This window comes from Engystomops pustulosus, chromosome 5, assembly GCF_040894005.1.
Source record: "Engystomops pustulosus chromosome 5, aEngPut4.maternal, whole genome shotgun sequence".
Lineage (NCBI taxonomy): Eukaryota > Metazoa > Chordata > Amphibia > Anura > Leptodactylidae > Engystomops > Engystomops pustulosus.
This window is the reverse complement of record NC_092415.1, coordinates 56601625-56745803: the sequence shown is the minus strand read 5'-3', so window position 1 is coordinate 56745803 and position 144179 is coordinate 56601625. Positions and strand designations below refer to the sequence as shown.

The following is a 144179-nucleotide window of genomic DNA, read 5'->3' as shown; positions in this document are numbered from 1 at the left end:
CAGTCAATTACTTGGTAAAACTGGAGCTGAAAAGGACTTGGTATTGGTGGATGGTAAACTTAATTTTAGCGACCAGAGCCAGTCGGCTGCTGCTAAAGCAAATAAAATTATGGGATGTATCAAGAGAGGAATAGATTCTCATGATAAAGACATACTTTTGCCCTTATACAAATCCCTGGTCAGACCACACATGGAATATTGTGTACAGTTTTGGGCACCAGTGTATAAAAAGGATATAGTAGAGCTGAAACGCAGAAGAGAGCAACCAGGATTATTAGGGGAATGGGGGGATTAGAATACAATGACAGATTACAAAATTTGGGATTATTCAGATTAGAAAAAAGACGACTGAGGGGAGACCTCATTACAATGTACAAATACCTGAACGGACAGTACAAGGATCTCTCCAAATATCTTTTTATACCTAGGTCTGTGACCAGGACAAGGGGGCATCCTCTACGCCTAGAGGAGAGGCGATTTTACCATCACCATAGACAAAGGTTCTTTACTGTAAGAGCAGTGAGACTATGGAACTCTCTGCCACAGGAGGTTGTTATGGCAGACTATGTACATGTTCAAGAGAGGGCTGGATGCCTTTCTGGAGAGAAAGGCATCTTAAAGGTTGGAGTTGATGGACTTTTTTTCCAGCCTTATATACTATGATAAGTTTCTCCCTGGGGCAATCCCCATGTGTATAAGGAACCACTGGTGATGGAAGATGGGGAGCCTGTGATGCTGATCCAGGGATCACTCGGAGGAAAGTTGGTGTAGAATAACTTATTGGAACAGGTCCGCAGGAAGGTGATTGTTCTCAGGCTGGTCTGGTGAAAATGGAACAAAGTCCTGATGGTGTATCTCTGTCCTCAAGGCATAGTCTGTTGTGACTGACCAGGGTGATCAGGTAATTCCTCCGCTTCCTAATCTGGAACACTGACATTGCAGCATTGGCTTGTTCTGCACATTTCTCTGAACTGACCCCCCGAGTCTGGACTTCTCCTATTCCTGTGCTCCCACCCATAAGGGGTTTTTCTAAAGTCCCCCCTTATGAGGTAGCAAGCACCTGTCCAACAAGCACACTCCTTCCTTACAATAATTACAGAGCATATCATTGGTTAGGACCATTAAAGGGGTTGTCCACTTTCAGCAAATAATTGATTTGGTTTGTTTAAGGAAAAGTTATCCAATTTTCCAATTAACTTTCTATTTTAGATCTCTGATTATTTTGCTATTGTAGAAAGCTTCTCTATTTACTTCCAGTGGATAGAATCTGTACATGGTGATGTGATGGACAGGCGTTGGACGAACCATTATTATCACACAGCTCCTATTACTCTCAGTGATAATAACGGCTTGTGCATCACATCACCATTCTAACCACTGGAAGTAAATAGAGAAGCTTAGAGAGGCTTACAGCTGCAATCACCAAGTTTGCCATGCTAGAGAGCTCCTAATGATCAATGACCCAGTGATCAATGTCACCAGATATCTACTGATATGGAGAGGGACACTTTTGGCAGGGTTGTTGCACTTTCTATCTTAATTCTATTGCTTCTTTTGGTTATCTACTCTTGGGTTTGTACTATTGACGCTTTCTGTGTTGTTTGTTTGTCAGTCTTGTTTGTGTCTGTGACTTTGGGAGGAAACAGCACCCAGTTATTTCCCACCCCAGGGTGTGGCCAGCAAGTAAGCAGGTGACAGTTTAAGGGGCTCAGCTTAGGACTCACTGTCCTGTTGGTCTTTCTCAGTGATCCAAGCCCCCCCTTCCTACGCAATGATTATCAATAAAAACTCAATACAGACACGTTACAGCTGATCATAGCAGCCTGGGACTAAAGTAAATCATCTGTAGATCTTTACTGGAGGTCCCAGTGGACAGAGAGGTCTTTATGTATCTAGGAATCATCTGTAAGTTGGGTGTTCTTAAGTACTAACCCTCTGTCATAGTTTTAATTTTGTTTCTTTAATTCCTAAATGGATTCAGCAATATTATATTTTAATGTAACTCTTAACGATGAGCTGTCATTCCTACAACAGAAGTTTGATTAGTTGAAGCCCAGGTTACTGTTCAGCTGTGATTCTATTTATTCACTTTTGCCTTGAGCGGCACAATGGCTGTTCTCATAGAACGTTTGTACCCTACTGATATCCAAAGTGACACAGCATTCAGCTAAGCACAACTACCACTTAATTGAATACTTCTAATGTTTGGCGCTTTTTAACATATTATACAAAGAGAGTCACCTCTCAAATAGAGCTTACCAGAAGTATTGACAGTACAAATCTGGAGACAGTGGCAGGTTATTAGAGATCACTATCCATGGCAGGCCTATGAGTCTCCATGAGACTGCAGGCTGCCAAAGAAACCAATCAGGGCTCTCCGATGACATCATTGGAGGGAGCACCGATCGACAATCCATGATGGCGGTGCCCACTGGCAGCTCTGTTAATAGCAGCTCTGCTGCAATAATACATTGTGGTGCACAATGGGGTTAAAAGGGGAAGTGAATATAGCAAAGAGGGCACCAGCTACGTTGACTAATTATGCCTATGAATGCATAGGTACAGTCACGTTTTTTTTCTCTGGTGCCTTAGCTTATGTGTTTGTGGCTGTCAGAAGCTGCTACTAGAGGAAGCTTTGGACAATATATATATGATTTAGACATTATTCATATCTGTGTCACAAATTCATTAACAAGATATAAAAAAACATCTTTTCACTTGATTAAGTAAAATCAGGGGCGTAACAACAGCCGTAGCTGCCGCAGCAGCTGCTGCAGGGCTCACATTGCACAGGGATGGTCCTAACTAGAGATGAGCGAACATACTCGTCCGAGCTTGATGCTCGTTCGAGCATTAGCGTACTCAAAACTGCTCGTTGCTCGGATGAATACTTCCGAATTTTTGGCGGCCAGAAACAGAGCCAATCACAAGCCAGGAGACTCTGCACTCCACCCAGCATGACGTGGCACCCTTACACGTCGATAGCAGTGGTTGGCTGGCCTGATCAGGTGACCCTGGAATAGACTAGCCCCTGCCTGCGCTGCTCGGATCATTCTGTGTCTGGATGCCGCTAGGGAGAGAGCTGCTGCTGGTCAGGGAAAGCGTTAGGGTGTTCTATTAGAATAGTGTTAGGCAGGAGTGATTCTACAAGAACCCAACAGCCCTTCTTAGGGCTACAATAACGTTTTATTTTACTTTTTTTTGGTTTGCTTGTGGCTGGGCTTGCTGCCATTAGTAGTGCAGCTAGTACCATATTGTGAGGAATTTGCAGGGAGACTTGCGACTGTTGTGTTTAGCTCTTAGTGACACACATATCCACCTCAAACACCGAAGTGGGACAATTTATAAGGGGTTTGATTTGAATTAGGCACAGTCTGCTGATTTTTTTTTTTTTTACGTTTATTTCTTTTTATAACTCAAAGTAATCTGGCAAAGCAGTGTGCTTTCAGTGTTGGCTAGAAAATAGCCATAGGAGAACCCCAACGGCTTATTTAGGCCTAAAATAGCGTTATATTTTCCTTTTTTTTTTGGTTTGCTTGTGGCTGGGCTTGCTGCCATTAGTAGTGCAGCTAGTACCATATTGTGAGGAATTTGCAGGGAGACTTGCGACCGTTGTGTTTAGCTCTTAGTGACACACATATCCACCTCAAACACCGAAGTGGGACAATTTATTAGGGGTTTGATTTGAATTAGGCACAGTCTGTTGATTTTTTTTTTTTTTTATGTTTATTTCTTTTTATAACTCAAAGTAATCTGGCAAAGCAGTGTGCTTTCAGTGTAGGCTAGAAAATAGCCATAGGAGAACCCCAACGGCTTATTTAGGCCTACAATAGCGTTATATTTTCCTTTTTTTTGGTTTGCTTGTGGCTGGGCTTGCTGCCATTAGTAGTGCAGATAGTACCATATTGTGAGGAATTTGCAGGGAGACTTGCGACCGTTGTGTTTAGCTCTTAGTGACACACATATCCACCTCAAACACTGAAGTGGGACAATTTATTAGGGGTTTGATTTGAATTAGGCACAGTCTGCTGATTTTTTTTTATGTTTATTTCTGTTTAACCCCTTCCCGACGCGCGCCGTACTAGTACGGCGCGCGCCGGGTCCCGGTGCATGGAGAGGGCCCGCGGGCCGAGCCCTCTCCATAGCCGGTAAGTCTTTGCTGCATATTGCAGCAAAGGCTTACCGGTAACACCCGCGATCGGTGCTAGCACCGATCGCGGGTGCTTTCACCGCGATCGCCGCCGGCAATGCTGCCGGAGGCTTCAAAAAGATGGCGCCGCATGGGCGCCGCCATCTTGGCGCGGATCTTCGCTCCCCGATGACGTCACGGGGAGCGGTGATCCGTTGCCATGACAGCATCAGGCCTCACGAAGGCCCGAAGCTGTCTAGTTTTAACCCATTCATTACAATGTGCTATCAGCACGAACATGTGGCACGAACTGGCGCTGTACGCCTTGGAGGTTCTTGCCTGCCCTGCCGCTAGCGTGTTGTCCGAGCGGGTTTGCAGTGCAGCTGGTGGCATCATCACCGATAAGCGTACACGCCTGTCGACTGACAGCGCTGACAGGCTGATGCTGATCAAGATGAATAAAGCCTGGATTTCTCAGGATTTCCATTCTCCACCAGGTGAAAGAAGCTCAACCTGAGTAATGTATGCACTCCTCCTCCTCATTGTCCTGCTTCTCCTTCTCTTTGTACACTAAATCAGAGGAAACTGGCTATTTTTTTCTAGGGCCAACTGGCTATAGCTATAGTACTCTATGTATTTAATTTTTCTGGAGGGCCACCTACCCTGTCCTCTGTTTTAAACAATTTTTGGGAGTGCCACATACAGGCACTCAATCAATTTAATTTTTCTGGAGGACCACCTACCTGCTCCTCTGGTTTGAAAACTTTTTTGGACTGCCACATACAGGCACTCAATTTATTTAATTTTTCTGGAGGACCACCTACCTGCTCCTCTGGTTTGAAAACTTTTTTGGACTGCCACATACAGGCACTCAATCTATTTAATTTTTCTGGAGGACCACCTACCTGCTCCTCTGGTTTGAAAACTTTTTTGGACTGCCACATACAGGCACTATCCAAATTAAATTGTCCCCATAGCAGCCTCCACACGTCGTCTTTTTAGCTGCCCCCAAACGTTGTCTCCATTGCTACCTCCACACGTCATCGCCATAGCTGCCTCCAAAAGTCGTCCATATTGCCCTTATCAAACGAGCTGTGTCAGGCAGAATTTTGGGTTGTTTTCATGGCTTCCACATCAAACTTGTTAACTTTGTCGCCACCCTGCTGTGTAATTCACAAAATATACTGGCAAACTTTTATCATTTACCGATATTATTTCAGCGCTTCTTGCGCATCTGTTTACATTCCCCTCACTCGCCATAACCCAAACTTATAAGAACACTACTACACTTGATCTTATACAAAAGGTTCTTAGAAGTGCTGTTTGGGGAGTAGCCGAGAGACAGGGGCTTGGATAGGCGAAAGCTCGCCTGGCAGCGGAGCGCCAGCTCCATCCCAAGATCCAACTAACATAGTTTTAACTGCAGCACCTTTAATCTACTACTACTTCACTGCCTCCATGCATCGTCCCCTTATCAAACGAGCTGTGTCAGGCAGAATTTTCAGGTGTTTCACCAGATACATAGTGGAACTCGGCCCATCTGTTGCTGCCATGCTGGAGACCTGAAGTTGCAATCATAGCAGCGCAATATGGATGCCCCATACTGTCGCTCTTAATTATGGAACCATTTCCGAAAAAACAATTAAAAATAGAACCACTATGCTATTCCATTATTCCTAGGTAAAATATTGAAACGACCCGGCCTGCTTTGAAAATTATAATTTTTTCAAAGTAAACGCTTCTGGCCCCCAGGCCCATTTTGGGTGGGGAGGAGCCGAGAGACAGGGGCTTGGACAGGCGAAAGCTCGCCTGGCAGCGGACCGCCAGCTCCATCCCAAGATTAGGCAGCCTCAGAGGCATCCATGCATACTGCCCCTGCTGTTTCCTGTCCATTTTGCCTCCACGATCCTCCACAGCGTCCACCAATGTCTCCATGCGCAACTTTCAACTCTCTATACCCCAGACGCTGGAGCACGAGAGGATATGCAGCACATCATCTCCTTATCAAACGAGCTGTGTCAGGCAGAATTTTCAGGTGTTTCACCAGATACATAGTGGAACTTGGCCCATCTGTCACCATCATGCTGGAGACCTGAAGTTGCAATCATAGCAGCGCAATTTGAATGCCCCATACTGTCGCTCTTAATCATGGAAGCCGTCTCCATGGCTGCCTCCACATGTCGTCCCCTTATCAAAAGAGCTGTGTCAGGCTCATTTTTCGGGTGTTTCACCAGATACGTTATGGAACTTGGTCACTATGTCGCCACCATGCTGTGTTATCGACTAAATATACCGTCAACCTTTTGTTCACATAGGAAATCATTTCACCTCCTTTGGTGAAACCTGAGTCCATTTAGGGTATGTCGCCATGACACTCTCTAGCCTGCCACTGCTGCCGCTGCCTCTCCATGCCGTCCCCTATAGTGTCAGGGTCAATTATTGCATGTTTTAGATGCTATCTAGCCTCATTCGGTCACTCTGTCATGGCCATGCATGCTGCCCCTGTTGTTTCCTGTCCATTTCCATGGTGTTTCCATCCTTTTCTGAGGTTCCCAGGTGTTTGGCCAAGCTTCCCTGTGCAGAGCCTTGGTCCCCTTGAAAAATGCTCGAGTCTCCCATTGACTTCAATGGCGCTCGTTATTCGAGACGAGCACTCGAGCATCGGGAAAAGTTTGTTTCAAATAACGAGTACCCGAGCATTTTAGTGCTCGCTCATCTCTAGTCCTAACCTAAATTAATTAATGCTGTTCTGCTATTATACCCTCTCTGCTGACAGAGGTATGTGGGGGTAGGAACAGCACAGCAGTAACAGGGGACACCCTGCTGTGCTGACCAGGCCCACCTGCACACCTCGTCTAAGGCCCACTCATGCAGCCGCCCGCACACAAAAAGAACCGCCCACTTCCTGGAAGAGCCACCTGCGCGCAGAGCCGCCTGACAGCAAGCATAGCCACCCCCACATGGTCTCATCAGCCTGCTTGCCAGCACTGCAGCCCACCGTGGCGCTACCCGCACAGCCGAACAGACGTCCTCTGCTGGCACAGATCACCACTTGCTGGCACAGACGCCCACCCGCACACCATGCCAGCCCAACTCAGCTGCCTTCTCCTCTCCTGCCGGTACCCACCTGTCGGCACAGACACTAGCTTGCTGCAATAAATTTCAAGTACCTGATTCATATGTATGTATATTTATTCGCGGTATGTGTGTATATGGTGTATGTGGGTGTATGTATATGCTGTGTGAGTGTATATGGTGTATGTGTGTGTATGCATATGCTGTATGAGTGTATATGGTTTACATGGGTATGTATATTCTGTACGAGTATATATGTATGTATATGCAGTATAAGTGTATAAGGTGTTTATATGTATGTAAATGCTGTATGTGTGTGTTTATGCTGTATATACTGTATGTATGTGTGTACATGATGTATGTATGCATTGTATGTATGTATGTATGGTGTGTTTATACTGCATGTATGTGTATATGTGGTGATTGTATACTGTATGTCTAAGAATATGATGCATGTATACCATATCTAAATACATATGTGTGGCACCATACTGCCATTGCTGTCTATGGGGACGTATATGCAGCCCCCCAGACAGTCATGTGAATGTACCCTGAGATTGTATATACTGTATGTATTAGTGTATAAATGTACATATGAGTGCATAAATGTATGTGTATGAGTGTATACATGTATGTGTTTATAAATATATAAAAGTGAGTGTATGAGTGTAGAACTTTATGTGGGTGTATAAGTATAGAAATGTGTGTATATATGAGTGTATACATGTGATTGATTTTATAAACATGTTTATTTTTTTACGGGGAAGGGGGGCCCATGCAGAAATCTGATATTGGGCCCAGCCTCTTCTAGTTACACCCATGATTAAAATGATGGCAGGCAACAGACAACATTATAGGTTAGCTGGTTTGCAATTGATGAATAGATAGATTTGTGAGAGATAGATATAAGATAGATAGAAAATAGATGGATAAATAATAGATAAAGGTATGTCTTTGATTATCGATCCACTAAAGTTACTAATCTTACCAGTTTAATTGTTTTAATTCCTACATCCTTGTTCCTTGCTGATTTCTAATAAAAACACTCTGACAATTAATACTATACACACCAGGCATTACAAACAAATCAATTAGATCCCCAAATAACTAGCATTTTATATTTGCATAATCTTTTTAAAGTTGTGTTTGAATTCCCTTTATGAACAGTCACAGTATGAAGCTTTCCTGTGAACTTGCTGCTATATTGTGGATTGAAATACCAGTACAATGTGCTCTTCAGTTTACTCATTGAATGCTGTATACTAAAAAACTATACAAAAAATAATTTCCTTGTTTTTACTCGGTTCTAATATTTCCTCTTAAATTAATAATACAAAAATATTTCCAAGTACATCAGGCTCAGCAGGTATGTTCCAAGGGACAGTTTATAAACATAGTGTAACTATTCTGAAATCAAGTAAACAACAATTTCAGCATCTATATAAACTTTCACTAAAAATAATGGGGGAGATTTATCATTACTTTTCTTTTAAATGTTAGTGCAAAAAAGTCGCACATTTTGGCACAGAGACTTGTTTGCATATCTTTTTGCGACTTTTCCACACTTGCACCTCAACTCATGGTGCACTTTTTTTTCAATGGATTCACTGTTTTAATCTTACAAATCCAGCTGTTTAGACTAAAGTTATATGTATTCACCAACTGGGATATAAAAAGTCACAAATGCTAGACAGCACTGACCTGTCTAACTTCACCACCATGAAAATAATTTCAAATAAAAAAAAATAATTTAAAAGTTCATTAAAGACAGCAATGTAAAAATTCATTTAAAACCATTTTGGATATAAAATGCTTTATTTTGACAGATCAAAAGTTGTGCCAATTTTAACAGGGACAAAACTGCTGATTGCCAAAAGCATCATATAATGAAAGTGGTGGGAGAGACTAAGACAATTTTTTCTGGTCTAATTTGCGACAGACGATGCTTTCTGCCACATTTATCAAGGTTTTTAGACCTGTTTTCGACACTTTTCCAACTTGTCCACTAAGTGGGCATTGCCTGTGGAAAACGGGTGTGACTTCATGAAATGGGTACATGGTCTGTTTTAAAATAACCCATGTGCCAAATATTTTAAGACTTTGCACCACAACAGTTTTATAGGACACCTACCACCAGGATGAAAGACGGTATGCAAATGAGCCTGACATGGAGCCTGCACCACAATGTTACATCTCCCTCATTGAATTTAATGAAGAAAATGCATTGATGCAAAGTAAGGATGACTATTCTGGAAAAAAAAACACTTCCAGGCACCCATCATACCTGTCTAATGTTTTACTATATGGGTTCTATACGATAACTAGAAAGATAATTTGCAATTGAGAACTTTTTTCTCTTATGTGTTTTTAACCATAAGACTTATCTGAACTCTATCATATACACTCACCGGCCACTTTATTAGGTACACCTGTCCAACTGTTCGTTAACACTTAATTTCTAATCAGCCAATCACATGGTGGCAACTCAGTGCTTTTAGGCATGTAGACATGGTCAAGACAATCTCCTGCAGTTCAAACCGAGCATCAGTATGGGGGAAGAAAGGTGATTTGAGTGCCTTTGAACGTGGCATGGTTGTTGATGCCAGAAGGGCTGGTCTGAGTATTTCAGAAACTGCTGATCTACTGGAATTTTCACGCACAACCATCTCTAGTGTTTACAGAGAATGGTCCTAAAAAGAAAAAACATCCAGTGAGCGGCAGTTCTGTGGGCGGAAATGCCTTGTTGATGCCAGAGGTCAGAGGAGAATGGGCAGACTGGTTCGAGCTGATAGAAAGGCAACAGTGACTCAAATTGCCACCCGTTACAACCAAGGTAGGCAGAAGAGCATCTCTGAATGCACAGTATGTTGAACTTTGAGGCAGATGGGCTACAGCAGCAGAAGACCACACTGGGTGCCACTCCTTTCAGCTAAGAACAGGAAACTGAGGCTAAAATTTGCACAAGCTCATCGAAATTGGACAGTAGAAGATTGGAAAAACGTTGCCTGGTCAAATGAGACGCGATTTCTGCTGCGACATTCGGATGGTAGGGTCAGAATTTGGCATCAACAACATGAAAGCATGGATCCATCCTGCCTTGTATCAACGGTTCAGGCTGGTGGTGGTGGTGTCATGGTGTGGGGAATATTTTCTTGGCACTCTTTGGGCCCCTTGGTACCAATTGAGCATCGTTGCAATGCCACAGCCTACCTGAGTATTGTTGCTGACCATGTCCATCCCTTTATGACCACAATGTACCCAACATCTGATGGCTACTTTCAGCAGGATAATACACCATATCATAAAGCTGGAATCATCTCAGACTGGTTTCTTGAACATGACAATGAGTTCACTGTACTCAAATGGCCTCCACAGTCACCAGATCTCAATCCAATAGAGCATCTTTGGGATGTGGTGGAACGGGAGATTCGCATCATGGATGTGCAGCCGACAAATCTGCGGCAACTGTGTGATGCCATCATGTCAATATGGACCAAAATCTCTGAGGAATGCTTCCAGCACCTTGTTGAATCTATGCCATGAAGAATTGAGGCAGTTCTGAAGGCAAAAGGGGGTCCAACCCGTTACTAGCATGGTGTACCTAATAAAGTGGCCAGTGAGTGTATGTTGAGACATTAATCCAATAGATATGGCTTAGATATAAACAGAATTTATTCTGCTAAACATGAACATGGGTACATTTGATGATAGATTAACATCACGTTTTGCAGTATGTTTTATGAATATTCTCATAAAGCATTATGCCTGTTTGCCAAATGATACGCATGTTCCAAAATATTTAGTTTGTAAAAGAGAGTTACCTTTGTAGCTTACTATCATAATAAAGTTAAAAAAATGAAGAAAAGCATCCATCAAATCCAACAACAATCCATAGTAACATAGTTAGTTTTTTACAGTTTGATCTAGAGACAAACCCACTATAGGACAGGCACCAGTTATACTATATTAGGCCCTACATGTGATTCACTGGTTCAGCCATTACTGTATGTAAAAGTTTTTGGTTGGTGAAACTATGATGGCCAGAGACAGACTAGGACAGTGAACCCTAGAACTGATCACCCTAAACTGTCACTGTTGGTCACAGTGCGTTAACCGTTTGGGATCCAGAGAAAGGCTGTAAAGAGATGGGTGTAGTGAATTCAATAAGCAGTCCACAACGTGTGCTCACCATACTGGGCTCCATAGATGCCACGTCCCGCATACGTTCGTGTGAATTCCGCCTAAGTCCTTATATATTACAATAATACAACTGTAATTAATAATGTTTTAAAATGAAAGGCTTACATAGACTGTATTCCAAGGCCTATTCCTGGTATTTATCATTGCCCATCAGAACCCTGATATATAGGTGACAGTTGATCTGTCAAAACCCTTGGATGCCAGATCAATAGCCACTGTGGCATCAAATGGGTTTACTTCCTACCCTGCTTCTCCGTCTTCACTTGTGATGGGTATCTAGTATGGTGAGAAAGGGGCAGGCCCCACACCAATCTCACTGAACAGATTCAATAAGTTTTGTCACTGTTGCTTGGCAATTGGGACATAAAAACATGGTGAAGTGATTGAAAGCAGTTAAGTTCATCATTTAGGTTTTACAACTAAAGTTGAGTTGTTGTTCTAAGCTTGTCAAACAAAAACAGAAAACCGAAGACTTTTTTCCCTGCCTGTTTCCATTTTTGAAGGTCAATTACGCAGCATGTAGACACACTAAATACCCTGAGATGTAAATCAGCTTTAAGAGTGGTTGAATAGATCCTTAGGAAATTCAGAAACTACAGGAAGGAAATTTGGCTTATGGCAATTATTCCAAGAAAAAGTAAAATTACAAAGAATAACAAGTGGCTACAATCTTTTCATAATGTACATCAAGTCAGAGTAAGAACCTGGCTGTAACATAATAAATATACATACATCAAACTGAATGTACGATGATTAGGGCTAAGACAAAGGTACTTTGCTTAATACATTCAAGTATACTTACAAATTGAATGTCCAAATGCTCGTTTTATGTAGTAAGCAGTTAAAAAGGCACAAAAAACATTCACTGGTTTTTGGCAATTATCTGCACTTTTGAAAGTTCATTTAATTGAAGTATGAAGCTTGATTACAAATACAGATCGGGTGGTGACTTGCTGTATTCTGCATGTCAAAGAGATCTCTGCTTGTGGAGATCACTGCTTGTGTGTTTAGATCAAGGTCAACTTTGTGTCCCTATGTAGTAGTCAACATATTTTACAAAGAATACTTGGTGGTATATATTGTTCTGCTGAGGTAAATTAATGGAATTTTGGAAAAATAAGTTATGAACCAGAAATAGGATAAAATTAAGTTAACTTAAAGGAAATCTACCACCAGGATCAATGATTGTAAACCAAGCACACTGACATACTGGTGTGTGCACCATCTGGCAGGATCTGCTCTACTAGAAGCCCTTGTTTTTAAGAAAAAAAGGCTTTAGATATTACGCAAATTATCCTGAGGCTCATTTTCATAAATTTAAAAGGAGCTAAAATAAGATCATATCCTGCCAATGGGGGTACACATCAGTATGTCAGTGTGGTTGGTTCCCAATCATTGATCCTGGCGGTAGATTCTCTTTAAATACTTCCCCATTTATTGGCAGGTTCTCCTCTGTTATACACTCAGACTCAGTTTGCATACAATACTTTACATTTATGGAACTTAAATTTGTTAAATCTCAGCTTCAGCACCACTGGGATATGTGCATGGCCCTCTGCTTTGATGTCATGTACAATTCCCTCTTGCACATGATCACTGCAGCCAATCGAATAGAAAATGTCACTGCTGAAGTCAGTTACCATGTCACTGGATCTGTCTGGAGCCCACCAACAGTTTTATATCAGGAAGGTCCATTTGGAAAACATTTGAAGTGAGAAAAATTATTAGTGTGTAGAAAACATTCAACATAGCTGACAATCTATTCATGAGTAGATGTTGCAGCTACATCTCAGACTCTACATGTGTCAGGTAGCATGTTCAGAGTGGCTTGTTTATGAATGATTGCCAGGAGAAAGTATAATCTTTCCAAAAAGCATATGGCAGCACCAGGGCCGCATCTGACAATGAAAATCTCGCCTCAGGCGACAGAATGCAGAGCCCTTTAAAGAGTGGCAAAATTCCTTTTTTCCTGGTGATGGGGCTGTATATATTTATATGGAACCAGAATCCATTTTTCCTTGGGGGGTGTTATGTATATTTATGTGGGGCCAAATTCCTTTTTTCCTGTATATGGGAATCAGTATATTACTGAGCTGGGAGGGCTGTACATGGGATACAGTATATTACTAAGCTGGGAGGGTTGTATATGGGATACAGTATATTACTAAGCTGGGAAGCTGTATATGGGATACAGATATTACTAAGCTGGGGGGCTTTATATGGGATACAGTATATTACTAAGCTGGGGAGCTGTATATGGGATACAGTATATTACTAAGCCGGGGAGCTGTATATGGGATACAGATATTACTAAGCTGGGAAGCTGTATATGGGATACAGTATATTACTAACTGGGAGGGCTGTATATGGGATACAGTATATTACCAAGCTGGGAGGCTGTATATGGGATACAGTATATTACCAAGCTGGGAGGCTGTATATGGGATACAGTATATTACTAAGCTTGGAGGCTGTATATGGGATACAATATATTACTAAGCTGGGGGGCTGTATATGGGGTACAGTATATTACTAAACTGGAAGGGCTGTATATAGGATACAGTATATTATTAAGCTGTGAGGGCTGTATATGTGGTAAAAGATTTTATTTAAGCTGGAGGGGATCTGTATATGGGAGCTGTATATAATTTAATTGGCGGGTGAATAAGGAGGCCTTTAAATATATGATAGCAGGGCTTTATAAAAATAAATTATATATTTATACAGTATATGTTCACTAGGGGAGCTATATATTTACATTGATCAGGGTAGCACTGTATATAAAATCATATGTAACATAATAACAGGGTGGGATATATTAGTTATAGGATACAATACATTACTTTGCATCATGTAAACCAAATGTTGGGGTCTGTATTAATGAATTAGGGGTGTTGTATATTGATTGGTGCTGTGCATGCTATAATTCCAGAAGATTATATATATTGAAGGGATATGTTATATGCGGGGAGAGTGCGGTCAGTTGTGTTGTGTATATATTATTTAGGAGCACAGTGTGACTTTATACTGTAAGTGACTGTGGTATTTTAGGGACACCAGGTAGAGATGTGCTGCACGGGGCTGAAGATATCTGGCCGTGAATTCAGCATTGATACGCCATGGATTGGAGTACCCGGAATATAGTCCTCTTCCTGATGGAAAAGCTAGTCAATTATAAGGTAATAGATGCCACTCACAACCTGTAGTTAGTCACACAGTGTCAGTGAGCCTGTCTGTGGGGATGTTAATTGTTAGTAAAGTTTTCAGCATTTACTGAACGGGGAGCGGGCAATGGAACAGGAGGGGGGGTGGGCAGAATTTTAATATTCTCTTCAGGCAGGAAATAAGCTAGAATCGGCATGGATATATTTTACAAAGTTACTTCTAAACAAACCACTTGACAGCTCAAACCACAAGACAGGCCCCTGTTTTGTGTGAAACCCAACTGCACAATACAAACTGTTAGATAGAGGGGGTGATGATTTGTTATCCGTCTCATCAACCTTTAATTCATTTATTCCACAGGTTTAGTTTATCTGTACAATACCTCCAGATTTGTCTACCATAAAAATCTGTGCTTGATCTCACAATGATATAAAATATGCCACCATTGTGTTAATAACTCATTTCTTACCTTGAAAGCAAGAGAAGGATGAAATGAATAAAACATCCCTCATGAAACATATGAGCACATGTCACAGTTTATCGCAAAACCTAATGTAACATATATGTCAAAATACTCTCTTTCTCTTGAACCGTTCAATCCCTCCTATTGTCATTTGTTCTTTTTTCCCTCCTATATAATTCTGGGCAGAAGATGATTTTATTCTATGATATTGGAGTCAATTTATTATTCTTTTGTTACATTCCCAATGTAATAACTCACTAGCCCGGTGCCTCCACTCATGTTTTCTTAACAGTTCCCTGTCCTCTCTGGCTTATAGAAAAGAAATACATCTTCTACAATGCACTCCAACATTCCATTTTTTTTAATTAGCTCCCAAGAAAATCTAACCAACTCCGTAATATATATGACAACTATTGCAATTAATTCCTTCACAGCCTCCATTAGTGACCACGCATAGTGGGAGTCGTTATATGCATTTTAATTAATCAAGAAAAGTCTTCCATAGGTTCACATGGGAAAAGTTCCAATAAATCTATCACTGGACTTTCATTTCCCCACAATCTTAAACATGGAAATACTCTTAATGAGTGATGATGGACATACATTTAACAGTTTGGTTGCCAAAGACATTTTGTAATTATGTGTCCTGTCAAGAAATTAATGCTTGAAAAGCCCCCAAACTACAGTCAGTAGTTTGCTGTATTTGCAATACCCAGTGAAAAATTAAGGTGAAGACCACCTTTTGTTGTATTTAACTAATAAATCCAGCTGCTTAGACTAAAGTTAGATGTATTTGCCAATGGGGAATTTTTTAAAAAGTCGCAAATGCTAGAAAGCGCTGACCTGTCTAACTTCACCACCTTAATAAAAAAATTCAGTTTAACAAAAATGTAAAAAATGTATTTTAGACAGCAATGTAAAAACACATTAAAAACATTTTGGATCTAAAATGCTTTATTTAGACACATCAAATGTTGTGCAAATTTTAACAAATGGACAAAATTCCTGATTGCTAATTTTTTTTTTTTTTAAATCTTTTTATTTTTGAACAAAAAAATACACTGCAACCTGCTTCAATATGGACACAAAATAACCAAAATCATAGTATAAAGAAAGGGGGAGATTTATTGGACTGCCGATTGTGAGACTTTTTTGCACAATAATTTGCAACTTTTGTTTAAAAAGTCTCATTCTCCAAACCAACCGTGCGCCGCTTTTCTCTATGGAGGAGGGAGGGGTCACCAGCGCACAGCATACGGCTATGTGTATGTACCCTAACTGTCACAGGTGCAAGGAGACTCCACCTAACACAAATTAGACTAAGAAACAAGACAAAAAGAATTAGACAACTAGAAAACTAAAAAAAGAAAAGATAAATCTCCCCTTATGTTTTAAGGAAAGTAATTTTTTCACCTCTTCAATTTCATAATGCAGAAAATGACAAAAGTTTTGACGTTCACTAAGCATACATGCATGCACCTTGAGTCAGATTGTAGCTGTGGTGTTAATTCATTAAATCATTTATATATCAGCCTGTACATGGAAAAACCCTTCTAAAAGTACATCCAGACAGGACTAAAACTATCACATCATTTTTCTTTAACAACTAAATCCACCTCAATCCGTTTTTTAATACAAGTACACAAAGCTCAGGATTATCATGGGAAATGAAGATAAATCACTTCTTTGATTAAACCATTTATCCAGTATTTCTCCTTTACAAGAAAGTCACATACTGACATGCAATGGATGTAACCCTTCCACATGCCACTAAGTGGGGAATAGTATAAACCACAACCACCATCTTCACAATATAATCACCTTAACAAACAAAGGTTTTTGGGCTTGCTCTGAAACTTTACTGCAACTCAAAGCAGCAGTGGCCACCTGAAAATATATCATTATCCAATTGGAAGTGTAACAATCCATTGTTCTCCAATAGCTTCTTCTGTGCAGCAACATTTTCCTTGCGCAACTGGTCTCCAGATGGCTGCGCAAAGACAATGTTACTGCACATGACAAGCAGAGAAGGGCAGTGAATACTAAATGTGGGGGCACACATAACTGATTAGTGGACATAGCCAGAAGGCGCTTGGCTGACGTGAGCCGGAGCGCCTCCGGTTCAATAACATATTTTTTATATAAAGTCATTTTCTCATCTAAAAGAAGCTTCCAATAAAGAAAATGGTGCCCAGTATCCCCTGAAGTAAAAAATCTGAGTGGGGACTGCATTAAATCTGGTGGAAGATGTCCTTTAAATGTTAAGAAACTATACGATGAGGCAGATCCTTACCCTTTTCAGTGCCGAACTGGTGAGCAATTCCAGCTACAGCGTTTAAACGTTTACCTATGGAGATTCTCAGAAAAATCCTGATTTCTCTTGCATTTGTAATTCATGGGGGACCAGCCTTCTTGAGGCTTTTGAATGAGTCTGTGATGATGTGCAATATTCTATAAATCACAGACTTGGAACAACCAACTTCTCTTGCTATGGCTCTTGCCTTCATCTGGACAACCTGCTGCCGGATGGCTTCAGTCACTTTTTCAGTGCACTATTTTTGCAAAGTCAGTGAAAACTGGAAACTTAGCCTGCCAGTTAAGGTTTGTCAGATAATTAAGGAAATTACCACCAGGTGCCAGATTAACATTAACAATTTACATGTTAGGATATAGTCACATAGGACTACACAATGACATTAACATTTCAGAAATTGTATGTTGTTCTTTAAGTTTCATCTGTACTATATATATATATATATATATATATATATATATATATATATATATTTACTTTTAAACTATGTGACAGATCATAGTAATATAGTAAGAATAAACTACAGTATTCTGTTATTTTATTAATAATCACCATAATCCCATACCCTATAGGATTTAATCTACAAGATAGTAACATGTATTTGATATACAAAATAAGAACTTTAAAAAATAATACTTAATAATTATTGTCACACAGTGGGGCACTTTTACTTACCCGTCCCGACGTGATCCCCACCGTGCGTTGTCTGATGAGGATTCGGGTCTGCCGCGATTCACTAAGATCGTGCGTCCAATTTCCTGCATGTGCCGCCTCCCCCACTGAGGTCCGCCAGAGTTCACCACCTTCTTCCCCGTGCATGTGAGTGCTGATCTTGTGACACAATTTGCCTTTTAAATTCCGCGGTTTGTCCGATTCAGTCGAGTTGTCCGACCCCCACGCCCCCCGATTTGTGTCGCATGCAAGCCGGTGCGACACAATCTGATCACGTGCACCCAAAACCCGGGGCAAATTATGGCAAAACGGAAAAAAAACCTGAAACCCTATGAAAATGCTTTCTGCTTTCGGCCCCCTAGTAAATGTGCCCCTATGTGAATTAAATTCATATTCATATATGTTATGTTTTATCTCTTTGTGGTTGTGTTATTTTTTAAAACTTTATTTCACAATACTTAATGTAGGGGACATAGGGGAAATCAGGGATTACCAAGGAAGTATACCAAGGAAGTATTATCTACTAGAAGTATTATCAAACTAGAGCGAGAATGATTTGGCACATCACAATCATAGTACAGGGGTGACAATAAGGAGTAGAAGCCCCATCATTTTTATCGAATGAAAGGGTCTTGGTCAGTGTTATCAGGAGACGTCTGTACAATTACCCAGATGTAACTCTATGTACTGATACTCAAACTAAAGTATTGAATGGAGACTTAAAAATAGAAATATCATGTTAAACCTCAGAGTTAGAGGGCTACATTTTACATTTTAAAAACCTGGTCTTGGGCACCAATACTTGCCCCTAATTCATTTCTGAGTGCCTATTGCAAAATTCAAGCTGCTCTGCTTTGAGTCAGGATTGAATCAGTCTCTGGGTTCCTTCCTTTCAATAAAACAGTAGATTAATGACATTTTGAGTTTAGTACCATCTGCCAGCAATGGCATCATGGGATATATAGATGAAATGCTATGAGAATATATTATTACACAGTCCAAATTTGCTGATACCCTCTTATCTGCTGCAACCAAGTAGAATTGCAATTTTTACTATGATACATGGTGCTTTGGGTGCTGCCAATGGACAACTCAGATACAATAGCGATTCCAAACATATGTGTGTATAATACCTTGCTCTAGTGAGTACTAGTAGTCCTGCGTCTGTTATATATCTATATTGCCCTCAAACTTTTATTGAACTCATAAATGATAAAGAATAAGGTTTATCTCAAACAGTGAAGCAGATAATGGGGCAGATTTACTTACCCGGTCCATTCGCGATCCAGCGGCGTGTTCTCTGCGCTGGATTCGGGTCTGGCCGGGATTCATTAAGGTAGTTCCTCCGACGTCCACCAGGTGGCGCTGCTGCGCTGAAGTTCCCCGGAATGCACTTAAGTTCACCGGCCTATTCCTAGTAAAGGTAAGTGCAAGCTCCTCGACCCTTTTTTTTTTTTTAAATGCGGCGGTTTTTCCGAATCGGTTGGGTTTTTATTCGGCCACTCCCCCCCAATTTCCATCGCGTGCATGCCAGCGCCCATGCGCCACAATCCGCAAAAATTGCGTGCGCAAAAATACAGGGAAAATTGGCGAAAATCGGAAATATTCGGGTAACACGTCAGGAAAACGCAAATCGGCCCCTTAGTAAATGACCCCCAATGTGTTTGTAGCCAAACAGATTTTGGCTTTCATTTTCTAACTGACTATTTTAAAAAAATGAGAGCTGAAATCTGATTGGTTGCTATGAGTATGTCCTCCGATTTTCCATTCCACTAGCTTTCATTGATCATCAAAGGTTATTTGTCAGGATTTCAACAGATACATTTTTATTTCTTTATTTTACAATCCCCAGTTTTCCGTGCCGTATATGAGCAGTCAAAAGCAATTTAGTGGTTTTTCATTGCAGCTAGTCATTTCTAGCCATGCCCCTGTTTGTTATTGCTACAGATTACATTTTACAATAACTTCTCTGATTTTATTGCAGGCTACAACTTCCTTCCTACCTTTATAAAGAGAAAAATAACCCAGCAGGGAACAGCATCAATTCAGAAACAGAGTAAGACAGATTAGAACATTTTACTGGTTTGGAGATGATACATTTATTGGCAAACACATTTTCACAAAAGGAAAGAATATGACATAAGTTGATCGGCATAAACTGAGTATTTTTGCTTACACTGAGTATCAGACCATTGCTAATGGGTAAATATACATCAGCAGATTATTAGTAATATTTCATGTTATATGTATATATCACTAACACCTGAGTTTACTTTTCCACCACCTTGGTATATGAGAAAAATACACAGGAATATAGGAAACTGCAATATATCTCATAAAAGAAACATATTCTACACTTTTCAGGCTCTTTTCCTCCTCCCACACTTCAGCTCGCTAAACTCTGACACTGAAACCTCCCGAACTTAAAGATCGTTATAAAATGTAAGGGGAACAAATAAAAGAGATAAGGAAAAATATTATAGTAATACCAGAATATACTGTTTTATCTATGGGTAGTATGTGAAAACAGTATGTAAAAACAGTCCCATTCCCTAAACTTGGAGTTGACTCAGATTTAGAGAAAGAGCCTTTAAAGGAGAAAACTGCTAAAGAAGCAGAATTCAATATGTGATACAATATTATACAACTATACAATGCACGGTCAAAAGCTTGTGGTTGAGCAGTTCAATGAAGAGATCTCACACACTAGTGCACCAGTGTGCTCCAAGTCCAGCTACAGTTGTGGAAAATAAATGCATTTTGCACAGTCCTGCTGCTAATAACACATATAAAGACATTTTGTCTGCAGCCCTATATTGTCAAAACTGGTGGAATACTCTTCTTAAAAATAGAACTACAGAAGTCTGAGGTTAGTGGGGGTTAATATTTTTTGACCACAAGATGTGATGGTAAAACTTCCCGCTTTCAATAATTGAATCTACAATACACAAATTATGACCAAACTGCAGTTGTGTGAAACCTTGAATTTAAAGGAAATCTACCATCAAAATCCATCATGATAAACTATGGACGCTTACTCATAGATCCATATACTGTGAACGTGGTAATATTCTTATATTTGTTATCCATGGCCTCCTTCCTTCTGTAAACTTTTAAAATTGTGCTAATGAACCTGAGGGGCTTTGTTTCCAGAGCTCTTCAGTGATTTCTTTTTTTACTTGTTGCTTTTTTTACTTGTCACCCCCCCCCCCTGCACTTCCTGCTGCTACTAGATTACACAGGCAGAGAAAGGAGGGAGAGAGCAGGGGGAGGATAGAAATGTTCTGCTCATTACTAGTGAAAAGGCTTCACTGAATGTCTAATAAGTACAATTTTAAAGGTTTATTTTAGAAGGAAGGAGGTCATGGATGAGAAATATAAGAAGATTACCAAAGTCATGGTGCCTATGAGTAAGTGCCCCTGGTTTATCATGAAAGATTTTGATGGTAGATTTTATTTAAGTCTGAGGCCCTCCCCCCAACCCCACTACTTGTAGATGAACTAGCCAAGAATAGGGAGGAGTTTTTCCTTACTGTTTAGCATTTTAAAGTGGCTTGCAACATTTGAAACATTGGGCTTCATTGTCTTACATGCTGTTCAGCTTACTAGACCGTATAAACCGTATAAACTATGATACTATTTCTATAAGATGTAGCAGGCAGCACAATACAGGAATTAATATACCGTAATTCATCATTTTAAACTAGAAAGTTTTAAAAATAAACTAATTTTCATAAGCAAAGGGTAAAAATCTAGGCCTTGGCTGAGATGTTAGAATGTTTGAACATATTTGAAACTTTAAATTATCACTTATTCATTTATAGCATTTTTGGCAAATATCTATTACAACATGTTGTTGGTCAATATTTTATTGATTTTAGGCTTTCTGTATAAATTCTGGTGTGATTGATGATCATTCAACATGATTCGGGAGTCTTCATTTTCTTTACAAAGCAAAGCAAAGTATAACAATTCATTTAATAAATAAATAATTGGAAAAATGAGCTCCAAATATAAAGGAAACATAAAAGGAAAAATGTTCTATTAAATATAACAATATCATTTTCCAAGGAATGTGAGATAACAGACAGAGTTTTGTCTTTATTTTACATAAAGATATAGAACTCCAAACTGGAGGTGCTGTGCTCTCAGCAAGTGATTTATATGCCTGAAGGGTGAATTTCACAGCAACTTTATAGGTTTTCCTCTGTTCATGAATTAAACAATTTTGTATCTTGTGGGATGAATAAAGTACATACACATAACCCATTTCCAGAGTTTTTTCCTTGCACATGCCTTTATTCCTCAATATATAAACTCACTGCTGTCACATTGGAGAGCATTGCAGTCCAAGAACATAAATACCTACAATGTGATTTGCAATGTTGTTATTGTCTGTTGGGGGGTCCAGTATCAAAATGTTGTCGACACCTTGCTTTTCTGGTAATGGTGTCTTGTACAATATGTAATCTTTGAAACTGTCAGTGGCAAAAATTAGAATCCTTTTTAAATGGCCCCAAAGGATAGGCCATCAGTAGGTGATCGGTAAGTATGTGACACCTGATACCCCACTGATCAGCCGAGTGCAGTGGTGATGGTGCTGCCGCTTCACTACTCAATGTGGTGTCCGATGTGAACAAAGGTGACTGCTGCAATGCTTATGGCTCTGTAGTGTAAAAACAGCTGAGCAGTGGGTTGTCAGATGTCCCACCCCTACCAATCACCCATTAATGGCCTACTCTATGAAAAGGACATTAATAGTTTTGGGTACAAGAAAACTCTTTTCCTATAGTGATCTATAAAAAGAATGGGTCAGTCATTCTATACCATTAGCTTATTTTAATGAGACATGCTTGTCACCTAATATACAGTAAGTTATATGTACAGTATATAGCTCTTAAACTAAAGAAACCAAGAAATCACAGAATGATATAAAGTGCTATTCACTCAGAGTAACCACTGCTTTTTCCAATGTTTTTCCTTTGTTGGTCAGATCATATTACTTGATTTTGCTGAATTGTGGGAAATAGCAGTATGGACTATAACATAGAGGACTATAAAGCATTTCCTTTAAAGAACATCTACCCCAAGGATGAGGGATTGTAAACTAAACACACTGACATACTGGTGTGCACCCCCTCTTGAAGATCTGCTCTTTGAAGATCTGCTCTTATTTTAGCTTCTTATGCCCTGATCTTTACAAAAAAAAGATTTTTAAATTATGCAAATGGACCTGAGGGGCTCCAGGCTACATAGGTTTTAATGGAGCCTGGGGCTCCTAAGGTGATTTGCATAATTTTAAAGCCTTTTATTCTTAAAAACAAGGGCATAAGAAGCTTAAAGAAAAGTGGATTCTGACAGAGTGGGCACACCTATGTTGGCACTTTGCTCAGTCTGCCTTAAGTTACAGATTACTTTTGCCACTGCCTCAAGTGCATATGTCCAAAATTTACCTGTGGATTTGTGACATTTGTAACAAAAAGTCTCAAAAAAACCCCCAAAAGTTGTACCTTCCAGGACCGGAAAAACTAAATATGCAACACAAGAAAAAAGACATGAACATACATAAGACACAAAAAAAGACCTAACAAACGGTTTTGGCAAAAAGGTCAATTTTGCCCGAAAAAAAAAACACAGATACATGTACACATGAAGTGTCAAATGTAAGCTGAACTTTATTATATTCATTGCAATTACCCCTACATTAATCTAAATATCAACCAGCACAACATCTACAACTGATCGCAGGGGTCTCAGCGATGGGACCCCCACTGATAATGACAACACCTGATCCTCTAATAGTGCAGCTGGTGCATTCGGGACTTTCTGCTCTGTTCAGCAAGGGTACAACTGACCCCTGTTCTCATGATCCGTGGGGGTTCCATATCCCTGGACTTTAAGCATTTGTATGTTGCCAGTTTAATAGGATAGTATCAGTAGGCAGCAATATTTACAGCTGGGTGACGCTGATATAACAATGATATTTCCTCTGCACATAATCATGTGGTTGAATTTCACTGACCAAACTGTGCCTTGATGGGACAAGTATCTGTCAGACAAAAGAGAAGTAATGGCATCTCTAACTGATATGTTCTGACCATTAAAATCCACACCTTTTTGCTTCAAAAACTGCATAAGAAATCCTGAACTTGGGAACGCAGCCTAAGAGCTTCTGAGAGCATCTTATCTCCCTATGGCAACAAAGTAATTCACTGGATTTCTTATAAATATGGCAGTTAGATTGAATATTTGAGCATTGAAACTTTTTCTTCTTTTCTACCATTACCACAGCCTCCTGAGGCCTCATAACAACTGAAAACCACCGCAGTGTGGTACCAGGACAAGAGCAGGTAAAAGTAGGCATTTATGGTCTGTTTACCTTAAGCCCCATTGGGGATTTCAAGGATTTTAGGAGTGATAATTGGTGACAGATTCATGTCCTGGTGATTCCATAGGTACAGTCAGAGTATGTCATTGGAGAATGTTGAGTTCTTAATAGGAATGAACCTGCAATGTCTGAGACATTTTGGGTTCGATGTTTAGGCTCAATCCCCCAATGGTAACACACATGATCCTGCTGGCAAAGATTGTGGGTGTTAAATGTATAAATGCTTCCGTAATAGCCCATTGGTGGAACACCGCCATTCAAATGTCTTCCATTCTTCCTAGGATCGTCAGTTCCAGATGACGTCATGCAAGCAACAATCCTAAAGAAAATGGTGCCGTACATGCACGGCTTATATTTTAATGCTGCAGGGATAGCCAGCACCTATTGAGGACGATGCCAGTGGGGGTAAGCGTTCAGTTTAGAGTTCCTGACCTAAACTACCAGTATCAGGTTTGGCCAAACTTAGCGAACCTGGCTCCTTACGGGTTAAGCGATTATGAAAGGTAGTATATATATTTATCATTATAGTGTGACTTTCCACACCAAAACATACAGCATCTATTGTGTTAGAGTGGAGTAATGTAATTAAGTGTCTCATTGTTGACACATAAGGGTGAAATTATGGTGTTAAATACATAAATAAACCTACATTCCCCCCTACTTAAGGACACCCTACTTACAAACGGAGCCCTCTCCCTACTGTGACCTCTGGTGAAGCTCTATGGATGCTTTATAACAGTCCCAAACTGCAATGATCAGCTGTAAGGTGTCTGTAATGAAGCTTTATTGATAATCTTTGGACAAATTACAGCAAAAAAATGTGAAACTCCAATTTCCAAAAAATAATTTTTGTCTGGAGCTACAATTATAAAATATACAGTTTCGACTTACATACAAATTCAATTTAAGAACAAACCTATGGAACCTCTCTTATATGTAACCCATTGACTGCCTGTATATATATTTATAAAAGTACATGCCTTTCATGTCTCATCTGTTTTTTATTCTGCGTTGTCTTTACATCTTTACTTTTTTCATATTGGCATTTAACTCTTGTAGCAGTCTTTTGTCTGTGTGCGTGCTTTATTATTATGATGGGAAGGGGTATTATCAGCAGCTAAAGGAAAGGTGACAGAAGCATTGAGTAGCATTAGGTGACACTGTTCATAGCTATTTACTCTCAGCGTGAGGTGTTGTTGTCATGACAACCCCACAAAACATGCTGTTATCACCTCAGATGCATGGTGAGGGAAGGTAACTGCCTTTTGACTTCAGACATCTGATCATTCCTAAAGCCAAATATCTTTCTCTCATTCTCCTACAACAGAACAAGACGAACATGATAACAAATATAATCTGTAGCACGACAAAACTTAACCAAGAAACTACACGTGTCCGGAGTAAAAAAAAATCTTCAAATTTTATACCTTTATAAAATTAAAAATCATTTTAATAATCCTAATGTTTATTTTGTTGTAGAGAAGGACAAACATAATTAATATAATTTTAGAATTATCAGCAGACTTTATACTGGAGAGTGTAACAAGATACAATTTATCACAGTTCCAAAAAGCTTACTACCACTTGTAAAGTAAGCCATAGCCACGTATTACTGATGTGATGGACATTCCTAATGGGATATTCTTGTCTGGGCAATGACCTTTAATTTAATTCATCTGCTTTATACATACATTTCTTCAATTAGATGTTACTAAAAAATTTCCGGTGTAAAGATAATTGCCCATAAATTTAGTCATATGGTCCCTTACAAATGAAACACAGCTGTTTTTGGATACGACCACTGCTGTTGGTGTGATTGCACAAACAAACAAATAGTTTTTGCATGGGAGTTACAGTATTTTTCAAAACAATCCTGGGGTAATAAATGCTGAATCCAAATTATCAGTCTGGACTCAATGCCGCATGTCTGATCACCGCTGCCAGGGTGAGGGGGTGATCACATCCAAAGACAGTTATCTAGATTCTAAGGAACAATATAGCAGATTAATTAAATATATCTAAATGTCTGGATGGGAATACTCTTTTAATTAATTAGGAATGAATCTAAAATATCTTCTTGAATATCTTAATGGTAAAAAAACCCCTGTGAATTCTTAGGTTATTTTCCTTACCCAAAGTACAGTATATGCGTTGTAGAATCAGACATAACATAATGAGGCACATGTAGCATGTAGTCAGGTTTTCCCCCTTTTTTGCTCCCCTTTTCTGCTGGTCAGTGGTGAATTGAAAAGTCTCTAAAAGTCGCAATCAGCTATAAGCTAATTTACACGCCTGGTCAGGGGCATCCATGGAAAAGTCGCAACTTTCACATCTGAATTCAGGTGATAACGCAGGGAACACTGCAGAAAACTAGACATTGAAGGAAGACTTCTTTGGCGTAAAAAAAAAGTCGCAAATGTGCACATATGCCTTGAAAAGTCACATAAAATGTAAAATTTAAAATGTAAAAAAGGCAAGCAAAACGTTTAATACATGTTCCCCATTATTTATACTATAGTTATTCAATATGTAATTTATTATTGTATAGTAAAGCAGAAATATTATATCATATATTATGGTTTCTCCAATTATATGGAAAAATATATATAATTTTTGTAAATGTTTTAGTGGCAACATGTTTATGGTAACCTATTTATATTGTGAAATTCCCTTGTTTGTTAAATAATTCTTCTTCATGCTGTTTTTTCCTTAGTTTGATACTAGTAGCTGATATTCCTCCAAGCCTTTTCTTTCTATTTCCCTTTTCCTTTCTAGTCCATATCTAACAAAGAAATAGTTACAATAACAGGACCCAGTGGGCCTTTTCTCTTCAGGCTCCTGGCAAAGAAATTCGAACAGAGCGCCGATCACTCAACTTTCTCTCCTGCTAGACAATCTATCACAAAGAATGTGTGTGGAGAGAGTGGTTTTAACTCTCGTTCTTGGATTTTGCAGCTTAAAGGAACTTCTATCATCATTTTCCAGGGTGGCAGCTTTTTTTTTTTTTTTATAAAAGCCACAATGGAGACTTTTGCTGTAGCACCATGTCATTCCATCAGATTGCATCATGACACTTTTGTTCAGCAAGTAGTTTCTTTTGTCTTTTTCTAAAAAACTTTAAAAAACTGTAAATATTGCATTTTTATATATTTTGCATTACCACTTATGTATGACCTACTGTATATATTATGACAAACTATTTAAGCAATTCAGTTTAAAAAATGTCTTATTTTAAAAATTACATTAGATTTACCAATGGAACTTTCTCGAGGGGTTACAGTATTATAGTAAATTTTTGCTATCCTACCCTGTTCTTATGAAAACCCTTAACGCTTTAACCTTCCTGACACGGGCCATTTTTTCATAACTGACATGTGTCAGATAAAGTGGTTATAACTTTGATAGGCTTTAACATATCCAGGTGAATTTGAGATTGTTCTCTTGTGACACATTGTACTTCTTGTTAGTTGAAAAATTTGATACCAAAAAAATACCAAAACAAAGTTTGATACCCAATTTCTCTCGAGTACCGATACCCCATATGTAATGGTAAACTGCTGTATGGGCACACGCCAGGGCATTTAAGGGAAGGGGCACCATTCAGAGCAGATTTGCATTGTTACTTTTTAAAGGCTATTCAATCTTTTGGGGTTTTTTTGGCATATAAAGGCTTATATTTTGAGAGATTAGATTCACTTTACAAATACTTAATACATTTTAACTCTTAAATGTATGGAGGAAAAGAAAATCAATTAATCTGGTGGTTTCGTATATTTTTCACATTTTTATACCTCATTTATATAGTTTTAAATATATTTTTACAGTTTCACTGAAGAAAAACTAATATAGAGAAAATCTGACTTGTTTTAGTATCGCATCTTTTCGGAGACATAATTTTGTGTGGTGAGTTGTTTTTTTCAGTGTTACCATTTTGGTGCATATAACTTTTTTATCACGTTTTATTGAAGGGATTTGTTAAAAAAATGTATATTTTTGGCAAGTTTTTCGGTTTTATTTTACAGCGCTCACCGAGCGAGACAAAAATGATTTGTTGCGCAGATTGTTTTGGACACTGTGATAGCAAACACTTGAGGGTTTTTTTGTGATTTTGTAATTTTTGTACTTTATTAAGAGTGTATGGGAAATGTTGCTGGTTAGAGGAATTTCCCTTAATTTAATTGCTTATTTAATTTTTCACTATTTGATTTGAACTAACGATGTGAGTCGATACCTGAGGCAGGACATAATAGTACTACACAGGTCGAGAAGTTAAATACACATTTTACATATACTCACCTTCAGCTGGGAGAGTTAAATCTACTTGCTGTCTTTTGTGGAATGATTCAAGAAAAAGTTCCAAAAGTGGTTAGACATGGCTTTCGTGTGTCTTTTGTCCTGGCCAGTTTCTAGCTTTTTGGCCCTCTACCCTCATTAAAAATGTCTCGGTTAAGCCTCCAGCTTACACAAATCCCTCTCTAATATATTAAAATTTACTCTGTAAAACATCTATGAGGTCAATAGGAAAAATGTCAACAATAGTATGGCCCCTTGAGGTTCTTACTGGTAACTGTGACCCAATGACACAGAGAGAGACAGTGGGCCCTGAGACTAATCCCATTTCCAGTTTTCCCTACCAATTTCCTAATGCACCCTAGGAAGTGGTTAGACAACTAGCAGACATTCCCCTCCCTTTGCTAAAGTGCAAAATGCTAGCAGACAAGACAAAAAAATACAAAAAAGAAGTCTTCAGAGCCGGGTCACAACAAAGAGGGGAAATGTAATACAAATTGACAAGGCAGGAGGAAAGTCTGAATATGAGCAAAAGGCTCAAAATACTAGGATACATACACAAGAAAAACAGGGAAATCAAGAGCCTGCAAATATTTATCTCTAAAACAGACAAATAGTACAGATCTTATATGAGAACCATAGTCCAAGTCAGGAAGGTTATTGGAGAAAAATTCTGCCAATCACAGCGGGTTAACTCTATGAGAACCAGAGCAGAGTTAGCAGGAGACATATGGGTATGGTGCAAAAACAATCAAGTTTGGCAGAGAGTATAAGCCAATGTTTACATCAGCAATGTCAGAGTTAAACACAATGACACAATTAGCACATGATCAGGCATACTTTACGGACAGAGTATGACACTAGCACATATGTTACATTACCTATCATTCTGTGTTGCATATTCTTTTAGAGAACAGAGGATAAATGGCACCTATATGTTAGCTTTCTTCAGAACTATAGTTGAATGCTGTATACAGAGAAATATTCAACACCCTCTTAACCCCTTTAGCCAACATGACATTGGAGAACGTCATGGTGAGCTTGTGAGCTTGCCACTATATTGTACCCCAACATCATGCACAGGATCTTCTTCTGAGAGTTTGTGGGTGTAGAGTGTGCGGTCACAAATGTGCCGAAGAGGATTAAGGGGGCCCATACATTATAGCCTGGCACAGACTTTGCACTGGGGCCTATCAGCTTCAAATTACACCACTGAAATGTACCCCTATATGATACCAATAAAAAGTACAACTCATCCTGCAAAAAATAAGCCCTAAAACAGCTCAATCAAGAAAATAATAAAAATGTTATGCTGCCTGGTAGATGGCAATTCAAAATCAAGGGTTTTTTCTCTCTAAAGTTTTTATTTTGTAGAACAAGTCACACATGAAAAAGTTTTTTTTTTTAGAAAAAGACTTTCACAAGTCAATGTAAATATTTTCTACAAAACATCTGTGGTCATAAAAAGCTCAACATAACTCTTGACAAATTGTCTGGGTGGTGTAGTTTCAAAAATTTTTAGGGAGGGGGGGTTCACTGTTGATTTTTCTCATGAGCTTTTCAAATGTGTCAAATTGTTCCTAAAAACAACGTCATCCAAATCTGCCCTCCAAGCGCTCCCTCCATTCTGTTCTCAGCTGTCGGCCCCTAAAGTAGTTTACATTCACATGTGGTGTGTTGCCTTACTCATAAGAAATGGCACAACAAAATCTGAGAAGTGTTTTCTCATTTTATTCTGCATGAACAAGTAAATTTTAGGGCAAAAAAATTATTTTAGTATCAAAATGTCATATTCCAAATAGAACCCCCATCTGAAAATAAACTCGATGAGGTAAAGCGTTCACAATATTGTGACTTGGGAAGATTTGAAAAATCAGGCTGTGTCCTAAAGGTGAAAATTAGCTGGGTCCTTAAGGGATAAAATAGCTAAATCATAAACAGTTTTTCTAGCCAAGGCATCAATGACTAAATATTTTTAAATTCATTTTTCTCTAAACTATGTATGTGAAAGGGAAAAGCCATGGAAATAATATTATCATCATACATTTATTGCTTACAGTTTTACCTTTTTATGGTTTCAATATTGGATTCCTTTTTAATATTGGACCCCTAATTACTATGTGCTAGCCCTCTGTAACCGAGTTTGTCATTATAGATCCCTCAAAAGGGTTGGGCACTTTAATTTAATGTAATTTCCTTATATGTATATTATGTAACTTACCAACATATGTTCAATTTATCAGTTTACAATGCAACACCCCCAAGCCTGCAGATTGCAGGGGTACTGTAATTGCTCCCATGCGAATAACAGCAGGGGATCGGCTATACCAAATAGCATTGCCCCTGCTTAATCTTCCCTGTATTCAGGGGAATTTAACCCCTTAACTGCCACAATCAAAGAAAACAGCGACAGCTAAGGAGTTAGAAGGAAGGAGTTTCCCTCCTCAATGTGATCTCAGGGTGCCATGGAGTTGCTATGGCAGCTGAAGGCCTGATCTAACGTCTGTGTCTGACAAGTATCCTTGTGTTTAATGTTCTTTTCTGTAATATATATAAGAAAATAGCAAGAAATTATTATACCCTATAGTGAAAGGAATTCTTTGCTTTGCTTTATTTGGGCAAATGTAAATGGCATCTGGCAGTTATTATCCTATTAAGAAGATTAGAAGAAACCCTGAGATCTCTATTTTAAATTTTGTATTTACAATTTACCTTTTAAATGTTTTTTTTTCCTTTCTTTGAGGAAAATCTTTTGTGTTTATTAAAATGGCTATTTGGCTTCTCTGTATATACAGTACTGCCAGGCTCCGACTGGCCCACAGGTGAACAGGTAGATTCACCCGTGGGCTTCTGAGCTTGGTGGGCCCGCAGGCCCTATTTAATGGGCATATATTGCTGACTCACAGAGCTAAGATGGCTTAAGTTAAAGACAAAGTTCAGTCAGCAGGTTACTGACGGGTTCCTAAGACCATAACGGTCCAAAGCAATGGCTAAAAAACAAGCTACATTGTACAGTGGTGGGCCCCATTAAAAGATCTTAGCGGTGGGCCCTAGGCACTCCAGTCTGACACTGACTACTGCATATATTGCATGTTTACATATGTCAGTGGCCCAGCCAGTCATAGCCCATTACTATTATGTCATCATGGAGATGCTACTACAACTGGCTTACAGTGTATTGTCCTTCGACAACAAATCCAATAACAAATGTAACACCAACCCATTCCCAGTATGAATGCAGGTTGATTTAAATATGCCTAACAAATGATCCCTTCATTGCTTCATCAGTTTGGTCATAAGAATATGTTTCTGCACCTATTAGTGTTCCTTTCACAGCACAACTCTTAGTTTCACAGCCGTTTTTGACAGCCCTTTAAAAATTTATATTACCGTAATTTAGAATGTAGTACAATTTTATCAATATTTTTGGTCCCCAAAAACATCTTTAAATGGTCTCCCATTTGCAGATAATAATGTCACGATAAATTGTCTTATTGAAATGATTATCAAGTAAAATAAATTGAGTCCATTATGAACATTATAAATGTTGGGAATTTCTTTGCAGTTCTGTTCCAGTAATGAGGCAAGATAAATAGCTCATGCAGGTGAACAAAATATGATTCTCCGTAGAACAAACTGGAAAGGAATATCATGGCCAGCCCGGGCAGAAAATGGCACTTATTCATACTATACAATCCATTAAATTAGGTCAATGTGCTTTAAAAGTGAAGTGTAGCTCAGAATTATTTCTATACCACTGACAATGACATCAGTATAAGGCAGAAAAAGAACTTTATTTGTCTTACTTAAAATGATATATGGAGCACTTGTCTGTTTATTCCACAGCAAACAGCTCTGCAAAAACACCATCAATACCCCAGAGAGCTGCCAGTGATAGCAATAAGTTTCTTAAGTAGATCTCTCAAGTGAGTTAATGCCTACCAGGTATCCATTATTCTAAATTCAAAGAGCTTTCTTTAAATAATGTTACACGGAGTACGGCTCATTCTAACATAAATTGTGTCACAATAATGGCATTTTTGAAATAGGTAAGCATGTATTTCTAATACAAAGGGAAACTTTCTGAAAAGAAGAGCAATAAGTAAATTGGCTTCATAATCAAATGGGACCTCGTATAAGATGAACTTTGATGGATTCAGCAGAGATCAGGCAAATCCCAGATAACAGTATCCTGTATAATAATGCTATAGACTGGAATCAGCATCCCTAAAGTAGCAATTACCTTGGTTTTTCAGATAAGTTCAGCTTATGTGGTGTCAACCTATGTATTATGGCGAGATGTCCTCCTAAACCAGTCATTTTATCATATGGAGACTTATGTCCTATAGTCTCTAGATTCTATAAAAAAAATATCAATTTTTTTGCAATTGGTATGAAATAAATAATAGGAACCATATAATTTGAGTCCTTGGATACCATGCGTCTGATTTAAGTCATATAGAGAATAGGCTGATTTATGAATGGACTCCAAATAGAGGATGGACACAATCTCATAAGGAAAATAATAATACCCTGTTCTATTAAATAAGAATCTGTAAGAGAGTGTAATATTGAGGTGGAGGACCTAATAAGTACATCTTGTAACTTCAGTTATATTAAATAATAACAGACGACAATATTACAAATTACAATTTAGATGGGTCTGCACTGGCAATAGTAAAACCTTAAAATCAAAGTAGCCAAACATATTCTCAGACTGATCACTGTCTGGAGACTTGGACTCGTTATAGTCATCTATAATGTAGAGAGTCTCTGTCTCCACATGGGACTACGGTCTCATCCTGCAGTTCTAAATTTGGTTTTGGACTGAACTTGCTTCATCAGTGACTACAAAAGTAATGTTGTAAATCTCATAACCGGTGACTCAGTGGAGGAAATTTATGTAAGAATCGGCACAAGTTTTCATGTCGCTAAATTGTCACATCTGCCTACTTTCCATACTCTCACTTTTCAATTCTCCTACCATGTGTCTTATTCATCACTAAAATCATCCATATGTTTGAGTTGTCTGATTTATGGTTCACAAAATTGCTAATTTTGGTACAAAACTGCTCCAGTCCCCTCCTAGTTTGAAATCTGTGTGAAAAATTGTGTGACTTTTTTTGCAACCTTGATATGCCAGATTTAACAAGCAGTCTAAGATATATATTAGATACAGATGAGCTCCTACATAGCTATTTAGCAAATGCTAACTTATAGTGATTATTTTCCCCAAAACTGCCACCTTCACGTGAGAGGGGCGTGAATGTGGGGCGCACAGCTGGCAGGGGATGAGCTCTGCTGGTTGGGAGTGGGCTGGCGCAGGGTGTTCCTGTCCCCATGCCTGCGCACTTGCTTTAGCTGGTGAAAAGTCCCTGACTGCGCTAATTTTTACACCAGGCAGGATCTGGCATACAAATAAACGCTGGGCAGGACCCCGCCCCCTAGTCTAAACTGATGCACAAATCCTGCCTAATGATAAATTTATCCTAAAATATCATCAGCAAAAATTAATTTACTAGTTGCCATGGACTTTTCCTCAAATTTATCTATAGACACTTTGGGGGATATTTGGCGCATAGCCCCGCCGCTGCAAGTTCGCAGCCCAATACACTGGCGTGGCGCAGAGGTCCTGATAAATATGCCTCTTTGTGTTATTTAGAAACTTTAGGGGAAATTTATCAGAAGTGTCTGAGGGAAAACGGTTCTAGTTGCCCATGGAAACAAGCTCTGATTGGTTGCCATGGGCAATTAGGACAGTCCTGTTCTCAGACATGTCTAATATATCTCCCCTTTATGTCACAATAATAACAATGTGTGTGATAAAGCTGTATTATGCTATGATCACATGTACATTGTGCACCATTCCTTTACCACTTGACATTGCGGTTAGAAGTCTTTATTCCACTGTTCATCATGGATGCCAAATACTTATTAAATCTGTAAATCAAATGGAATTACTCAAGTTAATTTCATTAGAAATATGTGTAACAGACCTGGAGAAAAGTTGGATTGGGTCGATAATAGTCTTCTAGAATCATGTCAAAAGGACAGGTGATTTTAAAGGGTTAATTAGAATAATCCATAAGTGGCTCCCAACAGCAGGATTTATTTTGCTTTCTATTGTATTTTATTCTCTAAAGTGTTGTTCTCTTTCTCTTTTTGTTAACCTAACCTCTTATTGTCAAAGGATTCTTATTGAACACTATCCTTTGTGCAATACAAGACAGAGATTACCAAAAGAGCAAGAAAATCCTTTTCAACAACAGTGTAACAGCAAAGAATAGCTTCACAGAAACCATTTGTTTTGCTGTAAATATATTACACACATAAAAGGAGAAACTATCGATCTGGAGTAACATGACAGTCTAGACGGCCACATTTTGATGGAACTGAATCTATATATAATGTAGCATTGCAATTGTGTATTTTATGTATTTATCATTTCGAATACTTCTGGTTTTTTAAAAATGTGTAGTTTTAGAGAAAGGGGACAAAAAAAAAATTGCTCCTGCACCATTACTACCGTTTCCCTTAATCAGGATTTATTTACCTTGCTGTAGCAGTGACGGGACATTCATGGCAGCTAACCACAGCATACAGTCACAGGTCTCAGAGGTTATGTGTCATTGATATCACATTGACTTCTCTTGACTGCTTCATCCAAGCTTTGAAAAAAGAAGAAGCCAGCAACAATCCAGTTGATGGAGAAAAAAAATAAGAGTTTCCTTTACTCACATAGCAAAGTAACGTTTTGACATCAAGTCTTTGTCAAGTTGAAACTTTGCTATGTTGGGTGAATAATGAACACTCTTAATTTTTTGACCATAATCTGGAGTGCTGCTTCAATGTCATCTGGAGAGCTGCCTCAATGTTATGACTTGGAATGGGTGATCCAGGATTAACAAGATAATGTGCACCCACACAATTATTAACAGTTATTAACATATTAAGTGACAAAGGTCAGTGTTGAAAAAAAAGCAGATCTGGCCCTTTTTTGTTTTTTCATTTCCATTTTTCATTCTCCGCCTTCAAAAATCTATAACTTTTTTCTGCATAACGAATTGCACTTTATAGTGACGGTATTTATTTTTCCATGCCATGTACTGTGAAGCATGGAAAAAAAATCTGAATGCAGTGAAAATGGTGAAAAACCGCATTGCGCCATTTTCTTGTAAGCTCAGATTTTACGGCTTTCACTGTGTGCCCCAAATGACATGTCTCCTTTATTCTTTGGGTCAGTACGATCACAGGGATAAAAAAATTTGTCTAGGGTTTATAATGCTTTCAAACATTTACAAAAACTAAAACCTGCTGTACAAAATTTTTTTTGGGGGGGGTATTTTGCCATCTTCTGGCGCTAATAACTTTTTAATACTTTGGTGTACAAAGCTGTGGTTTATGTCAATTTTTACGACTTTTGATGATGTTTTCAATTCTACAATTTTTAGGACTGTACGACCTTTTGATCACTTTTTATTGAATTTTTAATATTTTTCAAAATGGCAAAAAGAGCCATTTTTAACTTTGGGCGCTATTTACCGTTAAGGGGTTAAACGCAGTGAAAACTGTTATTATATTTTGGTAGATCAGGCATTTTAGGATGTGGCAATAACTAATGTGTTTATGATTTTTACTGTTTATTTATATCAGTTCTAGGGAAAGGGGGTGATTTGGCAGTATGGCATTATATTGGGATTTTTCTCCTCATTCATTACAATGTGAAAATCCCATATTGTAATGAATGGGTTAAAACGAAACAGCCTCGGGTCTTTAGAAGTCTTGATGTTGTCATGGCGACCGATCACTGCTCCCCGGTGACGTTCATGCCGCCATCTTTTTGAAGATCCGGCAATTGACAGGATAACAGGTGTTACCAGCAAGTCTTTGCTGCAATTTTCAGCAAAGACTTACCGTCTATGGAGAGGGCTCAGCCCTTGAGTCCTCTCCATGCACCCACACCCAAAGCGTGCCTTACTATTCCTAATAATATTACTATTCCTAATAATAGTACGGCACGCGTCGTTAAGGGGTTAAATCACCCATCCCTGTGATCGTACCAACCTAAAGAATAAAGTAGACTTGTAATTTGTGATGCACAGTGAAAGCCGTAAAATCCAAGCCCACAAGAATATGGCGCAAATGCATTTTTTCACTATTTTCACTGCATTTGGAATTTTTTTCCTGCTTCCCAGTACACGCCATGGAATATTAAATACCATGACTATGAAGCGCAATTTGTTACACAGAAAACAAACCCTTACACAGCTCTTTACATGGAAAACTAAAAAATGTTATAGATTTGTGAAGGTTGGGAGAAAAAATGGAAACGGGAAAAAAAAAGGGCTTCGGCGTTAAGGGGTTATGCATTAATATTATTTAAATTAAACCAAATATAGGCTTCAATCAAATCTATCAAAAGGAGAACAAAAACAATAAAAGAAATGAGAAAAAAAGTATAACCTGGTTTTAGCATTTTCAGTTAAAGGAGGAAATATCATAGGAATTACTATGTGAATATGATTAAGAAACATTTAAGATTAAATACCTACATTGTAATTTTGTTACAGCACCAGAAATTATGAAAAGGACTGCATCATATATTTTTTATATGGTATATTACAAAACTGTAATTCCATTTTGTACCCATTCATATTACTAGAAGATTGTTAGTATTTATATTGACAAAAAACATTTTCAATACAAAATTTCAGAAATTGATAACATATTTCATGGTAGTTTGGATAACATTTTAATAGAGAAACTATATTTTTAACCAATTATTATGTCTGGCAAATATTACTGTAATGGTTGAAGAATACCACATTACAAAGCTTTGATTTGTGGGATGTGGAGTGTCAGAGACTCATTGATCTGATATTGATGATTTATTCTAAGGTTTGGTCATCAATATTCAGGCCAGGTGAAGCCATCTTAAATAATTAGCAATATCCTGTGTACCTCAGAGTTTGAGATGTCAGATTCTTGTTATATTTAGCTGAATGCATGAAATGGATTCCAGATGGATACAAAAACCATTGTCAATTTTCATAAAGATCTTTTTCAAAAAATTGAGAATAGGAGATTAAAAAAACACACCTATGCTTTACTTCCATATATTTTCATATTAAGTCACACACATGATATAGAAGTTCAGGGTTTTTGTTGTATAGGTGCAAAGCTATTTCAGAATGAATTAATAATAAATACAATAAATAATTTAGCCTTGTGATTGCTTTTAGTAGATTATCTCATTTGAACATATTTTCTTTATAAGAGAACCTGTTTCAGGTCAAAGCTATTTAGGTTTATGTTGCTATGATAAAGTACCACTTAGCAAAGGCAATAAGCACTCATTGTGCGGATTTGCTATGAAGACGCTATGTCTCGTGTGTAAATGTATTTCAGGAAAGAAATTGCACTACAATTACAATGTGACTTGAAAAAGCATTCTAAACTTCAATTATTTCTTCACCGAGCTCTAAAGCCTCTTCTGGTAACTCTGGTCTCATGATTTCCAGTGTTCAGAAAATGCCAATTGAAGAAATGTACCCCTTTTGTTTTATATACAAGATCCAGTAGAAAGAAATACTCTTTACAGTTAACTTTTAAGAGTTTCTTCCTGAAATAAGTATATATGTATCTAATGTATAAAACATAATTGTGAATCTAATTTGTTTGACAAAAAATCATAGTCCATTAAATTAATGATAGCACACAGAATGTAGACATACTGGGGGAGATATACAACAAGTTTTGTGGTTCCTTTAAACTACTTTTGGAGACTTTTTTGTTTCCATTTAGACTGAAAAGTCTTAACTGAGACAAAAAATTTTTTTAAGTTGCACAAGAAACCATAGAACTTGGTGATAAATCTCCCCACAATATCAGCTCACTGGTCTGACTTGGGGCTGCTCTTAAAAGTGTATTATAAGTGACCACCTTTGTATTAACCCTTTCTCACACTGACTTTGCTCTAAGGAGGTCACCAAGCCATTACCTCTTGGAATATTTATGATGATTTAGCAAATTACCAAGAACGATCGAGAGGCAACATTATGGGCATAGTGAATAATCCAGTAAATATGAATATATACTATTTTTGAGCTATTAAATGGCTCTTAACTTGTCCTCAGGCTTTTGTAAAAATGAATAATAAAAAAGTTTAAATTAAAAAAAAAATTAATGCCAAAATTCTGTAATATATCTTATCACATTATCCTTGTCCACTTTCTTTGGCTCTTGGCATCCTTCCGGTTATTACTTTCTAATCTGCATTGTTCTCTGAAATCTTTGCTGAATTCTGCCATTCTCGTAAAACAGACAGAAGCTCTCAGAGTGTTCAGATTAAATAGAAGCTCTATACAGATGAGATGGGGAATAGTGAGTTACAGCAGTTAGGTCTTCACCCATGAGCACAAATGGAACTGCAAAATAAATGGCCTGCAAAAAATTGGATTTGTTACCTAAGAAAGTCTTATAGAAGTTTATATAATGGTGATGGTCAAAATTTGTTTGCTGATGGTTGGTGACAGGATACCAAAGATAACCCTGTATATTGCTTAAAGGAAACCTGTCACCAGGGACCTAATTTTCACCAAAAGCCCAAAAAGCCCTATAATTGTGTGTTATAACTTACAATACACCCTGACAAAATCCTTTGAGTAGTCCTAGGGGTTCGCCTTTGCTTTGGATGCATTTAAAAAAAAACATGTGACTTGTCTGTGCTGCAGACTCCTCAGATCTTGGCCCCCACCTTTGTGCTTCTATGCAGCTCCTCCCTTCCACAAAGGTGTGGGCCAAGAGCTGAGGAGTGAGAATCACAGACAGGTCACATGTTTTTGATTTAAAGAGTGAGGTCAATAGAAATAGTGAGGTTATTATGCTACCTTTACTATGTTATTTAATTTTAAAAAAACATAGGTTTTTTCCTAGAGAAATTGTCATGGGCTATGTCAGTATTGAACCTCAACCCCATTAACACTTGAAGTAGATTGGCTATAATATAAGACACAGTTAATAAGCAGGTAATTATTTGTAACCCTCGAGTAACCTCTTTCATTGGTATCTACTGCTCAGTATTTTGTAGTCCTATAAAATTCCTTGAAATATTATACAGGTGTATGTGAAAAACACATGGTCAATTGTCATACTTTTTGATATCTGAATTTTCAATTACTATTCAGGGTAAAAAAAGGAACCAAATGCACATGAGAATGAGACTTTAGTGAGGGAAATGTCAGCTTCAAAATAATATTAGCTTGTAATATGGTGACATACATGTGATTGTATAGCTGACTGCATTCCAGAGACAGAAATCACACTCCAGCAATTACAGCAGCTGTTAACATCACACCAAACTTATTTTCTGAAATATGCAAATATTTCCCAACAAGTACAACATATTGCCACTCTCAGGATCTTTATTGCATAACACTAATCTAATGGAAATGTATTTTGCTCTACTTGCTTTAATGAATGTGAAAAGTGTCACAGTGAAATTGCACCATTAATTTGATAAATAGGACTTGGAGGTATCATTTTTTCCAGTATTGCAGACTAATGAAGCTAAAAACATATATAATAACAAGTGTAAATAACAAATTATTCTTAGGAGTAAAACATAATGTAATTAGATTGTTGCACTGATTACTTCTCTGTGAAGCCACCATGCTACTCACACTTTTACTTTCAAACTTGATAAAAAGATCCTTATATTTACATTTGAGGCACAGTTAGTGCTGACCTGCTGGTGCGAGATGCGTAAAAATTATTAACAGGCTCCTTAATAATTCTGCCACATCCTATTCGCTAAAATCCAACTCACTCAAGAGCACACCCTTGAAAAAATGCTGTATTTTGGTTAATAGCACTATATTAATGAATGTGATATTTTGTTATCCTGAGTATATTTAAGAAACTTGTCTTTGTGGGAATACAACCTTAAATACCTAAAAACCTTAAATACTTAAAAAATTTAAACCCTTCCTTTTTATGCCATATTTGGACACCTTGTACATTTTCCTACCTGTAACTTCATATTTAGTTATCTGTTTGATATCTGCTTTATCACTTTTTATCCAACTTTGTATAGTTGGTATAATGGTGAAAAATGATCACCAAATGGTATAATTAGATTAATATTGGGCACTTTTAGATGGGATACCTAACATGTTTATTATTTGTTTAGAAATAAAATATATATTAGATATATAAAAACGCATTCTAGGGAAACTCATTTTTAATATTTAAAGGGTTTTCCAGGAATCAGCAAAATTCATACACAAATGGGTCCTTAAAACACAAGCTTATATGTAATTAGTTGTTGTTTAAAATTTTTCTCCCATGCTGTGGACATAGACTATAATGAAGAATGAATGTGCTACTGGCCCTTTAATCAGTCCTTTAATTTCCTCGGTGCGGAGAAGACACAGGACAGAAGATGGCCGCTGGTCACGTGTCCACATCACATGTCCTGCACCTGCCTGGGCAGGTCATGTGATCACCACTAAGTTTGGCTTTAGTCGGTTGGTTGCAGTGCATCCAGTATGGCCAGTGTTGTGGTGACGGCAGTAACACATCATTGCTATGGTAACAGCAAGAAAACCTGTTAGATCATCACTGGGAGCAAAGCTTAAGAGGTAGGAGGAGTTACTGAGAACTAAAGGGGGACTTGTAGTTTCCAGTGGCAGGCATCTTGGTGATAACTCTTTATACTTTAGAGAGGCCATAAAATTTTGTGAACCATAAAATCAAACTAATTAAGCTCCATTTTGTGACTAATGACATGGAGTTTTGTTACATTCATTTATTTATATCATTATGGGTTTTTGTATCAGATGTTCATATTCCCGGAATATACCTCTAAGGGAATTTGACCAATGATACAATATACTGCAATACTACATGATAGCAACCAACCTCTGACGAAGCAATAAAGCAGGACCCTTGTGCATCAGTTGTACAGTACAGGTTTGATTGCTCCAGTTAACAACACCCCTCTCCATTCTTCTCTAACCACACCATGATGACAGTTATATAATAGTGTAGGAAGGGATTAAATTTGTGTGGAAAAAAAATTCCAAATTGGTGAAAAACCGCATTTGCTCCATGGGCTCAATTTTTTTTGAGCTTTCACTGTGTGCCTCAAAGCCTTTATTCTTGGGTCAATACCATAGTGGGGATGCCAAATTTATATAGGTTTTATTGTGTTTTAAAGAGGACCTTTCACCACCCCAGAATTCTCAAACTGAACATACCAGCAGCATCCTGATTCTGGGGCACTTGGAATTTTCCTCCTAGCCCACTCCATTCCAGAGATAGGAGCCCCGGAATCTGATGAGTCTGAGGGCTATATGGTCAGAAAGAAGGAGCTGCAGCATGGGGGGAGGGGGGGGGGTTTGACTATCAGCTAGAATCCTCTGACACCATCCAATCAGCTTCGGATGGTGTCAGAGAAGAGACTCCTCTGTAATGGGCTGAGTACGCTGTGTTCTGTGTGGTGGGCAGGGACAAGCACTGCAGACACATGATTCCGGGAGCATGCAGCCGCTGCGTGGGCCTACTGCTCTGCGCATGTGCAGACGACAGATTTCACGGACAAGGGCGCGCAGCTACGAGGAGCTGTGCGTCAAACATTTCTGGTAGGAGGATCAAAGAGGCTACTGGGGCGTGGAGTAGCCGTGCTGTGGAGCCTCAGCTCCGGCTACTCCATGCCCCAGTAGCCTCTTTAGAAAATTTACATATTAGGGAATTTAAAGTTAGTAAAAGATTGCGTGGATGTGAGGATTAGCCCTTAAAAGGGCTATCCTCACGTCCTATAGATGCACCTATCACCCGCTCTACCTTTATAGGTAGATCCATGGTTTTAGGTTCCCTTTAAAGTAGACCTATCACCAGAATTTTCCCCCCAAACCAACAATACCTGCTGGTAAAGAATTACAGGTACTCTCCATGTCACTTAAAATTAGCTGCCAGTGAGGCAGTGGACCTTATTTACTGAAATGCATATTAGCATACTTAAGTCTTTCATTCAAGATATGGCTCCCTGGCTACCAGTTAACCACACTCCCTTATTCTGACTGACAGTTCTGTGTCTCTTTAAATACTCAATATTCAACTACAGACATGTAAAAGCTCTGGTTGTTAAATTTTTTTAAATGGTGCACATGATGGGGATGATGTCATCTAAGGTCTTTTACCCTTTACATTTGCAAAATTTACCCCATGTATGTATCTAATCACATGAAATCTAAGCATTCCCTATACCAGTGATTTTCAACCTTTTTTGAGCCGTGGCACACTTTTTATACTTCAAAAATCCTGGGGCACACCACCAACCAAAATAGCACAAAATGACATATATAGTTATACATATAGTTAATAATATAGATTCTAAATTTATTTTACTCACTCATTGTGAAACCTGGGCCTGTTTCGATAAACACAAAAGGGATATCCTGGCAGGAATGGTGGACACACACACACGACACACACGAAGCTCAACACGAAGCTCAACAGTTCTCAGTTTCTCCCTGTTTTTAGTATATGGTGCTGATTATTATGTGACTCATATACTGCAAAATAAAGGGGTACAATGAGAAGTACTATGGCCATGAGGCCAGAGTACAAGTGTCAGCTCATATACTCAGCATATGAGCTGGTACTTGTAGTACTCCAGCCTCATGACTATAGTATTTCTCATTTTACATTTCTCATTGTTATATTGGTGGGCATTACCTTGGCGGTGGGCAAATGCGAGAGTCTCTCCGCTCTCAGGATGATGCGTCGGCCTCGGTGACGTAATTTTGTCGTGCGAGGTTCAAACTTGCGCATGTGTTATTGTACACGTCTACATTGTAAGAAGCCGTGACTGCGCATCGCTGCGTATTGCCGGGAAACAAAACACAGGGAGCAACATAGTTTGGGGAACTTTCCCCGCGGCACACCCAACCATGTTTCGCGGAACACTGGTTGAAAATCACTGCCCAATACACATGTAATAAAGTAAAAAAAAAAACACTAAATCACCAAAAAAAACACATATTTGGTATCGCCGCGTCCGTAACAATCCGTACAATAACTCAGCATTGGACAAAAATGTTCTAAAAAGTGATCAAAAAAAGTTATGTGCGCCAAAATGGTACCACTGCAAAGGACAACTCAACACGTAAAAAATAAGCCCCAAATGAGCTCCGTCAACAAAAAAATATTGAAGTTACGTCTCTGAAAAGATGGCGATGCAAAAACAAATGAGATTTCCTCTATATTAGTTTTTTTCCAGTAAAATTGTAAAAATAATGAAAAACTATATAAATGAGGTATAACCATAACAGTAGTGATCTATACAATAAAGATAATATAGTATTTTTAGTGTACGGTGCTCGACCCCCAAAAAATGCTAAAAGAAAGGAAACCAAAATTGACATTTTCTTTTCACCCATATATTCAAAAGTTATTAAAATCTCATAAATAAGCTAATGACCCACTAAAATGAAATATTTGTAAAGTGCATCTCATGTCGCAAAAAATAAGCCCTTTTATGTCCGAATTGGCAAAAAAATAAACATAGCCATTATAAAGTGACAATGAATAATCTTCTCTGAATGGCGCAGCTTCCCTTCGATGCCCTGGCGTGTGCCCATACAGCAGTTTACCACCACATATGGGGTATTGTTATACACGAGAGGGATTAGGTATCAAATTTTGTGGAGCGTTTTAGTATTTTATCCACTGAGAATTTGTACATTTTTTGAAATACACATTCATTTAGCCAAAAAAAATTTACTTTCAAAATTGCATCCGAATTTTTTTAACCCCTGTAAAACAATTAAAGTGTTAACAAACTTCATAAAAGTTGTTTTACGTACGTTGAGGGGTGTAGTTTCTATAATGGGGTAATTTATGGGGTTTGACTTTTATTTAGGCCTCTCAAAGTGACTTGAAACCTGAGAAGGTCCCTTAATAGCAGGATTTTGCGTTTTTTAATGAAAATGTGAAAAAGCGCACCTAACATTCAAAGCCCCATAACGTCCTAAAAAAATAAGAGTATGCATAAAAAACCATATCCACATAAAGAAGACATTCGGTGAATGTTAGTTATTAAGTTTTTTTGCGGTTATGACTATGTGCGGAAAAGGTAGAACATTTTGAAGTTTGAAAATTGCGAATTTTTCCAAATTTTCACCAAATATCTGATTTTCTCATAAATAAATGCAAAACATACCACCAAAATTTTTCAACTAACATGAAGTACAAAGTGTCACGAGAAAATAATTTCAAAATCACTTGGATATGTTAAAGCGTTTCAAAGTTATAACCATTTATAGTGACACAGGGCAGATTGGAAAAAATGGGCCGTATCAGGAAGGTGAAAAGTGTCTTAGGCGTTAAGGGGTTAAATTGCTTCAAACACTGTTTTGAAGTAAACAGACGCATCCACCTGTTGTCCACCGTGAGAAATTGCGGCAACCATGTATCAATATTACCATATATACTCGAGTATAAGCCTAGTTTTTCAACATAAAAAAATGTGCTGAAAACTCAAATTCGGGTTATACTTGGGTAAAAAAAATATAGGTTTTACCAGGTTTTTGTGGTAAAATTAGGCGCCGAGCTTATACTTGGGTCGGCTTATACTCGAGTTTATACGGGTAATTGCCGTTCCAGTTGACTCACCTACGACTTCTGCTACTTCGCACACCTTCGTTCGTTGAACAGTGAGTATCATGTTGTGGACTTTTTGAATGATTTCCTCGGTAACCACGTCTGCTGGGTGTCCTGGTCTAACTGTGGTCATAGAGAGCGAAGTGTCCCTATAAACAGCATCCAACTTTGCTTTTAGCTGCATTTTTTCCCATCCAAAAACAAAAGTGAATTACAGAACGATACTGCTCCTTTTCCATCTTAGCGAAAATCACACGAAACACGTCTTACTCAAATGGTTGCAAATTCAAACGAACCTATCAATCAGTCTGCAATTTGTTTTGCCGTCGTTTGATAGATGGCAGCACATGATGATAACACTAACTTCTCTCAGGAACGCACCCTGTCGTCACGGGTACTTATTGAACCGCCTTCATATGAAACTAATTTGGACGAATGTCACGTTATTTGGAGTAATTCTTTTGTGTAGTAGTCTTAAAGACTCCCAATAAACCAGCATTGAATATTCATTATTTCTCCACCATCCATGTCCGTTCATTATATATGAGTATGCCAAACAATCAGACCACCTTTTGATTCTCTACCCCAATGATCCTGTTCAGTGTGGCTACTGATTAACAGTTGATCTTCATAGTCCGGGGGCAGCGCCAGATGATATTTGACGAAAAAGCTCTCAGTAAAGTTGTGCCTACATCAGAGCACAACCACAAACAGCGAGCACCTATCAACCTGTCATTCATATTCTGACCCATATATTGTCACACCATTAGTGATTTATTCCTTGTCCTCTCTTTCATACTTCATGATAAAAATAGAGTGTTGGATCCTCATCATTCTGATATTGTTAACCAATCCTTCGGATGAATTGTTAAAGGGATTGGCAACATATATAATACTTTAACAGGGTAAGTATAAGATCTTCTGCCATTAGTCGGGTGTCCAGTGACCTCCTGGCAGTAGGACTCTGGACTTCCAGGGACATTATAGTGGATGGAGGGGACTGTGCACTCATTACTGTCTCCACACCCCATCCTGGATAACTATAATCATATTCATGGTTGTTGGGGTACAAGGATGTCTTTGGCACTCCTCTCCATCCACCAGAACCCACAGCTACATGTGGTAAACTGTATTAGAGGTAGTGTACGGGAGACTCGATTAAGGGTTTTATACTGTTAATGTATTCTAGAAGAGGCCAACCCCGTTAATTGATGCAATGATTTTTTTCAGTAAGGAATCCATGCAACCATTTATTAACATTACAGGCTTGTTCTAGTTATGCGTGAATAGATAGTCACAACTAAGATTACATTTATGCTGATTTCAACTCTTTTTTTTTTAACCTTCCCAGTGGGCCATTTCATACGATGGTTGTGTTTGAGTAGTTTGGTTTGCAGCCAAGGTTCTGATGTGAGATCTGATTTTGGTTGCCAGGTAATGCATTAACCCTGACTGAGGGGTAAAACTTAATGACCTTCATTAAACTCTGTAAATGAACCCACCTCCTGCTTCTGCAGGTAGAGCGAAGCATTAAGATGGAATTCTCTGTAAAGTCTCACAGCTTTTCCTTCTCTGTGTCAGAAGGAGGGAGAGCTGAGTGGCAGCTTTTTAAAAAATACTTAAAACACATACAGTAAGAGGTATTCGAAGATTTTCTTGTCTAATGGCAGTCTTTTATAGCAATAAATAACTATTCCATGAATGCCATTAGTTTTGGGGCATTCTATCCCCTCATTACAGTGCATAAACAATTATATTTATGAAGGTAATGTGCTGTGTAGTGCATTATAACAACGCTCATTAACATATGTAATCATCGTTTGAATAGGCTTTACTACATTGTAACCTGATAATGGCATGATTACCCACTGTGCTATTAGCTTTTCTGCTCTTGCATAATACAGGGGAGATTCAGAAACTATATAAAAAGCATATGCATGTTTCTGTAAGCAAGTGAATCAGCATGTAGTACTAAGTCCTGCACTGCTACTTGTCTGAGGTCATCGGTTATTCTGTCTGACTATAATATATCCATCATACTGAGACCATTTGAAATCAAATCCCAACCACCTGTAACCAGTTCTCCAGACTGCATCGGGCTGACCATATTTGTTTGTATGTAGGCCACTTATGATAATTCATCACAGCAGTGTAGCAGCGGCAACATTATATACAAGTCACATTTATTTTTTTCTGGAGTGAATTGCTTTAAAAGAAACTTAAGTGTCTCACACCACTCTCCGCTCTCCAACTACGCCTCCACAGGGCAGTGAACAGGGCCCCATTTCATATATATATATATATTTAAAGGACAGCACTCAAGCGATTTCAACTGAAAGAAGGTGGACTTTATTTCAAAGTCCCTTTTTTTCACTTGAAATCGCTGGAGTGCTGCCATTTTTTTGAATTTATCTATGCAAAGCCATGTGTGGCCTTATTGGCTAGCACCCAAACTTACTGTTTATAAGCAATGCCACTATGGACCCTTTTTGCATTTATATAATATAATATAATATATATTATATGGGAGTCTTAGCTAAGCCTGAAACTACCCCTTAACCAATGGCAAGGAAAGTGGACTGTGGCATTGCAAATTGGATTGATGCTTCCTTCAGGGTAGTCTGCAATATCTAAAGAACTCTTTATGGATCACACCATATTTGCCACCTCAGTGCTTTAGTGGCTATCAAGCCCTGAAGGAAAACATGAATCAAACTGGCTATATCCAATCATACCCATAATTATGGCACACACCATAAATATCTGAAATAGAACAGCAGAATAAATACTGTGTATATGTACTACTCCCAAACAAGGTTATGAATAAAATATCAATCTTAATTAAGTACACCTAAAGCAATTAAAAGCACACAAAAAAGCATGTATGACCACAGGGGTTTGGTATAATATACCAAAAACCCCAAGTCACGTAAGACACACACTGCTCCAGTGATAAAGAACACAATAAAGTGCAATAACATGCATATCAATTGAGACCATATGTCAGCAGAGCAAAGGTTTGGCTTGTGGTTTCCTCAGGGTAAAGAGGATATAATGGTGTACAGTTTAGATAGAAATTAAAGTAGGTGGACTCATAAGGTGTAGTATTTACCTTGACATGTGCTTAGGAGATGGCTCTGTGAAAGATGGCGTGCGGCACCGCTGATTATGCGGTTGTAAGGCCACTGGGGAACTGAGTATGTGCAGCCTCGTGTCTGAGCGATCTGCCATCTTTTACAATGCCATCTCCTCAGTACATGTCAAGGTTACTTCCCCTTATGAGTCCACCTATGTTTATTTACTGAGCTGAACACAATTATGTCCTCTTTAACCCTGAGAAAGCCACAAGCAGTGGCGATCGCATGGGGTCTTGGAATCCCCTATCACATACTTTGGTGACATATGGTCTTTACTGTCCTGTACGGATGACCTAATTTTTGGTGGTGGTTCTTATACACCAACCTACAACTGGTTGCTGAAATCTTTCTACTGGAATCCACTACAGTTTCACCATACTCCTATTAAATTGCATCGGTTTATTCTCATGACTTTAAGAATTCACGTGACCTCTTGATGGAGACTTCCTACTATCCAGTACTACGAGGTCATAACCGAATTTTATAAGATAATGTTACCTGATAAATTTAACACCATACTCTTAAACACTAAACACCTCTAAACTCCCTGGATATCCTGGACCTAGGCTACTACCTTTAACCCCAGCTACTTGCTCCACCAAGGTCCAATACAATATTCAGTAAAGCAGTTTCTGTATTGCAAAGCCATGAAAATGAATCTTCCCCCAGTTACCCTCTTTTAGTGCGTGCTTTCCCTGCCTTCTTGTTTAATGTTTGATCATATTTATGGTATATATTCCTATACTTCTAGTGTCTATGAGATGTAGTACCTGCATAACAAATGAACTTCAGTACCGCTCTATGTACACTGCTGAGCTTTGAGCAATGCATTTACATTTGTTGTTCTGCAGTTCATTCAATAAATCCATTGTGAAACTAAAAGAGAAGGAAGTCAAGACCAATGTATCCCCGTCAGTTACATGAAAAGTGACAGCCATCCACTGCACAGAAGCCTATTGATTATTGGTGAAAGCAGAAATACTTTATATATCAGTGCGGTTTCCAGTATAAGCGCTGGCATTTCTAAAGCTGTTTTATGGCAGCCACCTTAAAAGGCACACACGTTTTGTTTGTATATGAGCACAATAGCAGTTCACCACTGCTACTATTGCCTAGACATTGGAATCACTGATGTGACATATAAAGTAGGACCTTCCGTACTTTAAAGTAGCCTACAGGCACAAACATGCGGGGATACAGAGTCCTAAAGCTGTACAAGAGGCATAAAGGTAAATTTTTTGACTGGTACAGTCACTTTATCAGAGCATAATGATAAAGCTGCCAAGTGTCCTGCAACATATACATCTCCACACTAGAAGAAGATCGCAGGACCTAGCCCTGGCACAAACACCTGGGATCGGAAAAAAATCTTATTACGTTTGTGTGGTCAAACATGGACTGCAGTGCCTAAGAGGGTGCAGTGGGAGTGAGCTCTCTGCCACCCATGGGCACCCTGCAGCTGTAATCGTGTGGTGCCGATAGTGTCGCACGGCAGCCAGCCGTCTATACATAAGTAGTGCAATGCATTATGTAAAAGATCAAACTATCTCATGTTAGTGTCTCCTTGTGGGACAAAGTGATATAAAATCATAAAAAAAGGTTTTTATGAAAAAAAAGTCTAAAAGAATTGCAAAAAAACTCACCAACACACAAAAATACTGTCCCTTTAAAAAAAATCACACATTTTATACCTCCACCATACCAACCCAGACTGCAAGACTATAATAGTATGTATCCCATATGATAAAAACAAAAAACAAAACAATGTCCAAGTTGACAATTTTTAACCATCCTTAACACAAAAAAAATCTATTCATCGCAATCCAAAAACTTTATGAACCCCCTGGAATGTACAAATAAAATCTAAAAGGTCTTTTCGCTAAATAAGTCCTCACACATTGACAAAGAAATGCAAAAGTTATGGAGCTTGGAAGGTGGTGTTGTAAAAAGTTTTTATTTTTCCCTAAAAGTATTTCATTATTCAAATGAAGCTCTTTTAAAAAGAAAAAACAAACCCTATAAAGAAAAAAGTTTTTATGGTAGGATTGACAATCAAGGCCGAATTTTTTTATTCAAAAAAAATAATGTCAGATTTGCATTCTTTTTTAAATATCCAACATAGAAAGAGTTGAAAGTTGAACCCCTATATAAACAAACAGGGGCATGGATAGCTTATGCTTACGGCTGGCCTGCCACGCCCACCCATTATACAGCGCAAGGAATAGGGAAGGGTGGGTGTGGCTGGCCACCTTGGCCGTCCAGAAACACAACACAGCTTCTGTGGCCCTGTGTGATTACAGGAGAGACAGCAGCGTGGGACACCGGGAGGGACCGCAGAGGTAAATAAATGTTTATTTTTTTTAAGCAGCACCCTCCTGGCCACCAATGTATTTTTTGTTATGGTCTCGGACTCGGACAACCTCTTTGCTGAGTATCATAGCAAAACTACTTATGGCAATGTGATATTTTAGTTTTCTTTAATAAACTAGCAAAAATATCTACATTTCTGGTTGTTTTCTGTCAAGATAGGATGCAGAGTATACATTAATGAGCAAAAAAAAAAATTACTTTTTGATGTTACGAATTGGCTGCAATAAAACAAAGTGTGAAAAATTTAAAGGGGTCTGAATACTTTCCGTACCCACTGTATTCTTCATAAATTGCATATCTGGGAAATAGGACAAGGATAGGAGATTCAAATAGTAGGGAATATTTTAATTTGAAAAAGACACATGATGGATTGGTTTCCCGAGGGTGGGGAGACCACTCCTTAATGGCCACTCCCAGGGGCCTAGGGACACAGCTCTGCATACAGAAAGATAAACTTTCATCTAACTTTTCTTTTTTTATAGGAAAAAGTCAGTTTTATTATAGAAACACTTTGGCAATGTGCACACTATTCTCTATGGGGACATCGGGGGGGGGGGGGGGGGGGCAGAAAAAGGGCTCCTGATGGCAGGTTCCCTTTAATGTGGGCATATCAATGTTTGTTTTTTTTTGCAAAGTTGTTTTCATGTATTTATTTGTAATTGTATTCCTGATAAATTCGATGTAACTTTTGGTGAAAGCTGCTATTGATATTTGTTTTTACATTTTGGAGCTTCTTCCTATATACCGTAATAAAAATTTAGCTTTATTCTGTTGGTCAGTAAAATTTTAAACTTTTAAGTATTTACTTCTTATAAACAAAAAACATTAAAATTGTTGTTTTTTAATGTTTCTTATTCTGATAGATATAACATTTATATTTTGTTTTTGTTCAGTTTATGTACATGAATGTAATAAATATAGAAATTGGAAAAGACAAGTCATTTAAGCTAAGATGAAGCCATAACCTCTCCCAGTGTATATCCAACCTACAAATATGCAGTGAACATACAGTTATGAGAAATACACCCTCATTCGAAACCATGATTTTATGCTTTAGGGCATAATAAACATCTGATCTCAGTTAACCCCTTAAGGACGCAGACATTTTGTAGCTTAAGGCTCAGCCCCATTTTTTGGATTCTGACATGCGTCGCTTTATATGGTTATAACTTTTGAACACTGTTACTTATCAAAGCGATTCTGAGATTGTTTTCTCCTCAAATGTTGTACTTCATTTTATTAGTAAATATTGGCAGGTAAATTTTGCGTTTATTTACAAAAAAAGAAAAAATTATGAATTTTTGCAAAAATTTGCCATTTTGAAATTTGAAATCGTTGTGTTTTTAGGCAGATAGATTTACCACCTAAATAAGTTGCTGAATAACATGTCTACTTTACATTTTCATCATTTTTGTCTGGATAATTTATTTTGATGTTGCACGGCTTACAAATCGAATATTGATTTTCCGTATTTTCTGAATTTACTATTTTGATTCTTTTTAGGAAGTTGTTAACCCCTTGAGATCTTCATGGTAATTACATCAAATCGGAGTTGAAATTTAGAATGGTAAAATTTTGTCGGTTATACGTTCATTTAGCCCTAAAATGTACACATTTCCAAAAGATAAAAAGAGAAAACCCACCTTACAATTTGTTAAGCAATTTCTCCCAAGTACAGAGACTTGTTTTATGGGCGCACATCGAGACGCAGAAGAGAAGGAGCGCCCTGCAGCTGCCAGGATTTTAGTTTTCTCATTGGTCCCTTTTGCAGGATATAACATTTTAGCTTTTCTGTTATTGGGGCCATGTGACGGCATTTATTTTGTGGGATGAGATGCTTTTTCCAGTGTTACCATTTTTGGGTTGGTATCCCTTATTGTTGAAAATGTAGGAACTTTTTTTTGAGAGCAGGAGTAGAAAAGCATCAATTCTGTACTGGATGTTTTACTTTTTTTTTTGGTGCCCAACATATAGCCTAATCATGTTATCTTTATTCTATGAGTCAATCCGATTACGGGGATACCATACAGTTTTTTCATCTTGCGGATTCAATAATTATTTACTATAATTCTATGGGTTGTTACGGATGAGGTGATACCAAATATGTGGGGTTTGTGTTATATCTCTCTTTATATGTTATGGGGCTGCCAATTTCTTAAACAAATTACATTCACCCTTAAAATACATTTTGGTAACACTGTGTACTGTTTTGTAAGCCAACCAAACCTATCTAACCTATGTCAATGCTGCTAAGACAGCTGCTTATCCTTTATATATGCCTTACTGTGATGTCGCCCTCAGTATCATAATAAACAAGTCCTCTCATTCCAGCTTTACCTATGTTACTGAGTCTGGCACCTGGAATTTTCAGAAACCACAGAAAATCACATTCCTGAACAGATGGCTAATGAAGAACAAGCACATAAAAATCTGGGTACAGGATTAGACTTTACAAGAAGTGCTGTTTAACTGAATGGAATCACCTGTGAGCAATTTACTGCCTGATTAACATGCCATGTATTGTGCGGGAAATCTAGATGGAAATATACCACAATTGTATATGAGCAAAAACTATTGATGTATTGTATACTGTCAGCCTGAGCTGCACCAGTGCATCTATGTCTACTTCTACTTTATAAATTGTTAATGATTATAATAATATTTCCATTTTTCTGCCATATCAGGGGTTCTTTAAGAACAATTGACTTTTGCAATTATTTTGTATTACTGTATAATGTCTGTACCCAAAACATCCCCCTGTTATACCAGTAGATCACATCCTCCCCAGTGGCAGCAGCTGATGCAATTGGACACTCTGCATGAACTTTTAATAAAAATATAAAATTATATATATTTGCATTTTAAGCTAAATATCTACAGTATGGATATAGAATATGTACAGCATGGATATAGAATATGCACTATGATATATAGTATAGGAATTTGCCTGAGGGTTGGTGTATGGAGGATTGTTGGGTTAAAGGAAATCTACCACCAGGATGAGGAATTGTAAACCAAACACACTGACATACTGGTGTGTGCCCCCCTGGCAGGATCTGCTCTTTTTCTAGCTTCTTATGCCCTTGTTTTTAAGAAATAAAGGTTTTAAAAATTATGCAAATGATTCTGAGGGGCTCCAGGCACACCACACCACACCAGCATGTAAGTGTGTTTAGTTTACAATCCTTCATCCTGGTGGTAGATGTCCATGTCCATGTCTCCTGTCAACAGCTCTGGATGAAAAGTTACATTAATACCCCCAACCAGTACTTTATTCCACTTTTTGTAAGCCTATAGGAGGTCTTTTCTTTTAATGTTTCAGCATGTCCAAAAAAATTATTTTATTTCTTCCTCAGATACAGTCAAGAAGGCGAGAAGCCCGATCAAGCCGTAAAGCTACCCTGCTTCCTGGCCATTGTTTGCACTGCCCATTCGACCTCCTGTTGGGATCTGGCACTTCCCACTGCTTCCTCCACTTGCCAACATCAGGCTCCGGCTATTTGGAGATCTCACGCATGCGCCACTTTACACCTCATGGGAACACCTTTTGGTTAGTTAGATGTAAGCAGTGCACCTCCAAAGCCGACACGGTACATGCAGTGCCGATGCCAAGATCACAGTTGTACTGCAAATGCTCCCCACCTTCTGGACTGCATCTTAGAAAAGGGAAAATGTAGTTTTTTGGACAAATGGAGAAATAATATTCTGTTTGTGGTATTTGGGCATTTAATTTGGTGACTATTGCTGTGTGTTAAAACTCAGTGTATACTAACAGTGTCTGTAATGCAAATGCATCATGAGAATGCAATCCAAAGCTTATAATTGTTTTCCCTTCATAAGAGATATATGGAAAAGTGTCATTTAAAAAGCCCCCATTGACTCAACTTCCACTCATCCACCACTCATACTTTTCCTAAGCAATTGAGAAAATGCAAACCTCAATCGCTCTGGAACATTTATTTACTGAATCTATGTGTTCAGTTTTCAATTATAATGTATCACAATCACATACTTTAATGAGAACCCAGGACAGTGAACCCTAAACTCCAAGCTACCAACAGCCATGCCTGCTTGCCTCTGCATATCATAATATCAATATGGGACAACCACGAAGACATTCTCTCCCTAGGCTACAGTGTAGCCATGTAACAAGACAAACTGTTAGGATTGGGTACACAAAAGACAGGGGATAGTGTGCCCTGAGCTTGCCCCAACCTCTGTCCCTTCCTATAGCCCCCCCACGCTAAACCGTGGGGCGACTACTTGAAGACTCGAAATATTCTGGTTAAGTGTGGGAAGGGGAACACAAACAGACTGACAAACATAAAACATAAAAGAATCGTAAACAAGCCGGAGTCACAACTAGAGGGTACGTCAAAAGCAGAATCAGTAAGCAAAGAGTCAAAGTCCAAAACTAGCCGAGTTAGCAACAATATAGATACAGATACAGAGCAATACAAACTAGCAGCAACCAGGTGGAGAAAGGGATTTTCAAACACTGGCACTGGAGACTTGTGAAGCTGCAATTTATGCAGCCAGAACTCCACCTCCAGAATCTGATAGGAGCTGGACAGTTCCTGGGAATTAACCCCTCACGGTGCAGAATAACCAGGCACCAAGCAGAGGTTCAAAGTCCCAGCCCCTCCTAGACAGCGCGAGATCTTAGCAGCCGCTGCCCAGGACGAGAGGTGGAGTTTGCGCGGATACGCGCCGGGGTACGGAGAACGCTGCTGGCACCACCAGAAGAACCAGAAGTCCCAGCAATCTCCCTAGCGAACCTGACAGTACCCCCCCCCTGACGGGGGGCCTTCGGACCCCTAGATCTTAAAGATGGCTTCTGAGGGTTGGCCTGATGAAACAACCTGAGTAACCGTGGAGCATGAACATCTCTAGCCGGAACCCAAGACCTATCCTCAGGACCAAAACCCTTCCAATGGACCAGGTACTGCAGGGAGTTACCTACCCATCTGGAATTCACCACTTTTTCCACTTCAAATTCCAGATTCCCCTCCACAATAGATGGAGAAGGAGGGTCAGGAAGAGGCAAAACAGGCTCAACATACCGCTTCAAAAGACTCTTATGGAAGGTGTTATGGACCCGCCACCCTGCTGGAAGTGTAATCTTAAAGGAAACCGGGTTAACCATATGAGTAACAACAAACGGACCCACAAACCTGGGCGCAAACTTCAAAGAGGGAACCTTCAATTTAAGGTTTTTCGTGGATAACCACACTTTATCCCCCACCACAAACGTATCAGAGTTAGTGAGCCTTCTTTCAGTCTGTTGGACCATAGAATTTTGTGCCCTCCGAATACTCTCCCGAACTTGTGACCAGAGCGAGCGCAACTTGGATGCAATAGCTTCCGCTCGAGGAATATTAGAGACAGGCACAGATGAAAAAGAGAAACGAGGATGAAAACCATAATTGCAGAAAAACGGAGATACCTGTGTGGACGAACTACAGTGGTTATTAATAGCAAATTCTGCCAACGGAAGGAATTTCACCCACTGGTCCTGACTGTCCGAGACAAAGAGTCGCAGATATTGAATCATCTCCTGATTCATTCTCTCGGACTGACCATTAGATTCAGGATGAAACGCTGAGGAGAACGACAGATTAACTTCCAGTCTAGAACAAAATGCTCGCCAAAATTTGGAAACAAATTGTACGCCCCTATCAGACACAATATCATCTGGTATACCATGGAGGCGTACAATATTCTGTATAAACAAATCAGCCAATTCTTCAGCTGAAGGTAACTTTTCTAATGGAACAAAGTGTCCCATCTTGGAGAAACGGTCCACTACCACCCAAATCACTGTATAGCCTTGAGATGCTGGCAGATCAGTGACAAAATCCATTGACACTTTAGACCATGGCCTGGTGGGAACTGGAAGCGGAAGAAGAGGCCCCTCAGGACGTCTCCTGGGAGTCTTTCCTCGCGCACAGACCTGACAGGCTTGGACAAATGCGTGCACATCATTAGTCATGTGAGGCCACCAGTAACTTCTCTTTAAGAGATCCAAGGTACTCCGCATTCCCGGATGACCTGCCAATACTGAGCAATGCGTCTCCTCCAACACTCTCAAACGACAAGAAAGAGGAACAAATAATTTGCCTTCCGGAAGGTCTTTGGGTGCAGATTTTTGTCCTGCTAAAATTTGAGAGGAGAGGTGGGAGGAGACAGCTGCCAACACAACACCTGGAGACAAAATATTACTGTCCGTAGTCGCTGGAAGCTCAGGAGTCCCGAAGCTACGGGACAAGGCATCAGCCTTCACATTTTTTGACCCAGGTCGGTAGGTGACCACAAAATTAAAGCGAGAGAAAAACAAGACCCACCTAGCCTGACGTGAGTTCAAACGCTTAGCAGTATCCAAATATACTAAGTTCTTATGATCTGTGAGCACAGTTATCGGATGAAGAGCTCCTTCCAAAAAGTGTCGCCAGACTTCAAATGCCCACTTAATGGCAAGGAGCTCTCGATTACCAATATCATAATTCCTCTCACAAGAGGAAAACTTTCTAGAGAAATATGCACAGGGCCTCAGTCTGGTGAGAGTGGAGGACCCCTGAGACAACACTGCACCTACTCCTACCTCGGAGGCATCAACCTCCACAACAAACGGTAGAGAGAGGTCAGGTTGAACCAAAACTGGGGCTGACGAGAATGCCGCTTTTAAAGTTTCAAACGCTGAGCAAGCGGCAGGGGACCAGTTGTTTGGATCAGCACCCTTACGGGTTAGATCCGTGAGGGGTTTGGCGATCACAGAAAAGTTCTTTATAAAGTTCCGATAATAGTTAGCGAAACCTAAAAATCGTTGTAGGGCCTTAAGATTGGTAGGCCGAACCCAGTCCGTGAGCGCCTGAACCTTACTCGGATCCATCTGTACATCAGAGGGAGTCACAACATAACCTAAGAAGGAAACCTTCTGGACGCAAAAAACACACTTTTCCAGCTTAGCGAAGAGGTGGTTTTTGCGCAACCTGGTAAGTACTTGGCGGAGATGTTGCTGGTGAGAAACCATATCAGGAGAAAAAAATCAAAATATCGTCTAGATACACCACCATAAACACACCGATGTAATCATGAAAGATGGAGTTCATAAAGCCTTGAAAAACCGCTGGGGCATTACTCAAACCAAAGGGCATAACCAGGTATTCAAAGTGCCCCAAAGGTGTATTAAATGCGGTTTTCCACTCATCCCCTTCTCGGACCCGAATCAGGTTATAAGCCCCTCTGAGATCTAATTTAGAGAAAACTTGGGCCCCAGAAACCTGATTTAAGAGATCCGGGATCAAGGGGAGGGGACCTGAGTTTTTTACCGTTATCTTATTTAATTCTCGATAATCAATACACGGCCGTAAACCACCATCTTTTTTCTCAACAAAAAAGAACCCGGCCCCAGTGGGCGACTCAGAGGGACGAATATGTCCGATTGCCAAACTCTCATCAATATAACTCTTCAGTGCCTCCCGTTCTGGTACCGACAAGTTATATATACGACCCTTTGGCAATCTAGCATCAGGAAGAAGGTCAATTTTACAATCAAACTCCCTGTGAGGAGGAAGGACTTGGGACAAGGGTTTAGAAAACACATCTGAGTAGTCAGAGAGAAAACCTGGAAGACTCTGATCTTCCGTCACTACTGTACATAGTGAAACTCTGGTCAGGTGCTCCTTACAGAGAGGACCCCAATGAACCAGCTCCAGAGTTTCCCAATTAATTACCGGATTATGGATCCGGAGCCAGGGTAGACCAAGAATGACATTTTCAGACAGGTTTTCCATAACTAGAAAAGAACACCATTCTTCATGCATAGCTCCTACCATAAGCTTTATCTGCGGGGTTCGGAATTTGATCAACCCTGCCTGTAGAGGGGTCAAATCCGCACCCGACATCTGGATAGGAGTGGACAATGGAATCAATGACATGCAAAACTGAGAGACAAAATTATAATCGATTAAATTAGTCGCAGCACCTGAATCCAAAAAGGCGCGACCAGTGCAGGAAACAGACTGAAACTTAACCGTACAAGGTAAATACATTCTAGACACAATAGGGAGTACCTGAGCTCCTAAGCAGTCCCCCCGACTACTGCTTAGGAGCGGAAGTTTTCCTGCTGCTGCCTCTTGGAACAGGTGTTGATCTGATGATCAGGACTTCCACAGTAGAAACAAAGATGGCGTCTTATTCGATGTTGCTTCCGCTGTGCAGGAGAGATGCTATCCAGCTCCATGGATTCCAATTCTGGACTACCTGGAGACGGACTGGCCGCTGGCTGACAGTCCGAGAACACCCGAGGTGATCGCCTGGATCTTAGGCGACGATCAACTCGGATGACCAGAGTCATAGCATCATCTAATGTCTGAGGCTCGGCATAAGCTAAGACTAAGTCCTGTACTCGGTCTGACAGTCCGGACATAAATTGGTCTTTTAGGGCGCAGTCATTCCATTGCGAGTCAGTCACATACTGTCTGAACTGGGCACAATAATCTTCTGCTGTCCGTTTTCCCTGACACAGAGATCTAAGGTGGGAAACTGCAAGTGCTCGGCGGTCAGGTTCGTCATAAATCTGGCCTAAAGTAGAAAAAAAAGCGTCAAGAGAAGAACGGGATGGAGAGTCAGGTGGGAGAGAAAAAGCCCAATTTTGCGGATCCCCACGCAACAGGGAAATTACCACGCCCACCCTTTGAATCTCTGTGCCCGATGAACGAGGGCGTAAAGAAAAGTAAAGTTTACAGCCCTCCCGAAATGAAAAAAATTTCTTACGGTCACCAAAAAACACGTCAGGGAGAGGAACCTTAGGTTCAGGCGTGGGTGGCAGTGGATCCTGCGGTGGTGTCTGCCGTGGAACCTGCATAGATTCCTGAATTTGGAGACGGGAAGCTAGATCCTGAACAAGCTGAGTTAGGGTCTGGACCTGAGCGACCACAGCTGACAAAGGCTCCATGGAAGGAGAGAATGTAGCAGGTCGGATACAGGATGCAGACCTATGTGTGGCCAGTGTTTCTGTTAGGATTGGGTACACAAAAGACAGGGGATAGTGTGCCCTGAGCTTGCCCCAACCTCTGTCCCTTCCTATAGCCCCCCCACGCTAAACCGTGGGGCGACTACTTGAAGACTCGAAATATTCTGGTTAAGTGTGGGAAGGGGAACACAAACAGACTGACAAACATAAAACATAAAAGAATCGTAAACAAGCCGGAGTCACAACTAGAGGGTACGTCAAAAGCAGAATCAGTAAGCAAAGAGTCAAAGTCCAAAACTAGCCGAGTTAGCAACAATATAGATACAGAGCAATACAAACTAGCAGCAACCAGGTGGAGAAAGGGATTTTCAAACACTGGCACTGGAGACTTGTGAAGCTGCAATTTATGCAGCCAGAACTCCACCTCCAGAATCTGATAGGAGCTGGACAGTTCCTGGGAATTAACCCCTCACGGTGCAGAATAACCAGGCACCAAGCAGAGGTTCAAAGTCCCAGCCCCTCCTAGACAGCGCGAGATCTTAGCAGCCGCTGCCCAGGACGAGAGGTGGAGTTTGCGCGGATACGCGCCGGGGTACGGAGAACGCTGCTGGCACCACCAGAAGAACCAGAAGTCCCAGCAATCTCCCTAGCGAACCTGACACAAACACACAGAAAAACACCATAATGAAATAAATGAATTTTAACAACTAGGAATGAGCTACTTGCAGTATATGTATAATGAGGAGGAACTCCGCCCCAGGTGGTAGGAGCAGTAATTCACTGTTATATAGTGTTAACTCCTGCTGGTCCAGAGCTGTGTGCAGAGAGACAGGTGTGGGGAATACACCTCACAGCCAGCCACTAGAAAAATAGTTCACACTGGCATACAAAAGTAGAAGCACAGGAAAAGCTAATGTTTCCTAAAATTGAGAAAGACCCAAACATGGACGTAACACATACATTTTATGTAATATTAAAGGGAATCTTTCAACTGTTTTGTCCATACAAAGCTACAGGCAGTGTTAGCTAGCAGCCATGAGGACTTTCATTAGTTGCAGGGCTGTAAAAAATTGCATTTATATTCCAGGATTGTAGCTGTAACAAGAGCACCCTGGTTCACTGTTTTTTAATATTTCGTGAAAGTATGCCAATCCTTATGAGTACCTTCTGTATTGGTCTTCTATTTGAAAACTACTGTTGTTAATAATTGAAGAGGGTTAAGGGAAGCAATCTCACTTACACCAGTGTACAAGAATGCTTCAAGTCCAGCTACAATCCTGAAATATATAATTTTACCACACAAAAAGGTATGTTTACATATATCTCCTTGGCTGCTACCTGACACTGTCTGCAGAGTGGGAGAAATGTCAGAGATTGCATGTATTGCATACAGAGACCAGCAATGACATGTAAGTTTAGGTAAGTTTAGGCTCAAATTATGATGATTACTTTACACATTATCTTATCTCAAAATAAAAAAAATTTAAAAATAGAAATAAAATGCCCAAAACAGGATGTATAAAAAGGTTGATGTAAGCATCCGCTCTGGCTGGGATCATGCTGTATGAATGTTCCCTAGGGACTAAGAAAAAAAAGGTTTTTACAAACAATATTTGTGGGGGTTAGGTTCTGTTCAAGCCAATCTCAGAGCATTTTTGAGTCTTTTTTACTGACGGTACACAATAATTCAGTTTGATGCCTTTAAAAAGGAATGTTACATTTACCTGTCACTTGTCATTATAAGCACTCAGCAAGAGTTATAGCATTAGTATTGCTGCTTGTTTCTTTTCTTTTCAGCTATATCCAGTTGTTCTTAGTTATGATTCTGTTTTTCCAAGAGACTGAAGGCACTATCTTTCTTTTCATTTTGTTTTTGCTTCCCTTTTTAAGGCCTCATGAAACAGTTGTAGAACATCAAATATCCACTACAACTGCAATCTATATCTACAACATCAAAAGAGGCATTGCCAAGCTCTTACAATGAAATATAAAAAAAAGCTTTATTCAGAACAGTAAAACCAAATGTGAGTTAATTTAAAATGCAGAGTTGCCTACAGGTAACTGAAGAAATGAAGACTCAAAGTGCAAGGATATATAATCCCAATCTTATCAACATGAATGGCAAACTTGTAAATTACAAATATACAGGGGGAGATTTATCATCAGGGTTCGGAGATAAAACTGTTCTAGATGCCCATGGAAACTCAGCTTTGATTTTATAAACAGCTGTAGGAAAATGAAAGTTGAGCCATAGTTGCCATGGGCAACTAGAACAGTTCTGCTCTACGAGACTTATGATAAAACTTCCCCATTGAATGAGCTGGCAATTTAACCCCTTATCGACATGTGACGTAATACTACGTCACATGCCGGGTGCGGGTGCTTTGAGAGGGCTCACGGGCTGAGCCCTCTCCATAACCTGTAAGTCTTTGCTGCATATTGCCAGCACCGATCGTGGGTGTTTTCCCGCTGATCTCCGCCGATGAGGGTGCCAGCGGCTGCAAAAAGATGGCTGCGCATCCATAATCCGTAAAATCAAAGCCCATAAGATCACGGCACAAATGCGTTTTGTTTACCAATTTCAATGCATTTTGATTTTTTTTCCTGCTTCCCAGTACATGGCATGGAATATTAAATACCACCATTTTGAAGTGTAATTTGTTACCCAAAAAATAAGCCATAACACAGCTCTGTACATGGGGAAAAAAAAAAGTTATAGATTTTTGAATATGGGGAGTGAAAAATGAATCAGCATAATTCATATACAAATGGATTCTTAAAATATAATCTGATGTGTGATTATTTGTTATTTAAAATTTTGCTCTCCTTAGCAGAAAAATGCTGCTGACATAGACTTAATCAAGAATTAAAATGCTATTGGCCCTTTAATCAGTCCGTTAATTTCCTCCGCGTGGCCCGTTGCAGAGCATACACAGGACAGAAGATGGCCGCTGGTCACATGTCCATATCACATGTCCTGCACCTGCCTGGGCAGGTCATGTGATCATCACTAATATTGGCTGTAGTTGGTTGGTTGCAGTGCATCCAGTATGGACAGTGATGTGGTGATGGCAGTTACACATCATTACTATGGTAACAGAGCAAGAAAACCTGTTAGATCATCACTGGGAGCAGAGCATAAGAGGTAGGAGGAGTTACTGAGCACTAAAGGATCTTGGGACTTGTAGTTTCAAGTGGAAGCCATCTTGGTGATAACTTTAGAGAGGCCATAAAATTTTGTGAATCATAAAATCAAACTATTTAAGCTCCATTTTGTGACTAATAACATTACATTTTGTTACATTCATTTATTTATAGCATTATGGGTTTTCGTCTCAGACGTTCACATTCCCGGAATACCCCTCTAACTCTCCACCACCCTGACTTTATACATCTAAATTACATCTCACTTCAAAGTTGATTTTCTGGATGATGGCACCAACAAGGGACATGAAAGAAACATGATTTAGAACCAGGTAAGCTGCTTGACAACATACTAGTAGTGGTTTATTAGGCCAAATTCTAATGACAGATCCTTTAAGTCAACCTTCCCTGCAATGCCTCCTAAAGCCTAATTAGTACTCTAAGACAACTACTTACAGCAATAGTTCATTCATCAAGTTACTATCTGATCCCCTTTAAGGATTTATTCAAGGTGGATGGAGGTATGTCCTATATGTCAACTCTGTCTACGTCTCCAAGTAGCAGACAGAGTTGACTACAATGGTAAATCAGGGAGCTGTTGATCAAAGCAGAGAGCTCAGGTTACGGGCCATAAAGGGCCTTCGCCCTGAGCTTAGTGTGTTGCATGTATCGTTCAAATAAAAAAAACCCTCCCATGTCCCTCTTATGTCCTCCCCCTGTCACCTCCCCCTACAGGATGTATTACATGTCTGCCCCATTCATCACTGGCCACTCCCATGGGACTAGGGACACAGGTCTGTATAAAGAAAAGGTAAACTTTGATCAAACTTATCTTTCTTTTTAAAAAGCCAGTTTTACTATAAAAAAAAGGAAGAGTGAAATTGAAGATCTAAATCATATGCATTTCTTTTATACTTATTTTTTATTAAACATCAACTCAGCACCATCCTGTTTAATAATCAACCTTGCATTCATTTGACATGCTGATCTTCACTGTTTCTAATATGGCAAGAGAATATTTCCCCGGAGCCCCTGGCATCCCTCAGGCTATATCATCAACTGTTTCTGATGCCTCACACTTCCCCAAAATATATTTTATATCATGATGTATCTTTGCACCTGCATGTACAAGCCAAACAGATATTGGTCATTTATATAACATTTGCAAAAAATGACAATATTTACTGATAATCTAAAATAATTAAAGTGAAAATTACACATGTTCTACAAGCCTTTATAGTGTTCAGCCTGTGTGCGTCTACATATACAGCAGTGTACCAACAATTGCATCTCTTGCCAAAAATTGCCAATAATATAGCAAAATACGTCATAGACGTGGAACATGCGAACAACAATCAAACCAAAAAATCGAAGATTTCACCACAATATAGTCACTTGAAATTGTAAAAAATCTTTATTTAGTATATCTAAAAATCATTAATGCAATTAGACAGATGCTCAGGGGACAATATCCCTGGCTAGAAACGGCATGGGTACAAGTCAGAATTCTGTTGCTATGTAGTTTTCAAGTGAAACAAGAGTTACTATATACACATGGGAAGGAAAAAAGAAATAATATAATGGTCACTTCGTATATATAGATGAAAAAACGGTACAGTGCTAATAAATTAGCACATGAGTCCTTACCCATGAATGGGAACCACACGCCAACCCCTATATATATACAGCAGTGTGTATCTCGACACGTGGGCTCACCTGTGACCCTCGCTGTCCGCAAGCACAGCACCCGTGCCCCTTACCTGCCCCCGTTCCCGCTCCTCAGGCGTGCGCGCGTGTCCGCATCCCCTAGGGCGCGTGTGCGCCAGCTGCAGAAAATTTATAGGGCCAGCACATCGTTAATTGGCGCTGGCCATTTCCCAGAATCCCATATAAACCAGCCTCTCCCTGCACACCCTTCTGGATCTTCGTGCCTTATGCCATAGAAAAACCTTGCTCCCATACCCTTTTAGTGTGTTTTCCCGTTGTGACTCCGGTTCTGTTCCTGACTACACTCCTCTGCTGCCTGCCTTAACTGATTGCTATGTCCCCGACTCTGATCCCGTGCTGCCCGAATCAACCTCCTGCCTGTCACAGACTACAATTCTGCCTAACAACTGTGGACCTTGACTGCCACCGCGGACTGGATCGCTCCTGTGGAACGGCCTGGTGGTACCACACCACAGCAAGTCCAACCCGCTTTGCGGCGGGCTCTGGTGAAAACTGTGTGCCACTTAGACTCCGGTCCCAGGTGTCCGCTTATGTCATCCTCCATGGGGGTCCAGTGCCCTTGGAGCCTGACAGGCAGTTTTGAAGATTGCACAAGAAGGAATTACCCTATTATGGTCCTTTCTGAACAAGACTGTACACAGGGTATTTTATTCTGGCAAAATTATGGACTCTCAAACATAAACCCAACAGACCCTATTATAGCCAATGAAATGTTTTGGGAGCTGCTGTTCCCTTCATTTTATATTTCAGCCCTATATTTATTTTATGGTTTTGCTCCTATAACAAAGCAGATCAACAGAAAAACTGAATACGACAAATATGTTAAGATAAAAAAAAAAATTAAAACTGTCCATTATTGTTGTGCTTAGTGCAGGGCTTCCAGGGGAGTTTGCTGCATGGCACAGGTAATTAAAGTGCAATTTTCCTGTCAAGAAGTTTTAAAGGGATTTTGCAGTCAATAAAATACTGTAGCATCCACCAAGTGGACGTTCAAGAACAGAAAAATAAAATAAATTTTGTTGGTAGATTTCCTTTTCATTTTGAGTTTTTTATCATGATAAATCAAGGACCCTTACTATAGTGACTGGCTGCAGAGGTCACTTGCTTGTACTGTAAGGCACGTCATTACTATTGGATAGGGGCAGCACGGTGGCTGAGTGAATAGCACTTCTGTCTTGCAGCACAGGGGTCCTGGGATTAAATCCCATTCAGGTCATCTGCAAAGCGTTTGTATGTTCTCTCCATGTTTGCGTGGGTTTCCTCCGGGTACTCCGGTTTCCTCCCACAGTCAAAAAGCATACTGGTACATTGTTTAGATTGTGAGCCCCATGGGGACAGGGACCAATTTGAATGCTTTGTGCAGCGCTGCATAATCTGTGTGCACTATATAAATAAAGAATTATTATTATGGAGGACCAAAGGTACATTGCAGGGGATTAATCACCTACTGATGCATTGTGTGCCAGTGTATGATGTAATCCCCGTCCCTGCACCTCCTTATATATCTGGCTAACTCTGCTGCCGGGCTATCTCCCAGTTTGTATTTAACCCCTTCCCGACATCATGGCGCCAGAAGCTGCAGGTGTCAGCTATATATTATAGCCGACACCTGCCTCTAACACCCGCGATCGGAGATTTCTCCGATCGCGGGTGTTAACCCCTGACACGCCGCGGTCGCGCTGACCGCGGCGTGCAAGGGGCATTTCAGAAGAATCGGACCCCCCCGCGGCGCTTACCGGGGGGGTCCGCTGCTCCGATCGCAGCCCCGGGACTGCCGGTGCCCGGGGCTGCGCGATCCTCCTGCCGGGAGCCGGGTCCTGCCTTCTGACAGGACCCGGCTGTAACACACTGAGCATGCGCAGCATGCTCAGTGTGTTACGTTACACAGTGTAATACATCTGTATTACACTGTGTAATGTGAAGAAGAGCTTGAACAAGTGATCAGTGGATCACTTGTTCAAGCTAACCTGTAAAAGTTAATAAAAATGTTAAAAACTACATAAAATAATTTTTTAATAAAAATAATTAATTAAATAAAGTTAGAGTCCCCTAAACACAAATATTCCCTATACACATGCAATAAAGTGAAAAAAACACAAAATCGCCAAAAAACCCCACATATTTGGTATCTCCGCGTCCGTAACAATCCGTACAATAAATCAGAAACATTATTGGACCCGCTCGGTGAACGCCGTAAAAACAAAACCCGAAAAACACGCCAAAAATGTACATTTTTCATAAAATCTCTACACAAAAATGTTCTAAAAAGTTATCAAAAAAAGTTATGTGCGCTAAAATGGTACCACTGAAAAGAACAACTCAACACGTAAAAAATAAGCCCTAAACTAGCTCTGTCAACCAAAAACTATTAAAGTTACGTCTCCGAAAAGATGGCGATGCAAAAACAAATGAGATTTCCTCTATATTAGTTTTTATCCAGTAAAATTGTAAAAATAAATGAAAAACTATATAAATGAGGTATCACCGTAATCGTAGTGACCTATAGAATGAAGATAATATAATATTTTTAGTGTACGGTGTACGACCCCCAAAAAATACGAAAAGAAAGTAAACCAAAATTGACAATTTTCTTTTCACCCATACATTCAAGAGTAAATAAAATCTCATCAATAAGCTAATGACCCACTAACATGAAGTATTTGTAAAGTGCATTTCATGTCGCAGAAAATAAGCCCTTATATGTCCAAATTGCCAAAAAAATAAAGATTGTATAGCCAATAAAAATTGACAATGCATAATCTGCTCTGAATGGCGCAGCTCCCTTCGATGCCCTGGCGTGTGCCCATACAGCAGGTTACCACCACATATGGGTTATTACTATACATGGGAGAGATTGGGTATCAAATTTTGTGGAGCGTTTTGGTATTTTATCCACTGAGAATTTGTACATTTTTTGAAAAACATATTAATTTAGCCAAAAAAATTTTACTTTCAAAATTGCATCCAATTTTGTTTTAACCCCTGTAAAACAATTAAAGGGTTAACAAACTTCATAAAAGTTGTTTCACGTACGTTGAGGGGTGTAGTTTCTATAATGGGGTAATTTATGGGGTTTTACTTTTATTTAGGCCTCTCAAAGTGATTTAAAACCTGAGCAGGTCCCTCAATAGCAGGATTTTGCGTTTTTTATGAAAATGGGAAAAATCGCACCTAACGTTCAAAGGCCCATAACATCCTACAATAATAAGAGTATGCATAAAAAACCATGTCCACATAAAGAAGACATTTAGTGAATGTTAGTTATTACGTTTTTTTTTGCGGTTATGACTATGTATGGAAAAAGTAGAACATTTTGAAGTTCAAAAATCAAAAATTTTTCCAAATTTTCACCAAATATCTGATTTTCTCATAAATAAATGCAAAACATACCACCAAAATTTTTCAAATAACCTGAAGTACGATGTGTCACGAGAAAACAATTTTAAAATCACTTGGATATGTTAAAGCGTTCCGAAGTTATAACCATTTATAGTGACACAGGGCAGATTTGAAAAAATGGGCCGTGTCAGGAAGGTGAAAAGTGGCTTCAGCGTTAAGGGGTTAAGCAAGATGTATACCACACTTCAGTATGCCTGACAAAGGCCCATGTCCAGGACCGAAACGCGTAGCAATCTATTTATTTATTTTTAAACTGTAATAAAGAACAAGCTTTGTATCTCACTATGATCTGGTAGTGTTTTGGATCCACGCGGCGCCGACGCATCCCTTATCCCCTCCACGGGAAATTTCCATTTATGAAAATTTAAGAAATCGTACCTAAAGTTCAAAGCCCCATAAAATCTTACAAAAATGAGAAAATGCATAAAAAACAATGGATACATAAAGCAGACATTCGGTTAATGTTAGTTATCAAGTTTTTTTGCTGTTATGACTACATATGGAAAAAGTAGGACATTTTCAATTTCAAAAACTGAGACTTTTTCCAAATTTTCACCAAATATCTGGGTTTTTTTAAAATAAATAAACGCAACACAAACCACCAAAATTTTTTAACTAACATGAAGTAAAAAGTGTCACGAGAAAACAATTTCAAAATCACTTGGATATGTTAAAGCGTTTCGAAGTTATAACCACTTATAGCCACACAGGGCAGATTTGAAAAAATGGACCGTGTCAGGAAGGTGAAAAGTGGCTTCGGCGGTAAGGGGTTAATTACTAGAGATGAGCGAGTATACTCGTCCGAGTATACTGCTCGGTCGAGTATTAGCATACTCGGACCGGCTCGTTACTCGGACGAGTATCTCGCCGGCTCGAGATCGAGCAGTAAATTAATAAAATAAATTGAATAAAAGTATTTTTATTGTAAAAAAAAAATATTACACATGTTTGCAGATGTTTTACTTGTAAGAACACATTGAAATAACACTATTCTTCACTTTCCAGGTGTTCGCGCGTGTCTCCCGCTAGGTTCGGAGATGTTCGGAACATCTGGAATGTGAAGAATATTGTTCTTTCAATGTGTTCTGCACTTAAATGGTCCTGAATTCACTGTTTTTAATGTTTTAATTCTATTCTTCACTTTGCAGCTGTGCGCGCGTATCTCCGAGCCTATCGGGAGACACGCGCGCACACCTGCAATGTGAAGAATAGAATTAAAACATTAAAAACAGTGAACACAGGAGCATTTAAGTGTAGAACACATTGAAAGAACAATATTCTTCACATTCCAGATGTTCGTGCACATCTCCTAACTTAGTGGGAGACACGCGCGAACACCTGCAAAATGAAGAATAGTGTTATTTCAATGTGTTCTTACAAGTAAAACATCTGCAAACATCTGAAAATTTTTTTTTTGCACTGTTCTTTTACTGTTCAGTTTTATTAAAAAAATGCTCGGGTCTCCCACTGACTTCAATGGGGCTCGTTATTCGAGACGAGCACTCGAGCATCTGGAAAAGTTTGTCTCGAATAACGAGCACCCGAGCATTTTAGTGCTCGCTCATCTCTATTAATTACCCCTTTATTATTTTAAAATATTTTTTCCTGATCCACTTGACGGTCATTGGTTTTACTTTTGTCACAAAGAAGTTGAGGTAAGTGTAAAAGCGGAAATTTTACACCATGACCTATAATCCTTTAGTTGTACTCTCTATGCATCACCAAGATTTTTTTGCATACAATTATGAGGATGTCAGTGTCATGCACATAAACAGTGAACCTGCTATGGATTTTAGAAACACAGGTATAATAATTTATAAAGTTGTAATAAATCTAAAAATAAAAACTGAGAGGCGCCTTTAATTTCCAAAACAAAGCATAAAATGAATAGTTTGACGGTTCTACAGACTCTGTGACAATAAAAAAATATTCTAAAATTTTAGGTTGGCAAATTAAATAATATTCATGGTGCTTTTGGACAACATTTACATTTTAGTGTTTATGAAATGGAGAATAATTATTAAAGCTGGGAAGGATATGCAGCTGTTGTAAGCTATTTGTCCTATAAGATATCCCATAAGGCCCACTACAGATTTATAGTTTTGGCAAATTATTTCCTTATCATTTGGAAATTATTCATTCATGTTACTAGTTAAGCATTCATGCATATAAAATCTGAGTCACTGACAGTATTGCAAATAGCCCTCGGATTTACTGACCATGGGAGCAATAACATGGACCTCTGAAAAACAGCAACTGGAGTCAATAAAAAGCTGGCCCAACAACTACATTAGTGAATCTGCTCCTCGCCACCCCTGTGAATAACTTTATTTCTCTGCCCATCCTGCTCTCTTTTATGTACAGCGTGCTGGACAAGGAGACTGTGGTTTTTCTACTAATCCTCTGCATTACAAGTACCTAACTATTTCTAGCGTATGGCTGTGTGCATATCTCAACTATTGCTTTAACAGTGTATTTATCTCAGTATGATATAGGGAAGTAATAAAGTAAGTGTAATACACAAACCAGGATTAGAATGATTATATTAGAAAAGAATGTAATAAACATTAAGGGGATGTATATGATTAGAAGAAAGGCCTTGCTTTTACTCCATAAACATGATTACTTTTTGATTGGTATTGAGATGCAAGTCCTGCAATATTTCTAGAGGAAAGGAGCCATGTTCTTCTTATGTTACACAACTGAATTAAACCGAGCCAAAGTTGGGTGGTATACTGGAATTCATATACTCCAGAATTCTAGCTTTAAAAAGTTTAAAAATAATAGGACATTTGTGACTCTTTGGTCTCACTTCAGCAAAAATGTCTGCCTTCTTGTTCGGAGCTCTACCCCCATGAATAGTGAGTGGTAAAGTGGGCATGGTAGTCAGTGAGTAAAAGATGTCACAAAGAATGTGAGTATCATCTTAGATGTTGATAGATTTTGCACATCATTAAGTCAAAACTGATTTACATAATTATAAATCCCCCCTGTCTAGTTTAATAGTGGTATAGATTTCATCTAGGTTGCTTTTGTCTATAAATAGTGGTATAAAATACATTTGCTTGCAACAAAAAGAACAATACGTAACCACTCTACTTTTATCAAGCCGGATAGTTCATAGGTTGAATCGTGAGGAATGTAACCAAATATAAAATGCTTTGGCTTGTAAGTCCTAGTCCCTGACTGCAGACTTTGTGCACTCAAAAATCTTAACCTGGGGAGGAGATAAGAGTGAAGCTGAGGACCCTGGTGTGTGATCCTGCAGCTACGGACCATGTAGCATACATATAAGCAGCCTTACTTGCAGTGAGGTGAAAATACAACCAAACGTCCAAGTATCACCTTTCTTCTCTATCCAAGTACTATCCAAGTTGTATCTATCACATATTTGACACTGATGTAAATGTTTTTTCCACCTTGTGTTTATGGGATGTCATTGTCCCATAAACTACAATGCTATTGTATTACACTGAAGATCTGTGGCATTTCTGTTATGCAAATCCACATGTATTAATTTACGTATGATCGCAGCCTCAGCCCAGGGACAGACACAAGCAAAACAATCTGTGGAAAATTACTGACTTCTGAGAGATAGAGACACAGGGGCATATTTATCGTACCCTGGCTCTCGTGTGCCAGCGTATGATAGCCCCACCGCTGCATATTCGCAGCAGGATACATCAAGAGGCTTTTCACCACATATGAAAAGTCGCCGGCAGCAGCGAGTGCACAGTCGCGGGGATAGTAACGCCCCGCGCCGGGCCAACTCCCAGCTGGCCACGACCTCTGCATCGGCCGGCCGCGCCCCCCCCCCCCTTTTTCACGACTCACTGGAGTGAAGGTGGCGGATCGGGGCAAATAATAGCAAGTGCTAGCAAGGCAGACTATGAGTAAAAGTTACACAGATACCGAACACATATCACTTACATGTGCAGTGCCCGTCGATGTGTCACCACGTGTTGTGATCTCCGAAAGTGATGGCAAGGCGTGGTGCACCCCATTGGAAAATAGGTCCAGAGAGTCAGGGTCTGCAGTGAACAGTTAATTTCGTACAATCTCCTCCCTGGCAGAAGAAGGGTTAATGCTGAGGAAAGGCCTGGTCTAGCTGTCCCTCTCTTTCTCAGAAGTCTGGTTCCCTGGGAGCACAGGGTCTATGGCAGAGTATCCTCGTCTGTGATTCCTTTTCTAGTTGCTTAGGTAGTCTTCTCCTCCAAGCTATGTTCCTTAACTGCAGACACTATGGACTGGGAGTATTTTCCTTATATACTTTCTTCCACGGGAGGATTGGTTATATTTTAGCACAAACAAAATAATATAGTGTTTTCCCATAGACTTACATAGAGTCCCCATAATATTCTATGGCACAGTTTCAAAAGTATAAACAACTTTTCTAGACAGCACCTGTCATTCTAAAGGTCAGGCTGGCTGTTTGTCTGGTACACAAGTCTGCTTTTCTTCTGCAAAACAATCTGTGGAAAATTACTGACTTCTGAGAGATAGAGGTACAGGGGCATATTTATCGTACCCTGGCAGTCGTGCGCCAGCGTATGATAGCCCCACCGCTGCATATTCGCAGCGGGATACATCAAGAGGCTTTTTACCACATATGAAAACTCGCTGGCAGCAGCGAGTGCGTTACTGTCCCCGCACCGGCCAACTCCCGGCCGGCCACGCCCTCCGCTCGGCCGGCCGCGCTCCGCCCCTTCACGCCCCTTCATGGATCAGAGCAAATAATCGCAAGTGCTAACAATAAGCTAGCATTTGCTATTATTTCAGGGCCTCTGAGCGGCTGGCCTGGCGCAGAGGTCCTGATAAATATGCCCCACATAGTCAGAAATGTCTCTCAGTGATAATTAACGCTTTCTATTAGTCTATACAGAAACAGTAATAATAAACAATGTACATTACAAAACATTCTAGATTAAGTTGATGTAAAATAAAGTAAGAAGTGCTCAGTTTGCATAGGATAAATATTTAAATGTCAAAAGCTCAATACTACACTACACTACACATGCAAATGTTACATACATATGCATATGAACACATGACATGTATTACACACATTCACATAAATACAATGAATGTTATACGCACATGAATATGTACATATACACTCACCGGCCACTTTATTAGGTACACCATGCTAGTAACGGGTTGGACCCCCTTTTGCCTTCAGAACTGCCTCAATTCTTCGTGGCATAGATTCAACAAGGTGCTGGAAGCATTCCTCAGAGATTTTGGTCCATATTGACATGATGGCATCACACAGTTGCCGCAGATTTGTCAGCTGCACATCCATGATGCGAATCTCCCGTTCCACCACATCCCAAAGATGCTCTATTGGATTGAGATCTGGTGACTGTGGAGGCCATTTGAGTACAGTGAACTCATTGTCATGTTCAAGAAACGAGCCTGAGATGATTCCAGCTTTATGACATGGCGCATTATCCTGCTGAAAGTAGCCATCAGATGTTGGGTACATTGTGGTCATAAAGGGATGGACATGGTCAGCAACAATACTCAGGTAGGCTGTGGCGTTGCAACGATGCTCAATTGGTACCAAGGGGCCCAAAGAGTGCCAAGAAAATATTCCCCACACCATGACACCACCACCACCAGCCTGAACCGTTGATACATGCAGGATGGATCCATGCTTTCATGTTGTTGACGCCAAATTCTGACCCTACCATCCGTATGTTGCAGCAGAAATCGTGACTCATCAGACCAGGCAACGTTTTTTTCCAATCTTCTACTGTCCAATTTCGAAGAGCTTGTGCAAATTGTAGCCTCAGTTTCCTGTTCTTAGCTGAAAGGAGTGGCACCCGGTGTGGTCTTCTGCTGCTGTAGCCCATCTGCCTCAAAGTTCGACGTACTGTGTGTTCAGAGATGCTCTTCTTCCTACCTTGGTTGTAACAGGTGGCGATTTGAGTCACTGTTGCCTTTTTATCAGCTCAAACCAGTCTGCCCATTCTCCTCTGACCTCTGGCATCAACAAGGCATTTCCGCCCACAGAACTGCCGCTCACTGGATGTTTTTTCTTTTTAGGACCATTCTCTGTAAACCCTAGAGATGGTTGTGCGTGAAAATCCCAGTAGATCAGAAGTTTCTGAAATACTCAGACCAGCCCTTCGGGCACCAACAACCTTGCCACGTTCAAAGGCACTCAAATCACCTTTCTTCCCCATACTGATGCTCGGTTTGAACTGCAGGAGATTGTCTTGACCATGTCTACATGCCTAAATGCACTAAGTTGCCGCCATGTGATTGGCTGATTAGAAATTAAGTGTTAACGAGCAGTTGGACAGGTGTACCTAATAAAGTGGCCGGTGAGTGTACATGAAACATATTAGACACATTCATATATATACAGAGACACACACCACAAAACACACACACATATTATATATATATATATATATATATATATATATATATATATATATATATATATATATATATATATATATATTGAGAGATGTGTACAAGGAAAAGAGCAGCACTCCAACAGTTGATATAAGGTGAAAATGTGGTGTCCATTATTACATAACACAACCTTTTCACCTTGGAGTGCTGTTTTTTTCATTGTAAATATTTTGGAGGACCTGTTTACCTAGCCCTGGTAGTTTGCACCCGCCACTTTTTTGCAATTGTGCCGCTGAGAACTTTCCTCAAGTATATAATGAGAAACTGAGGGATGAAGTTTTGGAGGACAAGTATCTGTCGTACAGGCAGTTAAAGGGTGTATGGTGCAAACCCTGGATTTTTCTGCAGTAATCTAAGGTTTAATGTAGACATACAATAAGCAGGAGTAGTCTGTTTAGTCTACATAAACACCGCTTTGCCAGCAGCATGCAATGCGTGCTTTTGGTGCCAGCACTGATTGCGGGTGTTAGCGGTGGGTGCAATATGCAGCAAACACCCATTGTGCATGAAGAGGGCTCAGCCCGTTAGCACTCTGGGTTAACCTGCTTGGGGTACGTCATGGGGTTAAATCGCAACATGAACAAGTCCTTCCTGGCCCTACATCAGGCTGACATTGTGAAGTGCCTTATACTGCATCCATATTAAATACTGGTTTTACAGCACATCCTTCAAATACAGTTTCCCTTTCACATTGTTACTGATGTGATACTGAATAGAAAAAAATACCATAAACCACATACACATAGGGGCACATTTACTTACAGGGTCACCGTCTATCTATAATGCAGCGAGCAGCTATTCACTAAGATCGTGCGCCTGAAATCATGATTTTGTCGATTCCCCGCTAAGGCCCGACAAAAGGGCGTGTGACATAATTTAAAAGTTAAAAACGGCGCTCGGTCCGAATCAGTCAGACCGTCCAACGGAACACCCCCTAATCTGTGACGCATGGAAGCCAATGCAGCTGTGCCACAAAAGGGTTGCGTGTGCCATAATCCCAGCACACACACTTCTTAAATACCTGTGCAAGCCGTTTTAACCCGGAAAACTGTGCACAGTCAGGCAAAAGTGTGCAGCGCGACCCTTAGTACATGAGGCCCATAAAAGCAATGCCATTGTGTTATTCACCCTCATCCTAAATACTAACATAGCTTTTGCTGTAGAAAGTAGTCTCTAGAGTTGTAGAAAATTTACTTTAAAGAGGACCTTTCAGGGGGATTTGAGACACTATACCACCCACACAGGTGCTTATGGATTTGTGGTTTAGTGTCCCAAATCACCCTTTGGAAGGTCCCCAGATACCATCAACCACCGCACCACTCCCCAGCTTCACTAATCATGTGCCCTGGTTTTGGCGCTTGCACAATGAAGCCCAGGTGCACAGTTTATTGAATTACTGTGCAAATGCATAGGAGATTTTGGATAATAAACCATTGGACCTGTGGGTGCGACTGCCGGCTAGTGAAGAAAGAAAAGAGAAGCTGCCGCGGAGGACCGGGAGCCGTGCCGAGTATCAAAGGTGAGTAATAAGTTTATTTTTTTATTAACTTGGCATAGTGGGGGCAGGCTGTATACCACTTGGGGCACACTGTATACCACTTGGGGCAGGCTGTATACCACTTGGGGCAGGCTGTATACCACTTTGGGCAGGCTGTATACCACTTGGGGCAGGGCAGGCTGTATACCACTTGGGGCAGGGCAGGCTGTATACTACTTGGGGCAGGGCAGGCTGTATACTACGGGGGGTTGGCTGGCTGTACACTACACCCTCGGCTTATACTAAAGTCAATATATTTTCCCAGTTTTTGGTGGCAAAATTAGGGGTCTCGTCTTATACTCGGGTCGGCTTTACTCAAGTATATACGGTATATTCTGAATTATATGGCTTCATTTTCACATAATTGTGTAAGCTATAAATAGTGTATCACAGTTATAGAGGTTGATTCAATGCCAATAGGTTATCATGCTCAGGGATCCTCATCACTTTCAGGCCACCCATGGTCTAATAAAAAGTTGAAACCAAAGAGTTAATATTGTTAAAACTAGTTTATTACAAAAATGGAAAAAGTTTACCGCGAAAGGTCTACATGTAGAACATTGTAATTATCACAAATGGCTGCAACACGCAATTCAAGTCAAATGTTAATACTAACGTTTAATAGAATTTTATGCAGTCAGCAATAAAAGAAGCAACTTTTACATTTTCCATTGTAAATTAGAGAGCATAGTTAAAGCCTTTTTATGCTATTTAAATTAAAATCTATTTTCCTTGAACTATGCCCACTAGGTTCTCATGGAAAACATTCTCAACAATCCTAATCACAAAGGAAACAGCAGGAAATGCAAATTTGATAGGAGTGGTCAAGGTACCTAGGGGGGCTAACAACAGCAATGCCAGACAAATGGCAATCAGTGCCTGCCAGCTAGCCCGACTACCAGATTCCACATTTAATCCTCTCATTTGTAAGTAGTCATTAAGACCTACATATATTAAAGCCGCAAGTACTACTTCGCATTGTACTTGCTAAACTTTATAATTTTATGCTGTTTTACGTTCATTTCTTTATTGGAAACTATTAAACTTTTGATACGATTTTTCACTTCTATACAGCTATTACCTTAGGTAGGTTGTTGGTTTCTGTCATATGCAGAATCAAATGTTCCAAAAGCGCGTTATATGGGCTTGTTGTTTTAGATGTTTCAACATCTCGTGTACAGTATACGAATGATAAAAATATATTTATATAGTATAATATTTTGATGGCAGCTGAAAAGTTAAAACAAAAAAAACACTTCAAAAAAGTTCAAAAAAGTTAAAACAATGCTCCAAGAATAACAGGGGGAGCGGAAGTTGCTGGGGACACAATATGAGGGGGCAACAATATTAATGGGTGCTGGGTAAACAATATGAGGAAGATCAGAATATGAGGGGCCACAAAGTGAGGGGGAGCTGCTTGGGTGCATAATATGAGGTGGAGCTGCTGGTGGGCACATTGGGGCAGATTTATCAAGCTGTCTGAAAGTCAGAATATTTCTAGTTGCTCATGGCAACCAATCACAGCTCAGCTTTCATTTTACCAGTGCTCATGAATATTTCAAAGTGGAGCTGTGATTGGTTGCCATGGGCAACTAGAAATATTCTGACTTTCAGACAGCTTGATAAATCTGCCCCAATATGAGGGGAAACTGAGGGCCACAATATCAGGGGGCAGAATATGAGAGTGTCTCAGAAGCATACTGTGCACAACTGTATGCAACACGTATACAACCCGTATTTTATACGTTCTTATAGACTTTTTTATGTTTCGCTCACAGTACAATACAGTATGGTGGACAATATGGTCATGTAAATGGAGGGTCGTATTGCTTATTGTAATGAATGGGGCCGTATGCTACATGTATATATGGCCGTATATGCAGCCCATTTTATACATTTGTGTGCATGAGGCCTTACACATACACATAAGGTGCAGCCACAAGTGGATGGAAAAGAATAAATAAGTATATTGCTCAATTCACATATGCAAATATGTACTTCCAATAGAAATATGTGATATACGTCCCCATACATATGCATAGAACTCCTGACTGCTCTCTTTTCTGCATAAATGTTTGTTTCTCTGCTTACACGGATTATAAGGAAAGATCTGAGTCTACACAAACACTTGTAAGTCTTATACGTGACTGGATACAAATAGATGACTATATAGAGTGTTTTTACCTATGAATTTCCAAGTACAAGCAATTGACTACACATTGGAAGAAAATTATGTATAATAATGTAAAAAAGATGAATTCATTTTACAACGTGTATATTTTTACATAAATAAGATATAAGCAAGACAGTTAATTACTTAACATATTGCTTGGAGGAAGAACACTTTTTAATGGGTACAATTCTGGATTCCAGCTATCATCGCTAGCAATACGTTTACTTATTTCCTCTCTGGCAACTGTAACCATTATTTCTCTCTGACAGTGTATCTCCATTTTTGTGCAGTGTTCTCTCAGGGGGGTAATATCATTGTTTTTGTTCTCTGATGTAGAGCATTATCATTAGATCAATGTATGTAACTTTATGTAGCTGTACTATTGCGATTATATTGTTGAGAAAGTCCAATGCACTAAAGATAATGAAACAAGTATTTTCCTGTTAAGGAAGTACTCAATTCCCAATGGTATGTCAGACTAAACCCATTATAGCACAGACCAAAGGATCATTACACACTGTCTTGCAGGCAGCAGATTCATCAGACATTCAGCAGCAGTGATTTGCTTTTTGAATAATGATAGGAATAGCAACATGTCTTTATTTTCTTAACGCTTACAATTCTATTTCATATTTTACAGACCTTGACGCATTATCACTCTGAATTTTTGATATGGACTAGCATTATTTTACTCATTTGTATTATATTCAGATTTCTGCATTAAGGATACTATCTGGAATAGGTAGTCACTGGGCTTATTGATCTGCACTGTTACTTTGTCGATATCAGTGCAGCATCAAAATAATGATTTGACCTTGATGGATCTGCGTCTTTTTCAGCCTTCCTTACAATGTGTGATAAAGTAAAACAAGACCAAAATGTGTTCTATTTTTGCTCTATGTGAAATCTGGAGATAATGTAACGATTGCAATAAATACTGTATAGGACAGACATCAAGGAAACAATATTGCAAGTTATGGAGGTTTTACCACACTAAACTGCCCGTTTATTTTTTAAAATTTACCAAGTTTGAGCCCTCAAGTGATTCAGATAGTTAAGTAATATGGGCAGAAATAAGTAAGGGTTGGAGATAATTAGTCTAAGATGACTCTTGACCATTAGCAGGAAAGGGAGAGGGGCAGATTGAGTACCAAACAAAAGGCGTTAGAGGGGTCACAAGCATTTGACTATCTTGATCTGAAAACAAATGCAAACGCATAAGACTATACCACGTTCCAAATTATTAAGCAAATGATATTAATCTCTGATTTTTTTAAAATGGTTGTCAGCGCCTGTACAGCAAACCACGAAACCACAACCAGGCTTGGCGCTAGCTGTCAGACTAGGTAAGTGGTGGCGAACTCACCCTGCGACGTCCCTGCGGGCTAAGGCCCTGCCTAAAGCAGATGAACCTCCCTGATAAGGGCGAACCCACTATCAGGAACCTAACTGACGGTCCTTGAGTGACTCTACAAGATGACAGGAAGTCTTACTTTGTCTGGCAGCTGCTGGATGGTGGAGAGGACAGGTAAGCGGAATACAGGAATAGACCAGTGTTCACTAGGAGGTACAGAGGAACAAACAGGACTTTAAGCGAGTTATACACAGGTCAGGTAAAGATTAGAGATGAGCGAGCACTAAAATGCTCGGGTACTCGTTATTCGAGACGAACTTTTCCCGATGCTCGAGTGCTCGTCTCGAATAACGAGCCCCATTGAAGTCAATGGGAGACTCGAGCATTTTTCAAGGGGACCAAGGCTCTGCACAGGGAAGCTTGGCCAAACACCTGGGAACCTCAGAAAAGGATGGAAACACAACGGAAATGGACAGGAAACAGCAGGGGCAGCATGCATGGATGCCTCTGAGGCTGCTTAATCGCACCATTATGCCAAAACTATGGGCAACAGCATGGCCATGACAGAGTGACAGAATGAAGCTAGATAGCATCTAAAACATCCAATAATTGACCCTGACACTATAGGGGACGGCATGCAGAGGCAGCGGCAGCAGCGGCAGGCTAGAGAGTGGCATGGCGACATACCCTAAATGGACTCAGGCTTCAAACCAATGGGTGGCAGAGAGGAACCAAAGGAGGTGAGCAAGAAGCGCTCAAATAATATCGGTACATGATAAAAGTTTGCCAGTATATTTTGTGGATTACACAGCAGGGTGGCGACAAAGTTAACATGGAAGCCATGAAAACAACCCAAAATTCTGCCTGACACAGCTCGTTTGATAAGGGGACCATGTATGGAGGCAGTGAACTAGTAGTAGATTAAAGGTGCTGCAGTTAAAACTATGTTAGTTGGATCTTGGCATGGAGCTGGCGCTCCGCTGCCAGGCGAGCTTTCGCCAATCCAAGCCCGTGTCTCTAGGCTACTCCCCAAACAGCACTTCTAAGAACCTTTTGTATAAGATCAAGTGTAGTAGCGTTCTTATAAGTTTAGGATATGGCGGGTGAGGGGAATGTAAACAGAAGCGCAAGAAGCGCTGAAATAATATTGGTAAATGATAAAAGTTTGCCAGTATATTTTGTGGATAACACAGCTGGGTGGTGACAAAGTTAACAACTTTGATGTGGAATCCATGAAAACAACCCAAATTTCTGCCTGACACACCTCGTTTGATAAAGGGACGATGTAAGGAGGCAGCTATATGGACGACTTTTGGAGGTAGCAATGGAGACAACGTGTGGAGGCTGCTATGGAGACAATTTAATTTGGATAGTGCCTGTATGTGGCAGTCCAAAAAAGTTTTCAAACCAGAGGAGCAGGTAGGTGGCCCTCCAGAAAAATGAAATAGATTGAGTGCCTGTATGTGGCAGTCCAAAAAAGTTTTCAAACCAGAGGAGCAGGTAGGTGGCCCTCCAGAAAAATGGAATAGATTGAGTGCCTGTATGTGGCAGTCCAAAAAAGTTTTCAAACCAGAGGAGCAGGTAGGTGGCCCTCCAGAAAAATGAAATAGATTGAGTGCCTGTATGTGGCAGTCCAAAAAAGTTTTCAAACCAGAGGAGCAGGTAGGTGGCCCTCCAGAAAAATGGAATAGATTGAGTGCCTGTATGTGGCAGTCCAAAAAAGTTTTCAAACCAGAGGAGCAGGTAGGTGGCCCTCCAGAAAAATGAAATAGATTGAGTGCCTGTATGTGGCAGTCCAAAAAAGTTTTCAAACCAGAGGAGCAGGTAGGTGGCCCTCCAGAAAAATGGAATAGATTGAGTGCCTGTATGTGGCAGTCCAAAAAAGTTTTCAAACCAGAGGAGCAGGTAGGTGGCCCTCCAGAAAAATGAAATAGATTGAGTGCCTGTATGTGGCAGTCCAAAAAAGTTTTCAAACCAGAGGAGCAGGTAGGTGGCCCTCCAGAAAAATTGAATAGATTGAGTGCCTGTATGTGGCACTCCCAAAAATTGTTTAAAACAGAGGACCGGGTCGGTGGCCCTCCAGAAAAATTAAATGCATAAAGTACTATAGCTAGAGCCAGTGGGCCCTGTCAAAAAATAGCCAGTTTCCTCTGCTTTACTGTACAAAGAGGAGGAGAAGGAGGAAAATGAGGAGGAGGAGGAGTGGATAAATTATTCAGGTTGAGCTTCCTTCACCTGGTGGAGATTGGAAATTATGAGAAATCCAGGCTTTATTCATCTTAATAAGCGTCAGCCTGTCAGCGCTGTCAGTCGACAGGCATGTACGCTTATCGGTGATGATGCCACCAGCTGCACTGAAAACCCGCTCGGACAAGACGCTAGCGGCAGGGCAGGCAAGAACCTCCAAGGCGTACAGCGCCAGTTCGTGCCACATGTCCAGCTTTGAAACCCAGTAGTTGTAGGGAGCTGTGTGATCATTTAGGACGATGGTATGGTCAGCTACGTACTCCCTCACCATCTTTCTGTAAAGATCAGCCCTACTCTGCCGAGACTGGGGACAGGTGACAGTGTCTTGCTGGGGTGACATAAAGCTGGCAAAAGCCTTGTAAAGCGTACCCTTGCCAGTGCTGGACAAGCTGCCTGCTCGCCTACTCTCCCTCGCTACTTGTCCCGCAGAACTACGCACTCTGCCGCTAGCGCTGTCAGAAGGGAAATACTGTTTCAGCTTGTGCACCAGGGCCTGCTGGTATTCATGCATTCTCACACTCCTTTCCTCTCCAGGGATGAGAGTGGAAAGATTTTGCTTGTACCTTGGGTCCAGGAGAGTGAACACCCAGTAATCGGTGCTGGAATAAATTCTTTGAACGCGAGGGTCACGGGATAGGCAGCCTAGCATGAAATCTGCCATATGCGCCAGATTACCAACGCGTAAGAATTCACTCCCCTCACTGGCCTGACTCTCCATTTCCTCCTCCTCCAACTCCTCCAACTCCTCTTCTTCTGCCCATACACGCTGAACAGTGAAGGACTCAACAATGGTCCCCTCTTGTGTCTCGCCAACATTCTCCTCCTCTTCCTCCTCATCCTCCTCCACCTCCACCTCCTCCGATATGCGCTGAGAAACAGACCTAAGGGTGCTTTGGCTATCAACAAGGGAATCTTCTTCCCCCGTCTCTTGTGACGAGCGCAAAGCTTCCGACTTCATGCTGATCAGAGAGTTTTTCAACAGGCCAAGCAGCGGGATGGTGAGGCTGATGATGGCGGCATCGTCACTGACCATCTGTGTTGACTCCTCAAAGTTACTCAGCACCTGACAGATATCAGACATCCACGTCCACTCCTCATTGTAGACTTGAGGAAGCTGACTGACCTGACTACCAGTTCTGGTGGAAGTTGACATCTGGCAGTCTACAATTGCTCGGCGCTGCTGGTAAACTCTGGATAACATGGTCAGTGTTGAATTCCACCTCGTGGGCACGTTGCACAACAGTCGGTAAGCGGGCAGTTGGAGGCGGCGCTGCGCTGCCCTGAGAGTGGCAGCATCTGTGCTGGACTTCCTGAAATGCGCACAGATGCGGCGCACCTTCGTGAGCAAATCAGACAGATTGGGGTATGTCTTGAGGAAACGCTGAACTATCAGATTTAACACATGGGACAGGCATGGCACATGTGTCAGTCTGCCGAGTTGCAGAGCCGCCACCAGGTTACGGCCGTTGTCACACACAACCATGCCTGGCTTCAGGTTCAGCGGTGCCAGCCACAGATCAGTCTGCGCCGTGATGCCCTGTAATAGTTCTTGGGCGGTGTGCCTTTTATCGCCTAGGCTCAGCAGTTTGAGCACCGCCTGCTGTCGCTTAGCGACGGCACTGCTGCTGTGCCTAGAGCTACCGACTGATGGCGCCATGCCCACGGATGGTAGTTCGGAGGAGGAGGTGGAGGAGGGGTGGGAGGAGGAGGAGGCATAGTAGGCCTGAAACACCTGGACCGAGGTACGCCCCGCAATCCTCGGCGTCGGCAGTATATGACCAGCCGCAGGGTCAGACTCGGTCCCAGCCTCCACCAAGTTAACCCAATGTGCCGTCAGCGATATATAGTGGCCCTGCCCGGCAGCACTCGTCCACATGTCCGTGGTCAGGTGGACCTTGTCAGAAACGGCGTTGGTCAGGGCACGGATGATGTTGTCTGACACGTGCTGGTGCAGGGCTGGGACGGCACATCGGGAAAAGTAGTGGCGGCTGGGGACCGAATACCGAGGGGCGGCCGCCGCCATGAGGTTGCGAAAGGCCTCGGTCTCTACTAGCCTATAGGGCAGCATCTCCAGGCTAAGCAATCTGGAGATGTGGACATTAAGGGCTTGGGCGTGCGGGTGGGTTGCACTATATTTGCGTTTCCGCTCCAGCGTCTGGGGTATGGAGAGCTGAACGCTGGTGGATGCTGTGGAGGATCGTGGAGGCGACGATGGGGTTTTTGTGGCAGGGTCCTGGGCAGGGGGCTGACTATCAGCTGACACAGGGGAAGGAGCAGTGGTGTGCACGGCCGGAGGTGAACGGGCTTGTTGCCACTGAGTGGGGTGTTTAGCATTCATATGCCTGCGCATACTGGTGGTAGTTAAGCTATTAGTGGTGGAACCCCTGCTGATCCTGGTTTGGCAAATGTTGCACACCACAGTCCGTCGGTCATCCGGTGTTTCCTTAAAGAACCTCCAGACTTCTGAAAATCTAGCCCTCGCCGCAGGAGCCCTCGCCACGGGAGCTTCACTAGTCGACACATTTGGCGCTGATGCACCAGCTCTGGCTCTGCCTCTCCGTCTGGCCCCACCACTGCCTCTTCCAACCTGTTCTGGTCGAGGACTCTCCTCCGATCCCTCAGTCTGCTCCCCCCTCGGACTTCCTGCCCTGACAACAACTTCCCCACTGTCTGACAACCGTGTCTCCTCATTGTCGGACACCTCTTTACACACTTCTTCCACTACGTCAAGAACGTCATCATCACCCACAGACTGCGACTGGTGGAAAACCTGGGCATCGGAAAATTGCTCAGCAGCAACCGGACAAGTGGTTTGTGACTGTGGGAAGGGTCCAGAAAACAGTTCCTCAGAGTATGCCGGTTCAAATGCCAAATTTTCCTGGGAGGGGGCAGACTGGGGGGGAGGAGGCTGAGGTGCAGGAGCTGGAGGAGTGCCGATTTCGGTGACATGGGTGGACTGCGTGGAAGACTGACTGGTGGACAAATTGCTCGAAGCATTGTCGGCAATCCACGACATCACCTGTTCGCACTGTTCTGGCCTCAACAGTGCTCTACCACGAGTCCCAGTAACTTCAGACATGAACCTAGGGAGTGTAGCTCTGCGGCGTTCCCCTGCTCCCTCATAAGCAGGTGGTGTCTCACCCCGCCCAGGACCACGGCCTCTGACCCCTACAGTAGTTGGACGCCCACGTCCCCGCCCTCGTCCTCTACCCCTAGCCCTCGGGTTAAACATTTTGAAAATGAGAGTTATAACTTTAATTTTTTTTTAACTTTTTTTTGTGTTTTTTGTTTTTTTTTGTGTTTTTTAGATGTTAAAACCAAACGATGCTATCCTATTGCTATGGCTATTTTCTAGCCAAGTATGAAAGCACACTGCTATGCCAGATGAGATGACGCTGAGTTATTAAAAAAATAAACGTAAAATAAAAAAGGAAATGGCAGACTGTGCCTAATTGAAATCCAACCCCTAATAAATTTTCCCACTTCGGTCTTTGCGATGGATATGTGCGTCACTAAGCGCAAAACACAGTGGTCGCAAGTCTCACTACAAATTGCTCACAATTTGCTAGTAGATGCACTGCAGCAAGTACAGCCACCAGCAGATCAACCAGAAATCAAATATATATAACGTTACTGTAGGCGTAAGTAAGCCGTTTGGATTCTCCTATGGCTATTTTCTAGCCAAGTATGAAAGCACACTGCTATGCCAGATGAGATGACGCTGAGTTATTAAAAAAATAAACGTAAAATAAAAAAGGAAATGGCAGAATGTGCCTAATTGAAATCCAACCCCTAATAAATTTTCCCACTTCGGTCTTTGCGATGGATATGTGCGTCACTAAGCGCAAAACACAGCGGTCGCAAGTCTCACTACAAATTGCTCACAATTTGCTAGTAGATGCACTGCAGCAAGGACAGCCACCAGCAGATCAACCAGAAATCAAATATATATAATGCTACTGTAGGCGTAAGTAAGCCGTTTGGATTCTCCTATGGCTATTTTCTAGCCAAGTATGAAAGCACACTGCTATGCCAGATGAGATGACGCTGAGTTATTAAAAAAATAAACGTAAAATAAAAAAGGAAATGGCAGACTGTGCCTAATTGAAATCCAACCCCTAATAAATTTTCCCACTTCGGTCTTTGCGATGGATATGTGCGTCACTAAGCGCAAAACACAGCGGTCGCAAGTCTCACTACAAATTGCTCACAATTTGCTAGTAGATGCACTGCAGCAAGGACAGCCACCAGCAGATCAACCAGAAATCAAATATATATAACGCTACTGTAGGCGTAAGTAAGCCGTTTGGATTCTCCTATGGCTATTTTCTAGCCAAGTATGAAAGCACACTGCTATGCCAGATGAGATGACGCTGAGTTATTAAAAAAATAAACGTAAAATAAAAAGTAAATGGCAGACTGTGCCTAATTGAAATCAAACCCCTAATAAATTTTCCCACTTTGGTGTTTGAGGTGGATATATGTGTCACTAAGAGCTAAACACAACGGTAGCAAGTCCCCCTGCAAATTCCTCACAATATGGTACTAGCTGCAAATAAAAAAAAAAAAAAGTATAACGTTATTGTAGCCCTAAGAAGGGCTGTTGGGTTCTTGTAGAATCACTCCTGCCTAACAGTAAGCTAATAGAACACCCTAACGCTTTCCCTGACCAGCAGCAGCTCTCTCCCTAGCGGCATCCAGACACAGAATGATCCGAGCAGCGCGGGCAGCGGCTAGTCTATCCCAGGGTCACCTGATCTGGCCAGCCAACCACTGCTATCGACGTGTAAGGGTACCACGTCATGCTGGGTGGAGTGCAGAGTCTCCTGGCTTGTGATTGGCTCTGTTTCTGGCCGCCAAAAAGCACAACGGCGGGAGCTGCCATTTTCTCGAGCGGGCGAAGTATTCGTCCGAGCAACGAGCAGTTTCGAGTACGCTAATGCTCGAACGAGCATCAAGCTCGGACGAGTATGTTCGCTCATCTCTAGTAAAGATCAAACGGGTTATATACAGGTCAGGTTCAGATCAAACAGGTTATATACAGGTCAGGTCCAGATCAAACAACTTATGTACAGGTCAGGTCCAGATATAGGCAGACAAGTGAAGAAAAACAAACCAGGTAAAAACCAAGATGGCTGCAAAGGTACAGAATCGGATACAAAACACAGATTACCAAACAAGATATAGCAAGAGCACTAGATACACAGGTAGGACATGAAGAATCCACAAAGAAAAAAATAGTAGTAGCCGGCACTCGTTGTAAGTAAGTATAAAAATGATCAAAAAGCTTTATTTAACAGGGATAAAATGCTGCATGGAGCAGTAGCATAGAAAAGAAAAACAAGTGGAGTAGCAGAGCTCCACGTTAAAAAGCGGTAATCAGACCTACGCGTTTCGGACGCTATGCATTCTGGTCCTTAGTCATGGTCTACCTGATACCGCTATGAGGATTCGTTTAAAAGAAGGCTGTATGCATTACGTCACATTGTGGGAACGGGCAAGCTTGCACCAGAAAAGACATAGAGGTACATAGGTAACATAATATATTACATAACAATTGATAGAAAGATCAATAAAAGTACATGGTATCTGTTCTCTTGTTTAGACCATATGGTATCCTAGTGTTCATTTTTAAAATCCAATATATTTCCCTGTTCCGTAGTATATGCATTTTGTCTCCGCCTCTTGCTGGGGCGGTAATCTTTTCTATTGCTACAAGCTATAGCAATAGAAAAGATTACCGCCCCAGCAAGAGGCGGAGACAAAATGCATATACTACGGAACAGGGAAATATATTGGATTTTAAAAATGAACACTAGGATACCATATGGTCTAAACAAGAGAACAGATACCATGTACTTTTATTGATCTTTCTATCAATTGTTATGTAATATATTATGTTACCTATGTACCTCTATGTCTTTTCTGGTGCAAGCTTGCCCGTTCCCACAATGTGACGTAATGCATACAGCCTTCTTTTAAACGAATCCTCATAGCGGTATCAGGTAGACCATGACTAAGGACCAGAATGCATAGCGTCCGAAACGCGTAGGTCTGATTACCGCTTTTTAACGTGGAGCTCTGCTACTCCACTTGTTTTTCTTTTCTATGCTACTGCTCCATGCAGCATTTTATCCCTGTTAAATAAAGCTTTTTGATCATTTTTATACTTACTTACAACGAGTGCCGGCTACTACTATTTTTTTCTTTGTGGATCCCTACCTGCATCGACACAGGATTTTCTTTGGCTCTGGGCACCGTTCACACAGAAAAGCGATTCCACCGAAAACATCTAGACCAAGGGTGAGCTGTGATTTTCTTATCTTCGTGTGATAATATGAGAATGCATATTTCCATATGACCACTGGAAAGAAATATACCGCTAAGGACATGAAGAATAACCACCCAAGTATGATGGGAATTGGCAGGTATATAAGGCCACGCCTCCAGCAGGACACTGGGGAACTGTCCATCAGGCTAGTAACCCTTGCTGGGCAGGGCTGAAATGCAAGGAGCAGGGTGCGGCTCAGTTAATCCAGTAACTACAAGCAGTAAGCCACAGTTCACACACAAATAAACGCCATCTATACCGCCAACTGCGGATAGTGCGACGTTACAATGGTTGATGCAAATGACAGTCATCACCTGTATAAATCAAATTTTATTGAACACACCTTGCAATGATAGCAGTATGTTCTTCAACATTAAAAAAACAACTCACAGTTCTAAATCATTATGCAGAGCAGAGTTTCAAAAAATTTCATAGGTTGTAATTAAAATTAAAAAGCTACGTCAATCCAAAACATCCTAACAGGCCAAGTTACATGTAATATAAGCATAGTGAACTTGTGACTTTTTTGGAGATTTTCTGCTTGAATTTCTCTGCATAATGTCAGAATAGCCTCACAGAACCGCTGTTTTGTTTTGGACTTCATCCCACTCTCATAGATCTTTTGCTTGATGATACTCCAAAGGTTCTCTATAGGGTTGAGGTCAAGGGAAGATGGTGGCCACACCATGAGATTCTCTCCCTTTGTGCCAATAGCAGGCAGTGACACAGAGATCTCTTTGCAGCATGAGATGGTGCATGCATGAAGATGATTTTGCTCCAGAAGTCAAGAATCTTCTTTCTGGACCATGGAAGAAAGTGAGAAACTCTATATACTTTGCCAAGGTCTTCAGGAACCCTAAAGGGTCGTACTAGCTCTCTCCCCACGATTCTGGCCCAAAACATGACTCTGCCACCTCATTGCTAACGTCAAAGCCTTGTTGGAAATGGTGGCCATCCACTACTCCATATATGTGGATGATCCAGTGTTGCATGAAACTAATCAGTAAACAAGAATGTTTGAAAATTAGTCTTCATGTATTCTGGGCCTACTGACCCCAATCCTACCCCTAGCCCTGTCATCATGCAAAAAATCTATGAGAGTGGGAGGTAACTCACATCAAAACAGCAGCTTTGGGGGGCTATTCTGACATTCTTTACAACCTATAACAGTTTTTAAACTCTGCTGTGCATAATAATTTGGAACTGTGCATTTTTAGTTTTTTTTTTAAATCTTGAAGAATGTACTTTTATTATTGGGAGGTTTGTTCAATAAATTGGATTTATACTCTAATGGGTGATGACTAGAGATGAGCGAACATACTCGTCCGAGCTTGATGCTCGTTCGAGCATTAGCGTACTCGAAACTGCTCGTTGCTCGGACGAAAACTTCCCCCGCTCCAGAAAATGGCATCTCCCGCCGTTGTGATTTTTGGCGGCCAGAAACAGAGAGAATCACAAGCCAGGAGACTCTGCACTCCACCCAGCATGACGTGGTACCCTTACACGTCGATAGCAGTGGTTGGCTGGCCAGATCAGGTGACCCTGGAATAGACTAGCCCCTGCCCGCGCTGCTCGGATCATTCTCTGTCTGGATGCCACTAGGGAGAGAGCTGCTGCTGGTCAGGGAAAGCGTTAGGGTGTTCTATTAAAATAGTGTTAGGCAGGAGTGATTCTACAAGAACCCAACAGCCCTTCTTAGGGCTACAATAACGTTTTATTTTACTTTTTTTTGGTTTGCCTATGGCTGGGCTTGCTGCCATTAGTAGTGCAGCTAGTACCATATTGTGAGTAATTTGCAGGGAGACTTGCGACCGTTGTGTTTAGCTCTAAGTGACACACATATCCACCTTAAACACCATGTGGGACAATTTATTAGGGGTTTGATTTGAATTAGGCAGAGTCTGCTGATTTATTTTTTTTTTACCTTTATTTCTTTTTATAGCTCAAAGTAATCTTGCAAAGGAGTGTGCTTTCAGTGTAGGCTAGAAAATAGCTATAGGAGAACCCCAACGGCTTACTTAGGCCTACAGTAGCGTTATATTTTCCTTTTTTTTGTTTGCTTGTGGCTGGGCTTGCTGGCATTAGTAGTGCAGCTAGTACCATATTGTGAGGAATTTGCTGGGAGACTTGCGACCGTTGTGTTTAGCTCTTAGTTACACACATATCCACCTTAAACACCGAAGTGGGACAATTTATTAGGGGTTTGATTTGAATTAGGCAGAGTCTGCTGATTTATTTTTTTTTACCTTTATTTCTTTTTATAGCTCAAAGTAATCTTGCAAAGCAGTGTGCTTTCAGTGTAGGCTAGAAAATAGCTATAGGAGAACCCCAACGGCTTACTTAGGCCTACAGTAGCGTTATATTTTCCTTTTTTTTGTTTGCTTGTGGCTGGGCTTGCTGGCATTAGTAGTGCAGCTAGTACCATATTGTGAGGAATTTGCTGGGAGACTTGCGACCGTTGTGTTTAGCTCTTAGTTACACACATATCCACCTTAAACACCGAAGTGGGACAATTTATTAGGGGTTTGATTTGAATTAGGCAGAGTCTGCTGATTTATTTTTTTTTACCTTTATTTCTTTTTATAGCTCAAAGTAATCTTGCAAAGCAGTGTGCTTTCAGTGTAGGCTAGAAAATAGCTATAGGAGAACCCCAACGGCTTACTTAGGCCTACAATAACGTTATATTTTACTTTTTTTTGTTTGCTTGTGGCTGAGCTTGCTGGAATTAGTAGTGCAGCTAGTACCATATTGTGAGGAATTTGCTGGGAGACTTGCGACCGTTGTGTTTAGCTCTTAGTGACACACATATCCACCTTAAGCACCGAAGTGGGACAATTTATTAGGGGTTTGATTTGAATTAGGCAGAGTCTGCTGATTTATTTTTTTTTACCTTTATTTCTTTTTATAGCTCAAAGTAATCTTGCAAAGCAGTGTGCTTTCAGTGTAGGCTAGAAAATAGCCATAGGAGAACCCCAACGGCTTACTTAGGCCTACAATAGCGTTATATTTTCCTTTTTTTTGTTTGCTTGTGGCTGGGCTTGCTGGCATTAGTAGTGCAGCTAGTACCATATTGTGAGGAATTTGCTGGGAGACTTGCGACCGTTGTGTTTAGCTCTTAGTTACACACATATCCACCTTAAACACCGAAGTGGGACAATTTATTAGGGGTTTGATTTGAATTAGGCAGAGTCTGCTGATTTATTTTTTTTTACCTTTATTTCTTTTTATAGCTCAAAGTAATCTTGCAAAGCAGTGTGCTTTCAGTGTAGTCTAGAAAATAGCCATAGGAGAACCCCAACGGCTTACTTAGGCCTACAATAGCGTTATATTTTCCTTTTTTTTGTTTGCTTGTGGCTGGGCTTGCTGGCATTAGTAGTGCAGCTAGTACCATACTGTGAGGAATTTGCTGGGAGACCTGCGACCGTTGTGTTTAGCTCTTAGTTACACACATATCCACCTCAAACACCAAAGTGGGACAATTTATTAGGGGTTTGATTAGAATTAGGCAGAGTCTGCTGATTTATTTTTTTTTACCTTTATTTCTTTTTATAGCTCAAAGTAATCTTGCAAAGCAGTGTGCTTTCAGTGTAGGCTAGAAAATAGCCATAGGAGTACCCCAACGGCTTACTTAGGCCTACAATAGCGTTATATTTCATTTTTTTTTAATTGCTTGTGGCTGGGCTTGCTGGCATTAGTAGTGCAGCTAGTACCATATTGTGAGGAATTTGCTGGGAGACTTGCGACCGTTGTGTTTAGCTCTTAGTGACGCAGATATCCACCTTAAACACCGAAGTAGGACAATTTATTAGGGGTTTGATTTGAATTAGGCAGTCTGCTGATTTATTTTTTTTTACCTTTATTTCTTTTTATAGCTCAAAGTAATCTTGCAAAGCAGTAAGCTTTCAGTGTAGTCTAGAAAATAGCTATAGGAGAACCCCAATGGCTTACTTTGGCCTACAATAACGTTATATTTTACTTTTTTTTGTTTGCTTGTGGCTGAGCTTGCTGGCATTAGTAGTGCAGCTAGTACCATATTGTGAGGAATTTGCTGGGAGACTTGCGACCGTTGTGTTTAGCTCTTAGTGACACACATATCCACCTTAAGCACCGAAGTGGGACAATTTATTAGGGGTTTGATTTGAATTAGGCAGAGTCTGCTGATTTATTTTTTTTTACCTTTATTTCTTTTTATAGCCCAAAGTAATCTTGCAAAGCAGTGTGCTTTCAGTGTAGGCTAGAAAATAGCCATAGGAGAACCCCAACGGCTTACTTAGGCCTACAATAGCGTTATATTTTCCTTTTTTTTGTTTGCTTGTGGCTGGGCTTGCTGGAATTAGTAGTGCAGCTAGTACCATATTGTGAGGAATTTGCTGGGAGACTTGCGACCGTTGTGTTTAGCTCTTAGTGACACACATATCCGATTTCCGATTTCTCGGGATTTTCATTCTCCACCAGGTGAAAGAAGCTCAACCTGAATAATGTATGCACTCCTCCTCCTCCTCATTGTCCTCCTTCTGCTCCTCTTTGTACAATAAAGCAGAGGAAACCGCCTATTTTTTGCCAGGGCCAACTGGCTCTAGCTATAGTACTCTATGTATTTAATTTTTCTGGAGGGCCACCTACCCGGTCCTCTGTTTTAAGCAATTTTTGGGAGTGTCACATACAGGCACTCAATCTATTACATTTTTCTGGAGGACCACCTACCTGCTCCTAAGGTTTGAAAACTTTTTTGGACTGCCACATACAGGCACTCAATTTATTTAATTTTTCTGGAGGACCACCTACCTGCTCCTCTGGTTTGAAAACTTTTTTGGACTGCCACATACAGGCACTATCCAAATTAAATTGTCTCCATAGCAGCCTCCACATGTCGTCTTTTTAGCTGGCTCCACACGTTGTCTCCATTGCTACCTCCACACGTCATCGCCATAGCTGCCTCCAAAAGTCGTCCATATAGCTGCCTCCATACATGTCTCCTTATCAAACGAACTGTGTCAGGCAGAATTTTGGGTTGTTTTCATGGCTTCCACATCAAATTTGTTAACTTTGTCGCCACCCTGCTGTGTAATCCACAAAATATACTGGCAAACTTTTATAATTTACCGATATTATTTCAGCGCTTCTTGCGCATCTGTTTACATTCCCCTCACCCGCCATAACCCAAACTTATAAGAACGCTACTACACTTGATCTTATACAAAAGGTTCTTAGAAGTGCTGTTTGGGGAGTAGCCTAGAGACAGGGGCTTGGATTGGCGAAAGCTCGCCTGGCAGCGGAGCGCCAGCTCCATCTCAAGATCCAACTAACATAGTTTTAACTGCAGCACCTTTAATCTACTACTAGTTCACTGCCTCCATACATGGTCCCCTTATCAAACGAGCTGTGTCAGGCAGAATTTTGGGTTGTTTTCATGGCTTCCACATCAAACTTGTTAACTTTGTCGCCACCCTGCTGTGTAATCCACAAAATATACTGGCAAACTTTTATCATTTACCGATATTATTTCAGTGTTTCTTGCGCATCTGTTCACATTCCCCTCACCCACCATAACCCAAACTTATAAGAACGCTACTACACTTGATCTTATACAAAAGGTTCTTAGAAGTGCTGTTTGGGGAGTAGCCGAGAGACAGGGGCTTGGATTGGCGAAAGCTCGCCTGGCAGCGGAGCGCCAGCTCCATCCCAAGATCCAAGTAACATAGTTTTAACTGCAGCACCTTTAATCTACTACTAGTTCACTGCCTCCATACATCGTCCCCTTATCAAACGAGCTGTGTTTCACCAGATACATAGTGGAACTCGGCCCATCTGTCGCCGCCATGCTGGAGACCTGAAGTTGCAATCATAGCAGCGCAATATGGATGCCCCATACTGTCGCTCTTAATCATGGAACCATTTCCGTAAAAACAATTAAAAATAGAACCACTATGCTATTCCATTATTCCTAGGTGTAATATTCAAACGAACCGGCCTGCTTTGAAAATTATAATTTTTTCAAAGTAAACGCTTGTGGCCCCCAGGCCCATTTTAGGTGGGGAGGAGCCGAGAGACAGGGGCTTGGACAGGCGAAAGCTCGCCGGGCAGTGGACCGCCAGCTCCATCCCAAGATTAGGCAGCCTCAGAGGCATCCATGCATGCTGCCCCTGCTGTTTCCTGTCCATTTTGCCTCCACGATCCTCCACAGCGTCCACCAATGTCTCATTTCAACTCTCTATACCCCAGACGCTGGAGCACGAGAGGATATGCAGCACATCATCCCCTTATCAAACGAGCCGTGTCAGGCAGAATTTTAAGATTTTTCACCAGATACATAGTGGAACTCGGCCCATCTGTCGCCGCCATGCTGGAGACCTGAAGTTGCAATCATAGCAGCGCAATATGAATGCCCCATACTGTCGCTCTTAATCATGGAAGTCGTCTCCATGGCTGCCTCCACATGTCCTCCCCTTATCAAAAGAGCTGTGTCAGGCTCATTTTTCGGGTGTTTCACCAGATACGTTATGGAACTTGGTCACTATGTCACCACCATGCTGTGTTATCGACTAAATATACCGTCAACCTTTTGTTCACATAGGAAATCATTTCAGCGCTTCTTGCTCACCTCCTTTGGTGAAGCCTGAGTACATTTAGGGTATGTCGCCATGACACTCTCTAGCCTGCCGCTGCTGCCGCTGCCTCTGCATGCCGTCCCCTATAGTGTCAGGGTGCAAAATATTGCATGTTTTAGATGCTATCTAGCCTCATTCGGTCACTCTGTCATGGCCATGCTGTTGCCCATAATTTTGGCATAATGGTACGATTAAGCAGCCTCAGAGGTTCCCAGAGGTTTCCTTTTCTGAGGTTCCCAGGTGTTTGGCCAAGCTTCCCTGTGCAGAGCCTTGGTCCCCTTGAAAAATGCTCGAGTTTCCCATTGACTTCAATGGGGCTCGTTATTCGAGACGAGCACTCGAGCATCGGGAACAGTTCATCTCGAATAACGAGTACCCAAGCATTTTAGTGCTCGCTCATCTCTAGTGATGACTTAATATACTGACTGTCATTTGCATCGACCATTTAAGAAAATAAGAGATAAATATCATTTTCCTAATAATTCCGTGACATGGTGTACGTAGATCTTAACAGTTTCCTTTTATTTCACATCAGTTGGCATTTTGATATGGGCTATTGTTTGGAAGACATATAGGAAAGGGGACAGAGATACCCAATTTCAGTTTTTTTTTGCCACCAAAATTATAATTCCTTAAGCATTGGAAGAAGTCAAGGGTCATCAATCTTTTAGTCCAAGAACCTTGAAGTTGGATTAGGGAGTATTTAGGAAATGGCCTACTTGTAGCCTCCTTCTGGGGGTGTAGAATACAGTAAGGAAGTTTGGTGGAATTTTAGGCTCAACTTTATGCACATTTTTATGAAATAAAACATTTTTGAAAAGAGTTTCCTGTCCTGACAAACACGAACCATATAGTAGTTGGAGGATTATTAACACTCTCCTAGTGAATACAATTGTTACTCTAGTGCTATGGGAATGCAGAGTTAGATTCAAGGTTGTGAGATCTCATCTTAGCTTTAGAATCAATGTTGTATCAATGGGCTTCTTATAATATTGTTTTAGTTCAATAAATTTCTCCAGAGCAAAATGAATGGAAACTCATATAGGAATTGGTTTCCTTAGCTATAGGATGCATTAATACAGATCATACAAATTATACAAATGTGGAAATCAAAGTTGAACAACCACAACTTTGAGAACAAACACAATTTTGAGAAATGTTTGCACAAGCTCTGGTCATTTTCTGGACAGGACAATCTGAATTTTTGGGACAACTGTTGGCACTAACTTTAATTTATAGCAAACTTTTATAGTGATACCCTCTATGTAGTATATAATGGACCTGTAACAAACAAATTACATAGAAGAGATGTGAAGAGAGGACAACAACTTCTGCCTTGTCTATTCACACATGTTGGTAAATAAGACTATTATATTGTCTGTTGCCCCAACAAAAAGTATGGTTTTATTTTCTAACATGAATATTATGAATAGACTTGCAGAAATAATTGAAGCCGCAGCAAAATACTTAAAAGTTTTATTGATTGGATGCAATTATTCCTTAATTGCATATTTAAATGAGGTATTATCAGACCTAACTAAGCAACAGCTCTTAATTGCTGGTAGACACCAGGGTCACAGATTTTGTTTATTTCATATCTTAATTAAGAAGATGAGGGTGTTTGGGTTCTATTGACTGGTGGGAATTCTGATGACTGTTTTTAAAATCTCAGATGTTGAGAATATACAGAGTAATAGCTTAATCATTAACTCTGATGATTTATAAAATGGGATTTTCTGTTTTCCTTGCAACCCCACTTACTAAATCCTGGCATTGGCTTAAAAAGACATTTCCACAACTCAAGAGGCTACATTCCCGATCTGCTCTATTACGATTTTGCTGGATTCTTTTATCATATGGGGCAGTGATGGCGAACCTTTTAGAGCCTGAGTGCCCAAACGTCAACCAAAAGTCACTTATTTATTGCAAAGTGCCAGCGCAGCAATTTAAGCAGTAATTTATTTCTCCTTGTTCTTTGACAACTTTCAATAGTTCAGCCTCTTAAGGACACCAACACAGTTAAAAGGAGGAGGGCAGAATCTGCAGGAAGATTCTTTGAGTCCTGTCTGGTGAACTTCATGCTGGGGTGATGGCCTGGGTGCCCATAGAAAGGGCTCTGAGTGCCGTCTCTGGCACCAGTGCCATAGGTTCGCCACCACTGACATAGGGCTTCCTCATCAGCGTACAACACCAGTAACTAGTAGAACTTCATTACTTTCTACTTTGCAGATTTGCTTATTATTTATGATGCAAAATCTTACAGCAAAAAAGATTTCTTACCAACTTTCCTGAACTTTCTAAGAACACAGCAGAGAACAGGTGCCACAAACTTATGGATAATGTGGTTGTGTAGTAAACAGCCTCTTCAAACAAAAACTTGAATAAATGACAAACAGGGAAGTTCTTCAAAATACATTGCTATTCTGTAAAACTAAAAAGCTAAAGTTAAGCTCCAATTTGAATTTATTCAGCAAAAATAAAATCTACCATGTTTTTAAAATCTTTATGGGATGTTAATTGTATTTCACACCTATATTCCGATAATATTTCAGCAAGTAATGCATGCCGATATCCACCTTACACTGAGCTTTTTGTTGCTGAAAACTTGTGCTCCTTTATCAGCCAACTCATGAGGAACAAAATTATTTACCAAAATAACATTTTTTTAATGTTTTCCCAGTGGAAAACATTAGCAGCCAGGACTCTGAGATTGATTGCAAGAAGTAGAAGGGGCTTAGTTTTCATGCCCGCTCCCATATACTCAGTTCTGTGCATCAGATAGTTAGTTAACGGTTTTTTAACCGGTTGCCACAAATTGACATAATAATAAGCGGCAAGGGGGTTTATGGAGAGAGCTGAACCCTCTCAACACAGACTGAGTGTTTGCTGTATATTGCAGCAAAAAACCCAGTGCTAACACCCATAATAGGTGTTGGCATCTCATGGTCACTGCAATATTGGGTGTGATTGTCACTCCCCATGAGATCATTAGGGAGCTATGATCTGTCGCCATAATAGCCTTGGGTGTTTATAAGATCTGAGGACTTTTCATTTCTGAAGATCTATTACAATGTACCAGTGTCACTTTGTAACAGATTATGTGAAAAATTCCCATATATACATATATATGCTAGGGTTGATCAAACAAATTAGGGTTAAAGATAAAAAAAAGTTTTAAAAAATCTAAAAGTTCAAATTACCTCCCTTTCCCTAGAACTGATCTAAAAATAAACAGTAAAATGTCCGAAATGCCACTTTTTTGTAATTCGCAATAGAATTTTATTAAAATGTCATTAAAAGGTTGTATATAGAGATGAGCGAGCACTAAAATGCTCGGGTACTCGTTATTCGAGACGAACTTTTCCCGATGCTCGAGTGCTCGTTTCGAGTAACGAGCCCCATTGAAGTCAATGGGAGACTCGAGCATTTTTCAAGGGGACCAAGGCTCTGCACAGGGAAGCTTGGCCAAACACCTGGGAACCTCAGAAAAGGATGGAAACACCACGGAAATGGACAGGAAACAGCAGGGGCAGCATGCATGGATGCCTCTGAGGCTGCTTAATCGCACCATTATGCCAAAATTATGGGCAACAGCATGGCCATGACAGAGTGACCGAATGAGGCTAGATAGCATCTAAAACATCCAATAATTGACCCTGACACTATAGGGGATGGCATGCAGAGGCAGCGGCAGCAGCAGCAGCGGCAGGCTAGAGAGTGTCATGGCAACATACCCTAAATGGACTCAGGCTTCAAACCAATGGGTGGCAGAGAGGAACCAAAGGAGGTGAGCAAGAAGCGCTCAAATAATATCGGTACATGATAAAAGTTTGCCAGTATATTTTGTGGATTACACAGCAGGGTGGCGACAAAGTTAACATGGAAGCCATGAAAACAACCCAAAATTCTGCCTGACACAGCTCGTTTGATAAGGGGACCATGTATGGAGGCAGTGAACTAGTAGTAGATTAAAGGTGCTGCAGTTAAAACTATGTTAGTTGGACCTTGGCATGGAGCTGGCGCTCCGCTGCCAGGCAAGCTTTCGCCAATCCAAGCCCCTGTCTCTAGGCTACTCCCCAAACAGCACTTCTAAGAACCTTTTGTATAAGATCAAGTGTAGTAGCGTTCTTATAAGTTTGGGATATGGCGGGTGAGGGGAATGTAAACAGATGCGCAAGAAGCGCTGAAATAATATCGGTAAATGATAAAAGTTTGCCAGTATATTTTGTGGATTACACAGCAGGGTGGCGACAAAGTTAACAAGTTTGATGTGGAATGCCCTGTAATAGCTCTTGGGCGGTGTGCCTTTTATCGCCTAGGCTCAGCAGTTTGAGCACCGCCTGCTGTCGCTTAGCGACGGCACTGCTGCTGTGCCTAGAGCTACCGACTGATGGCGCCATGCCCACGGATGGTAATTCGGAGGAGGAGGAGGAGGTGGAGGAGGGGTGGGAGGAGGAAGAGGTATAGTAGGCCTTTTTTAGACCTGGACCGAGGTAGGCCCCGCAATCCTCTGCGTCGGCAGTATATGACCAGCCCCAGGGTCAGACTCGGTCCCAGCCTGCACCAAGTTAAGTGTAGTAGCGTTCTTATAAGTTTGGGATATGGCGGGTGAAGGGAATGTAAACAGATGCGCAAGAAGCGCATGATGCGCATGGAGCTGGCGCTCCGCTGCCAGGCGAGCTTTCGCCAATCCAAGCCCCTGTCTCTAGGCTACTCCCCAAACAGCACTTCTAAGAACCTTTTGTATAAGATCAAGTGTAGTAGCGTTCTTATAAGTTTGGGATATGGCGGTGAGGGGAATGTAAACAGATGCGCAAGAAGCGCATGATGCGCATGGAGCTGGCGCTACGCTGCCAGGCGAGCTTTCGCCAATCCAAGCCCCTGTCTCTAGGCTACTCCCCAAACAGCACTTCTAAGAACCTTTTGTATAAGATCAAGTGTAGTAGCGTTCTTATAAGTTTGGGATATGGCGGTGAGGGGAATGTAAACAGATGCGCAAGAAGAGCATGATGCGCATGGAGCTGGCGCTCCGCTGCCAGGCGAGCTTTCGCCAATCCAAGCCCCTGTCTCTAGGCTACTCCCCAAACAGCACTCCTAAGAACCTTTTGTATAAGATCAAGTATAGTAGCGTTCTTATAAGTTTGGGATATGGCGGGTGAGGGGAATGTAAACAGATGCGCAAGAAGCGCATGATGCGCATGGAGCTGGCGCTCCGCTGCCAGGCGAGCTTTCGCCAATCCAAGCCCCTGTCTCTAGGCCACTCCCCAAACAGCACTTCTAAGAACCTTTTGTATAAGATCAAGTGTAGTAGCGTTCTTATAAGTTTGGGATATGGCGGGTGAGGGGAATGTAAACAGATGCGCAAAAAGCGCATGATGCGCATGGAGCTGGCGCTCCGCTGCCAGGCGAGCTTTCGCCAATCCAAGCCCCTGTCTCTAGGCTACTCCCCAAACAGCACTTCTAAGAACCTTTTGTATAAGATCAAGTGTAGTAGCGTTCTTATAAGTTTAGGATATGGCGGGTGAGGGGAATGTAAACAGATGCGCAAGAAGCGCATGATGCGCATGGAGCTGGCGCTCCGCTGCCAGGCGAGCTTTCGCCAATCCAAGCCCCTGTCTCTAGGCTACTCCCCAAACAGCACTTCTAAGAACCTTTTGTATAAGATCAAGTGTAGTAGCGTTCTTATAAGTTTAGGATATGGCGGGTGAGGGGAATGTAAACAGATGCGCAAGAAGCGCTGAAATAATATCCGTAAATGGTAAAAGTTTGCCAGTGTATTTTGTGGATAACACAGCAGGGTGGCGACAAGGTTAACAACTTTGATGTGGAATCCATGAAAACAACCCAAATTTCGGCCTGACACACCTCGTTTGATAAAGGGACGATGTATGGAGGCAGCTATATAAACGACTTTTGGAGGTAGCAATGGAGACAACGTGTGGAGGCTGCTATGGAGACAATTCAATTTGGATAGTGCCTGTATGTGGCAGTCCAAAAAAGTTTTCAAACCAGAGGAGCAGGTAGGTGGCCCTCCAGAAAAATGGAATAGATTGAGTGCCTGTATGTGGCAGTCCAAAAAAGTTTTCAAACCAGAGGAGCAGGTAGGTGGCCCTCCAGAAAAATGGAATAGATTGAGTGCCTGTATGTGGCAGTCCAAAAAAGTTTTCAAACCAGAGGAGCAGGTAGGTGGCCCTCCAGAAAAATGGAATAGATTGAGTGCCTGTATGTGGCAGTCCAAAAAAGTTTTCAAACCAGAGGAGCAGGTAGGTGGCCCTCCAGAAAAATGGAATAGATTGAGTGCCTGTATGTGGCAGTCCAAAAAAGTTTTCAAACCAGAGGAGCAGGTAGGTGGCCCTCCAGAAAAATGGAATAGATTGAGTGCCTGTATGTGGCAGTCCAAAAAATTGTTTAAAACAGAGGACCGGGTCGGTGGCCCTCCAGAAAAATTAAATGCATAAAGTACTATAGGTAGAGCCAGTGGGCCCTGTCAAAAAATAGCCAGTTTCCTCTGCTTTACTGTACAAAGAGCAGGAGAAGGAGGAAAATGAGGAGGAGGAGGAGGAGTGGATAAATTATTCAGGTTGAGCTTCCTTCACCTGCTGGAGATTGGAAATTAGGAGAAATCCATGCTTTATTCATCTTGATAAGCGTCAGCCTGTCAGCGCTGTCAGTCGACAGGCGTGTACGCTTATCGGTGATGATGCCACCAGCTGCACTGAAAACCCGCTCGGACAAGACGCTAGCGGCAGGGCAGGCAAGAACCTCCAAGGCGTACAGCGCCAGTTCGTGCCACATGTCCAGCTTTGAAACCCAGTAGTTGTAGGGAGCTGTGTGATCATTTAGGACGATGGTATGGTCAGCTACGTACTCCCTCACCATCTTTCTGTAAAGATCAGCCCTACTCTGCCGAGACTGGGGACAGGTGACAGTGTCTTGCTGGGGTGACATAAAGCTGGCAAAAGCCTTGTAAAGCGTACCCTTGCCAGTGCTGGACAAGCTGCCTGCTCGCCTACTCTCCCTCGCTACTTGTCCCGCAGCACTACGCACTCTGCCGCTAGCGCTGTCAGAAGGGAAATACTGTTTCAGCTTGTGCACCAGGGCCTGCTGGTATTCATGCATTCTCACACTCCTTTCCTCTCCAGGGATGAGAGTGGAAAGATTTTGCTTGTACCGTGGGTCCAGGAGAGTGAACACCCAGTAATCGGTGCTGGAATAAATTCTTTGAACGCGAGGGTCACGGGATAGGCAGCCTAGCATGAAATCTGCCATATGCGCCAGAGTACCAACGCGTAAGAATTCGCTCCCCTCACTGGCCTGACTGTCCATTTCCTCCTCCTCCAACTCCTCCAATTCCTCTTCTTCTGCCCATACACGCTCAACAGTGAAGGACTCAACAATGGTCCCCTCTTGTGTCTCGCCAACATTCTCCTCCTCTTCCTCCTCCACCTCCACCTCCTCCGATATGCGCTGAGAAACAGACCTAAGGGTGCTTTGGCTATCAACAAGGGAATCTTCTTCCCCCGTCTCTTGTGAGGAGCGCAAAGCTTCCGACTTCATGCTGACCAGAGAGTTTTTCAACAGGCCAAGCAGCGGGATGGTGAGGCTGATGATGGCGGCATCGCCACTGACCATCTGTGTTGACTCCTCAAAGTTACTCAGCACCTGACAGATATCAGACATCCACGTCCACTCCTCATTGTAGACTTGAGGAAGCTGACTGACCTGACTACCAGTTCTGGTGGAAGTTGACATCTGGCAGTCTACAATCGCTCGGCGCTGCTGGTAAACTCTGGATAACATGGTCAGTGTTGAATTCCACCTCGTGGGCACGTCGCACAACAGTCGGTGAGCGGGCAGTTGGAGGCGGCGCTGCGCTGCCCTGAGAGTGGCAGCATCTGTGCTGGACTTCCTGAAATGCGCACAGATGCGGCGCACCTTCGTGAGCAAATCAGACAGATTGGGGTATGTCTTGAGGAAACGCTGAACTATCAGATTTAACACATGGGCCAGGCATGGCACATGTGTCAGTCTGCCGAGTTGCAGAGCCGCCACCAGGTTACGGCCGTTGTCACACACAACCATGCCTGGCTTCAGGTTCAGCGGTGCCAGCCACAGATCAGTCTGCGCCGTGATGCCCTGTAATAGTTCTTGGGCGGTGTGCCTTTTATCGCCTAGGCTCAGCAGTTTGAGCACCGCCTGCTGTCGCTTAGCGACGGCACTGCTGCTGTGCCTAGAGCTACCGACTGATGGCGCCATGCCCACGGATGGTCGTTCGGAGGAGGAGGTGGAGGAGGGGTGGGAGGAGGAGGAGGCATAGTAGGCCTCAAACACCTGGACCGAGGTAGGCCCCGCAATCCTCGGCGTCGGCAGTATATGACCAGCCGCAGGGTCACACTCGGTCCCAGCCTCCACCAAGTTAACCCAATGTGCCGTCAGAGATATATAGTGGCCCTGCCCGGCAGCACTCGTCCACGTGTCCGTGGTCAGGTGGGCCTTGTCAGAAACGGCGTTGGTCAGGGCACGGATTATGTTGTCTGACACGTGCTGGTGCAGGGCTGGGACGGCACATCGGGAAAAGTAGTGGCGGCTGGGGACCGAATACCGAGGGGCGGCCGCCGCCATGAGGCTGCGAAAGGCCTCGGTCTCTACTAGCCTATAGGGCAGCATCTCCAGGCTTAGCAATCTGGAGATGTGCACATTAAGGGCTTGGGCGTGCGGGTGGGTTGCACTATATTTGCGTTTCCGCTCCAGCGTCTGGGGTATGGAGAGCTGAACGCTGGTGGATGCTGTGGAGGATCGTGGAGGCGACGATGGGGTTTTTGTGGCAGGGTCCTGGGCAGGGGGCTGACTATCAGCTGACACAGGGGAAGGAGCAGTGGTGTGCACGGCCAGAGGTGAACGCGCTTGTTGCCACTGAGTGGGGTGTTTAGCATTCATATGCCTGCGCATACTGGTGGTAGTTAAGCTAGTAGTGGTGGAACCCCTGCTGATCCTGGTTTGGCAAATGTGGCACACCACAGTCCGTCGGTCATCCGGTGTTTCCTTAAAGAACCTCCAGACTTCTGAAAATCTAGCCCTCGCCGCAGGAGCCCTTGCCACGGGAGCTTCACTAGTTGACACATTTGGCGCTGATGCACCAGCTCTGGCCCTGCCTCTCCGTCTGGCCCCACCACTGCCTCTTCCAACCTGTTCTGGTCGAGGACTCTCCTCCGTCTCAGAAGCACTGTGTTCACCCGGCCTCTCAACCCAGCTTGGGTCTGTCACCTCATCATCCTCCGATCCCTCAGTCTGCTCCCCCCTCGGACTTCCTGCCCTGACAACAACTTCCCCACTGTCTGACAACCGTGTCTCCTCATCGTCGGACACCTCTTTACACACTTCTTCCAGTACGTCAACAAGGTCATCATCACCCACAGACTGCGACTGGTGGAAAACCTGGGCATCGGAAAATTGCTCATCAGCAACCGGACAAGTGGTTTGTGACTGTGGGAATGGTCCAGAAAACAGTTCCTCAGAGTATGCCGGTTCAAATGGCAAATTTTGCTGGGAGGGGGCAGACTGGGGGGGAGGAGGCTGAGGTGCAGGAGCTGGAGGAGTGCCGATTTCGGTGACATGGGTGGACTGCGTGGAAGACTGACTGGTGGACAAATTGCTCGAAGCATTGTCGGCAATCCACGACATCACCTGTTCGCACTGTTCTGGCCTCAACAGTGCTCTACCACGATTCCCAGTAACTTCAGACATGAACCTAGGGAGTGTAGCTCTGCGGCGTTCCCCTGCTCCCTCATAAGCAGGTGGTGTCTCACCCCGCCCAGGACCACGGCCTCTGACCCCTGCAGTATTTGGACGCCCACGTCCCCGCCCTCGTCCTCTACCCCTAGTCCTCGGGTTAAACATTTTGAAAATGAGAGTTATAACTTGAATTTTTTTTTTAACTTTTTTTTTTTTTTTGTTTTTTTTTGTGTTTTTTAGTTTTTAAAACCAAACGATGCTATCCTATTGCTATGGCTATTTTATAGCCAAGTATGAAAGCACACTGCTATGCCAGATGAGATGACGCTGAGTTATGAAAAAAATAAACGTTAAATAAAAAAGGAAATGGCAGACTGTGCCTAATTGAAATACAACCCCGGGCCCTAATAAATTTTCCCACTTCGGTCTTTGCGATGGATATGTGCGTCACTAAAACACAGTGGTCGCAAGTCTGACTCCAAATTGCTCACAATTTACTAGTAGATGCACTGCAACAACTACAGCCACCAGCAGATCAACCAGAAATCAAATATATATAACGCTACTGTAGGCGTAAGTAAGCCGTTTGTATTCTCCTATGGCTATTTTCTAGCCAAGTATTACAGCACACTACTATGCCAGATGAGATGACGCTGAGTTATGAAAAAAATAAACGTAAAATAAAAAAGGAAATGGCAGACTGTGCCTAATTGAAATACAACCCCGGGCCCTAATAAATTTTCCCACTTCGGTCTTTGCGATGGATATGTGCGTCACTAAAACACAGTGGTCGCAAGTCTGACTCCAAATTGCTCACAATTTACTAGTAGATGCACTGCAACAACTACAGCCACCAGCAGATCAACCAGAAATCAAATATATATAACGCTACTGTAGGCGTAATTAAGCCGTTTGTATTCTCCTATGGCTATTTTCTAGCCAAGTATTACAGCACACTACTATGCCAGATGAGATGACGCTGAGTTATGAAAAAAATAAACGTAAAATAAAAAAGGAAATGGCAGACTGTGCCTAATTGAAATACAACCCCGGGCCCTAATAAATTTTCCCACTTCGGTCTTTGCGATGGATATGTGCGTCACTAAAACACAGTGGTCGCAAGTCTGACTCCAAATTGCTCACAATTTACTAGTAGATGCACTGCAACAACTACAGCCACCAGCAGATCAACCAGAAATCAAATATATATAACGCTACTGTAGGCGTAATTAAGCCGTTTGTATTCTCCTATGGCTATTTTCTAGCCAAGTATTACAGCACACTACTATGCCAGATGAGATGACGCTGAGTTATGAAAAAAATAAACGTAAAATAAAAAAGGAAATGGCAGACTGTGCCTAATTGAAATACAACCCCGGGCCCTAATAAATTTTCCCACTTCGGTCTTTGCGATGGATATGTGCGTCACTAAAACACAGTGGTCGCAAGTCTGACTCCAAATTGCTCACAATTTACTAGTAGATGCACTGCAACAACTACAGCCACCAGCAGATCAACCAGAAAACAAATATATATAACGCTACTGTAGGCGTAATTAAGCCGTTTGTATTCTCCTATGGCTATTTTCTAGCCAAGTATTACAGCACACTACTATGCCAGATGAGATGACACTGAGTTATTAAAACAATAAACGTAAAATAAAAAGAAACTGGCAGACTGTGCCTAATTCTACTCAAACCCCTAATAAATTTTCCCACTTTGGTGTTTGAGGTGGATATGTGTGTCACTAAGAGCTAAACACAACGGTAGCAAGTCCCCCTGCTAATTCCTCACAATATGGTACTAGCTGCAAATAAAAAAAAAAAAAAATTATAACGTTATTGTAGCCCTAAGAAGGGCTGTTGGGTTCTTTTAGAATCACTCCTGCCTAACAGTAAGCTAATAGAACACCCTAACGCTTTCCCTGACCAGCAGCAGCTCTCTCCCTAGCGGCATCCAGACAGAGAATGATCCGAGCAGCGCGGGCAGCGGCTAGTCTATCCCAGGGTCACCTGATCTGGCCAGCCAACCACTGCTATCTACGTGTAAGGGTACCACGTCATGCTGGGTGGAGTGCAGAGTCTCCTGGCTTGTGATTGGCTCTGTTTCTGGCCGCCAAAAAGCAAAACGGCGGGAGCTGCCATTTTCTCGAGCGGGCGAAATACTCGTCCGAGCAACGAGCAGTTACGAGTACACTAATGCTCGATCGAGCATCAAGCTCGGACGAGTATGTTCGCTCATCTCTAGTTGTATAGTCCCACAAATAATATCTATGTAAACGCAATCACAACCTGCAAAAAGGGACACCTTAAGTCAAAGTATGAAAAAGTTATTAGCTTAAGAACATGGCAATCTAAAGAGATTTACAGTATGTTTAAAATTGTTACCCCTTCTGGCACACTTGGGTTCCACAATAGTCATGCACCATATAACATTGTTCTGTAAATCTGGGAATTGGCAGTATTTGTCACCATTTGTATTTTTCGGGATTCTAGGTGCCCTACCTGCTTCTGAAAGGGCCATACTATGCACACTGGGCCTTTATGCACCAATCTTAACACACCCCAGGTTACTTAAGGCACCTCCCTCAATATGAAATTGCAAGAGCAATAAGATACTCAGTGTCCTGCATTTATGCTCACCATAATCCTGTCTATATTACGCATTTTACTTGTCTGACCTCCACTTTTGTAACCTGCCTTTCCTGACATCTGTCTGCATTGATGTTGTTCTGGCTTCATGACCCTGTCTCTGTTTGTCCTCACGGTACTGCTTATCTCTCAACTCACAAGGGTCAAGTGCCCCGGAACAGAGACTTGTCCAATAAGTAGAGACCTGGAGGTTTCTCTACAGCAAAGTCAATCTAAACAAAGGGTGAAACGGCTGAGAAGAATTTTTCATTGACGGCCACAGCTTCTGAATTACAGTTTGTACCTCCACAGACTCTCCCTGGTCTCAATGGAAAGTTGAAAGTGGGGAGACAACTGTCTGAATGATCATGTATTCTATTGATTATCACTGATGGTTTATTTTATGTACATCTAAAAATCATCTTTGGTCACCACTGCCAGCACAGCCCCTTGTGTAAACAGCAATTTAGGGCAACTGGTGTGACTTTTAAAGGACCCTTTGGCTACATTGAGACTTTTCTGACCAATATTTTGTAGGTGCCATAAAAAGTCTTTCTGCAAAGAAGGATATCTCAATTATTAAAGCATAGGTTTTGTAAAAAATAAAAATGTAAAAAAGACAAAAGTAATGGGAAAACCTACAGCAAATACTGCATTACATATGATTTAGTTTGTTTTAAAAACCAATTTCAGGAGTGTCAAGTAGGGTTGCAAAAAAAATAAACTTAATATAGGGTTCTGGAACTCTTTTATATGTGGACAAAAGGTTAAAACATATCCCATTTTCAAGATAACGAGACTCTAATTCTCCGTCTGTGGAGAGAGACCCCTTGAAGGAGTTGGTTTAACCCCGAAAATATGTAAGCCTGAAATGTTTATTTTCACCACGTAATAAAGCCTATATCAAGTTTCCATTTCTTTGCACCTTCATTTTTACTTGATTCCTCAAACCATCCAGAGCAATTTGATATTCGCATTTGATGTAACTTCTTACAGAAAGGCAGAAAACCAGGAAAATATATCTACAATATGATCAAACCAAGCTATGCCTGCAATATGCATAAATACCTGAGGTGAGTACGTTTACATCTGCACCATTGCTAATCTTCCAAAACAATGTTACCTTATGAGTCCTCTCTCTTGGTTTCTTATGTCAATAGTGTATAATGGGCCACATGTATCACGGCTTGTACATCTGAAATCTGAAATACAAGCCCTGAAAAAAGCACAAATCCTGGCGCACAGCCAAAAATCGCGCCTATTTCCCCCAGTACACCACATCCACGTCAAATGTGAAGGGGGCGCAGTAGGCAGCTCAGTGGGTCGCTGCGTGGCGCCCCTGCTGTGGGCCTGGTCAATTGACACTATTATACGTTATATAAATTATTATATAAATGCACCCCATCGTCTTTCAATCATCAGTATATCATGGTGTTATATGGCCACTAGTACTTGTGTTATAACACTACTGTATAATTGTGGTGGTGCACATAGTGCTCCAGCCAATTGTGGTTTCCCCACTTAGAGTGCTGTGTGTGCTTCCACCCAAAGGTATGGAGGTAACAAAACCAGCTTTCATTTATTCTAACACAATCCTGAAACTGTTTTTTTTTAAATGGAAACCACAAATGATGCAGATTCGGTTCATCTCCATGTCTTCCGACATTTTGCCTTTAGTGTAGGTAATATAAGTGGTAATTATTAAACAATTTAGTACACAAAGGAAACAGCAACTTGGCAAATATTCCAGGGGATAGAAATTCTCAGGGCAGGCGGTGTATTATCAGAAATAGTAAGTAATTACTTATGTAAGCTTTCTTTTAAAATTCTAAGAACATTAACTACTAATTACCTACTAATTAGCACTACTTCAGCAGGTGTTTGCACTTAACCATTGAGTAAAACCCCAGTGAAAAAACAAACTCCATGCCTCTTCTCCTCTCAAGATTACTCCATCGTCCCACTGGACAATGCAATATGTTCTAGGTATAGCAATGCTACTTATAAGTCACTACTTACCTTCCTGATTGCTACACTTTCCATTCCTTAATGTACAAAGTAAAATAATTTACTAACCATAAACTTTCAATGTAAATTAGAATAAATCTAGCTATTACCAAAGTACTGTGAAAATTGTTTCTTTTCCACAATAGAGACAGATTGCATGCCTGTCTGGCATAATAATAAGACGTTAAGGATTAGAACAGTGAAGTAATAGCCATATCATTTAAATTAGAAGAATTTTCTTACCATTATATTTTTAAGGCTCCATTTTTTAACTCTTTTCGCTGTTTTGGGGTATTTTTGTATAGAACATTTTATAACTAGAACAGGAGCCCATAGAATAGAAAGAATAAATTCAATTTTTATCCTTCTATTCTCTCTATAATCTATTCATGAAATGTAAATCCAGATCTAGATGATCTATAAATGCCTTATACAGTTGTATCCAAACTTCATTTTAATTAGGATTTCAATCTTTTATCAAACCATGAGAAGATATAGATGAGATATACATAAGGATATTCATCTTTGGAGATATCCATGAGAAGCTGTCACAGATCACGAAAACGAGGGGTCCGATGGGTTCCCACATACCTCTGGCAGACCCCTCGTCGCTCTGTCAGTCTAATGGAGCAGACGGCCGCACATGACAGATCTGCTGCATTGACAGAGATCGCCCAGCTTGGTCATGCGCGACCGTCTGTTTTATTAGTCTAACAGAGCGACGAGGAGTCCAACGGACGGACGTGGGACCCCATCAGACTCCTCCTTTTTGTGATTTGTGGCAGTCTCAGCAGTGTTTAATGAAGCTAATAGGGTTTTCCCACAAACAAAGGTTAGGCCCTATCCATGGGATAGGGCCTAACTTGCTGATCAGGGAAAACCCTTTTAACTTTGTACTGTCCTAGCGTTTACCCTAGAAAAATGCACCAAAATTGTGATACAGTTGCATTATTTTAAGTTAAACCCCTCTTTCTGAATGCTTACTTATTTTGGGCGAGGAATATAAGCAAATTATGACAGATTGATATGTCTGCACCATTGTCTTTAAAAGCTGGTTATCTTGTGAGATGGTCAGGACTTCTATGTTGAGCCACAGAGATCCAAGAATACCTGTGAAAATACTTTAGTTCTTTATCTTTACTCTTTGCTTGACAATTCCAGATATGAGTTTCATATAATTAGCAATTTTTTTACGATTTTTATGATATTCCCTCTCACCTACATGTGGCCACCTAGTTTTCATGCTGTGAAGTGCAGCTATTCAAAGGTTTTGTTAACATGTTGTGTTATTGGGATACATGAGTATTAACCTACATGTCATAGAGAAATACATTATCTCAATTAGAGCACTTAATGCAGCTGACATATTTCCGCAGTGCCACATATTAATGAGTTTGTTATCATGCCAAGAATAAATCCCTCCTTAATATCCAGTACCGAAATCTGTTTCTATCATTTGCATATTTGCAAGGATTGTGTATATATCCATTGTCTTTCTGACTTTCTAAGATAAAAATTCAGAACAGAACTTGAGCTATGTTTTGTGTAAATAAATATATATTGAGTGTTGACATTTATATACATTTATAGTCGCGTTTATACGTCTCTGCTGACTATAAAATGTCTGCTTGTGCTTTCCTAGGTGAGAGAAATGTAAAACAAAACTAAGGGGATTATAGTGCCCACAGGAGCACAGAGATGGAGAAATCATACAAGATGCATAAACTTACATATAAATCCCTAATGCCCAAATGTTTCTTTTTTACTTTTTGCTACTTTTCTGCATCTTTAATGTGGAGAAACAGCTGCTTCTTGACATCTGCATCCTAATCTCTGAGATCTTCAGCAGCCAGTCACTATTCACCTATACTTCACTGCCGAACTTAAAGCCTCACAAATTTTTTGTTTTATCAGCTTGACACTTCTACCAAGTACACCTTCTATTTACACTGTGTTGGTCTCCATTTTAAACATATTTATATCATGTCAGGCTGTCAATAAGCCACATCCAGGAAGAATAAAGGAAACCAAGGGGACTACAAGGGACAGAATGTCTAACTGGCCGCAAAAATTATTAAATGGGTTTTCAATAGAAAGAAGATATATAAGGCTACAATGTAAATACTTTATAGATAAAAAACTGTCCCATTTTTATAGAATCAGGTATTCCCATCCAGCAGACATATACAGGCGGCCCCCTACTTAAGAACACCCGACTTACAGATGACATCTAGTTAAAGACGGACCCCTCTGCCCACTGTGACCTCTGGTGAAGCTCTCTGGATGCTTTATTATAGTCCCAGATTGCAATAATCAGATGTGAAGTGTCTGTAATGAAGCTTTATTGATAATCCTTGATCCAATTAAAGCAAAAAAGTTTGAAATTCCAATTGTCACTGGGGCAAAAAAAAATTTGTATGGAGCTACAATTATAAAATATAATTTTTTTTCAACTTCCATACAAATTCAACTTAAGAATAAACCTATGGAACTGTCTTGTACTGCCTCAAGTGTGAACGCCATTTGAGTCCTTAATCAAGGATCAGGATGTCCAACTGGATATGTGTCAAGCAGGTAAGGCACGGACTGCTTTATTTTAAACTTTCAAAAAAATCCACAGGTCACAGCTAGGGTCCATATTGAAACCCTCTTTTGTGGTGCCTTCTTCCCATAGTATTTGCCTAAGAGCTGATATCTCTGTGATTTACAAGATCCTAATGTTGTAGCTACTTGCTATTTTTGTTGCAGAATGTTAATTTAAAAACCTTCACTAAGATCTTGATCTCCAGGATGTCTCCAGCCATCATTCACCTGCACCAGTTGTGGTTTATTGCAGAAAAGGAAGCTTGTGATATCATGATGTGCAGAATGGACATAATTTATAGAAAGAGCCAGGATTGATGGTATACCTCATGCTTACATCTACAGTCATTGAGAAAGGTTTTTCATGAGCACTTGATTGGCAGCTTTGGGGAAGATGAACACAGAATAAGTTATATTCTGTTAGACTTCAGGAATATATACGACATAGGAGAGGCACAAGCCAACAACTTGATCTTTTTTGTCTCCCTGCCGGGGGTCTTTCTGTTTTACCTAATGTGGGAGTCCCGGAGTATGCTATAAACTTCCCCTACTCCTTTTGAACATTCAGGGCAAACTGGAGTGGGTAGACTGCTTTGTCATCCAAAGGACTGGGCGAAATATAGATTCATTGATATTAAAATCTATTATATTGCCTCCCACCTTATTCAAATCACAGACTGGTGTTGCCACAGATAAATAAACCCTTGGGTGCCGATGAATCAAGGCTTCAACTTGATCCCACTGTTCACCCTTTGCTGGCTTGTTGGATTACAGGCTAGATTGCATCAACTTTACCTGATGGATAGGATTGGGCTCTACTGTATTATTATTTTTTGATCAGCATCTAACCAAAGGTCTACATTGTGCATACAAATAAGCTATTAGAGGAGCTGTACCTGGGGAAAAGATTTTTAGGGACAGTTTATATTGCATTTGCCACAAGACCAGTGCTTTCTGGCACATTTGCTGAACTTGGAAGTTGACTTGGGGATTGAACTTTCATTTAAACAGCAGGAAAAAATATTTACACTAAAATACAAGATGTCCATTAGCTCTAGATTTATAAAATCCAATTTTAGGACATCATCATGCTGGTACCAAGTTTTCTCACAGCTGCATTCCTTGATGCCATAGGTCCCTTGGATATGTGATCCTGCACAGGGTTTTGGTATCCCCTTAGGTAATATTTAAGCAAGTCATCTATTACCCTGTTTCCCCTAAAATAAGATATCCCCCGAAAATGAGACCTAGTACAATTTTGTTCAGGCTTAGAAATATAAGGCCTCCCCTGTAAATAAGACCTAGCGGCCGCCACCCCATACATTAGTATTAGTACATCTTTTAGGTACTGCAAAAGGTTGTGACATGGGTAGAATTCATGGAAGTAAATCACTGACTGTTGTGCTGCAAATGTGATACCAGCAGCTACCGGGATAAGGAGGGTCATTTATGGAAAGTGTTTTTACTAAACATGAGAATTTGGGGCCCATGATTCTAATACAAATGGAGTCACAAGAAATACAGCATGTAATTCAGAGTTTGGAGAGTCGTAAGGATGTTAGAAAAGTTGATTTTTTTGTTCAACAATAAATGTAAATTCTTGTTCATGGAAAAATAAGATATCCCCTGTCTATAAAGTTCTATCCTCAGACAATTTTTGTAATTGCGACTTATATAACCCTGTTGTGGCCGTATGAGTAAAAATAAGGGAACAAGCCATTTTACTCTCTTTTTCTTTCTTTTTCACTTTGAATACATTTTGTAACAGAACAATCCATTATATTATCCATCAATGTGCTTTTGGCATACCATACTAACCTTGTCCTTAATGCCTCTGAAATCTATTTCTCACAGTTATTGCTAGAGATCAATTATGTCGCATCAATAACAAGACACCTAGAGTATGATGGATAGATGCTCAGACACATGTTTTTAACTAATTATGAAAGTATCATTTTTATTTCCTTTTAATGGACACCACAAAATGACAGTGTGATTACTATCTCCACCCCCTGAGCTGTGAATTATCTCCCCTCTCTTAGCCTGTGAGTATTGCTGAAGACAGCATGGGAAGGGGGGATGGGCTCGGTCACAGTTGTTGGAGGAGGGTTGGACAATTGTCCATAGATCCCATGTCCATAGGACTCCCTGCCATTGGCATACTGCCCCTACGAGAGGCAGACAGGGGGCAGTAAAATATTCAGGCAGAGTTCACTGTAACAGGTGCCTGTGCAGTTTCAGTGCTGTAAAATTCCAATTGCACTTTAAAATCCTCTTCCCCATCTCTTCTTCACACGGAAGTAATAGCAGTCAGAACACAGGAGATGGGAGAGGATTTAAACTGCTGTCACCTTCACTGCTGGCTGAGCAGAGGCTGTTTCCACAGATTTCCCTATAAATACTGCAACACGTAAGTTAATTTGAGTGAAAATTTTCTATAAAATATGTGTAACTTGCAAACTTTGTACTGTGTATGTGGTGGGATGAATGAGGTGTGATGGGTGTGGTGTATACTGTGTCAGGGTCGGACTGGGGTCCACCAGTGAAAATTAGTCGGTAGGTCTACCTACTGATTTTCAGAAATATTACCTATGTTGTGAGAGTCAGGGAATTTGTAGGAAATGTGGCCAAGGGGTTGAAATATAGAAATACTTTTCTCTCTTCCAGTACTAGGCTCTTCTAGGTATGTAAACTGAGACTACAATGACCTAGTGACCTGGTGATGTCACCGTCTCTCTGTACACTACGTAGGAGGACCAAGTATGGTCGGGGGCATGAATAAATTATATAGCAGCAGAGCACATTGGTGCTCTTCAGAGCATGTTTTGCTCATTTGCATATTTTATAAAGTTGAATTTCTCCTAAATGCGGCCATTGCAAGTTATAATAAAAGAAGATTAGTGCACCTGCAGGGACGGGGAGGTGAGTTGTAATCATTTACCATCAGCTAATCTGATGGTAGGTGTCTTTTAACCCCTTATAACCGACTCTTGTTTTCAGCTCAGTGACCAGACTCGATTTTTAGAATCTGACATATGTCAATATAATTGGTTATAACTTCCAAACTCTGTAGAATAGCTAGGTGATTTTGAGATTGTTTTCTTGTGACACCTTGTACTTCATGTTAGTTTTAAAATTTAAGTGTTTTGTTCTGAAAAAAATGAAAATTTGTTAAAAGTTTGTAAAGAATTTCAAAGTTTGAAATGTTCTGCTTTCCAGTCAGAAAGTAAAACTACCCAAAATGTTTGATAATTAACATATCCAGAATGTCTGCCTTATGTTGAGATGATATTTTATGCGTCCTCTCATTTTTCTAGAAGGCTTAGAACTTTAGGTGTGATTTTTCCCATGTTCATGAAAATCACCAAAACTTGCAACTCAACTAAGCTTTCAATTGACTTTATAAGGCCTAAATAATAGTAAAACCCCCCAAATTACCCCACTATAGAAACTTCACCCCTTGACATATGTAAAACAACTTCTATTAAGTCTAATAACCCTTTAAGTGTTCACATGGGTTAAAACAAGATGGAAGTGCAATTTAGAAACTTTTGAATTTTTTGGAAAATACATTCATTTAGGCCAAAACTGACACTTAATGAATTAAATAATAAAATGCTCTGCAAAGTTTGATGCCCAATTTCTCTTGAGTATACCAATAACCCATATGTGGTCGTGACTGCTGTATGGACACATGGCCGGGCATGGAATGGAAGCCGTGCCAATCAGCATTGTACAGCCTACTAATTTTTGGTTTTTTTGATATTGTAAACATATGAGGGTTTATTATTCGTGCGGTAAGATACAATTATAGATAATTCATTTTCGGGCTCTATAACTTATTAATGAGATTCTATTTACTATTTTGAGAGGGACGCAAACAAAATCATCAACTTTCTATTTTGTGTTTTTAGCACTTTTTCCCTCTCACCGTAACATAAAAATAATATTTCATCTTTATTCTCTGGTTCACTACGATTGTGGTGATACCTCATTTATATAGTTTTTCTTATCTTTGCTCAATTTTACTGAGCAAAACCAATATTGGAGAAAAGCACATTTTTTTACTATCCACAATTTTTTTAGGGGCATAACTTCTGCATTTTTCTGTTGACAGATCTGGTCATGTTTCTGCGAAGAGAGTTGCTCTTTTTTTTTGTATCACATAAGGGCACATAACTTTTTTTTTTATCACTTTTTAGAACATTTTTGTGAGGTATTTGATGAAAAATTGTATATTAGGGGAAGTTTTTTGTTTCTTTTTTTACGTAATTCACTGAGCAGGTTCAATATTGATTTAGATTTATTGTACAGATTAATACGGTTACAGTGATACCAAATATATACGCTTTTTTGTGTTTATGTGTTTTATATACTTTATTTGGATTTTATATGTAACTGGTGTGATTATGGGACTTTTATTTTATTTATTTAATTATAAAATTATTTTTACTGTTTTTGTAACAATTCAAAATTTTTCCACACTTGGGTTTGAACAACCGTTTATCCGATTGCTTGTTCAAGCCCTTATACCGCAATACACTTGTACTGCAGTGTACAATGTACGCAGTTAGTTACAGTCAGGTCCTGCCAGGAGGCGGAACCCAGCGTGCAGAGGAACCGACAGCCTTGGGGCACACACCGGACTCCATGGCTGTGGCAGGAAGGTTCGGATCCCCCGGTAAGCTCACTGCAGCATGTAATGGGTTAAACGCGCCAACGTAGAATGGCGGCGCAACAGAAGAAGTTCCCTTCATGGCCGCCGTAAAAACCCAATACGACAGTAATTAAGGGGTTATGTTGGCAAAATATTTTGACATGACTTCACAGTACATGGGTGATATTTCACATAAAAGAGAGAATTCAAGAAATTACATTTTATACCCTACCTGAGGGGGCTAGTAGTTTAGTGAGGTAAAAGTAGGTGACAGGGGACCTTAAAATTTTGTAGCATGCAACAATGTTTATGTGGCACTTTTTACCTTTATATTTTACCTATATGGCTGACATGTCTCTTTGCATAACAAAAGTTTGTAGAAAAAGGTTAACTATAGATCTTAATTTCAGTTGCTGAACAAACCTATTGAGGACTCATTAAAACAAACAGAGAAATTGCATTTATATCCAATTAAATCAAACATAAGAGTTTTACAGAAAATTAGAACATGTCTTAATCCAAATATTTCACTCTAATTACATTGATCTTATTGACATTTTATATTAAAAGGAAAAAAATCAATGTTCTAGATTAAAAGGTAGGTCCGGAAAACATAATCAGTAGTTATTACTTAAATAAGCTGTAATTTAAATAGCAAGACAAATTAGGAAATAACATTCCTAGGAAAGGGGATAAGAATCATGACCATAATATCTTATAGTTGGACAGCCCCACACAGTGCACAATAATATTCTAACATATGGATAAAAAAACACAGTAATGTCACTGTATAGGATAGTGATGATAATAGTAATGTCACAGTACATGGATGATAAACACAGTGACAGCACATTAAACACATTGTCGGCCTTGATAATCCCTTAGACCAGTGCAGTGTATTTCCAGTATATTACAAGGTGAAGGCGTCAATTGAAATTTAGCTCATGGCTCGGTAGGCCTTGCTACAGTTGACTCCAGTTTTATGAATTGAACGATAATTCTCAAAGCCGAGACTAATAGTTCTGTCAATTCTCCACCCTCACACATCCTCTTTTTGAATGTGTCAAGGAAAACAAACTGAGGAAAAAAGATGTAAACCAATGGTTTGGTCTTTTTCCTACTCCAATAAGAAATTCATACATGCCCCCTAGTGACTGTACAACGGTGATAAATACATTGATGTCATAGTACAGCAATAATTATCAAAGTGCGCTTATAATACGTTATTAACAAATACAGTGATGTCACAGTACAGGAGTCATAAACACTGTGACATCACACTGCAGTGATTAGATAAATCATACAAGGATAATAAACACAGTCCGTTCACATTGCAGTGACAATAAAACAGCTTTGTCAAAGTAAAGGGATAATAAGCAAAATGACATCACATCACAGCAAAAATAAATGCAGGTCACAGTAGATACAGTGACATCACAGTACTGCAATAATAAACACGGTTATAATGTTGTTATAATAAACATGGTTACATCAAAGAATAATAATAAACACAGTAAGAGACACAGTAAATGGATAACTAACAGCAAAGATACAGCACAGTAATGTGAACATTGAAGTTTCAACTGCTCTGGTGAAAATTGACCAAGTAAGTTGCTAAGAATATGAGTCTAATCCCTCCTACTGAGGACATCAGGACAAGAGGTTAATATATTTCAAGAGGGCACTGACTTAACACATATACATTACCATCATGATAAATGAAAGTGTACCGTGCCCCCTTAGTAAATTATTAAATTGGGCCTAGCTATCACACCAATGGGTGGAGCCAACATACATAAAGGTAGAAAAAATGTTTGGGGAAGGATTTTAGTGGTGGGAGGACAATGCCTCCTTTTGATACATTGAAAGGCAGCCCCCTTAATACCAAGCATGACTAATGTCCAATAACATGATGTGCGATTAAGCCAAACCAGTTCAGACAGTCCCCAGGTTCCATTTGCTCCTAAGTTGAATTTGTATGTAAGTTGGAACTGTATATTTTATAATTGTAACTCCAGACAAATATTTTTTGGTCTCTGTGACAATTGGATTTTAGAAATGTTGGATTGCCATAAAATACAGTATCAACAGTAAAGCTTAACCCCTTCCCGACATAGTACTGCATCGCGGGAGGTGCGTTCCCGCAAAATGCAGTACTATTACGTCAAGCTTCTGGCCCCGCCTCCTGTTCAGGAGCCGGGGCCAGAAGCTGCGGGTGTCGGCTATATGTTATAGCTGACACCCGCCTCTAACACCCGCGATCGGAGATTTCTCCGATCGCGGGTGTTAACCCCTAACACGCCGCGGTCGCGCTGACCGCGGTGTGTTAGAGGCATTTAAAGCTATTTAAAGTTGAATCGGACCCCCCGCGGCGCTTACCGGGGGGGTCCGCTCCTCCGATCGCAGCCCCGGGACTGCCGGTGCCCGGGGCTGCGCGATCCTCCTCTCGGTGCCGGGTTCGTGCCTTCTGGCAGCATGCTCAGTGTTTTACATTACACAGTGCAATACATCTGTATTGCACTGTGTAACCTGTAAAAAAGCTTGAACAAGTGATCAGAAGATCACTTGTTCAAGCTTAGATGTCAGTAACTGTAAGAAAAGGAAAAATAAATAAATAAAGGTTTTTTACAGTAAAAATAAATAATAAAAGAAAGTGAAAGTCCCCCCAAACACCACATTTCCCTTTACACAAGTAATAAAGTATAAAAAACACTAAATCACGAAAAAACCCCACTTATTTGGTATCGCCGCGTCCGTAACAATCTGTACAATAAATCCTAATCATAATTGGACCGGTGAACGTGGTAAAAAAAAAAAAAAAAACTTGCCAAAAATTAAAACTTTTTATCAAATTGCTTTACAAAAAATGTTCTAAAAAGTGATCCGAAAAAGTTACAAGCACCAAAATGATACCAATAAAAAGAGCAACTTGTCACGCAAAAAATAAGCTTACAACCAGCTCCGTAAACCAAAAAATACTATAATTATGCCACTATAAAAATGGCAATACTAAAACAAATGCAATTTTTTCTATTCTAGTTTTCCTTCAATAAAATTGGACAAATAAAAATAAAACTATATAAATGAGGTATCACCGTAATCGTAGTGATCCGTAGAATAAAGATAATATATTATTGTTATGCTACAGTGAACAACCCCCCAAAAAAATGCTAAAAATCCAAAACAAGAATTGATGATTTTATTTTCCTCCACACGTAAAAAGTTAATAAAATTTCTTCAATAAGCTAAAAACCCACTAAAATTAAGTTTTTTTTACAGTGCATCTCGTCTCGCAAAAAATAAGCCCTTATTTGTCTAAATTGCTTAAAAAATAAATAAAGATTGTATAGCCTATTCCCAACGAGCGTTGTTATAGAACGGTGCGGCGGGTAGTGACTTTCCAACACCGGTCAGGGTAAGACGGCGGCTGTTCACTGATCGGGGTAAGACGGCGGTTGTTCCTGACAGCCATCCATCCTGCCCGATGGACCAGAAGGGTTACGTCCCCCCCACACACCCCCAGTTTATTATCGCTGCTACTGGCTCATCAATTCAGACGAGCCGATAGCAGCGAATTTACTTATGACGTCAGTAATACCGGTCACCATGTCTATAGACACGGTGATCGGGGCAGGGTGGCGGCTGTTCCTGACAGCCACTAATTTTGCCTTGCGGTCCAGAGGGGTTTTGTTGCCCCCCTCTGTCCATGTTTGCCGCTATTGGCTGGTCGATTTGGTCCAGCCAAAAGCAGCAATATTCATCACAATGGGCATCGCTAGGGTGAATAAAAGCAACACTTGGTGATAATTTCCCTACTAAAACGAAGATTTGGTACAAGTGCTGGCTGTGTACATTGTACAGATTATGGTGTACAACTCTTACGAGCTGTTCCAATGTGCATGTCCTGCCGTATCATTTCTCTGTTTTCAAGAGGAAGATATTAGGAAACTAATATTGGGACAAGAAGGACGGAGCCCCAGTACCTCTGGTTTAGATGTTCCTGTGTTTTGCCAGGACAGCATTTTCCCGGTGAATTCTGCTGCTTCTAATGGTAGGACTCAATAAAGAGTCTGTTCCAAAAGAGGGTTTAGGATGGACACTACATACTACTAAGAGACCTGCGACAACTCCAGAGTGACAAAAGTTTAGTTGGTCCCCTGGTATATTCTACCTCCTTATACACTAGACATTCACAATTCACGCCCAACCTATTGTGAATTAATTTCGGTAAAATGAATAATTGTAACAACTGTTATGTCCCGTTGCTCCCTATACCCCTCCATTATTTCATAAGGGGCGCCACATAATGGGCACTGAACTTTCCAGAAATAATTGAAATTTCCATCTTGGACTCCATTGCACATCATATTTGGAAACCACCTATATGTTCAAAATGCTCATTTCACCATGTGTATTACCCTACACCACATATTACACCTTGCTATATTCCCCAAGGGGTGTACATTCAACAATTAGGGTCACTTTTCGGGTTTTCCTCTGTTTTGGTACCACTACGGCTCTCCAAATGTATCCTGACACATGTGAAGGATTTCTTACAAATTTGGCCTCTAAAAGACAAACATCCCTCTTTTCCTCTACTGTGCGCCCATAAAGCATTTTATATGCACATGTGGGGTACTTCTACACTCGGGAGAAATAGTTTTACACCTTTTTTGGGGTTATTTAATATATTATCCCTTGTGGCTTACATAAATTAGGGGTAAAGTGACATTTATAGGAAAATTTTCACCTTTTTAATGATTCGGGCCTAATTGGATCATTCACCTGTAGGGGCAAATACATATATTACACATTGCAAAATTCTCTAAGGGGTGTGCATTCAAAGATTAGGGTCACTTTTCGGATTCTTATCTGTTTTATACCACTAGGGTTCTCCAAATGCATGTCAAACATTTCTGTCAAATTTGGCTTCTAAAAGGCAAACATTCCCCTTTCCTTTTACTGTGCGCCCATACAACATTTTATATACACATGTGGGGTACTTCTACACTCGAGAGAAATAGGTTTACACATTTTGAGGGGTTATTACATTTTTTTATCCCTTGTGGCTATATAAAATTAGGAGTAAAATGACCTTTATAAGAAAATGTTCACCTTTTATCTATTTAAGTCCTAATTAAATCAAAAACCTTTACGGACAAATACACATATTACACCTTGCTAAATTCTCTAAGGGGTGTGCTTTCCAAAATGGTGATACTTGTTGGGGTTCCGCTCTGTTTTGGTACCACTACGGCTCTCTAAATGCATCCTGACACAGGTAAAGGATGACTGTCAAATTTGGCTTCTAAAAGGCCAACGCCCCTCTTTCCCTTCTGAGCTTCACTGCGTACCCATACAACATTTTATTTGCATGTGTGGGGCAATTTTATACTCGGGAGAAATGCTAGTACACATTTTTTGGGGTTGTTTCATCTTTAATGCCTTATGGGATACAAAAATTAGCCGTAAAAGTGACTTTTTTGGGAAAATGTTCACCTTTTTCCTTTTAGGGACCTAATTGAAGCAAACACCTGTAGGGGTAAATACACATATTACACCTTGCTGAATTCTCCAAAGGGTGCACTTTCCAAAATGGTGACACTTGTTGGGGTTCCCCTCTATTTTGGTACCACTAGGGCTCTCCAAATGCATCCTGACACATGTAAAGGATGATTGTCAAATCTGGCTTCTAAAAGGCCAAAGCCCCTCTTTCCCTTCTGAGCCCTACTGTGCACCCATACAACACTTTATATGCAAAAGTGGTGCAGTTCTGTGCTTAGGAGAAATAGTTTTACACATTTATGGGGTTGTTTCATCTTTTATCCCTTGTGGCTTACAAAAATTTGGGGTAAAAGTGACTTTTTTGAGAAAATTTTCACCTTTTTTCCCTTTTGGGGCCTAATTGAATCAAACACCTGTTGGGGAAAATACACAAATTACACGTTGCTAAACTCTCCAAGGGGTGTACTTTCCAAAATGGTGTCTCATGTTGGGGCTTTCCTCTGTTTTGGTACCATTATGGCTCTCCAAATGCATCCTGACACATGTAAATTTTTTCAGCCATATTTGCCCTGCAAAAACGAAACAACGCTCTTTCCATTCCAAGTGCCCCCCTGTGCCCGTACAGCAGGGTACAGTGACAAAATGGGTATTGGCATACTCAGGAGGAATTGCCCTAAATATTGTAAAATGCATTTTCCTTTTTAATCCATTGTGAAGGTGCAAATTTTAGTGTTCAATGAATCTATAGTAAGATAAAATTACATTTCTCTAATTTCACTTTCATTTATCTTTCACGCTCATGAAACGCTCAAAGGGTTAACAAAATTCCCAAAGGTTGTTTTGAATATTTTGAGGGGTGTAGTTTCTAAAATGGTGTCATTTGTGGGGGGTTTCTGTCATGTGGGCCTTATAAAGTCACTTCTAACTAAATTGACCCTCCAAAAGTAGGTTTTGATGATTTTCGTGAAAATCTGAAAAATTGCACCTAAAGTTATAAGCCTCCTAACATCCAAAATAAAGGAAAGGATGTTTGAAAAATGATGCCAAGTTAAAGCAGACATATGGAAAATGTTAGTTATCAAGTTATTTTAGTGATATGACCAACTTTCCAAAAAGTAGAAAATTTTGAATTTGGAAAACATTGTTTTTTTCAAAATTTTTGCCAAATTTCCATTTATTTCATAAATAAATACTAAATATATTTATTAAATTTCTCAACCAGCATGAAGTACAATGTGTCACGAAAAAACAATCTCAAAATCAACTGGATATGTTAAAGCGTTCCAAATTTATAACCACTTAAATAGACACATGTCAGATTTTAAAAAATGGTCCGTGTCAGGAAGGTGAAAAGTGGCTTCGGCGTTAAGGGGTTAATTGCAGACACCTTTAATAACTGTTATAGCTGTTTATTGCAGCCTGGGGCTAAAGTACAGTAAATTACCAATTGTCACAGGTCCGTTTGTAACTATGGGTCATCTGTAAGTCGGTTGTTCTTTAGTAGGGGACCGACTGCATATCTATTCCAGAAGGAACAGACTCCCAACTGTAGACAGCACTGTTTTGACCTGATTGGGTCTCCTCAGTACAACTGGTTTGGCTGAGTTAAAGGCTATTGACTAGGGTCAAGGAGTAAGAGTTGGAAAATGTATTTGCATATTTCTCCTAGTGGAGCATCAATGGCTTTAAAGAGAACCCGCCATGCAAAATAACCCCCCTAATCTAAATATATTTTCATAAACTGCCATTAGAAAGCATTGCCTCTATCCCTTCATTGTCCCTCTACATGCCTGTAAACTTAAGCAATGAGGTCCTAAAGCTGTATGCAAATGACCTGTGAAATGTCCAATGAGTCATTAGCATATTCAAGCTGTCCAGGTTATTCATGAGTTGGAGGGACAGTCACACCCCCAGTGCTTGACTGACAGCTGCTCCATGTAATGGCTGCTCCATGTGCTTGCTGGTGGCCACGCCTCCTGCAGCCTGTGTGTGCATGTGTGTGTATGTATGTGAAAGATACAACAGCTCCAGGCTGCAGCCATGTTCTAGCAGAACATGTCAGGTACTTGTGTAGCTGATGTCTGTGTCTCATACATGTTATAGCAGAACATGTCAGGTACTTGTGTAGCTGATGTCTGTGTATTAGGAGGATGCAGCATGTCAGCAGATGCAGCACAGACACTAGCAATGCTTTACTATACATTACACACAGACATGAGCAGGGGGAGGAGAGGGGAGGGAGAACAGGAGTGACATCACTGCCTCTGATCATGTGACCAGCCTCATTTACATAATAAAGAAAAGATGATTTTATAATGATTAATGTATGAAATTACTAGATAAAGGCTGGGATGGGATCCTTGTGAGCTGCTCCAACAGGTAGTAGTGACAGGACAAGTGACACAGACCTGATGACAGGTGTCCTTTAAGTCTCCACATGCATATAAGGTGGCCATAATTGGCAAACTCTCCATAAGGAGAACTCTTACTTCCTGACACTGCTAGGAGGAGGCAGATTTAAGCTGGGATGCCTGCACTTACCAACAAGCCACAGTGGGAAGAGAGTAAGGTTTATTGATGACAGGTTCCCTTTAACAGCCTTTAACCACAGGCACATTAACACCCACTTTTCAAAAGTTGCATGAACGTGGAAAAAAGTTACAAAATGACCACAAGTGAGCCCAAAAAATTGCAAATTTCCTGAAGACAAAGTTGTGGAGAACAGAAATAAGAAATCACCCACTTTGTCCACTGTAATTGTCCATACATGTGAATTGGTTTTCTAACAAAGGCACATTTCTGCTATTCTGCATATTCCATTCAAAATATTTTTTTCCTATAAATCTGGGCTAAAAGTTTAAAAGTATAATGTATGATTTTATAACAGTGCCTCTCACAATGGGTCTATTAAACAAAGAAGAATTGATATCAGGCAAGGCCACCTCGACTGCGGTGACCTTTATGTAGTCCCTGAAATCCTCTGTGACTTGTAAACTCCTTATTATGTCACACAGAGTTTCTTATCCCTTATATAATTGTTATAAGTTCTGATACCCCAGAACAGATTGGCTAATAGTGTAGCAAAAACTGCGGACCATCACTTATTTTCAGTCCAAGGAATAATTCTGCAGCTCTATCTTTTCATTTGTCCGCAGACATCATAGTCCCCAAACAACAACCATAGCAGAACACAGCAAATGCATTCTAAGTGTTTCTCACTCTATTTTAAGCGGAGCAAAATGTCCTGAGTTCCACATTTTTATGGTGATTTTATTACCTATAATAATAGGTTTCACTTTGCAGTCTCCTAAGGCATTGGAATAGCAAGTACAATTTGTATACAATCTAACCTCACCTCTCAACCACATTTAATTGTATGTTCCAGTGACTGAAGACAGACTTTAAACATACGAATGGTTTACTGGCAAACTAAATTATTTCGATGTTTTCAAGAGTACGAAATGTACTTTCAAGTGTGGAAGCACAGATAAAACTTTGTGTGCAGACACTAAGTTGTTGTAACATACATAAAATATATGTGCAACTCACTAGTGACGACTATTTTGTTTACAGATTTTTGCTGCTTGTAACGTTTGTGCATGTAACTCCTTATAGGAAATCTACCCTCAAATCAAGCATGATAAGCCAGGGACACTTACTCATACATCCAATACATCCAAGTACTGTGACTGTTATTCATGCCTCCTTCCTTACAAAAGTCAACTTTTAAAATTATGCTAATGAGCCTCAGGGAATAACCTAGCCCCTCTGTGATCTGGCATTACAGACTGTTACACTGTCTCACCCTCCTCCTGGGGGTTCTATATAATTTATTAAAATTATTATTTATTATTATACTATATTATTTATATTTATTATTATATTAGATATGTGAAGGTACAGTATAGTCAGTTTTGTTAGGAGTATATTTTATTAAGGAGCACAGTGTTGTTATCCAGGGCACATTATACTGTTAGTGACTCTGGCATTTAAGGAGTCAAAGACATCTGGGGTCAATTCAGCAATTATAAGTCAAGCTTGAAGAAGTTTTCACGCAGTTCTGCACCCAAAGGAGCACAATTGTCATCTGTAGCTGGACACATGCCACTTCTACTAATGTTTGATTAGCAGGGCCAGATTATAGGGTGGGCATCCAGGGCGTGAGACCCATGACCCCCACCAGTGAGCAGGAGGAGAGGGTCCTCTGCCGGCTCCCTATCCTACTGCATAGCCAGAGGTATAATAGTACTGGGGACTGTGATACTGCTGACTCCCATAGAGTACAGGGAGTCCTACTATCCCTCTGCTACCTTAGTTCCTGGTCTCGGAGCTGGACAGCATGAGGATGCGGAGGCGTGTGAAGAAGGGGCAGAGCTAAGCAAGAGGAGGGGCATGGCATCATAGGTACATCACTGTATTAACTCTGTACTGTGATGTCCCTTTTGTGTACTATCCCTGTACAGTACTGTGTATTCTCCTGATACTGTGGCATCACTGTATGTGTTATCCCTGCATTGTGACATCACTGTGTGTATTATCCTGTACTGTGACATCACTGTGTATATAATCTCTGTTCTGTGACATCACTGTGCATATTATTCATGTGCTGTAACATTACTGTGTGTATTATCCCCATACTGTGACATCACTGTGTTAATTATCGCTGTACTGTGATATCATTGAGTCGATTATCCCTATAGTCTGACATTGTTGTGTGTATTATTTCTGTACTATCACTATGTGCATTATGAGATTCTGCAGCTGCTGCAGTGTGTATTGGGAACCCATTCAGCAGCTGTATAAGGGAATGGAATAAAAATAATTTAATAAATAAAAATGCTGCTGCTTGAACCAGTCATCAGCCGCCATCTTCTATACATGGTCTAAGGTTAATGGGACTGCAGACAAACTTGTACATCGGTACCTGGCGTTTGCCAGATAATAGACCGGAGGAGTACACAGAATTGGTTAATGAAAAGAGAGTTAACGTTTCATTCACTTAGTAAGTGTGATAGGCCTACCTAAAGAGAAGAGTTTTAAGAGCATGTTTGAAGCTCTGGCGGTTGGGTATTAGTCTGATAGACTGGGATAGGGAATTCCAGAGAATTGGTGCAGCTCAGAAGAAGTCCTGGAGATGTAAGTAAGAGGTTCGGATTAAGAAAGAGGATAATCTAAGATCACTGCCTGATCGAAGAGAATGGGTTAGGCGATAGACTGAGATAAGAGAGGAGAGTTAGGGAGGTGCAGCATTGTAAGGATTCTAAAAAATGTATTAAGGTGTACCTGGCAACAGTGAGCAACAGATTGAATATATAGTGCAAAGGAGAGGTCATAGTCTAGCACAACCCCAAGACAGCAGGCCTGTTGCCTCTGAGTTATGGTGACATCACAGACAGAAATGGAGAGATTGTGCAAACGGAATGATGTTAAATGCCAAATGTACAGTATAGCTGGGTATCATCAGCATAAAGATGGTACTGATAACCAAATCTGCTGATGGTTTGTCCAATTGGGGCAGTATAGAGAGAAAAGAGAAGAGGTCCTAGGACTGTTGTGATGTTCTGCAGCAGCTGTGGTGTATATACAGATGTTGTGCATAGCTAAAGGGGTTTGCCCATAAAAAAAGTTCTCAAATTTTAATCCCCTAGTCATTTCTACACAATAAAGATCATTTTTGACACCTTACTTTTATGTTTTAGCTCCTATCACCCAGTGATGGTCAGTGTGGGCAGGGACTCTCTCAGCAGACACTTCATGATTTCTCTGTGCTATGAGATGCTGTGTACTGACACATAGAAAAAGAGAAAGGAGATGGATAAGAGTCATGAGATGTATATAAAACACAATGAAACACTGCTATCTCACCTAATCTATAAGACAGAGTATGCACCGCTATTCCACCCCTTCCTTCGGAACCAGAGTTTATCTTGTTTGAGCTTCTGATGTCTCTCTACTCTTCATACTGTGGCTGAGAACAGTATAGAAGTACATGCTGCTAAACCAGGAAGTGCCTGTTTCTGTAGTCAGGGCTGGCGCTATGGGTAGGCAAAGTGGGCATTTTCCCAGGGCAACCAGAAAGAGGATAATCTCTTCTTTCAAATGAATCTAAAATTGTGTTTCTAGGTGCCAGGGATCCGGAGATATTCAGGTTTAAAGTGAGTATTTAAGGTGCGATTTTTATATATAAAAATCACTCCCGCCGGCATTTTAACAGTTAATATCTCTGTTTTCTTAAAAAACACAAATTTAGATTCATATAAAAGAGAAGACTCTCTTCTTTCATAGGAAATAAAAGAATTGAGGTTCTATGTGTCAGAGCCAGAGATATAGCCATATGAAGTGTACACCCCCTCCAGATTATTAGCCATCAGGCTACAGGGAGAATTCACTGCACACAGGAGCTGCTGCACCTCACCAATAATGGAAATATTCACTTTATATGTTACTACCTTTTGATAAGGAATAATATCAACTAATGTTCATGTTTTTAGTGCTGCAAAAATTCTTTTGTAACTGCGACCAGATCTGTGTCCTGCCTCAATTCTGTCTCTGAGCTCCTTGGGCAGTTCCTTAGACCTTATGAATCATCTACGTCTTTCCATCCTGCTTATGGGGAGCGGATGCAAAGCATTGCATCCCTCCTCCAGGCTCAGTGAGTGAATACGTCCTTCAGCAGGAGAGAGGACACCGATGATGTCACTGTCCATATAAGCATTGTACATAAGGGTTGTCATTGGACACTTCTCCTCTGCATTAAAGGGAGAGGAGGGGTCCCAGGTGACGTATCCCACTATATAGGCATACAGTGGGATACATCTGTGCCATTGTAAAGGCTCATCAAGAATCCACCTGACATTTCCTTACAAATACAAAAATGAGGTGTGAACCCAGTGAACAGGCTTAGGTCAAAACCATGGAATGCCAAGAGCTGTTTTCAGAGGCAAAGAGGGTAACATCACTCGATGGAGGTCACAGCAAAGACAGATGGTCACAGTAGCTTTGTAAAAATTGTAGCTATATTGTGTGCTATAAACAATAAGGAACAAGCAACAGGTGATATTCAAAATAGCCAATGACCAGGTATCAATAATGTAGTATTTCTCTGTACATCCTTAGGCACTACCAATTTCAAAAGTGTTCCTCCACAACAGCAGCCAGTGAGAGAGCATGGTCATCTCAATTAATCAATGGTAATGCAAAATGTAATTGCAGCTGGAAGCCTTGCAAAGAATCCCGGACATGGCTGCCATTAGTCTATTACTGAAAGAACATACCAAAGCATTGCAAAACAAAAATAATCTAAAAGAGATTATTAAACTACTTTAACTAATATAAATCACAACTTTAACTAATATAAAACACCATGAGAATAATAAACCTTTATTTATATGGCATCATCATGTTCTTCCGTGCTGTACAGATCATGGGGTACAAATAAAAATAAAACAAGATGTTACAAAGTAATAACATAATCAGATGGAACAATAGGAAAGAGGGTCCTGCTTGCAAGAACTTACAGTCTTTGACATTATATTTAAACATCAGTATTAGAATAGCAGATTCTATGTAGTTACTGCCTCCTACCCGTTTTTTTTTTTTAGCTTATCTGTAACCATTAGAGATGAGCGAGCACTAAAATGCTTGAGTGCTCGTTATTCAAGACAAACTTTTCCCGATGCTCGAGTACTCGTCAATGGGATACTTGAGCATTTTTCAAAGGGACCATGGTTCGGGAATAAAATGTGTTATTTAATTGAAAAAGAATGTCTTCTGATAAGTTAGCAGATGTGAAGAACAGTGAAGAATAGAATAAAAACAGTGAACACAGTGAACACAGGATCATTTAAGTGAAAAACACAGTGAAGAACACAGTGAAGAATAGATTGCAGATGTTCCGCACATCTGCTTACTTGTCGGGAGATACGCTGTCCTGGGATCCGCTCCTCTTCTTCCACTGAAGTCTCCCCGATGCCTCTGCGCTGCTCCCCGATGCCTCTGCACTGCTCCCCGATGCCTCTGCACTGCTCCCCGATGCCTCTGCACTGCTCCCCGATGCCTCTGTCCTGCTCACTGTGTTCTTCAATGTGTTCTTCACACATATATATTGTTCTTCACATACTATTTTGTTCGCACCGTTTAGCGCGTATCTTCCGACAAGTAAGCAGATGTGCCGAACATATGTAATCTATTCTTCACTGTGTTTTTCACTGTGTTTTTCACTTAAATGATCCTGTGTTCACTGTTTTTATTCTATTCTTTACTGTTCTTCGCTGTGTTTTTTTAATTAAATGCTCGATCTCGAGCAGGGGAAATACTCGTCCGAGCAACGAGCCGTTTCGAGTACCTTAATACTGGAACGAGCATCAAGCTCGGACGAGTATACTTGCTCATCTCTAGTAACCATACAATTTCCATGCTAACAGAGCTGTTTTTGAATCCAGAACTATGACTCATTCTGCTTTTCTCTTTCCGAATTATAACGCTCATCTTCTGGTTACAACCCTTTGCGCCATCTGACTATTCCAGCTTTGTCATGGTTTATTAGTTCTCTATTCATGTATATACTGTAAGCTTAGTTCTATAATTGTATCTATACAGTAAGTAGATTCTGTTACTGTTTCTATATAGTAAGCTTGGTTCTGTTTCCATGTCTTTCCAACAAGCATGGTTCTGTTACTATATCTATACAACAAGTTTGGTTTTGTATAGATACTAACAAGCATTTGGCCTTTAGCTTTCTAAAGTGCAAGGGTGATGGCAGGGCCGTTTTTAGACAAATAAAAATTTGGGACCCCAAAATAAAACTATTTATTAACAGTCACAGTCAGTAAGAGGCTCCCTTTAGCCCTGCACAATAATAACACTTTGTAGTGTGTAATATGGGACTGTAGAAAAAGTTTATAGTAGATAGACAGCTGATAGATTAATGATAGAAGATAAATATGAAATTGTCACGCATGCGCCTGCTGTCTCCTCTTTCCATGCTGGTAGGATTAGGAGACAATGAGTTTGTCATCATCCTGCAGTCTGAACTAGGTTCTATTACTGTCTGACCTGATGTCTGCCAGACCCTTCTCTAATTCTGTCTTGCAAGGGTTAACACTGTGGATCTGTAATTGCTCACTCCTTCCACCTGTGGCAGGGCCTAGGTTTCCTATAAGTGTCCACTTTAGCTTTGACTCCTTGCTGGTCAAACTGCTTTCTTGCTGTGTTTCTAGCTCTCTTGTATTCTCTGATTTCTGGTTTCTGATCTCTTGCCTGTGTCTCGACTTCTCTATTTGGATTGTGATTTGGTTATTGTTATTCCCTGCTGCTGCCAACACGGATTGTATACCTCGCCTTATTGTGTTTGTTTGTCTGTATTGTTACGTGTTCACACCTTACCCAGGGAGGGAACGTCACCCAGTTATTGGCCTACGTTTAGGGGGGACCCAATAAGTAGGTAGGGACAGATTGGGGGTCTCAGTGTCAGGGCTCACTGTCCTTGTTTGTGTCCTGCCATTACAGAAATACATAATTTTTTAGATAGATGATAAATTTTAGATGCATAAATATAAAGTACATTATATATAGATAGCTAGATAAATAGCTACAGTAGAAGAGAGATAGAAGATCGATTATTAGATGGATAGTTAGATATGAGATAGATAGATAGATAATAAATAGGAAAAAGATATGTAGATAGATAGAAAATATATAGATAAATAGAGCTAGATAAATGGTTAGATAGACAGATATATAGATATGAAATACACAAATTATAGGGGATAGATAACTAGATAGATAGATGATAGATACATAGAAAGGAGATAGATGATAAGAATCTTCACTTGGGCATTCAAACAAGGGGTATTAATACATCCTCTGCACACAAAAGTCCACATACAGGAGGCAAATGCCCAGTTTGCCACCCCCTAATGCCAGTCCTGGGTGGAGGCATTAGCTTGATGGCATCAGTTGAAGGAATAAGCACTGTAAGTTTGTAGGCAAACATCAATACTAAATGTGTATCATGTATTTATGAGATATCCTGAGTATATGTCATGATTTCCTATGGTGGGAAAACCCCTTCAATGTCACTGAAATCATACAGAAAATATACATTCTCTCTTTGTCCCTGATCAGAAGGAATATGTTTTTTTGCTGTAATCTGATACCCTTGCACCAACTGAGAACATCTAGTTTATCCTTTTACGGATATGTGCATGCCGTCATTAATCTAATAAGAATAGGAAATCATTTGTATAATATTGAGAATCAGTTTTCTATAAAGTAAATGATAGGATCAGTGTGCCTAAAGTACATACGTTTTCATATCAACTATGTTCTTTCTTTTTGACAGATGCAGGGTTCTTGGTGTCGAAAGAATGTAGCAGAGTGCCATCTGCTGTTTTAGATACTGAAAAACAAGAAAAACAAAGGAAAATCAAGTTTGTATGTGATTAAAGAGGTTGTTTGAATAACATTTTTAATCTAGGCTGTGTAAAAAAAAATATATCAATAAATTAAAAAAATTACGCTGTTTACAGTCACTGAGTTCCCTTAAAGGAAACCTACCATGAGGAATCTACAATCTGATAGATCTGATGGTGAATTCCTCCTACCTGCCTCTTTCCCAATCTGTAATTTAATAATCCTGAAACCTAACCTTACTTGTTAAAAACCTTCGTAATATGTAAATTAACTGCAAAGGCTACTGGGTTGTGTACTATCCTAAGCTGTCAGTGCCTGGCCAGTCTGGTACCTGGCCCAAGTGCCTCTGCAGTTAATTTACATATAAAGTTATTTACAATTTAAAGTTAAGTTAGGTTCCAGGATTATTCAATTACAGACTAGGGCAAAGGCAGGCAGGTAGTAGATTCCTCATGGTAGGTTTCCTTTAACATTCATGTAGTCTCAGTGGTGAGGTGTTCACTAACAGCAAGTCACAATGGTCACATTCTATTCATCTGCAGGTCACTTCTGAGGCCAAAGTCAAAGAACACAATATCCACAGCAGCTCCTCCATCTAGGCATCTGCTCACCTCTTCATAGGAGCAGATCAGGTTAGTCTGACAACTTCTATTCTTAGTAAACCCAAGCTGGCTGTCACTTATCATACTATTTGATGTCACATACTCCAGTACATAGTCTTTTACTAACCCTTCCAATATTTTCCCCACAATGGAAGTTAAGCTTACAGGCCTGTAATTGCCTGGTGAAGTTCTAGAGCCCTTTGTATATATTGGCACCACAGTAGCCTTACGCCAGTCACTTGGCACCACACCACACATTACGGAATCCCTGAAGATTTTAGACAGTGGTACAGCAATAACAGAACTCTGGGGTGTAACCCATCTGGTCCAGGAGCCTTGTACACGTTGATTTTATTGAGCTTCGATTGGATCATGTCTACATTCAACCAATCTAGTATATTACAGGATGCATGACCCGCACTGGCACCACCCACGTCAAGTTCCTCTATTGTATAAACAGAGCTAAAAAACCCATTAAATATCTCCATCTTCTCTTGGTCTCCAGTCACCGATGCCCCATTTTTAGACTGCAGGGGTCCAACCTGTTCTGACCCATTTTTTTCTGCATTGATATACTAAAAAAAATGTCTTGGGAAAGCCTCAGGTGACCCATCAGATTTATATTTTTTGAACGCCCTCTTTTTATCATTAATTGCCCTTTTAACTGTAGCTGTAAGCCACGTGTGGGGTAATCTAGCTCATCTACACTTGTTACCTATTGGAATAAATTTAGAAGTATAATGACCCAGGATAGATTTGAATTTCTCCCATTTAACATTAGTATCATCACATGACAGTATTTGATCCCAGTCTATATCCTGTAGTGCAGCCCTAAATTTCAGGAAATTAGCCCTCTTAAAATTCAAAGTTTTTGATTTTCCCACCTGTTTTAGCTTTTGACAGTTTAAGAGGAAAATAATTATATTATGATCGCTGTTCCCAAGGGGTCCCATTTTGGACAATGTCCACATTATTAGAAATCACAAGGTCCGACATGCATCATCTTTTGTGGGATCTTCTACAAGCTGCACCATACAATTATCCTGCAGAATGTTGATAAAATGTCTTCCCTTCACAGATGAAGAAGAGCCCTGACCCCAATTTATATTTGGAAAGTTAAAGTCTCCCATTATCACTACAGTCCCCTCCTGTGCAGTCCGCTCCATCTGTTTATATAGGTGATCCTCTATTTCCTCAGAGATGCTAGGGGGTCTATAAATTACACCAAAAATTATTTTCTCAACACTCTCCTGGTTTTAAATTTCAACCCTCAAAGTTTCAACCTCCTCACATTCTTCTGAGACGACTGTCTCATTCACAATTGCTTTTAAGTCTCTTCTGACATACAGACATACACCACCTCCCCTCCTATTTGCCCTGTCTTTCCGAAAGAGTGTAAAACCTTGAATATTAACACCCTAATCATGTGATGCATTGAGCCATGTCTCTGATACACTAACAACATCTAACTGTTCCTTTAATAACAGTGCTTCAAGCTCGCCCACTTCACCACCCACCAACATAACCTGTCCCCTCTCTGACCTGTCTACCCCTTTGGTGTCTTCATCTTCCTCCTCCCCCGATCCTAGTTTAAATACTCCACCACCCCTGCTAGGATCTTCTTCCCCAGCACAGCAGCCCCCCTTCCATTTTGGTGCAAGTTATCTAGGGAAAACAGCTTGTACCCCAATGAAAAGTCAGCCCAGTGCTCTAGGAACCCAAATCCCTCTGCTTTACACCAGGATCTAAGCCATGCATTTAACTCCCTGAGCTCCCGCTATCTGCTCTGTGTAGCGCATGGCACAGGTAGAATTCCAGAGAATACTACCTTGGAGGTCCTTCCCTTAAGCTTTTAACCTAATTCTTTAAAACTATTCTTCAGGCTCCTCCGCCTACCATCAAATCTGTCATTGATACCAAAATGGATCACGACAGCTGGGTCATCCCCAGCCCCTCCCAGTAATTTATCCACCCTTTCCACCACATGCCGAACCCTGGCACCAGGGAGACAGCAAATCATTCGGTTGGGGCGGTCTTGGCAACAAATTATTCTCTCCGTCTTCCTGATGATAGAGTACCCTAAAACCACTTGCTGCCTTGGCTTATCTGCACTCCCATCCACCCTACTACTAGCTGGTCTGCTCCCTCGGCTGTAAGGGAGAGCAGGATCCGCCAGAGCTGCCATTTCTGACACTGACGTCCTTACATCATTGCAATTTTGCAATTTTGCTCGGATGTTCAGAGTCGGAATTGGCCTTCCTTTTCTTGGACCTCTTTCTACCCCTTCTATTTACAGTAACCCAGCTACCCACCTGGTCCTGCTTGCTTTCCTCTCCACCCTCCACTTCTATCCCGCTTATTGCTTGCTTAGTGAACAGTATACTCCTCTCAGGATTGTCGACTGCTCGCAGACATGCAATATCTTCCTCCAGATCTCTAACACGAGCTTCCAGTAAAAAAAATATGGGCACATCTGTCACAGCGATATTCAAACTGGAAGTCCTGCTCCAGCAGTGTATACATGCGGCAGAGTGTGCACTGGAGCATACCACCAATCTTGCTAGCCATATCCTTGTTACAAAACTGTGAGGATTGTATAAATGAAGAGATATAAAATGCGCATTACTTACAGTTCTGTGGTCTCCACTCATGCTCACAAGCCACTTAGAACCACAAGCAAGCTCAAAACTGAGTTGCTTCCACTTAATTTATCAGGTGAGAACACTAATTACTCCTCCCAATTAGCAGACCAGGCAAAGAAAGGGAAAAAAAAAAGCTATTTAAATTGTGACACTAAGAAAAAGTTCCTTGCCATCACTTATATACTCAATCCACAATCACCCAAACCACAGATTCACTCTTAGCACTCACTTGATGCATATACATAATTGAAATGCTGACAATTCCAAAGAAGTGAAATATATTAATGATTAATACCTTAACACAAATATAAATGCAACAATTTAGTTTTTCGTCTCATTTCTCATGAGCAGAATGCAGAATTCAAAGATCCCAGACTTTTTCTATGTTAACAAAATGCCTTTTTCTTTGAAATATTATATTGGGATATTTATCAAGGCTTCTACTGGCACAATGTTCCAGCTCTTGATAACCCCCCCCCCCCCCTATTGTTCACAGATTTGTTTAACCGGTTAAGGACTGGACCCTTTCCTGTTTTTTCATTTCCATTTTTCACTCCCCACCTTCAAAAATCTATAACTTTTTTATTTTTACACGTAAAGAGCTGTGTGACGGCTTGTTTTCAACAAATTGCACTTCATAGTGATGGTATTGAATATTCCCTGCCGTGTACTGGGAAGCGGGAAAAAAATTCCAAATGCAGTGAAAATGGTGAAAAAACGCATTTGCGCCATTTTCTTGTGGGCTTGGATATTACGTCTTTCACTGAGCTCCCCAAATGACATGTCTACTTTATTCTTTGGGTTGGTACGATTACGGGGATACCAAATTTAGGTTTTACAATGTTTTCATACATTTACAAAAATTAAAACCTCCTGTACAAAATTTTTTTTTTATTTTACCATCTTCTGGCACTAATAACTTTTTTATACCTTGTTGTATGGAGCTGTGGGTGGTGTCATTTTTTTGCGACATTTGATAATATTTTCAATGATATACTTTTTAGGACTGTACGACCTTTTGATCACTTTTTATAGATTTTTAAAATGTTTTTCAAAATGGCAAAAAAGTGCCATTTTCAACTTTGGACGCTATTTTCCGTTATGGGGTTAAACGCATTGAAAAACCGTTAATATATTTTGATAGATTGGGCATTTTCGGATGCACCGATACCTAATGTGTTTATGATTTTTACTGTTTATTTATATTTATGTCAGTTCTAGGGAAAGGGGGGTGATTTGAATTTTTAGGTTTTTTTAGTGTAATTTTTTTTTTTTTTACTTTTTTTATTTTTCTTTTTATCATTTTTCAGACTCCCTAGGGTACTTTAACCCTAGGTTGTCTGATCGATCCTATCATATACTGCCATACTACAGTATGGCAGTATATGGAGATTTTCCTACTCCATGGAGACGGATCGCTCCTGGGAGCAACGATCCTAGGCAAGATGGCGGCGCCCTTTTTGAGGCTGCCGGCAGCTTTGCCGGCAGCAACCGCTGCGATAACACCCGCGTTCGGTGCTAGCACCAATCGCGGGTGTTACCGGTAAGTCTTTGCTGCAATATGCAGCAAAGACTTACCGGCTATGGAGAGGGCTCAGCCCGTGAGCCCTCTCCATGCAGCGCGACCCGACCGCCGCCGTGAATACACGCCGGGCGGGCATGAACCAGTTAAATCTGTGTTAGGAAGCAGTTCTCTTTTTTAAATAATCAATTTTTTTTAAATAATCAAGACGCTGAATAGACTACATGGTTATTTTTAAGTACAGATAGACAACCTTTGTGGGAATTTATAAAGACTGGAGTATTGGTAAATGATGGTTATTTTTTAATGTATCACATAAATGACCACAATCTCATTGCATGTAGTGTGGGAGATTTGGCCCGGTAGAGACTGTGGTAGCGGAGATTTGTGATGCAGTTCAAGACAGTGACACCAAAGTACAGTCCAAAACAGGTCTTGCCTGCGTTTATTTAAGTAGCAGGTACAAAATAAAACAGCCTTCACATACAGGCATTAAAACAAACAAAATCCTACCTGTCTGGGCGCTAGCTAAACAGAGAGTTTCCCTAACTCACCACTGACATATAAGGTCACCTGCAAGGTCATAGCTTGCTCCAGCCTCCTTTAACCCCTTAAGGACTAGGCCCTTTTTCGTTTTTGCGTTTTTATTTTTCACTCCCCACCTTCAAAAATCTATAACTTTTTTATTTTTCCATGTACAGAGCTGTGTGATGTCTTCTTTTTTGCGTAACAAATTACACTTCATAGTGATGGTATTAAATATTCCATGCCGTGTACTGGGAAGCGGGAAAAAAATTCTAAATGCAGTGAAAATTATGAAAAAACACATTTGCGCCATTTCTTGTGGGCTTGGTTTTTACAGCTTATTATTACGTCTTTCACTGTGCGCCCCAAATGACAGATCTACTTCATTCATTGGGTCAATACGATCACAGAGATACCAAATTTGTATAGGTTTTATAATGTTGTCATACATTTACAAAAATTAAAACCTCCTGTACAGAAAAACAATTCTTCATTTTACAGTGTTCTTGCGCTAATAACTTTTTCATACTTTAGTGTCGTTTTTTGCGACTTCTGATGACGTTTTCAACGCTTTTATTTTTAGGACTGTGCGACCTTTTGATCACTTTTTATAGATTTTTTTCTATTTTTCAAAATGGCTAAAAAGCAATTTGCGACTTCGGGCGCTATTTTCCGCTACGGGGTAAAACGAAGTGCAAAACGGTTATTATATTTTGATAGATCGGGCATTTTCGGACGCGGCGATACTGTTTATTTATATTTATATCAGTTCTAGGGAAAGGGGGGTGATTTGAATTTTTTTTTTAATATAATTTTTTTTTTTTTACTTTTTTTTATTTATTTTTTTTACTATTTTTCAGACTCCCTGGGGTACTTTAACCCTAGGTGGTCTAATTGATCCTACCATACACTGCCATACAACAGTATGGCAGTATAGGGGGATTTTGCATACCATCTATTACAATGTGCAGATCGCACATTGTAATAGATAGCCTCGATCATGACAGCCTCGGATCTTTGTGTGATCCGAGGCTGTCATAACAACGGATCGCCGCTCCCCGATGACGTCACGGAGAGTGACGATCACAGCCAAGATGGCGGCGCCCACGCGCTCTTCATACTCCCCCATGCGCAGCAAGACGTAAGGGTACATCTTATTGCGCTATGGGGTTAAGAGCCAACTCTCTCAGCTCTGCTCAGCAGCTTTATGCAGACTGATTAGGCTGCCCCCACCACCTGTGTCCAAGGGGCTGAACAACCCAAAACCTGTCCTAGCCTAACAATGAGGTGGAATGGACCACCCCACTACCAGCCTGCGAATACATTTCATATAAATCCGTCCCTGGACAGTTTTAAACAACTTCTCCAACAAATATTCTCCATACTTCCATACTTCCCAGATTTACAGTGTTTGCAACAGGACAAACACAACCTCCGCATTAAGACCTTGCATATTAGGAAAACCCAGGGGAAACATATCGCCCATCCACAGTTAACCCCTTCAATGTCTCACAGTAGCTATATCTTTAATTTTGTGTAAGTATTTATTCTATGAAAGCAATGCGGCAGGATCAGTCTATTTTTAATGTAAACAAAAGATAGTGATAGTTGTTCATGGTAGTATACATAGATAATACTGAAATCCGTATCATAAGCGGGTCACATTTACATGGTCAGACAATGTGGTATGATAATGGAAGTGGAATGGAAGTAATTGTACCATTAAGCAATATAACTCTTAAAAATCAAAAAGGTACATTAAATATGATAAATTTAACAGCAATTATAATGAATTATATATGACAGTATTGGAGACTTGTATAGAAAAGCAAGGGAAAACAATGAAGATAGAAACTATTATCCACCTAATTGATGGTAAATTGACTGATAAATGCTCCTTTACTCTAACTACTGTATATTCTAGTACTGGCGCTCTCAGATTTAGGGCTCTTTCACATTGTCATTGTTTTTCACATCTGTGGTTCAGTGATTTCCACAGAGACCTCACAAAGCCATTGGGGGTCATTTACTAAGGGCCCGATTCGCGTTTTCCCGACGTGTTACCCGAATATTTCCGATTTGCGCCGCTTGTACATGAATTGCCCTGGGTTTTTGGCGCACGCGATCGGATTGTGGCGCATCGGGGCCGGCATGCGCACGACAGAAATCGGGGGGCGTGGCCGAACGAAAACCTGACGTATTCGGAAAAACCGCTGCATTTAAAAACCGAAATGTGTCGCTTGGGAAGCGCTCACCTTCACCTGCTATGGGATGGTGCATTCCGGGGCGTTAAGATTATTTTCGGCGCAGCAGCGCCACCTGGTGGACGGCGGAGGAACTACCTTCTTAAATCCCAGCCGGACCCGAATCCTGTGCAGAGAACGCGCCGCTGGATCGCGACTGGACCGGGTAAGTAAATGTGCCCCATTGTTTTGAATGGGTGTTTTCATACTGGTTTATTTTTTCCCTAACCCATGAAAAAATATGAAAGGATGTATATTCAGATGAATAGAAGTCTATGGGTGTGCAAAAAAAACTGATAAAACAACTATTTTTTTTCTCTGATGAGCGTGAGAAATTAGGCTTAATCAATGTTAAACTTTTTTTTTTTTTTTGCAGATATGGAGACAACCCGGAAGCATCACAGAGACAAAACAGAAGTAAAACGGAGACAAAACTCAACGGATGTGAAGTAGCAGCGCCAATGTGAAAGTATCCTTACTTACTCAAATGGGGAAAGAAATATTTGATAAATAACTATCTAATATGGATATAAATACTAATCATACATAAATCTCTAGACTATTTCTTGATTAAAGAAAATCCAAACATGACATCTAAATAGATGTATGCTGTGTATATTCGTGAATGTATATATTAGGTAACGATATGTTAATGAAATACTGAGGGGGCTACACAGCTACAGAAACCACAGGAGAAACCCTGACTTACATCCAGTGACTGCAGGTGACAAATCCACTTCGCTATTAGGGTGGTGGAACACGTGACGTTTTGAACCCGCTGTTAGTCCGTTTTTAGTGATGCATTTTCAGTCAGTTAAAAAACGCATCCATTTTTGTCCGGTTTTCCCAATTATCTTAATCAATCTTTATATTGTCCATTCCTATGTGTGAGATTATTTCCAATAAAGAAGATTTTTATGAAGTCAACGCGTGGAGATGATTGTAGTGCTGCCCATCGGTGTTTCTGGAAGTGCACCTAAAACCACCTCAAAACTGATTGTGATGCAGTTGTAACTGCAACATGTGACTGAACTCTGACAGTGTTGTCCTGCTGCTGCCCCTAACACTCTCCCAATATACCGTAAGGGTGATGTCGCACGTGGCGTTTTGAACACGTTTTTGGCCCGTTTTAAGCAGCCTGTCAAAGACGTTTTACTTTTTTACATTTTTGACCAGTTTGAATTTAGATAATTGATCAAACCTGTCAAAAACGGATGCGTTTTAAAAAACGGACAGCTTAAAAACGGGCCAAAAACACGTTCAAAACGCCACGTCTGCCATCTGCATTAATTTAATGCAAAACACCGGCGGCTCGTTCCCAATTGCAGGCGTTTCTATAGAAACGCCGATGCCATTGGCCCGCGGCCTGCCCAGGTGGGTGCGGCTTTGTCTGCGTTTTCAAATGCAGACAAAGCAGCACGTGTGCCACCACCCTATGGTTGCGCTCACACAATTGCATTTAAACAAATACAAGACACCAGGCGCTCGTTATCCATCACATGCATTTCACTGGAAACTCATGTGAGATCAAATCTAGGTCCTTCCTACTGCCACATGTGAACACGCCCCAAAGAATGTCCTCACACAGCCCCCAGTAACGTCTCCCACACATCCCTCCCAGTAATGTCCCCCACACAGATCCCCCCTGTAATGTGCCCATATAGATCCCCCTGTCATGTGCCCCACACAGATCCCCCTGTCATGTGCCCATATAGATCCCCCTGTCATGTGCCCCACGCAGATCTCCCTGTAATGTGCCCCATACAGATCCCCTTGTTATGTGCCAATATAGATCTCCCTATGTTCTCCCTCTCACCTCACTCCTGCAGCTCCGTGCACTGCTTCCCCCTGCAGGTCATGTGATCGTGACATCATCACAGGTCCTGCAGGGAAAGCAGTGAACACTAGGATCGTGAAGAGAGAGAGGAGGATGCCCGGGCACCGGGAACTGATGTCCTGATGACCCAGGGAGATCCGGGGCACCGGCCATAAGATACGGGGCACGAGCCCGGATCTTTTGACCTAGCGACACCCCTGCAGACCAGTGTACACACAAGGACACAGAGGGACAAACAACAGATACAGACAAACAGATTTGGACATAACCAGGCCAAAACCTAGATGGCAACAAAGGCACAGAATCAAATTACTAGAGAGAGGTTGAGAAAACATAGCAGAGGTCAAATACATAGAATAGCAAAATAACAACTAGCAGAAAACTGGGAATAGGAATGAGGAGACAAATAGAATCAGCAGGTACTGTGTATGTATATAAAGCAGTTCCTGGAGGCAACCCCCAGCAGCTGACTGAATCAGTTGTCTGGTGCTGGGAACCTGTAGAGAGTATCACTTTTCATAAACCCTTCACCCCTGCAAGCAAGAATGTGAATAATCAACTGAAGGATTCTGAAAAGGGACATGCATCAAGCGTACCTCAAGTAGGCTGTGGTATACCTGTTTTTTTTTCTATTAGAAGCTATAATTTAAAAAAAAAGTAGGGAAGGGGAATTTATCAAGCACTAGCGTCCACTACATAGGGTTAAATTGCGCCTATCCTGCACACTTCAGCCCATCCATGCCCACATGGAGGTGACATTAGGAGGAAAATAGTCACAATTCCTTAGAAATTAAATTCAAATTTTAAGCTTCTAAAATGTCCCACTAATGTTAAATATATGATGTGTATTTTGCCACTCTATGAGCAGGAACTCATTTCCGCTACTTCAAAAAGTGTTTCTATAAACAATAGAATATCCCAACACTAGAGACTCCTAATGTAACCAAGCTCATTACATGCATATATGAGATAATTTCATTAAAAGACAATTAATCTGCTAAAAATGTATTATATGCTCATTGGATGGGGTAGTAAGCCTAATCTAAAAAAGTACACTTAACTAGCACATCATTTGGGAAATAAAGAAATATGATATCCATTTCAATTATTTATGCGAGTGAGCAATTAGCCAAGAAAACAACTTTAGGATAATTCAATGCCCTTGTAAATCCTTTAAAAGTAACATAATTGTATTTCTGTTATTCTGTATTTCCAAAAAGTGAGACTAGTCCGTTATCACTAGAGTAGTGGATAAAATTAGGGTTGTCACAGTAATAAAAACTGTTGTTGTGTGTTATGATCTTTGAGATAAAGAGGATCTGTCACATCATCTAATGGGGGTCTTTTACTAAGGGCCCGATTCGCGTTTTTGCGACGTGATACCCAAATTTTTCAGTTTTGCGCAGATTTTTCCCTGTATTGCCCCGGGATTTCGGCGCATCGGCGCCAGCATGCACGCAACGGAAATCGGGGCGTGGCCGGGAAAAAAAAGCCAACGGATTCGGAAAAAACGCCACATTTTTTTTAAAAAAATGTTGCTCGACAAACGCTTACCTTCATCCAGGATGGCTCAGTGAACTCCAGTGCGTTCCGATGCTCTTCAGCACAGCAGTGACACCTGGTGGACGTCGGAGGAACTGCCTTAGTGAATCCCAGCCGGACCCGAATCCACCACAGAGAACGTGCCGCTGGATTGCGAATGGACCGGGTAAGTAAATCTGCCCCAATATGTTTGTATTAGTAACACCCATGATAAGCGCTATGGAATTTGATGGCACTATATAAATAAATATTATTATTATTATAAAAAAGTTAAGGATCATCTTTTCTGAGAATTCAGAGTAAAGTATTGACAACTGGATGGTACCATCCCTTTTTTCAGTTGTTTGGATGCCTACACTAACTAATACTTTAACGTCTAATGAAAAGTCAGAGCCCAAAGGGGAACTATATTCACTAAAGGGATAGGAAAACCAATTCATCAATTGAAATGTAAAATATTATATATAACCTTATTTAAGTATCTAGGGTTTGGCAAAAAAAAAAACCAACATATATATGTAGAATTACCATTACCAAGGAAGCCTAATGTGAATTTGTCTATCCCTGAAAGAATGATTGTAAGTCCTAGCCAAATCACCTTTAACCTCTTGATGCTCAGCGTCCAAAATATCGGACACTGAGCGATGTGACTCAGGATTGGAGCCGAACCAGCATCAGGAAACACAGGGTGCCGGCTATATGTGCTCCGATCGCGGGTGTTTAACCCATTCCTACCTAAAATACACAAAAATATAGAAAACCCACCAGGCAGGCCAATCGTTGCGGGTATTGGTTCAATTACCGAGCCTCTATCGCAATACTTGGACTGGCTTCTGAGACCTGCCCTAAAAGATATTCCGTCATATTTGAAAGACACAAATGATTTCCTGTCAGCTCTTAATGAACAGCAGTGGTCTGAAGGCTTTATGTTGGCGTACATTGACGTAGAA

At 40.6% G+C, this 144179-nt stretch overlaps 2 long non-coding RNA genes across 2 annotated transcripts; both read left to right on the top strand.

The window, feature by feature from the left end:
- The first annotated feature begins 41272 nt into the window (after positions 1–41272).
- LOC140134017 (uncharacterized) lies at positions 41273–54609 on the top strand. The gene is made up of 4 exons (XR_011856026.1): positions 41273–41337; positions 52372–52435; positions 53200–53302; positions 54225–54609. It is a non-coding gene; the product is annotated as an uncharacterized lncRNA (long non-coding RNA).
- Positions 54610–63164: 8555 nt separating this feature from the next.
- Positions 63165–140514, top strand: LOC140134016 (uncharacterized). Its single transcript, XR_011856025.1, has 4 exons — positions 63165–63318; positions 132246–132337; positions 132859–132948; positions 140227–140514. It is a non-coding gene; the product is annotated as an uncharacterized lncRNA (long non-coding RNA).
- Positions 140515–144179: the final 3665 nt, after the last annotated feature.